Below are 102,958 nucleotides of genomic sequence, written 5' to 3'. Positions count from 1 at the left end.
TTCTGTCCTTGGTCTTCTCTAGTGCTCCAATGGAACTCATGCACCCCTCTTGACGACACAGTGCTCACTATCTTTACTTGTACTCTTACTATTTCCTTTAGACTGTTTGCCATTTTATGCACTTGTGTTGCACACAATCACAAACCTCCCTTTTGGTTTTTTTTTGCCATCTGCCGTTCTCCGTAGCATTTTCTTAAAATCTTCGCTCACATTTGTAACTTTCACCAGTGCTGATGAAAGGATGTTGATCTGTAAGTTTAAACCTGGTCACTATTTACCCAGTAAGAAGTTTAACAACACCAGGTTAAAGTCCAACAGGTTTATTTGGTAGCAAAAGCCACACAAGCTTTCGAGGCTCTGAGCCCCTTCTTCAGGTGAGTGGGAATTCTGTTCACAAACAGAACTTATAAGACACAGACTCAATTTACATGAATAATGGTTGGAATGCGAATACTTACAACTAATCCAGTCTTTAAGAAACAAAACAATGGGAGTGGAGAGAGCATCAAGACAGGCTAAAAAGATGTGTATTGTCTCCAGACAAGACAGCCAGTGAAACTCTGCAGGTCCACGCAACTGTGGGAGTTACAAATAGTGTGACATAAATTCTGATTCTAGGATCGCATGATAAAGACTCAGGAGGAAAAAAGCAGAAATATTTATGTGAAATAGTGTGACATAAACCCAATATCCCGGTTGAGGCCGTCCTTGTGTGTGCGGAACCTGGCTATCAGTTTCTGCTCCGCGACTCTGCGCTGTCGTGTGTCGCGAAGGCCGCCTTGGAGAACGCTTACCCGAATATCAGAGGCCGAATGCCCGTGACCGCTGAAGTGCGGTCACGGGCATTCGGCCTCTGATATTCGGGTAAGCGTTCTCCAAGGCGGCCTTCGCGACACACGACAGCGCAGAGTCGCGGAGCAGAAACTGATAGCCAGGTTCCGCACACACAAGGACGGCCTCAACCGGGATATTGGGTTTATGTCACACTATTTCACATAAATATTTCTGCTTTTTTCCTCCTGAGTCTTTATCATGCGATCCTAGAATCAGAATTTATGTCACACTATTTGTAACTCCCACAGTTGCGTGGACCTGCAGAGTTTCACTGGCTGTCTTGTCTGGAGACAATACACATCTTTTTAGCCTGTCTTGATGCTCTCTCCACTCCCATTGTTTTGTTTCTTAAAGACTGGATTAGTTGTAAGTATTCGCATTCCAACCATTATTCATGTAAATTGAGTCTGTGTCTTATAAGTTCTGTTTGTGAACAGAATTCCCACTCACCTGAAGAAGGGGCTCAGAGCCTCGAAAGCTTGTGTGGCTTTTGCTACCAAATAAACCTGTTGGACTTTAACCTGGTGTTGTTAAACTTCTTACTGTGTTTACCCCAGTCCAACGCCGGCATCTCCACATCATCACTATTTACCCCCGCAGGTGCATACTTGTTGTGTACATCCAGATTTTCAAAATTAAGTTTGTACTTCCAGCATTCATAGCTTTTGATGTCGGCAGGCACGTTAACAGGAGTTTTCATGGAGGTGTTCAAAATCATGGACAGCTTTAATAGAGTAAATTGGCATAAATTGTTCCTGTTACATGAGGACACTGATTCATTATGATTTGTTAAAAAAGTAAAGAGATTGTGAGCAAACACATGTTTACTTACATAGGTAGCTAGTTTCTGTGAATCCTGAATACGCTGTCTAAAAACTGGGAATCTGATGCAAAATTTTTTCAAAGAGCAGTTGGAGAAAAACCGTTTTAAAGGGCGAATTTTAGGGCATAAAGAGGAAATGGGACGGATTCGCTACGAAATCTCTGGCAGAATTCCGGTGGGTTTAAATATAACCCCATATGCTGTATTATTCCATGAAATGGTGGGCAGCGTAACCCAAGATGCGCCGCGAGCGTGAATACGATATATATCATTCAGAATGATCCGCACTGCGCAGGCGTCGGGATGCTCCGCCCCGGAGGCCGCCTGTCTGCGCGTAGCAGCTCCCGGAAGCTGAGCTGAGCGGAACTGTGCAGGCGCAACAGCGGAGAGTCTCAGCGGCTCTCAGAGCCCGAATCAGAGCCGCCGGGCTCGGCAGACGTGCGGCGAGGGAGCCGGCGGCGCGGCACCATGAAGCGGATGGTGCAGCGAGGCCATCCTCACCGCCCCATATGGAATAGTGTGAGTGAGAGTGTGGTGAACCATCGTTGGTTCCCACTGGATAGTGCTGAGCCAGGGGCTGGCCAGTACTACAAGGATGTACATATGTTACTGTTGGGTTGTGCTATTGTTGCTGTTGGGGTTAGGGTGGGGTTGTTACACCTATGTACTGTAGTGTTGTGGCACATCCCAGTCGGGCTCCGCCTCCTGGTAGAGGTATAAGAGTCCCTGCTCTGGCCGGGACCCCTTCAGTCTGGGATAGTGTATATAAGTTCTGGCAGCTTCGTTACAGTAAATAAAATTGATGCGCTACTCAAACACGAGGCCTGAAGCTCAGTAAATGAAAGGCTTTTATTTACTGTAACGAAGCTCCCAGAACTTATATACACTATCCCAGACTGAAGGGGTCCCGGCCAGAGCAGGGACTCTTATACCTCTCCCAGGAGGCGGAGCCCGACTGGGATGTGCCACAACACTACAGTACAAAGGTGTAACAACCCCACCCTAACCCCAACAGCAACAATAGCACAACCCAACAGTAACATATGTACATCCTTGTAGTACTGGCCAGCCCCTGGCTCAGTACTATCCAGTGGGAACCAACGATGGTTCACCACAGAGAGGAAACAGAGAGCAGTGGTTAATGGTTGTTTTTCAGACTGGAGGAAGGTTTCCAGTGGAGTTCCCCAGGGCTCGGTGTTAGGAGCCCTGCTCTTCCTGATATATATTAATGACACACACATTGGTGTACAGGACACAAGCTCAACATTTCCACACGCCAGCAAACTTGGAGGCATTGGCAACTGTGAGGAGGAAAGTGGGAAACTTCAAAAGGACACAGGCAGCTTGGTGGAATGGGAGACAAGTGGCAGTGGGGAAAGTTCCAGCACCGATTGCCCCGCGGCTGCCCCTGGGGAGCATGCCCACTCTCAGTGCCTGGGCAAGTCAGTGTGTTGGATAGAGCGCTTTCTGGGGCGCAGAGAATTATTTTTATTCATTCATGTGATGTGTGCGTCACTGGCTTGGCCAGCATTCATTGCACTAATTACCTTTGAACTGAGCGGCTTGTTAGGCCATTTCAGAGGGCATTTAAGAGTCAAACACATTGCTGTGTGTCTGGAGTCACATGTAGGCCAGAAGAGGTCATGTGGGCAGATTTGCTTGTCGAAAGGGACATCAGTGAATCAAGTGGGTTTTTACGACATGGCCATCATTAGACCTTTATTTCCAGATGTTTATTGAGCTCAAATGTCACTCTGTTGTGGTGATATTCAGGTCCCATTGCATTACTCCGGATCATGGTCCAGTGACAATACCACTCCACCATTAATTCCTCATGTGGAAATTAATGGCTGCTGCCATTCACAGACATCAGTACGTGTTTTAATGCAAGCCAATTGTCAGAGAGCTGAAACATGAACTCTGTTTCTCTCTGACCTGTTGAGTCATTCCAGAATTTTCACTTTGTTTCAGATGTTCAGTGTCCACATGATTTTACCGGTGAAATATTGCAGCTGTTCAGAAAACTGAGGCCTGAAATAGACAAATGAAGAACCCTTTGGAATGAGGGTGGATGTTCTGTGAAGGTACGTTCTTGTTACCTGGCTTTGAACTGGAGTGTTGATGGAGGAAAAGCTGATTGGTTTAACCTTGAGTACATTTGAGACCAGTCGAGGCCAAACATTTCTCATCAAAGTTTCCTGTACAGGAACAGAGACTGGCAGAGACATTGCACTCTCATATAGAATAAATAATCGACAGCAAATCAGTTCTGCACTCATAAGCAGTATCAAGCTTGAGTTAATTTCACACTGAAATACTGGAACAGAGCCTAACAGACAGTGAGTTAGTCCCACATTGACATCAAATCAGAACATAAGAAGCAGGAGCAGCAGAAGGCAGTTTGTTCTTTAGGGTTGCCCCACCATTCGGTAAGATCATGGTTAATGTGATTATGGCCTCAACTCCATTTAATTGCCTGCCCCATAACCCTTGTCTCTCCTGTAGATCAAAACGCGTTCTAACTTAGGATGGAATCTATTAAATTCCACAAATTAAGGACATTTTGAGAAGAGAAATTTCTTCTCATCTCCATCTAAAGTGGGGCATACTTTATTTTTAAACTGTGTCGTCTTGTTTTATTTTTGCCCACAAATGAAAACATTCCTCTCAATATCTACCCTGTCCAATTCCCTCAGATCCTTCAATGTTTCAATCTGATCATCTCTCATTCTTCTCAACTTTTGAGATCGGCTCAACTTGATTGAACTTTCCTCATAAGATAACTCCTTCATCTCAGCAATCAGCCGAGTGAATCTTCACTGCCTCCAATACAAGTATCTCCCTCTTCAAATCGGAGAAAACCTTTAAATTCAGCAATATCATGTATTTGTAGCAACATTTCCCTACTTTGATACTCCACATATGTACTTATAATTAGAGTTATTTCCTCCTTTTCTGGATCAATCTGCTGTATCTCCCTCTCTATTTAAATAATGTTCTGCCTTCCCATCCTTCCCACTGAAGTGGAAAGCCTCACATTTTCCTACATTGTATCCTACCTGACAGATTTGTGTCCATTCACTTAACCTCACTATATCTCCTTACAGACTCTTTGTGTCCTCCTCACAACCTACTTCCCCACCTATTTATGTATTGTCTGAAAATTTGGTGATGGTCTGTCCCTTCATCTGGGCCATTAATATAGATTGTAAATAGCTGAGAACCCAGCACTGATCCATGTGGCTCTCTGCAAGCAGCAGTTTGCTAAGCTGACAGTGACCCACTTCCATGCAGTAACAGAGACTGACAGACAGTGAGATAATTTCACACATTATTATTGATAGATAGGGAGTGAATTATACATTCAGATGCAGTAACAGAGATTGCCACAACGGTAATTGCAAACATAAATCCAGTGATGGTGATTAAAGGATAGAAAATCAATTCCACACTAACATACAGTAACACAGCCAGAGTTAATTACACATTCAATTCTACTGAGCAAGAGTTAATGCTACATTCATACACAATAACCAAGACTGACCGTTAATTCCACTCTCACATGCTATAACAGCGATGAGCAGAGAGTTAATGGCCCACTCACATTCGGTAATAGTGAATAACAAATACAGATTTAATTCCATCCTCGCATTCACTAATCTAGATGAACTGATGTAATTCCATACTGAAACACATGAACAGAGAATGGCTGACAGCGTTAATTCCACACTCTCACACAGTAATAGATTGAGAGAGTTAATTCCACACACACACAGTAATAGATTGAGAAAATGTTAATTCCACACTCATGCACAGTAATAGATTGAGAGAGAGTTAATTCCACATTCAGACACACTAATCGATTGAGAGAGAGTTAATTCCACACCCACACACAGCATTAGATAGAGAGAGAGTTATTCCATGTTCCCAGACAGTAATAGATTCAGAAAGAGTTAATTCCACACTGACACTGAAATAGATTGAGAGAGAGCTAATTCCACACTCTCTCACTGTAATAGATTGAGAGAGAGTCAATTCCACACTCTCACAGGAATAGATTGAGAGTTACTTCCATGCTCTCACACAGCAACAGATTGAGAGGGAGTTAATTCCGCACTGTAATAGATTGTGAGAGAGTGAATTCCACACTGACACAGTAATAGATTGAGAGTGAGTTAATTCAACGCTCACACAGTAATAGGTTGAGAGAGAGTTAATTCCACACTTTCACACAGTAATAAATTGAGAGAGTTAATTCCACATGGACACAGTAATAGATAGACAGAGAGAGTTAATTCCATGCTGACACTGTAATAGATTGAGGGAGAGTTAATTCCACACACACAGTAATAGATTGAGAGTTAATTTCACATTGGCACACAGTAATAGATTGGAGAGAGAGTTAATATAGGGCTAAAAGGGGTCACAAAAAATCATTGCCCAGCAGGATTAAGGAAAATACCAAGGCTTTTTATACATATATAAAGAGCAAGAGGATAGCCAGGGAGAGGGTTGGCCCACTCAAGGACAAAGGAGGAAATCTATGCGTGGAGCCAGAGGAAATGGGTGAGGTATTCAATTAGTTCATTGTGTCAGTATTCACCATAGAGAAGGACTTGGTGGATAATGAATCTGGGAAAGGATGTGTTGATAGTTTGAGTAATGTTGAGATCAAGTGTTGGGGTTCATGAGGAATATTAAGGTAGACAAGTCCCCAGGGCCTGATGGGATATACCCCAAAATACTGGGAGAGGCAAGGGAGGAAATTGCTGGGGCCTTGAGAGAAATTTTTGTATCCTCACTGGCTACAGGATTTACTGCCACTTGGAAATTAGTGGATGTATTTGCGAGAGGCAATATAGTTTTGTGAAGGGCTGGTCATGTCTCACTAACTTGATCGAGTTTTTTGAGGAAGTGACGAAGATGGTTGATGAGGGTAGGGCAGTGGATGTTGTCTACATGGACTTCAGTAAGGCCTTTGACAAGGTCCCTCATGGCAGAATGGTGCAGAAGGTGAAGTCACAAGGGATCAGAGGTGAGCTGGCAAGGTGGATACAGAACTGGCTTGGTAACAGAAGACAGAGGGTAGCAGTGGAAGGGTGCGATTCTGAATGGAGGACTGTGACATTTGGCGTTCCTCAGGGATCAGTGCTGGGACCTTTGCTGTTCGTAAAAGATGTAACTGATTTGGAGGAAAATGCAACTGGTTTGATTAGTTAGTTTGCGAACAACACAAAGGTTGGTGGATTTGCAGATAGCGATGAGCACCATCAGAGGATACAGCAGGATATAGATAGGTTGGGGGCTTGGACGGAGAGATGGCAGATGGAGTTTAATCCGGACAACTGTGAGGTAATGCATTTTGGATGGTCTAATACAGATAGGAAATATACAGTCAATGGCAGAACCCTTAGGAGTATTGATAGGCAAAGGGATCTGGGTGTACAGGTACACAGGTCACTGAAAGTGGCAACGCAGGTGGAGAAAGTAGTCAAGAAGGCATACGGCATGCTTGCCTTCATCGGCCGGGGCATTGAGTTTAAAAATTGGCAAGTCATGTTGCAGCTTTATAGAATCTTAGTTAGGCTGCATTTGGAATAGAGTGTTCAGTTCTGGTTGCCACACTACCAGAAGGATGTGGAGACTTTGGAGAGGGTACAGCAAAGACTTACCAAGATGTTGGCTGGTATGGAGGATATTAGCTGTGAGGAGAGGTTGGAGAAACTTGGTTTGTTCTCTCTGGAACGACAGAGGTTGAGCGGCGACCTGATGGAAGGCTACAAGATTATGAGGGGCATGGACAGAGTGGACAGTCGGAAGCTTTTTCCCCAGGGTGGAAGGGTCAATTACTGGGGGGCATCGGTTTAAGGTGCGAGGGGCAAGGTTTAAAGGAGATGTATGAGGCAAGTTTTTTGCACAGATGGTGGTGGGTGCCTGGAACTCACTGCCGGGGAAGGTGGTTGAAGCAGATACAATAGTGAGTTTTAAGGGGCGTCTGGACAAATACATGAATAGGATGGGAATAGTGGGATATGGTCCCTGGAAGGGTCGGGGGTTCAGTTGGGCAGCAAGGTCGGTGCAGGGCCGAAGGGCATGTTCCTGTGCTGTAATTTTCTTTGTTCTTTGTTCTTAATTCCACACTGACACACAGCAATAGATTGAGAGAGTTAATTCCACACTGACACACAGCAATAGATTGAGAGAGAGTTAATTCCACATTCATGCACAGTAATAGATTGAGAGAGAGTTAATTCCACATTCATGCACAGTAATAGATTGTGAGTTAATTCCAAGCTCTCTCTCAGTAATAGATTGAGAGAGAATTAATTCCACACTGACACACAGCAATAGATTGCGAGTTAATTCCACGCTCACACACAGTAATAGATTGAGAGAGAGTTAATTCAACACTCTCACACTGTAATAGATTGGGAGAGAGTTCATTCCACATTCACACACAGGAATAGATGCAGAGTTAATTCCACACTGACACACAATAATAGATTGAGACAGAGTTAATTCCACACTGACACACAGTAATAGATCGAGGGAGAGTTAATTCCACATTCATGCATAGAAATAGATCAGAGAGAGAGTTATTTCCACACTCTCACACTGTAACAGATTGAGAGTTAATTCCACACACACACACACAGATTAATAGGTTGAGAGTGCATTAATTCCATACTCACATACAGTAATAGATTGAGAGAGAGTTAATTCCACACTGGCACACAGCAATAGATTGAGAGAGAGTTAATTCCACACACACACAGTAATAGATTGAGAGAGAGTTAATTCCACATGGAGACACACACATAGATTGAGAGAGAGATAATTGCACATTCCCACACAGTAATAGATTGAGAGAGATAATTCCACACACTCACACTGTAATATATTGCGAGAGAGTCAATTCCACATCCACACACAGGAATAGATTGAGAGTTAATTCCACGCTCACACACACAGTAATTGATTGAGAGAGTTTTAATTACACACTGACACTCACTAATGGATTGAGAGAGTTAATTCCTCACTAACACACATTAATGGATTGAGAGAGAGTTCCTTGCACTGTCACACCATAATAGATTGAGACAGTTAATTGGACACGGACACACAGTAATAGATTGAGAGAGGGTTCATTCCACACTGATACACAGCAATACATTGAGAGTTAATTCCACACTGACACACAGTAATAGATTGAGAGAGAGATAATTCCACATTCCCACACAGTAATAGATTGAGATGGAGTTAATTCCATTGCACTGTCACACTGTGATAGATTGAGACAGTTAATTGGACACTGACACACAGCAATAGATTGAGAGAGAGTTAATTCCAGGCTGTCATACAGTAATAGATTGAGAGAGAGTTAAGTCTACAAAGACACACTGTAATAGATTGAGAGTGTGTTAATTCCACACACTCGCACAGCAATAGATTGAGAGAGCGTTAATTCCACAGTCTCACACTGTAATAGATTGAGAGAGAGTTAATTCCATATTCACACACAGTAATTGAGAGATAGTTAATTGCACACTGACACACAGTAATAGATGGAGAGGGAATTAATTTTGCACTGACACACTAATAGATTGAGAGAGACTTAATTCCACACTGGCACACAGTAATAGAGTGAGAGACCGTTAATCCGTTATAATATATAAAATGAAAAAGAGTGGCAATAGTAAACATTGGTTCTTTAGAGGATGAGAAGGGGGATGTAATAACTGGAAATGAGAAAATGGCTGAGGCATTCAACAGGTATTTTGTGTCGGTCTTCACAGTGGAAGACACAAATAACATGCCAAAAATTAATGACAGGAAGGCTATGGCAGGTGAGAACCTAGAAACTATCATTATCACGAAAGAGGTAGTATTGGGCAAGTTTTGGGGGCTAAATGTAGGCAAGTCTCCTGGTCCTGATGGAATGCATCCCAGGGTACTAAAAGAGATGGCGGGAGGAATAGCAAATGCACTAGTGGTAATTTATCAAAATTCGCTGGACTCTGGGGTGGTTCTTGCGGATTGGAAAACAGCAAATGTGACGCCACTGTTTAAAAAAGGAGGTAGACAAAAGGCAGGTAACTATAGGCTGGTTAGCTTAACTTCTGTAGTAGGGAAAATGCTTAAATCTATCATCAAGGAAGAAATAGCGAGACATCTGGATATTAATTGTCCCATTGGTAAGACGCAGCATGGGTTCATAAGGGACAGGTCATGTTTGACTAATTTTTGGAATTCTTTGAGAACATTACATGTGCAGTGGACAATGGGGAACCTGTAGATGTGGTGTATGTGGATTTCCAGAAGGCATTTGACAAGGAGCCACACCAAAGACTGCTACATCAGATAAAGTTGCACAGTGTTATGGGTAATGTATTAGCATGGATAGAGGACTGGTTAACTAACAGAAAGCAAAGAGTGGGGGTAAGTGGGTATTTTTCTGATTGGCGATCATTGACTAGTTGTGTGCCTCAGGGATCAATGTAGGGACCGCAATTGTTTACGAATTACATAGATGATTTGGAGTTGGGGACCAAGTGTAGTGTGTCAGAATTTGCAGATGACACTCAGATGGGTGGAAGAGCAAAGTGTGCAGAGGACGCTGAAAGTCTGCAAAGGGATATAGATAATCTAAGTGAGTGGGCGGGGGTCTGGCAGATGGAGTACAATGTTGGTAAATGTGAGGTCATCCATTTTGGTAGGAATAACAGCAAAATTGACTATTATTTAAATGATTAAAAATTGCAACATGCTGCTGTGCAGAGGGACCTGGGTGTCCTTGTGCAGGAATCTCAAGGAGTTGGTTTGCAGGTGCAGCAGTTAATTAAGAAGGCAAATGGAATTTTGTCCTTCATTGCGAGAGGGATGGAGTTCAAAAACAGCGAGGTTATGTTGCAGCTGTATAAGGTGCTGGTGAGGCCACACCTGGAGTACTGTGTACAGTTTTGGTCTCCTTACTTGAGAAAGGATATACTGGCACTGGAGGGGGTGCAGAGAAAATTCAATAGGTTGATTCCAGAGTTGAGAGGGTTGGCTTATGAGGAGAGACTGAGTAGACTGGGGCTATACTCATTGGAATTCAGAAGAATGAGGGGAGATCTTATAGAAACATATAAGATTATGAAGGGAATAGACAAGATAGAAGCAGGTAAGTTGTTTCCACTGGTGGGTGAAACTAGAACTAGGGGGCATAGCCTCAAAATAAGGGGGAAGCAGATTTAGGACTGAGGTGAGGAGGAACTTCTTCACACAAAGGGTTGTGAATCTGTGGAATTCCCTGCCCAGTGAAGCAGTTGAGGCTACCTCATTGAATGTTTTTAAGGCAAGGATAGATAAATTTTTGAACAGTAAAGGAATTAAGGGTTATGGTGAATGGGCAGGTAAGTGAAGCTGAGTCCACAAAAAGATCAGCCATGATCTTATTGACTGGCGGAGCAGCCTCGAGGGGCCAGATGGCCTATTCCTACTCCTAGTTCTTATGTTCTTCATCCCACACTCATACACAATAAATGATTGTGAGAGAGTAAATTTCACACACACACACAGTAATAGATTGAGAGAGAATTAATTCCATACACACACAGTAATAGTTTGAGAGAGTGTTAATTCCATACACACACACAGTAATAGTTTGAGAGTGTTAATTCCATACACACACACAGTAAAGTTTGAGAGAGTGTTAATTCCGCACCAACACACAGTAATAGATTGAGAGGGAGTTAATTCCACACTGACGCACAGTAATGTGTTGAGACAGAGGGGTAAATTCATACTGACATACAGTATTAGATTGAGAGAGAGATAATGCCACACTCTCACACAGTAATAGATTGCGAGAGAGTTAATTCCACACTCATACAAAGAAAATTACAGCACAGGAACAGGCCCTTCGGCCCTCCAAGCCTGCACCGACCATGCTGTCTGACTCAACTAAAGCCCCCTACGCTTCCGGGGACCATATCCCTCTATTCCCATCTCATTCATGTACTTGTCAAGACGCACCTTAAAAATCACTACCGTATCCGCTTCCACTACTTCCCCCGGCAACGAGTTCCAGGCACCCACCACTCTCTGTGTAAAAAATCTGCCTCGTACATCTCTTTTAAAACTTGCCCGTCGCACCTTAAACCTATGCCCCCTATTAATTGACTCTTCCACCCTGGGAAAAAGCTTCTGACTATCCACTCTGTCCATGCCTCTCATAATCTTGTAGACTTCTATCAGGTCTCCCCTCAACCTCCGCCACTCCAGTGAGAACAAACCAAGTTTCTCCAACCTCTCCTCATAGCTAATGCCCTCCATACCAGGCAACATCCTGGTAAATCTTTTCTGTACCCTCTCCAAAGCCTCCACATCCTTCTGGTAGTGTGGCGACCAGAATTGAACACTATATTCCAAGTGCAGCCTCAGTCAGGTTCTATAAAGCGCCAACATGACTTGCCAATTTTTAAACTCAATACCCCGGCTGATGAAGGTAAGCATGTCGTATGCCTTCTTGACTACCTTCTCCACCTGCATTGCCACTTTCAGTGACCCGTGTACCTGTACACCCAGGTCCCTTTGCCTATCAATACTCTTAAGGGTTCTGCCATTTACTGTATATTTCCTAGGTGTATTAGACCTTCCAAAATGCATTGCCTCACATTTGTCCGGATTGAACTCCATCTGTCATCTCTCTGCCCAAATCTCCAACTGATCAATATTCTGCTGTATGCTCTGATGGTCCTCATCGCTATCCGCAAATCCACCAACTTTTGTGTCGTCCGCAAACTTACAAATCAATCCTGTTGCATTTTACTCCAAATCATTTCTATATATTACAAACAGCAAAGGTCCCAGCACTGATCCCTGAGGAACATCACCACCCCAAGCAATAGATTGAGAGACTGTTAATCCCACAGTCACACACAATGAATGATTGAGAGAGAGTGAATTCCACACCGACACACAGTAATAGATTGAGAGGGAATTAATTCCACACTCTCACAAACTAATAGATTGAGAGAGTTAATTCAACACACACACACTGTAATAGATTGAGACAGGGAGCTAATTCCACACTGACATACAGTCATAGATTAAGAGGGAGATAATTCCACACACTCTCTGTTTTGGATTGCGAGAGAGATAATTCCACACTGAGACACGGTAATAGATTGAGAGAGTTAATTCCACATTCACACACACTAATAGATTGACAGTTAATTTCACATTCATACAAGTAATAGATTGAGAGACTTTTAATTCCACACTCGCACACAATAACAGATTGAGAGAGAGTGAATTCCACAGACACACAGTAATAGATTGAGAGAGTTAATTTCACACTCACACACAGTAATAGATTGAGAGAGAGTTAGTTCCAAACTCTCTCACAGTAATAGATTGTGAGCAACTTAATTCCACACTCTCACACAGTCATAGATTGAGAGGGAGTTAATTCCACACTGACATACAGTAATAGAGAGAGAGAGATAAATTGACACTCTCACACAAGAAAAGATTGAGAGAGATTGAATCCACACAGACACACAGTAATAGATTGAGAGAGAGTTAATTCCAAACTGACACATTAATAGATTGAGAGCCGAGTTAATTCCACACTCACATACTGTAATAGATTGAGAGAGATATAATTCCACACTGACACACAGTAATAGATTGGGAGAGAGATAATTCCACACACACAGTAATAGATTGAGAGTTAATTCCACACTGACATGCAGTAATATGTTGAGACAGAGGTAAATCCACATTGACAGACAGTAATAGATTGAGAGAGAGATAATTCCGTACTCTCACACAGTAATAGATTGAGAGAGTTCATTCCAAACTGACACAGTAATAGATTGAGAGCGAGTTAATTCCACACTCACATACAGTAATAGATTGAGAGAGAGATAATTCGACACTCACATACAGTAATAGATTGAGAGAGAGTTAATTCCACACTCATACAGGTAATAGATTGAGGGACCGTTAATCCCACAGTCACACACATAAATAATTGAGAGGGAGTGAATTCCACTCCGATACATAGTAATAGATTGAGAGAGAGTTAATTCCACATTCATACAAGTAATAGATTGAGGGACCGTTAATTCCACACTCTCACACAATAAAAGATTGAGAGTTACTTCCACACTCTCACACAATGATCAATTGAGAATTAATTCCACACACTCTCACAGTAATAGATTGAGAGAGAGTTCATTCAACACTGACACACACGAATAGATTGAGACAGGGTTAATTCCGCACCCACACACAATGATCGATTGAGAGAGAGTTAATTCCACACTCTCACTATGAAGCTCAGTTAATCAACACATACATTTTCAACTGGGCCATTGTCACATTGTCTAATTTGGTAAAGCCAGAAGTACAGTACTTATTTACTATCTCTGCCATACCCTCTGCTGCAGTGAGCAGTTTACCCTGCTTGGCCCTTATGAACCCCACTCTATCCTTCACTAATCCTTTACAATTAATATGTTTGAAGAACATGTTATGATTTGTATTAGCGCAGCCTGCTAACATTTCCTCATGCTTCCTCTTCATTATTCCAGCCTTAGCCCCTCTCCTGCATTTTGAGCTGTTTTTCCTGGTTTCTATTGCTATTATTATTCCAGCATGCATCATATGCCTCTTTTTTCTTCCTTATTTTCTCGTCAATAACCTTAGACATCCAGGATACCCTAGCTTTGGACACTGCATATGTGTGTCTGGTGGCTATGTACCTGGCTGGCATCCCATTCAACTCAACTTTGAAAGTCTCCCATTTGTCAACCACTGTTTTATCCTCGCAATTTGCCTCATTTGCCACATTTTGCCCTCACTTAATCTATCTGTTTCCTTTTGAAGCCTCCTCACGTATACTTCACAATTAATTTCTTATCTATCTTTATGCTGTCAGCAAATTTAGCAACGGTACCTTCAGTCCCTTCATCCAAGCAATTTTTATAAATTGTAACAATTTGTAGCCCCAGCATGAATACACCACTCATCAGATCCTGCCACCCAGAAAAATAACCATGTGTGCGAACTCTTTTTGACCTGTTAGCGAGCCAACCATCAATCCATGCCAAAATGATACGCCCAAAACCATGAATGTTTATTTTACACAATAACCTTTAATCTGGCACTTTGGCAAATGTCTTCTGGAAATGTAAGTACAGGACATCCACCGGTTCCCCATTCACAGCACATGGGCCTCTTTCAAAAAACTCCAATAATTTAGTTAAACATGATTTCCTTTTCAGAAAACCATATTGACTCTGCCTGATTGCCTTGTATTTTTTCCAAGTTGTAATATCTTTCAGAATGGCTTCTAACATTTTCCCGATGACAGCTGTTAGGCTAACAGCCTGTAGTTTCCTGCTTTCTGTCTCCATCCCTTTTTGAATCAAGGTATTACATTTGTCATATTTCAACCTGATGGAACATTCTCCAAAGCCAGGGAATTTTGCAAAATTAAAACAAATGCATCAACTGTCTCATTCGCCACTTCTTTCATGTCCTTCACGAGAAGTCCATCCGGACCCAGGAATTTGTCAGCCTGTCGACCCAACAATTTGCTCAATACCACTTTCCCTGTTGATTGGAATTTTCCTGTGCTCCTCCCTTCCATTTGCTGGTTTACAGCTATTTCTGGGATGTTACTTGTATCCTCTATAGTGAACACCAATGAAAAATACATTTGCCAATACCCTGTTTTCCATTATCAATCCCCCAGTTGCACTTTCTATAGAACCAATGCTCACTCTGCTAACTCTTTTCTTGTTCAACTATCTACAGAATCTCTGACTATCCACCGTAACCCCGTAACTATCCCCGTAACCCCACATAGTTATCCCGCAAATCCATCTAAACTATGCATCCCGGGACACTAAGGGGCAATTGAGCACGGCCAATCCACCTAACCCGCACATCTTTTCAATCGCTTCTCGGCCTTTTGGCTAAGATCAAGTGCAGTATGGATTGGATGCTGCACTTGGTTGAGGTCATTAGGTTACATTGAAGTTTCATATGAAGCAATTTTTAAAAGTGGCATCTCGGCCTTTTGGCTCAGATGCACATGAGCTCAAGCCTTGGAGGAGGAACCTCCCCCTCCTCCATTCAGCTTGGCTCATGTAGATCGGGCCCAGGACAGGGTAATTTGGTCGCTTGCCCTGTCTTGTCAGCCTGGATCGGAAATGTCTCAACTTGTTGAGACTCTGAATTGAATTTGATTGAATTGGAAAAGTACAAAAAAAATGTCTGGAAGAGGAAAGAGCGGCGGGAAAGCTCGGGTCAAGGCCAAGTCTCGCTCCTCCCGGGCTGGACTGCAGTTCCCGGTGGGCCGTGTTCACAGGCTCCTGAGAAAGGGCAACTATGCTGAGCGTGTGGGTGCCGGAGCCCCGGTCTATCTGGCTGCTGTGCTCGAGTATCTGACCGCTGAAATCCTGGAGCTGGCCGGGAACGCGGCCCGGGACAACAAGAAGACCCGCATCATCCCCAGACACCTGCAGCTGGCCGTCCGCAACGATGAGGAGCTCAACAAGCTGCTGGGAGGGGTGACCATCGCTCAGGGCGGGGTGCTGCCTAATATCCAGGCCGTGCTGCTGCACAAGAAAAGCAGCGCTGGGGCCGCGAAGAGCAAGTGAAGCGCCCATTCTTTAATCTGATAACCCAAAGGCTCTTTTCAGAGCCACTCACTTTATCTGAAAAAGGGCGACCTGGTGTCTATCGGTCAGTTTCTGCACTGCTATTCACAGCACAGCTGTTTCCCGCTTTGTTCTATCAATCCGTACTATTGACACATACAGTATTTTAATGCAGGTTGCTGTTGTTTATCGGGGAAACCATCCCAGTGAAGTGAATTGATCCTATTTCAAATATAATTGCTTTAAAATGTGATCATCTGCGAGGATATTCATCTGCAGCCCATCGGTTTTCAAAGTCAGTCACTGGATCTGGAAAAGTGTTAATTATTGTCTATGTGAATGTGCAAGCGTTCCTGCAATGGCTATATCTGTGTGAGTGGGTTACTGTTGGAGACATGCTTCATATTCTGAACGTCATTGACACAATTTTCAACACTCTCGCTGCGACTCGAAACACGTGCGGAGAAAGTGGATTTGCGGAATAATGGCTCGGAAACTGAAATGATCGCAGGTTTAATAAAACTACTTTTAAAATTAAATTGTGGTAGAATTGTTAACGGCATCGTTTTTACTCGAACCATCAAAGGATTGGAGATATGAGTGACCCCAATGCAACGGAGGGTTAATTGTAACATTGAGAGGTGTCAGTACTAGAGTCCTGGGAATATTCTGTCCTGGGAATTCAAACACTAGAATCGTTAACAGGAGATCGCAGCTCTTTCATTTGCCGATTTGGTGGCTCTTAAAAGAGCCGTTGTTGTTCTTGGTGCTGAGGTCGGGGTTTAGGCGCGTTCCCCGCGGATGCGGCGGGCCAGCTGGATGTCTTTGGGCATGATGGTGACTCGCTTGGCGTGGATGGCGCACAGGTTGGTGTCCTCAAAGAGACCCACCAGATAAGCCTCGCTGGCCTCCTGCAGGGCCATGACGGCCGAGCTCTGGAAGCGCAGGTCTGTCTTGAAGTCCTGAGCGATCTCTCGCACCAGGCGCTGGAAGGGCAGTTTGCGGATCAGCAGCTCGGTGGATTTTTGGTAGCGGCGGATCTCCCTCAGAGCCACAGTGCCGGGTCTGTAGCGATGAGGCTTCTTCACTCCGCCCGTGGCTGGAGCGCTTTTCCGGGCAGCTTTGGTAGCCAGCTGTTTGCGAGGAGCTTTCCCCCCGGTCGATTTGCGCGCTGTCTGCTTGGTCCTGGCCATTTTCTGAACGGATGCAGCACAATCTGAGACACAAAGACTGTTAATACAGAGTCTGCGCTGCATCCGCCTTTTTAAACTCTGCGAGGGACCGCCCCCAGCGGGAATTGGCCCAGGAAGTTTCAATCAAACTCTGACCAGCGAATTAATGTCTGTACCTCAGGTTCTGATTGGTTCAGTTGTTTTCTTAACCGCCCCTTTCAGAAATTCCGCCGTTTTCTGTGCAGGAAATAACCGTTTGTATAAAATAAGTCTTCATTCCGTCCTTAATAAGATAATTCCCAGAAACATTGAAGATTTGAAGTCTATCTCCCCCCACTTAGTGCTTTAGACCCTTTTCCCGCTCTCTGAGCTGTTCATTCCCAGAATCTCACGCTGTTCCACTCGATCCCTGTCCCTTTCCTCTCCAGCCCATTCAGATTTCCCCTCTCCTGTCGCTTGTAACATTCGCCGCCGTTTTCGGGGGAAAGGATCAGAAATCAGTCGCTTCTCTGTCTCCCTGAAGCCGGTGTGAAAGGGGTTGAGTCTGTTGTTTGTTACAGAGAGTGACTTCATATTTGTCCCGTTTGACATTACTGAATAGAGCCGTTTGCTGCCCGTGGCGGACAAATGTTCACAAATGAAACCTCTTTGTAAAATAATCTTACAGCAGAATATTAATTGAGAATCTATTTTTAATAAGTTAAGAATTTGTCTCAATTCCCTTTCCCGCGCTGAAATTGGCGGCATTTCCCCAATTCAAAATTTCTGCTGGTTGACAGTTGAAGCCAATGATTGGCTCAATGTTCACATTCGATGCTCTGCGATTGGTTCAGAGCTGCGAATGCGGAGAGGATGGCCAATCAGAAGCAGGCTGGGGTTGGAGCGGCTCAAACTGCGGGAATTGCGGGTTTGTGAATGACTGAGCGGAAACTGATCAGTTTCACAAAGCGTCAGTTTCAGTGCAGGAAACAACCGTCTGGGGCAAATAGCATCACAACTGGGACTGATTCCAGTGAACGATTCACCGGCTGCTGCTACTAAACTCCGCTATTCCAGAGAAAGCTTTGATAAACTCTATCCAAACACTGGGTGATTAAACAGGAGTGATGCGGCGTTTCACTGAGGGCACATGTCAACTGGGGGCTGCTCAGACAATCCACTTAAAAATTTCAAAAACAATCCGCATCGCTGCTCCAAATGAAATGTTAAATTCGGTGATTCCCGCACTGTAACCTAAACAAAACAAACATGCATCTCAAGTACTGAACAGCCTATCCCAGCCCCCGTCCCCAGGTCAATGCTCTCTCTGTGAGGCGGTGAGTGGCTCTGAAAAGAGCCTTTGTTGTGTGTTCGGTAGGAAGGTTCCAGTTGTTCAGCCGCCGAATCCATAGAGAGTGCGGCCCTGGCGTTTCAGAGCGTACACCACATCCATGGCAGTGACCGTCTTGCGCTTGGCGTGTTCAGTGTAGGTGACCGCATCCCTGATCACATTCTCCAGGAAAACCTTCAGCACCCCGCGAGTCTCCTCATAGATCAAACCCGAGATCCGCTTGACACCGCCACGGCGAGCCAGGCGGCGGATTGCTGGCTTGGTGATGCCCTGGATATTATCACGGAGCACTTTGCGGTGCCGCTTTGCGCCGCCTTTACCCAGTCCTTTGCCCCCTTTCCCTCTGCCAGACATGATGATTCTTCACTCAGATCACTGCACAATATGGGAGAGGAACTCTTTCAGGCTCCTTTTATACAGCCCGCCCCGACCTGACTGAGAAAGGCGGAGTGAGAGCAGAGAGGGGAGGAGACAGAGTGAAGATCAAACACAGAGCGGGAGGGAGGAGAGAGCCGGACTGACACACACACACAGAACGGCCCGTGATCTTTCAGCTCCACCTCCAGTTTCTGCAACCGCCAATTTCAACCCGTTTATTAACAATGGAAGCGAAACACAGCTCCCCACACAAACCCTTCCAGAGCCGCCCTTCACACACAAGAGTTTCTACAAACCCGGAGCTTTGAAATATGGAATCAAAACAGAAAATGCTGCAACTAATTAGCAGCTCCGGCAGCTTTTGTGAAGAGAGAGACAGAGTTAACGTTTCGGATCGTGACTTTGTTCTTTTGTGTTTTTAAACCTGGTCCCGTAATAATTCCCAGTCAGTAATATTCCGACCTAAACACAGTCGATTCTATAGCAAGAATCTTCCTCCGGAACATCCTCACACACATCTGCTTCTCGCTGTTTGCAAACACTTTATTGAAGCTGTTTGGGGCAATTTCCTGTGTTAAAATTAAGGGAGTCAGGATGGCCGAGCGGTCTAAGGCGCTGCGTTCAGGTCGCAGTCTCCTCTGGAGGCGTGGGTTCAAATCCCACTCCTGACATTGATTTTTGGCTAAGAATTGCCGTCTCAGAGCGCCAGGCACCTGGGTTCGATTCCCGGCTGAGGTCTCTGTCTGTGTGGAGTTTGCACATTCTCCCCGGGCTTCCTCCGGGTGCTCCGGTTTCCTCCCGCACACCAAAGTGCCTGTCAGGTTGATTGGCCATGCTAAATTGCACCGGAGTGTCCGGTCAATAAATAGGGTAATGGGGATCCGGACTGGGTGGGATTGAGGTCGGTTCAGACTCGATGGGACGATTGGCCTCCTTCTGCACTGCAGGGATTCGATTAAAAATTAGGCTGCAATGCGGTATTTAGCCACCAGTGTTACTGTCTCACACTATTAATAAGAGATAATATCAGGGTAGTACTGAGGGATGACATAGGCTCTGAGGAACAAAACGTGGAATCATTATGGGTAGAGATGAGGAATAGTAGAGGGAGAAAGACACTAGTAGGTGTGGTATATAGGCCCCCAAATAATAATGTTGAGGTAGGGAGGGCTATAAACAAGCAGATAAGGGATGCGTGTAAAAACGGAACGGCAATAATCATGGGGGACTTCAACATGCACATTGACTGGCAGACTCAAGTTGGTAAGGGTGGAATGGAGGAAGAGTTCTTAGAATGCTGTCGGGATAGTTTCCTTGAACAGCATGTTACGGAACCGACGAGGGAACGAGCTATTTTGGATCTGGTATTGTGTAACGAGGTAGGTAGAATTACGGATATTATTGTGAAGGACCCTCTTGGGTCTAGTGACCACAATATGGTCGAATTTCTGATTCAGATGGAAGAGGAGAAAGTTTGGTCCCAAACCAGTGTCCTCTGTTTGAACAGAGGGAAATATGATAGGATGAGGGATGAATTGGCTAAGGTAGACTGGGAGAGCAGGCTGGCAGGTAGGATAGCTGAGGAACAGTGGAGGATTTTTAAGGAGATCTTTTTCAGTTCTCAGCAAAAATATATTCCAGCAAAAAACAAGGATTGTAAGAAAAGGGAGAACCAGCCGTGGATAACGAAGGAAATAAAGGAGAGTATTAAAATAAAAACAGCTGCGTACAGAGTGGCCAAAAAAAGTGGAGAAACAAGTGATTGGGAAAAATTTAAGAAACAACAAAGAGAGACTAAGAAAGCGATAAAGAAAGGAAGGATAGACTATTAAGCTAGGCTAGCAATTAATATAAAAAATGATAGTAAAAGTTTTTATAAATATGTAAAAAGGAATAGAGTGGCTAGAGTGAATGTTGGACCCTTGGAGGACGAGAGGGGGGAGTTAATAGTGGGAAATGAGGATATGGCTGAGTCTTTAAATAAGTTTTTTGTGTCGGTCTTCACGGTGGAGGACACAAATAGTTTGCCAAATATTAACGATAGAGGGTTGGCAGCAGGAGAAATACTTAATACAATTAATGTTACCAGAGAGGCAGTGCTGGGTAGACTAATGGGACTGAAGGTGGACAAGTCCCCGGGTCCGGATGGAATGCATCCCAGGGTATTGAAAGAAATGTCAGAGGTAATAGTGGATGCGTTAGTGATTATTTATCAAAACTCGTTGCATTCTGGGGTAGTGCCGGTTGATTGGAAAACGGCTAATGTTATGCCGCTGTTTAAAAAAGGAAGGAGACAAAAGGCGGGTAACTATAGGCCGGTCAGCTTAACATCTGTAGTAGGGAAAATGCTGGAATCCATTATTAAAGAGGAGATAGCAGGGCATCTGGATAGAAATGGCTCGATCAATCAGACGCAGCATGGATTCATGAGGGGAAAGTCGTGCTTGACGAACATGTTGGATTTTTATGAAGATGTGACTAGGGCGGTTGATGGAGGAGAACCGGTGGATGCGGTGTTTTTGGATTTCCAAAAGGCGTTTGATAAGGTGCCCCATAAAAGGCTGCTGAAGAAGATTAGGGCACACGGAGTTGGGGGTAGTGTGTTAAAGTGGATTGGGGACTGGCTATCCGACTGGAAGCAAAGAGTCGGAATAAATGGGTGTTTTTCCGGTTGGAGGAAGGTAACTAGTGGCGTGCCGCAGGGATCGGTACTCGGGCCGCAACTGTTTACCATTTATATAGATGATCTGGAGGAGGGGACGGAGTGTAGGGTAACGAAGTTTGCAGACGACACAAAGATAAGTGGAAAAGTGAATCGTGTGGAGGACGGAGAAGATCTGCAGAGAGATTTGGACAGGCTGAGTGAGTGGGCGAGGATATGGCAAATGGAGTATAACGTTGAGAAATGCGAGGTTATACACTTTGGAGGAAATAATAACAAATGGGATTATTATCTCAATGGAAACAAATTAAAACATGCTACCGTGCAAAGGGACCTGGGGGTCCTTGTGCATGAGACGCAAAAGCCCAGTCTGCAGGTACAACAGGTGATCAAGAAGGCAAATGGGATGTTGGCCTATATTGTGAAGGGGATAGAATATAAAAGCAGGGATGTCTTGATGCACCTGTACAGGGCATTGGTGAGGCCGCAGCTGGAATACTGTGTGCAGTATTGGTCCCCTTATATGAGGAAGGATATATTGGCATTGGAGGGAGTGCAGAGAAGGTTCACCAGGTTGATACCAGAGATGAGGGGTTTGGATTATGAGGAGAGGCTGAGGAGATTGGGTTTGTACTCGTTGGAGTTTAGAAGGATGAGGGGGGATCTTATGGAGACTTATAAGATAATGCGGGGGCTGGATAGGGTGGAGGCGGAGAGATTCTTTCCACTTAGTAAGGAAGATAAAACTAGAGGACACAGCCTCAAAATAAAGGGGGGTCGGTTTAAGACAGAGTTGAGGAGGAACTTCTTCTCCCAGAAGGTGGTGAATCTCTGGAATTCTCTGCCCACTGAGGTGGTGGAGGCTACCTCGCTGAATATGTTTAAAGCGCGGATGGATGGATTCCTGATCGGTAAGGGAATTAAGGGTTATGGGGATCAGGCGGGTAAGTGGTACTGATCCACGTCAGATCAGCCATGATCTTATTGAATGGCGGGGCAGGCTCGAGGGGCTAGATGGCCTACTCCTGCTCCTATTTCTTATATTCTTATGTTCTTATGAATCTACCAGACATCTTTATTATGAGAGAAAGTGGCGATTGAACAAATATGCAATTCAAATGAAATTCAGCATCTGCTGTGTTTTGCTTTAGTCTGAATTTGAAATGATCTCTATTGAGAACGAGCCGGGCCGCGGGACAGGAATCATTTCCTTGCGGGATCAGCTCTTTCCTGAGAGATGTGGGTGGCTCTGAGAAGAGCCTTTGGGTTCAGAGGTTTACAATTTGCTCGGGTTGTTTCACTTCTTTCCTGACGCTTTCTTCGCTTTTGCTGCTTTCACTTTGGGTTTGGCCTTCGATTTAGTCACTTTTTTGACAGACTTTCCGCCCGTCACCTTCTTCACAGGAGACTTTTTCTTCAGGGCTGCTTTCTTCACCGCCTTTTTTGGAGTTGCCGCCTTCTTGCTGCTTGTTTTCTTCACTGTTGATTTCTTCACTGGAGTTTTCTTTGCTGCGGGTTTCTTGGCTGCTGCTTTCTTTGTTGTCACCTTCTTGGCCGCTGTTTTCTTTACTAAAGGTTTCTTGGCTGTTGGTTTCTTCGCCTTCTTTCCCATTTTCCCCGGGCTTTCCTTCTTAGCGAGTTTGAAGGAGCCGGAGGCGCCCTGTCCCTTTGTCTGCACCAGAGACCCTGTCTCCACCTTCCTCTTGATCGTTAACCTGATCTGGGAGACGCGCTTCCCCACATCCACTCCGCTGCCAGCCAAAGCTTTCTTTATCGCGGCCAGGGACATCCCCTTGCGATCGCTGCATTCCGCCACAACATTGAGGATCTGCTCGCCTAACTTGGGACCGGCTGCCGCAGGTCGGGGAGCCGCCTTCTTCTTCCTGGGAGACTTCACTTGAGCGGGAGCGGCTGGAGGAGCCGTTTCGGCGGCTGCAGTTTCAGTCATATCCGAGAGAGTGTGGAAAATCTGTGTGAGAGTCAGAACTGGATCCGAAATGAACCCAGTGGTGGCGGCACAGAGCAACTTAAAGGCAGAGAGCGGACGGAGCAGAGACAAGCTGCTGTCAGCTCCCGGCTCCTCCAGCCTCTCTGTGTTTCTCTCTCCTCTCAAACTCTCCCATTCCAATGAAATTCCGCCTCTCCAGAGATCCAGCTCACATCCTTCATGTCTCTGACACACGAATGTTTGCTGTTGAAAAGGTTTCACTCGAACTGAGAACTCCATTTTCCACTGAAACCCGTTTTACTGCTGCACTGATCGCGCTCTCACACGCGATAGCTGACATGTTCTCAACTTTTCCACTCAAATCTTCAATTTAGCGAACCATTTGCCTTGAAATCTAACTTTGGGGCTCAGCAGGGGGACTAAGGGAATCTTTGATTGGAAGATTATTTTATTTTACACAAGAGAGACTCGGAGATCTCATGATCAGAACAGACACACAAACACAGTTGGATTCGGCTGAACCGCCCGCTCCTTTCATACACTCTCTCTTACACAATATTCACATCTACACATTCACAGGACAAAACTTTCACCAACTGTAAGGTCCCAGGACGGAATTTCCCCTCCTTCCGGCCTTTGCTCCGGATTCCAGGGGGTTAGTTAGTTTTTCACCTCAGTAACTGTTAAACACTCTGAAGCCCGCTCCCCACAGATTGTCTTTGAATTCATTCATGGAATGTGGGCGTCGCTGTCTGGGTCAGCATTTATTGCCCATCCCTAATTGCCCTTGGGAAGGTGGTGATGAGCTGCCTTCTGGAACCGCTGCAGTCCATGTGGTGTAGGACCATATCTGTTCACCAGATTCAGCGGCCAGAGCCAATCATATCTGTTCCCCCCCCCCCCCCCCCCAGTTATTACAGTGATTGCTGACATCACTGTGTTTGTTTACGATGAAATACAAATTATCTGCTCTTGGAGTCTCTCGATTTCCTGTTTTATTTGTTGCTCCTGCACTGACAGGTAACAATAAATCACAACCTCAACACCCAGTGACAGCCAGTTCAATAATAATCCCCCACTCGCTGATAATGGAGTTTCTAAAAGCGACACACAGTTTCTGACCATCCTCCGATTGGGCCTGGAGGGAACCAGATTCATTGTCAGAGCTGGACTTTCTTACTGAGGGAGTGGCACAGTCAGGTGAACGATGGTGGTGGAGTGGTGACTGGGCGAGCATTTGACCAAACGTCAGTTCCTGACCATCACAGTGGTGATTTATTTAATTAGCTATCGCATGTCACAACAGTAGGTGGGCACTCCTAAAATAAAATTCACTAAAGATTTCTAATGGAAAATCAAGCTTCAGTTTGCTTTCAGTTGTTTAAGTGAAAGGACAGGCCTCAAAATTAAACAATGAGTTCCCAGTCAGAAACAACAGTAAAAAGATAAATTGAACTGTCCAGAAAAACGAGACAAACCAAGTTCAGTTTACAAACTGTGCTATGGACACACCTGGTGCGGAATGAAATCAGCAACTCAGGTAGTTCCGTAATTACAACTGATTAAAATAACGATTCCTTCAGCAGAGTGAGCGGTGGTGGTATAGTGGTGAGCATAGCTGCCTTCCAAGCAGTTGACCCGGGTTCGATTCCCGGCCATCGCATTTATAATTTGTTTTAGAACCTTATCCGCGAATATTATTTTAAACCGAGTGGACAAAAACAGGGCGAACGCAACATTTGACAATAGTGAATTAAAATAGACGTATCAGTTTTTATTTTTTTCTATTCGGACGTAATTCGTTTCTCATGAAAAAATATTGAAATAGGAAAACAAATCTCTGACATCAAATGAGTTCTCCGTTCGTGACAAAGATACAAAGTAACGGTAGAGGAACACATTTCAGCTCACACACTGTGCTCTGCACAATCCCGGTACTTGATAGAAGTTAATATAAACATTACTGAGGTTACATTATTTACAGAAATGCGCAGCTGCGATGGCCGAGTGGTTAAGGCGTTGGACTTGAAATCCAATGGGGTTTCCCCGCGCAGGTTCGAGCCCCGCTCGCAGCGGTTATGATTGTGAAGTGATTACTTCCGCTATTTCAAAAAAACCTGCTGATTTTTTGGTATGAAGTATTTCGATCGCCATCATGCTTTCAGCTGCATGGCTCCGGGCCGGGTGCAGGAAGGTGAGCTTGGAAAGGGGGGCCTCGGGCTGGCATGGACAAGATAGGCCGAATGGGTTCCGAGTCACAGAGGTTTACAGCATACAGGCCCTTCGGCCCAACTTGTCCATGCCGCCCTTTTTTTAAACCACCAAGCAAATCCCATTTGCCTGCATTTGGCCCATATCCCTCTATACCCATCTTACCCATGTAACTGTGGAAATGCATTTTGAAAGACAAAATTGTACCCACCTCTACTACTACCTCTGGCAGCTTGTTCCAGACACTCACCACCCTCTGTGTAAAACAAATGTCCCTCTGGACACTTTTGTATCTCTCCCCTCTCACCTTAAACCTGTGCACTCGAGCTTTCGACTCCCCAACCTTTGGGAAAAGATATTAACTATTCTCGCTGATCTGTGTCCCTCATTATTTTATAGATCTCTATAAGATCACCCCTCAGCCTCCTACATCCAGAGAAAAAAATCCCAGTCTATCCAGCCTCGCCTTAAAACTCAAACCATCAAGTCCCGGTAGCATCCGAGTAAATCTTTTCTGCATGCTCTCTAGTTTAATGATACCCTTTCTACAATAGTGACGAGGACTGTACACAGTATTCCAAGTGTGGCCTTACCAATGACTTGTATGACTTCAACAGGACGTCCCAATTCCTGTATTCAATGTTCTGACCGATGAAACCAAGCATGCCAAATGCCTTCTTCACCACTCTGTCCACCTGTGACTCCACTTTCAATGAGCTTTGAACATGTACCCCGAGATCTCTTTGTTCTGCATCTCTCCCCAACGCTCTGCCATTAACTTGGTAAATCTGCCCTGGTTTAATCTACCAAAATGCATCACCTTGCATTTGTCTGAATTAAACTCCGTCTGTCATTCGTCAGCCCACTGGCCCAATTGATCAAGATCCCTTTACAATTGGAGATAACTTTCTTCACTGTCCACGATGCCACCAATCTTGGTGTCATCTGCACACTTACTAACCATGCCTCCTATATTCTCATCCAAATCATTAAAATAAATGACAAATAACAGTGGACCCAGCACTGATCCCTGAGGCACACCCCTCGGGACTCCAGTTTGAAAAACAACCCACTACAACCACCCTCTGGCTTCTGTCAAGAAGCCAATTTTGTATTCATTAAGATACCTCACCCTGGATCCCGTGAGATTTAACCTTATGCAACAACCTATCTTGCGGTACCTTGTTAAGGTACCCTTTGTTTCCCAAATGTATCAGTTAAGGGGATAAATATGTGGGGTGACTGAGACAGGTTCTGGGTGGGATGGTGTCTCAGAGAGTCGGTGCAGACTCAATGGGCCAAATGGCCTCCATCTGCGCTGGAGGGATTCTATTGCAGTTCAGGCTGAGATAGACACATTTTGGTTTCTTTGGGAATCAAGGGAGTGAGGAGTAAACTGGAGTTGAACCCAAGATCTGAAACTCTATAAGAAGCTGGTATGCCCACATCTGGAGACTGCACCCATACTTTGGAACCCACACTTTCAAAGAGATATTCAGCTGATAGAGAGAGTGCAATGATATGTAACCAGGAAAATGGAAGGCATGAGGGGAATACCTGATGAAGGATTAAGGATTCTTGAATTGCAATCTTTAGAGAAGGCTGATTTATGGTTTAGTTCAATATTATAAATTGATACATGGCCTTATTACCTAAGCTTCAAAAGATCTTTATTCGCATCTACTGTATTTTGGGTGGGCATCAGTATAAAGTGCAGAAATTTGGTTCATGCGACGATATTCACAATTTGTTTTCCCCACATAGAATTGTTGATATTTCAAATGCTTTACCTGATTTTGATGGTGAATACTGAAAATGTAGTGACTTTTGAAAAACTTGTCAGAAATATGTATGATTTCTATCTTTGTATTGTCTGATGCTGTTCTTGTTTTAATGCTGTGCCTCTGTGCTTCGCACTGTATGGCATAAAGACACATAACTCATCATTGTATTGAATCATACAATCCCTACAGTGCAGAATGAGGCCATTCAACCCATCAAGCCCTATTCCCGTAACCGCACATATTTACCCTGCTAATCCCCTGACACTAAGAGTCAATTTAGCATGGCCAATCAACCTAACCCCCGCAGACAAGGGGAGAATGTGCAAACCCCACACAGTGAACTGGGACTGCAATTGAACCCAGTTCCCTGATGCTGTGAGGCAGCAGTGCTATCCACTGTGCCATCATGCTGCCCTTGAATGGAGGAACATTATTGATGAGCCATGTGGCCAATGTCTGCTCTTATTTCCTGTGTTCTTGTGACTGGAAGAGACGGATCCATGGATACTGAGGGAAATAAGGGTGGAAATTGTAGAGGCATTGGCCAAAAGTTTCCTATCCTTGCTAGTTATATGTGTGGTGCCAGAGGACTGGAGAATTGCAAATGGTAAACACACTTTTTCAGAAAAGGCTGTGAGGATAAGCCAACTAAATCCAATCAGTTTCACCTCAGCAATGTGGGATATTCTCCAAACAATAACTGCAGATAAAATTAACACTCACTTGTGCTAATGTGCATTAATTAAGGAAAACACATACATAATTATTAAAGGGGAATCATATTTAACTTGCTCGAGATTTTCATGAGGGTAACAGAAAAGGTTGATGAGGGGAATGTGGTTAATGTGAACATGGACTGGCAAAAAGCATTTTATAAATAAAGGGGCACACAGCAAACTTGTGGTAACATTTGGAGCTGATAGAATAAAAGGGACAGCAGCAACATGGATAGGAAACTGACTGAGTGACAGGAAACACAGTGGGAAGTATTTTTATTTGGATTGGAGGTCGGTTAAAGTGGGATTCCAGGAGAGTTGGTGTTAGGAATTCTGCTCTTCCTGATACATATTAGAGACATCGGCAATGCTGTACAGAGCACACATTCAAACTGTGGTAATTACATAATATGTGACAGCATTGTGAACAGTGAGGAGGTAGTGTTGAAGCTCACAGTTTCTTAGACAGCTCGTGGGTTGGCCAAACAAGACCAATTTAAAGCAGAGAAGTGTGAAATGATTTATTTCAGTGGGAAGAAAAGGGAGAGACAAGAGAAAAGAAATGATACAATTGTAAAGACATGCAGGAACAAGGGACCTGTGGTCAAATGTGACACAAATAATTGCTGTTCAGGTGGCAGGTTGAGAGTGTGGTTACTAAGGCATTTGGGATTGTGAGCTTTATACGTCGGGGGCATAGTGAACAAGAGGAAGCAAGTTGTGGGAAACCTGTATCAAACCCTGGTTTGGCCTCAATTGGAGTATTGCACTCTGATCTGGACAGCAGTGTTTAGAAAGGGTGTGAATGCATTAGCAAGGGTGTAATAAATCTCTGGGCGTGAGTCCAGGGATGAGGAAGTTCAGTTACATCGGTAGATTGGAGAATTTGGGTCTGTGGTGAAGAGAAGATTGAGAGGAGATTTGATAGAGGTGTTCAGAATTGTGGAGGGAATTGGAAGGAGCTGATAGGGAGAAGCTGTCATGTCCCAGTCTTCCTCTGTCAGGAAGTGTTCCCCAAACTGAATTAATAGGGCATTGTTCGCAGTTACACTTCTCCAGCAATGCTAAATATTCCGAGTATTTGTTTTAATGTAAAACATTTATGATAATTATACAAACACAATAAGTTATTTAGAGTAAAGAAGAAACATTAAAAGTGAAAATACATGTTGACGTCCTTCTGCTGGGCTTTTAGTCTTTCCGGTATGGGCCAGTGGTCTGATTAATCCGATGGTGCTTTTCCCAGTCACCTGCATAACGTGGCTCGAATCCCAGATTTCTAGTTTTTGAACTGCACAGGGGAGCATTTAAGAAAGTATTGGGGCTGAATGGCCTCGTCTGTGCTCTCGGTCTCCTTCCACCTGGTGGGCTGATCTGACATCCACCCCACAGTGGAGTCGCTGCACAGATTGCCTTAAAAATGGTCTCTAAGATAACGGAGTGACTGTGAATCTCGTTAGCACTTCCATCCTGACAAATTTTCTCCACTTCGAACCATCCAACAATGTCAGAAGGAGTGAGAACTGGAGTAGGAGACTCCATCAATGAATGAGGTCCCATTTTGACCACTCGAGAATCCGGCCTTGCTCACTCCATCTCTGTTCTCCAGCCAACTCTGAATGGCCTGTTCGAGGATCGCCTTGCTCCAAAGCAGCTGAATTTGATGTCTGTCAGCAAGTTGTTGAGATTTGGCTATTCTTCACCTCCAACTTCAGACCAATCGGGGCTTCCAGGGCTGGTTGAGCAGAAACAACAATAATTGAGGATTTTGCAGTGTTGTTACATTCGAGTAGATTTCCACCTGGGGCTTTTCATTAAACACCGGCTTTTTCACTTCATTAACAACTGTAGGAATGGCAATGCAATGTATTGGCCCATTTATCCTCAAATAGGATTTTGCACGTCATGTTGAAGTTGCACAAGACATTGGGAAGGCCACACTAGGAATACCGTGTGCAGTTCTGGTCACCCTATTATAGAAAGAATATTATTAAATTTGAAAGAGATCTATAAAATAATGAGGGCTATAGATCAGCTCGATAGTCAATGTCTTTTCTCAAAGATCGGGGAGTTTAAAAGAGGAGGGCATAGGTTTAAGGTGAGAGGGGAGAAACACAAAAGGGTCCAGAGGGGCAATTTTTGCACAGACGGTGGTAACTGTCTGGAACGAGCTGCCAGAGGTAGTACTAGAGGTGGTTACAATTTTGCCTTTGAAAAAGCATTTAGATAGTTACATGGGTAAGATTGGTATGGAGGAATATGGGGCAAACGCAGGCACCTGGACTAGTTTAATGGCAAAATCTGGGCAGCATGGATGAGTTGGGCTGAAGGGCCTGTTTCCAGCTGTAAATCTCTGTCACTCTATGACTATGACTCTAGTCCCAATAGGAAATGATGCAGGTTGTCACTGTCATTGCTGTAAGTGGGAGATGGACAATGCTCACTCACAGCATCTGTATTCCGTATGAACAGCTGGCAGGTCGACCACCAAACCGATGGTAAACATTCTGCCAACATCCAGTGAAACTGGGTAATTATGGTAACGGGTCGGTACATTGACAACACAGGACTCTGTGACAATAGCTTCATACCCAACAGGGTGATGTCACCAGGATCCACAATTCCCCCAGTTTGGAGATTCCTGTCAGGAAGCAAGGAGCAAAGTGTAAGACACCAGAGAAAAGACAAGAGATCTTTATTTCTATCGAACCAATCATTATCTCAGGAGTTCCCAAATGAATGACTTCTTTAAGAGGTCAGAGAGTCATCGAATTTTACAGCACAGAAAGAGGCCATTCAGCCCCTCGTGTATGTACTGGCCATCAGCATCTATCTCTTCTAATCCCATTTTTCAGTGCGTATTCACGTGTACGACCTGGATGAGGGAACCAAATGTAACATTTCCACGTTTGCTGACAACACAAAACTGGGCAGAATTGTGAGTTGTGAGGAGGATGCAAGGAGGCTTCAAGGTAATTTGGACAACTTGAGTGAGTGCGCAAACACATGGCAGATGCAGTACAACGTGGCTAAATGTGAAGTTCTACACTTTGGTGTGAAAAACAGAAAGGAAAGGATCACATGAGATCTGATTAAAACATATAAAATTCTAACAGGGCTGGACAGACGACATGCAGGAAGGATGTTTTCCGTGGTTTTTGAACCAGCAACATTTACCAAGAAGTGGAAAGCGGAAGATCACCTCCAGTGATAAACAGGAGTTAGAACATCCAGTCGAGGCGGCTGAGGGACTTCACTGGTGCATTCTGGGAGAAGTCGGACCAGCAACATTTACCAAGAAGTGGGAAGTTGAAGATCTGGTGTCAAGGAGCGGTAAACCCGAAACACTACATTAGTGTTTCCCTTGCTCCCTCCTCTAATCAAAAAAAAGGCCACCGTGGGAAGGTAAAAGTGAAGGTAAGAGTTTTATAAATTTTCTCAAATAATTTAATTGGTGCTCGAAATGTCGGTTGGTGGGGTTAAGTGTTGCACTTGTGGGATGTGGGAGATCCGGGGCTTCCAGCATCTCGGACAACTATGTCTGCAGGAAGTGCACCCAATTGCAGCTCCTTTCAGACCGCATGGATAGGTTGGAGCAGCAGTTGGATGCCCTCAGGAGCATGGAGGAGGCGGAAAGCATCATAGATAGGAGCTTTAGAGATGTGGTCATACCCAAGGTGCAGGCAGATGGATGGGTGGCCGCCAGAAGGGGCAGGCAGTCAGTGCAGGAATCCCCTGTGGTCATCCCCCTCTCTCGCAAGTATACCATTTTGGATACTGTTGGGGGAGATGGGCTATCAGGGAATAACAGCAGCAGCAGCCAAAGCAGTGGCACCATGGCTGGCTCTGTTGTTAAGCAGGGAGGGACAAAGAGCACGAGAACAATAGTTATAGGGGATTCTATAGTTAGGGGTGTAGATAGGCGTTCCTGTGGACGTGAAAGAGACTCCAGGATGGTATGTTGCCTCCCTGGTGCCAGGGTCCAGGATGTCCCTGAACAGACAGAAAGCATTCTGAAGGGAGAGGGTAAACAGCCAGAGGTCGTGGTACATATTGGTACTAACGACATAGGTAAGAGGAGTGATGAGGTCCTGCAGCAGCAGTTTAGGGAGTTAGGCAGAAAGTTAAAAAGCAGGATCTCGAGGGTTGTAATCACAGGATTACTCCCTGTGCCACGTGCCAGTGAGGCTAGGGATAGAAAGATAGTGCAGCTCAACATGTGGCTAAACAGCTGGTGCAGGAGGGAGGGTTTCAGATATCTGGACGATTGGAGTCTCTTTCGGGGCAGATGGGACCTGTACAAGAAGGACGGGTTGCATCTAAACTGGGAGGGCACAAATATTCTGGCCGGGAGGTTTGCCAATGTCACATGGAAGGATTTAAACTAGTTTAGCAGGGGGGTGGGAACCAAAGCAAAGGTGAATTAGCTGAAGGAGAACCAGAGAGTCGGGCCAGTAAGACCCAGAGAAACAGCAGGCAGGGTGGGGTTTATAATCAAAGAGGGTCTGGTGGACTGAAGTGCATCTGTTTCAATGCGAGAAGTGTTACAGGTAAGGCAGATGAACTTAGAGCTCGGATTAGTACTAGGAAATACGATGTTGTTGCCATTACAGAGACTTGGTTAAGGGAAGGACAGGATTGGCAGCTTAACATTCCAGGATACAGATGTTTCAGGCGGGATAGAGGGGGATGTAAAAGGGGTGGGGGAGTTGCACTACTGGTTAAGGAGAATATGATGTGGAGATGCCGGCGTTGGACTGGGATAAACACAGTAAGAAGTCTCACAACACCAGGTTAAAGTCAAACAGGTTTATTTGGTAGCACAAGCCACTAGGTTCGGAGCGCTGCCCCTTCATTAAGGAGAATCCCAAGGCATTTTATACATATGTTAGGAACAAGAGGGTTGTCAGAGAAAGAGTCGGACCTCTCAAGAACAAAGGAAGGGAATTATGCTTAGAACCCAAGGAAGTAGGTGAGATCCTAAATGAATACTTTGCATCAGTATTCACAAAGAAGACAGACACGTTGATTGGTAGTGTCTCAGAGGGATCTGTAGACCCGTTAGAACAAATCGCAATTACAAGGGAGGAAGTGTGAGGTGTTTTAGGAAGCATAAAGGTAGACAAATCCCCAGGGCCAGATGGCATCTGTCCTAGATTAGTGAGAGAGACAAGAGATGAAATTGCTGGGCCTCTAACAGAAATCTTTGTTTCTTCATTGGACACAGGTGAGGTCCCAGAGGATTGGAGGATAGCAAATGTGGTCCTGTTATTTAAGAAGGGTAGCAAGGATAACCGGGGTAATTATAGGCCAGTGAGCTTGACGTCCGTGGTAGGGAAATTGTTGGAGAAGATTCTTAGAGATAGAATCTATACACGTTTAGAACTGAATAGTCTCATTAGCGATAGACAACATGGTTTTGTATGAGGGAGGTCATGCCTCACAAATTTGGTTGAGTTTTTTGAGGAGGTGACAAAAATGATAGACAAGGAAAGGGCCGTGGATGTCGTCTCCATGGATTTTAGTAAAGCATTTGACAAGGTCCCTCATGGCAGACTGGTGCAAAAGATTAAATCTCATGGGATCAAAGGTGAACTAGCTAGATGGGTACAGAACTGGCTTGGCCATAGAAGACAGAGGGTAGCAGTGGAGGGGTCTTTTTCTGATTGGAGGTTTGTGACTAGTGGTGTTGCGCAGGGCTCTGTACTGGGACCTCTGCTGTTTGTGATATATATAAATGATTTGGAAGATGTAGCTGGTCTGATTAGTAAGTTTGCGGACGACACAAAGACTGCTGGAGTTGCGGATAGTGATGAACATTGTCAGAGAATACAGCAGGATATAGATAGGCTGGAAAATTGGACAGAGAAATGGCAGATGGAATTTAATCCAGATAAATGAGAAGTGATGCATTTTGGTAGATCTAATGCAGTGGGGAGCTATACAATAAATGGCAGACCCATCAGGAGTATAGACACGCAGAGGGATCTGGGTGTGCAAGTCCACAGATCCTTAAAGGTGGCAGCACAGTTGGAAAAGGTGGTGAAGAAGGCATATGGCATGCTTGCCTTTATTGGACGGGGCATAGAGTATAAAAGTTGGCATATGATGTTGCAGTTATATAGAACGTTGGTTAGGCCACATTTGGAATACTGCGTCCAGTTCTGGTCGCCACACTACCAGAAGGACGTGGAGGCTTTGGAGAGAGTGCAGAAAAGGCTTACCAGGACGTTGCCTGGTATGGAGGGTATTAGATATGAGGCGAGATTGAGTAAACTAGGGTTGTTCTCCCTGGAAAGACGGAGGTTGAGGGGCGACCTAATAGAGGTTTATAAAATTATGAAGGGCATAGATAGGGTGAACAGTTGGAAGCTTTTTCCCAGTTTAGAAATGACAAACACAAGGGGTCACAAGTTTCAAGGGGGCAAGGTTCAATACAGATATGCGGGGGACGTATTTTACACAGAGGGTGGTGGGGGCCTGGAATGCACTGCCAAGCAAGGTGGTTGAGGCAGACACGCTGGGATAATTTAAGACTTATCTAGATAGCCACATGAACATGGATATTCTCCTCATACTCACCTGATGAACAAAGAACAATACAGCACAGCAACAGACCCTTCAGCCCTCCAAGCCTGCCCCGATCATGTGTTCCGAACTAGACCATCCGTTTGTATCCCTCTATTCCCAGTCTGTTCATAGAAATATCCCTCTATTCCCAGTCTGTTCATAGAAATATGAACAGACTGGGAATAGAGGGATACAAACGGATGGTCTAATTAGGAACACATGATCGGGGCAGGCTTGGAGGGCCGAAGGGTCTGTTGCTGTGCTGTATTGTTCTTTGTTCATCAGGTGAGTATGAGGAGAATATCACAGCTGTACTCCGGGAGGTCACCTCAGAGGGCTCATACAGCGAGGCAATATGGGTAGAGCTCAGGAATAGGAAAGGTGTAGTCATAATGTTGGGGGTTTACTATTGGCCACCCAACGCCAGCGGGAGATAGAGGAACAGATATGTTGGCAGATTTTGGCAAGGTATAAAAGTAACAGGGTTGTTGTGGTGGGAGATTTTAACTTCCCCTATATTGATTGGGACTCACTTAATGCTAGGGGCGTGGATGGGGCAGAGTTTGTGAGGAGCATCCAGGAGGGCTTCTTGAAACAATATGTAGATAGTCCAACTAGGGAAGGGGCCATACTGGACCTGGTATTGAGGAATGAGCCAAGCCAGGTGGTCGATGTTTCAGTCGGGGAGCAGTTCGGGAACAGTGACCACAATCCAGTAAGCTTTAAGGTACTGGTGGATAAAGATAAGTGTAGTCCTCAAGTTAAGGTGCTAAATTGGGGGAAGACTAATTACAACAATATTAGGCAGGAACAGAAGAATGTAGATTGGGGGAAGATGTTTGAGGGCAAATCAACATCTGGCATGTGGGAGGCTTTCAAATGTAAGTTGATAGGGATTCAGGACCAGCACATTCCTGTAAGGATGAAGGATAAGTATGGCAAGTTTTGGGAACCTTGGATAACGAGAGATATTGTGAGCCGAGTCAAAGAGAAAAAGGAAGCATTTGTCAAAGCTAGGAGGCCGGGAACACACGAAGCAAGTGTAGAATACAAGGAAAGTTAGAAAGAAACTTAAGCAAGGAGTAAGGAGGGCTAAAAGGGGTCACGAAAAAGCATTGGCCAGCAGGATTAAGGAAAATCCCAAGGCTTTTTATACATATGTCAAGAGCAAGAGGGTAGCCAGGGAGAGGGTGGGCCCACTCAAGGACAAGGGAGGGAATCTATGCATGGAACCAGAGCAAATGGGTGAGATATTAAATGAGTACTTTGCATCAGTATTCACCAAAGATAAGGACTTGGTGGGTGATGAGTCTGGGAAAGGATGTGTAGATAGTTTGAGCCATGTTGATATCAAAAAGGAGGAGGTATTGAGGTTCTTGAGAAACATTAAGGTAGACAAGTCCCTAGGGCCTGATGGGGTATACCCCAAAATACTGAGAGAGGCAAGGGAGGAAATTGCTGGGGACTTGAGGGAAATCTTTGTATCCTCACTGGCAACAGGGGACGTCATGATGTGGAGATGCCGGTGTTGGACTGAGGTAAACACAGTCAGAATTTTAACAACACCAGGTTAAAGTCCAACAGGTTTATCTGGTAGCAAATGGCATTTGCTACCAAATAAACCTGTTGGACTTTAACCTGGTGTTGTTAAAACTCTTACAGGGGAGGTCCCAGAGGATTGGAGAATAGCCAATGTTGTTCCTTTATTTAAGAAGGATGGCAAGCAGGGAGGTTGTGTCTCACGAACTTGATCGAGTTTTTCGAGGAAGTAACAAAGATGATTGATCAGGGTAGGGCAGTGGATGTTGTATACTTGGACTTCAGTAAGGCCTTTGACAAGGTCCCTCATGGCAGACTCGTGCAGAAGGTGAAGTTGCATGGGATCAGATGTGTGCTGGCTACGTGGATACAAAACTGGCTTGGTCACAGAAAACAGAGGGTAGCAGTGGAACGGTGTGTTTCTGAATGGAGGGCTGTGACAAGTGGCGTTCCTCAGGGATCAGTGCTGGAATCTTTGCTGTTTGTAATATATATAAATGATTTGGAGGAAAATGTAACTGGCTTGATTAGTAAGTTTGCAGACGACACAAAGGTTGATGGATTTGCAGATAGCGGTGAGGACCATCAGAGGATACAGCAGGATGTAGATCAGTTGGAGACTTGGGCAGAGAGATGGCACGTGGAGTTTAACCCGGACAAATGTGAGGTAATGCATTTTGGAAGGTCTCATACAGATAGGAAATATACAGTAAATGGCAGAACACTTAAGAGTATTGATAGGCAAAAAGATCTGGGTGAATAGGTACACAGGTCACTGAAAGTGGCAATGCAGGTGGAGAAGGTAGTCAAGAAGGCATACGGCATGCTTGCCTTCATCGGCCGGGGCATTGAGTTTAAAAATTGGCAAGTCATGTTGCAGCTTTATCGAACCTTAGTTAGGACGCACTTGGAACATAGTGTTCAATTCTGGTCGCCACACTACCAGAAGGATGTAGAGGCTTTGGAGAGGGTACAGAAAAGATTTACCAGGATGTTGCCTGGTATGGAGGGCATTAACTATGAAGAGAGGTTGGAGAAACTTGGTTTGTTCTCACTGGAACGACGGAGGATGAGGGGCGACCTGATAGACATCTACAAGATTGTGAGAGGCATGGACAGAGTGGATAGTCAGAAGCTTTTTCCCAGGGTGGAAGAGTCAATTACTCAGGGGCACAGGTTGAAGGTGCCAGGGGCAAGGTTTAAAGAAGATGTATGAGGCAGATATTTTACACAGAGAGTGGTGGGTGCCTGGAACTCGTTGCCAGGAGAGGTAGTGGAAGTGGATACGGCAGTGAGTTTTAAGGGGCGTCTTGACAAATACATGAATAGGATGGGAATAGAGGGATATGGTCCCCGGAAGGGTAGAGGGTTTTAGTTCAGTCAGGCAGCATGGTCGGTGCAGGCTTGGAGGGCTGAAGGGCCTGTTCCTGTGCTGTAATGTTCCTTGTTCTTTGAATGTAAAACAATGGGGCTCAGTCTTAGGATACGGGGTACACCATTTAGGAATGAGATGAGGGAAAATTTCTTCACTCAGAGGAGGTGAACCTATGGAATTCTCGACCAAAGAAGCTGTGAAGACAAAGTCACTGCATAGGTTCAAGAAGGAGAGAGAGATTTTTTTTAGATTTTAATGGCATCAAGGGGTATTGGGAAAAACAGAATATGGAATTGAGATAGAGGATCAGCCATGATCACATTGAATGATGGAACAGACACGAAGGGTTGAATGGCCGACTCCTGTTCCGAGTTTCTATGTTTTCAAGTTCTGATGAAAGGTCACAAACCTGAAAAACTAACACTGTTTCTCTCTCTAAACAGATGCTGCCCAATCTGCTGAGCTTTCTTTTCTGCTTTTATTGCATATTTCCAGTGTCTGAACAGATCCCAGCCAGAGACAGCACCTTCAGGAGAGAGAGAGAGGAACCAGTGAGTGTCGAACTGAACCCAGCCAGAGTCACTACTTTCAAGGGATAGAGAGGTAACTAATCTAAACCCTGTATTCAAAAACAGAGGTAGAGAGGAAAGAGGGAACCAATGACCAGTCAGCCGAACGTCAGTCGTAGGGCAGCTGCTCGAGCCCATTACCAAGCGTTTGGAAAGCAGTGTTATGATCAGATAAAGTCAGCATGGATTTACAAAAGGGAAATCATGCTTGATAAAACTACTGAAGTTCTTCGAGGATGTAACTAGTAGAGTTGACCAGGAAGAACCGGTGGATGTTGTTTATTTAGAATTTCAGAATACTTTCGACAGGGTCGCTCATAATGTTTTTAATTGGTAAAGGTTAAAGTTTGTTTATTAGTGTCACAAGTAGGTTTACATTAACACTGCAATGAAGTTATTGTGAAAATCCCCTCGTCGCCATACTCCGGCGGCTGTTCAGGTAGACTGAGGGAGAATTTAGCATGACCAATTCACCGAACTAGGGGGCACAGGTTGAAGGTGCCAGGGGCAAGGTTTAAAGAAGATGTATGAGGCAGATTTTTTACACAGAGAGTAGTGGGTGCCTGGAACTCGTTGCCAGGGGAGGTCGTGGAAGTGGATACGGCAGTGAGTTTTAAGGGGCGTCTTGACAAATACATGAATAGGATGGGAATAGAGGGATATGGTCCCCGGAAGGGTAGAGGGTTTTAGTTCAGTCAGGCAGCATGGTCGGTGCAGGCTTGGAGGGCTGAAGGGCCTGTTCCTGTGCTGTAATGTTCCTTTCAGCCTTTCAGACTGCGGGAGGAACTGGAGTACCCAGAGGAAACACACACAGACACGGAGGGAACGTGCAGACTCCACACAGATAGTGACTCACAACAAAGATATATACCAGTGTTGAACAAGGATTCTGAAAGGGAATAAATCAACCATGGTTAACCGAGGAAGTTAAGATTGCATTAAACTGAAAGAAGAACATAGGATGTTTCATATATTCGTGATAAGACAGAGCATTGGGGAAGTTTCTAAAACCAACAAATGATGACCAAAAAAATACTAACGTGAGAGAAGATGAACGACAAACGTAAATGAACAAGTAATATAAAAAGAATCAGAAAGAGTTTCTTTAAATATATAACAAGAGAGAGGCTAAAGTGAACATAAGCTCCTGAGAGATCGAGACTGGGAATTAAAAGTGGGGAACCATAAAGTGGCAGAGGAGTGAAATAAATAGTCTGTGTCAGGACGGCTGAGTAGTCGAAGCTGCTGCGTTCAGGTCACAGACTCCTCTCGAGGCCTGGTTTCAAATTCCAGTCCTGACATTGATTAAGGGTGGCAGTGGCAGGAAATCATTGCAGGTGATATTTTGCATATAGCCAGAAAGAAAAGATCAGAACAGGGTAAATGCAGTCTTACCCAGTTAAACTATCCCTCCTTATCCTTCTCAACCTGTCCACACCTTTGACATGGTTGACTGCACTATCCTGCTCCAATACCTTCACACTGTCAGGTCAGTGTGCACAGCAGATGAAGATGTTAATGTACCTGACATCCTGGGAAAACTAAAGATGGATGAAGGGCTGGGCCTCAGTAAACAAGTGTAGAGAAGGCTGGAGTTCTCAATCATCTGCACCTCAAGCGGCAGCTCCTCCATCTCAATGTGTGTGGTGAGATCAGGCCATTCTGCTCAGTCAGGAACACCCAGACTGACGATAAGAGAGAGAGAGGCTATAATTGGAACCAAACAAGAAGGGAGATTCAGTCAGAGGAACCAAGCCCCACCCCCAAAACAGAGCACAGGATGATTCCAGGATCTAACCGTGGCCTCTGCAAAGTGAGTTGCTCTAACCGGGAATGGCACTGAGCCCCACACATAGAGCACAGGAAGATCCCAGTCTCTGTGCTGATTGGCCTGACTCCAGGGAGTTTGCAGTGCCGCCACTGCTGAGACTGGGGAACTGCAGCGTGACACGTTTACACAGGAAGCTGCCATTGAAACCCTGAGCTGCGGATTTATGGAATCCTACAGCGTAGAAGGCGGTCATTCGGCCCATCGAGTCCGCACCAACCACAATCTCACCCAGGTCCTATCTCCATAACCCCATGCATTTACCCTAGCTGATCTCCCGGACACTCAGGGGCAACTTAGCACGGCCAATCCACCGAACCCACACATCTTTGAACTGTGGGAGGAAACCGGAGGAAACCCACGGGGAGAACGTGCAGACTCCGCACAGTCAGTGACCCAAACCGTAATCGAACTAGGGTCCCTAACCACGGTGCCGCCCTATTCACAGCCATGCAGGATGGGATTCCCGCTGCCGAAACCCTGCTCCCATCCGGAGCTCCGCCGCGGGCTCAGAATCCGGGCCCGGGGACTGAAGCCACTGGCGGGACATTTGCTGCCGCTCCGCGCGGTGTCTGATGGGCCCGGGGTGAATCCCCGCCAACGGCCTGTGACCGGCAGCTGGGAAAACCAATCGGAAATTGCCCCATCGCGGTTATCCAATGGCCGCTCTGCGCCCACTGAGTGACAGCTGCTTTATCCAATCCGTGATCTCCATAGTCAGAAGTTCGAGACCATTGAAAATGACGCTCTAATTGTACCCAATCACAGACCGCGTTGCTAACAACGCACGCCCCCAATGAGATGGACATCTTCTCTCGCCAATCGGAACGCACTGTCCAATCGGAATGTGCCGCTCGTGCGCGACTCGTGCAGCGTCACTCCCAGCCCAGCGTCATTGCGTCATTCAATTCGATCCGGAGCTGAAACCAATGAGAAATCAAAGAATTTGTGGCCGAAATAATCCTTAAAGTGGAACCGCTCACAGAATTATGGTTGTTCAATTATAATTCTTTGATGGCAGTTAAAGCGGCAAAAGGACTGCGTAAAGTCAGAGGATGCAAAAGCTGAACCCCGCGGGAAAGGAAGGAGGAAATAAATGAAGGGAACAGGTGACAAAAAAGAACTGGGAGGAAGGCAAGCAAGAAGCAGCGGCGTTTAGAGAGGGAATTCCAGAGCTGATCCAGAGAGCTGAAAGTGCGACCATCACTGGTGGAGTGAACCAAGATGTGGAGATGCCGGCGTTGGACTGGGGTGAACACAGTAAGCAGTCTTACAACACCAGGTTAAAGTCCAACACGTTTATTTGGTAGCAAATACCATAAGCTTTCGGAGCACTGCTCCTTCGTCAGATCTGACGAAGCTTATGGTATTTGCTACCAAATAAACCTGTTGGACTTTAACCTGGTGTTGTGAGACTTCTTACGGAGTGAACCAAATCAGGGATGCTCACGAGGGCAGAATCAGAGGAGCTCAGATCTCTCAGAGGATTGTTAGGCTGAAGGTGATGAAAGGGAGGAAGAGCTGAGGACATGGAGGGTTTGGAAACACGGATAAGAATATTAAAATTGAGACATTGTTTAACCGCGGGTCAGTGTTTGTCACTGAGCACTGAGTTGATGCATCAACGGTATTTGGAGTAAATTCAGATTTAATGATGAGAACTCAATTTGCAGCTTTCTGGACACAGCAGCACAATAAATCGCATCAGAAGTGGACTAAATGGCCCCTCAAGCCTGCTGCTCCATGCAATAGGATTATGTTTTAGATTCCCAAACCACAGAATCTTTACAAAGCAGTAACAGCCCATTTGGCCTGTCAAGTCTACACTCCCGTATTGAAAATTGCACGCTGTCCAATCCCACTCTACCATCTCATAGCCCCAGAGACCCGGGTTGAGTCCTGGCCTTTGCTGACTGTGCAGATTTTGCACATTCTCCCCCATGAGTTTCGTCTGGGTGCTCTGGTTCACTTCCATGGTTCAAAGATGTGCAGGTTAGGTGTATTGGCCATGTTAAATGTTCCTTTAATTTCCAAAGATATGTAAATTAGGCTCTGAATCGTTGCAGTTTTTACACTTACTTTGAAATCTTCTCCTCGTTCTTGATGAACTCATGACTGGAACATGAAAATCTCTATCAATGAATCCCTACATTGCAAAAGATGGCCATTCGGCCCATTGAGTCAGCACTGATTCTCTGACCTGTCCACATAACCTCACATATTTACCCTGTTAACCCTCCTAATCTAAACATACTGGGAGACATAAGGGTAAATTTAGCATGGTAAATCCACTTACCCTATCAATGGAGTGTGGGAGGAAACCAGAGCACCCGGAGGAAAGCCACGTGGACACAGAGAAAATTTGGAAAATACGTAAGTCACTCAAGGCCTGAATTGAACCCGACTCCCTGTCATTCTGCAGCAGCAGTGCGAAAGCCACCCTTCTTTCTCTTCCAAAAGACCATATGACATAGGAACAGAATGAGGCCACTCAGCCCATCGAGACTGCTCTGCCATTTTTCTCATTCCCATTCTCTTGTCTTTTCCCCATAACCGCTAATCCCTTTATTCATCAAGAATCTATCCATCTCTGTCTTAGAAACACTCAATGACCTGGCCTCCACAGCCTTTTGCGGCAAAGATTTCCACAGATTCGCCACTCTCTGGCTGAAGAAATTCCTCCTCCTCTGTTTTAAAGGATCGTCCCTTTAGTCTGGGGTTGTGCCCTCTGGTTCTAGTTTTTCCTACAAGTGGAAAAATCCTCTCTGTGTCCACTCTATCCAGGCCTCGCAATGTCCTCTAAGCTTCAGTAAGATCCCACTCATCCTTGTGAATTCCAACGAGTACAGACCCAGAGTCCTCAAACATTCTTCATACAACAAGCTCTTCATTCCATGGATCATTCTTGTGAACCTCCTCTGGACCTTTTCCAAGGCCAACACATCCTTCCTTAGATAAGGGGCCCAAATTGCTCACATTACTCCAAATGGGGTCTGACCAGAGTCTTTGCCAGCCTCAGAAGTACATCCGTGCTCTTGTATTCTGACCCTCTCGACATTGCATTTCCCTTCCTAACTGCCGACTGAACCTGCACGTTTGCCTTAAGAGAATCTTGAACAAGGACTCCCAAGTCCGTTTGTGCTTCTGAGTTCCTGAGCATTTCACAATTTAGAAAATAATCTACACCTCCATTCCTCCTTCCAAACTGCATAACCTCACACTTTTCCACATTGTATTCCATCTGCCACTTCTCTGCCCACTCTCCCAGCCTATACAAATCCTTCTGCAGCACACCTGCTTCCTCAATGCTACCTGTACCTCTACAGGTCCTCACAGGCTTCTTCCTGTAAGGAAAAATACCCAACTTCTCAATCGATCATCATTGCTACAAACCTTTATCAATGGAATCATTCATGTGAATATCCTTTGCACTCCCTCCAAACTTCGACAAGTGTGGTGCCCAGCACTGGACTCAGTGCTCCAGGTGAGGCCTGTCTAGTGTATTTAAAAGCTCAACATGATCTTCTTATTCGTCTATTTAATCCTCCAATAAAATGTAGGATGCCATTTGCTTTATTAACTGCTCTCCCAACATGCTCAGCCACCTTTAATGACTTTTGTACTTAGAAACCGAGATCCCTTTTTTCCTGCATTTCCTTAAGAGTTTCTCCATTTATTTCTCCACAATCTGAAAATGAATCAACTCACACTTCTCAGCATTGAACTTCATCTAGTTAGGTGATTGACCCGCACAGGTGCCCGACTGTGGCAAATTGGGGAATTTCACAGTAACTTCATTGCAATGTTAATGTAAGCCTTACTTGTGACTAATAAACTTTCCTTTAACTTTACTTTTCTGTACTTTTACTTTATCTGCCACTCGTCTGCCCAGAGGACAGCAATGGAAGCGTTCACTCAGCATCTACACATTGTTCTGAGCTCTAGGATCTCTCAGCCTAATTCACTCGGCCTTTCAACATGGAACAACCTCCTCATTCCGGGGGGCAATCCAGTGAACCTTCTCTGTACCGCCTCTAATGCAAGCTTATCTTTTCTCAAATGTGGATACCATAGCTGTTCACAGCATTGCAAATGTGGTCTCCATAAACTCCTGTACAATTGTAGCAAGACACTTTTCTTCATCTACTCCAATTAACTTGCAATAAAAACAAACATGCCATTTGCTTTTGTGATTGCTTTAATGAATAATCCAGATTGTGCTCCGAATTCTCCTCAACATTTTAAATCCGTCACATTTCAACCCCTCCTCAGCTCTGAAGAAGAGTCATAGGCACTGGAAGCATTAACTCTGTTTCTCTCCCGATAGATGCTGCCAGACCTGCTGAGGTTTCTAGCATTTTCTGTTTCATTTCAAATTCCGTCTCTCTGCCATCCTCACCTCCTTGTAGAAACATATTTGTAATTTTTTAACTCTCCCATTCGACTTAGGCCACCAGCTGTCTTGTCATTTAATCATTGCTGCACTTCTCCTTGTTTAGCAAAGACAAGAGAACAGTTCAGTGATGAGAGATGAATGAGAAATGATGTGAGGAGTTGTGACAGAAAATCAACATCTCCGACTTCTCCCTGTAATCCTGCACATTCTTCCTTTTCGGACAACAGTCTAATTCCCTGAGGACGTTTCAATTGAATCTGTATCCACCACACTCTCCAACAGTGCATTCCACACTTTAAACACTCACTGTGTGAAAAATGTTTTCCTCGTGTTCCTATTCCTTCCTTTGCTCATGATGTTCATTCAATCTGTTCCCTCTCATTCTTCATCATTCCACGAATGGGAACAGTTTGTCCCTATCCACTCTGTCCAGACGTCTCATAACTTTTAATACCTGTAAGTGGAACCCCTGATGGGGTGGTAAGATTTTTAAACCAGTCGACATTAAGGCATTGATAAAACTAGCAGCGTTCAGTTAAATGACTTTTAAATACATTTATGAGCTAACAAGAAGCAATGTGAGATGCAGTAATTGATTCAACCGAGTAATTATGATTGTAAAACACACATGCTGATATTTTGAATGGATTATTATTGACTTTAAGGAAGTTAACAGTTGGCAGTAAACCAATCTCGAAACATGAGCTCATTTCACTCCTGACAGATGCTGCCTGACCGGCAGAGATTTTCCAGTATTTTCTCTTTTGGTTTCAGATGACTGCACCCGCAGTAATTTGCTATTATTTTAGAGTTGTACTGTTGCACCTCATTTAGAGTTGTAGGACTGAGAAACTCACGAATGAAATTGATTAGATACTTTGGAACTGTTTTCCTTTTACTTTTCATTGTCTCTCTATAATTTTCCCACCAGAATGAATCACTTCACAATTCTCAGCGTTGAATTTCATCTATAAATTGTCCACTCATTCCGTCAACTTGTCCATGTCCTTTTTGAAGTTTCACACTTTCCTTCTCACAGTTCACAATGCTTCCAAGTTTCACATTATCCAAAAGTTCTGAAATTGTGCCCTGTGCACCATTACCTCTGTCACTAATAGATCCTGGTGCATGTTCACAGTGTCTACACCTTGTGTGCATACCAAACTGGTTTGGGGCTTATAACAGAAAAGAGGAGCCAATGCAGATACCTGTCTGCATATTCCACGTAAATGTTGCCGAATTGTAGTCAAGTGGTTTTGTTATCATTGTTAATAGGAAGTAGCAGAGAATGGTTTTGATCCATCGACCTCTGAGCTTTGGGCCCAGCACGCTTCAACTGCCCCACTTCTGCTACGTCAAGTCCAGCTTCACCTACCCCACCCCACCGCCTCCGCCCCTCCCCCCTGCTCCCCCTCACTCCTCCCCCTCCCTCCTCCCCTCCCCCCTCCTCCCCCTCCCCGTCCCCCCTCCTCCCCTTCCCCCTCCCCCTCCCCCTCCCCTGTCCCCCTCCCCCCGCTCCCCCTCACTTCTCGCCCTCCCTCCTCCCCCTCCCTCCTCCCCCTCCTCCCCCTCCCTCCCTCCCTCCTTCCCTCCCCCTCCCCTCCCCTCCCTGTCCCCCTCCCCTCCCCCTCCCTGTCCCCCTCCCCCTCCTTGTCCCCCTCCCCCTCCCCCTCCCTCTCCCCCTCCCCCTCCCCATCCCCCTCCCCCTCCCTCTCCCTCTCCCCCTCCCTCTCCCTCTCCCCCTCCCCCTCCCTCTCCCTCTCCCCCTCCCCCTCCCCCTCCCTCTCCCCCTTCCTCTTCCCCTTCCCCCCTCCCCGTCCCCTTCCCCCTCCTCCCTCCCCCCTTTCCGCCTCCCCCTCCCTCTCCCCCTCCCTCTCCTCCCCATCTCCGCTGCCTTTCAATGTAGCCAGTCAGATATTAACTTCCACGTTGTAGTTTAACACCAGCACCAGTGTCAGGAGGCTCAGTCTGGACACAAAAGTCCACTGCATAGCACCAAGACTGAAGGGACAGAGAAATACACGCACGAAAACAGCAAAAGAGGTTGTTTGTACACGTGTATGGACGGTCACGGAATTGATCACTGATGTTTTAAATGCGTTTTCCGGTGTAAATATGTTTGTAAATATAATTCCTGCTGTGTAACTGTGCTCTATGTTGTTCAAAGATGTTCACTGTTGTTGTGCAAAGTATTTCACTCTTTTTCCTGCTGTGCTCTATGACTTAGAGGTTTACAGCATGGAAACAGCCCCATCGGCCCAACTTGTCCATGCCGTCGAGTTTTTTTACCACCGAGCTATTCCCATTGCTCATGTTTGCCCCATATCCCTCCACACCCACCTTACCCATGTAACTGTCTCAATTGTTGTTGAGAGATGATTTCTGCTGTTGCGCAAAATGCTCCCCTGTTGTTGTAAATGTGTTTCAGGCTGTGTAAATGTTTTTTTTCTGTTCTTTTAATATGTCCCCTGCTCTGCAAACGTGTTCTCTATTGTGTAAGAAGATTCTCCATGAAGATGTTTCTGTCAGTAAATTTTTGTATGTTGTGTTAAGATTTTCCCTGTTTAGTGTAAAACTCTTGCATATAAAAGTGATTCACTGCAGATCGAGGTTTTTTGGGGAAAAGAGAAGCCGATGTAAATACCTATCTGCATCCTGCACCGAAAAGTCACAAACGTTGTTTCAAGTCGTTTCATTATCAGTGATACTAGGAATAGCAAAGGATGGTTTCGATCCATCGACTTCTGGGTTATGGGCCCAGCACGCTTCCGCTGCGCCACTCCGCTACGCCAAAGGCTATCTGTCTATCAATGTAGTCAAAGAACAAAGAACAAAGAACAATACAGCACAGGAACAGGCCCTTCCGCCCTCCAAGCCCGCGCCGCTCCCCGGTCCAGGATTGAATCCTGAATCCAGGATCCCCGCCCAATTTTCCAGCCTATCTACATACCAATATCCTATCCACCGAGCTGTCCCTCACAGCTACGATGCTTTGTTCATTACAACCTATTAACTCACCCCCACCCCCCTATTCCAGACCATGTGATCCCCAGGGAGAGGCGAAAACCCAGAGTGAAAAACCCCAGGGCCAATATGGGGAAAAAAAAAAATCTGGGAAATTCCTCTCCGACCCCCTGAGGCGATCGAAACGAGTCCAGGAGATCACAATGGCCCTGATCGGAAAATGCTTCCCAACCCTAGTCATTTCCACTTCCATGAACACCATATGAATTCCCTGCCCCCGAGACAGGTTCCCAACTATCCGCAGTCTCGCTCTGTACTGGCACCAGCAAGATGATCATAGAATGAAGCCTTGAAACGAGAAACAAGGAACAATTAGCCCGCGCCGCTCCCTGGTCCAAACTAGACCACTCTTTTGTATCCCTCCATTCCCACTCCGGTCATATAGCTGTCTAGATAAGTCTTAAACGTTCCCAGTGTGTCCGCCTCCACCACCTTGCCCGGCAACACATTCCAGGCCCCCACGACCCTCTGTGTGAAATATGTCCTTCTGATATCTGTGTTAAACCTCCCCCCCTTCAAAGAACAAAGAACAAAGAACAGTACAGCACAGGAAACAGGCCTTCGGCCCTCCAAGCCTGTGCCGCTCCTTGGTCCAACTAGACCAATCGTTTGTATCCCTCCATTCCCAGGCTGCTCATGTGACTATCCAGGTAAGTCTTAAACGATGTCAGCGTGCCTGCCTCCACCACCCTACTTGGCAGCGCATTCCAGGCCCCCACCACCCTCTGTGTAAAAAACGTCCCTCTGATGTCTGAGTTATACTTCGCCCCTCTCAGCTTGAGCCCGTGACCCCTCGTGATCGTCACCTCCGACCTGGGAAAAATCTTCCCACTGTTCACCCTATCTATACCCTTCATAATCTTGTATACCTCTATTAGATCTCCCCTCATTCTCCGTCTTTCCAAGGAGAACAACCCCAGTCTACCCAATCTCTCCTCATAGCTAAGACCCTCCATACCAGGCAACATCCTGGTAAACCTTCTCTGCACTCTCTCCAATGCCTCCACGTCCTTCTGGTAGTGCGGCGACCAGAACTGGACGCAGTACTCCAAATGCGGCCTAACCAGCGTTCTATACAGCTGTATCATCAGACTCCAGCTTTTATACTCTATACCCCGTCCTATAAAGGCAAGCATTCCATATGCCTTCTTCACCACCTTCTCCACCTGTGTTGCCACCTTCAAAGATTTGTGGACTTGCACACCTAGGTCCCTCTGTGTTTCTATACTCCTGATGACTCTGCCATTTATTGCATAACTCCTCCCTACATTATTTCTTCCAAAATGCATCACTTCGCATTTATCCGGATTAAATTCCATCTGCCACCTCTCCGCCCAATTTTCCAGCCTATCTATATCCTGCTGTATTGCCCGACAATGCTCTTCGCTATCCGCAATTCCAGCCATCTTTGTGTCATCCGCAAACTTGCTGATTACACCAGTTACACCTTCTTCCAAATCATTTATATATATCACAAATAGCAGAGGTCCCAGTACAGAGCCGTGCGGAACACCACTGGTCACAGACCTCCAGCCGGAAAAAGACCCTTCGACCACTACCCTCTGTCTCCTATGGCCAAGCCAGTTCTCCACCCATCGAGCCACTTCTCCTTGTATCCCATGAGCCTTAACCTTCTTAACCAACCTGCCATGTGGGACTTTGTCAAATGCCTTACTGAAATCCATATAGACGACATCCACGGCCCTTCCTTCATCAACCGTTTTTGTCACTTCCTCAAAAAACTCCACCAAATTTGTAAGGCACGACCTCCCTCTTACAAAACCATGCTGTCTGTCACTAATGAGATTGTTCCGTTCTAAATGCACATACATCCTGTCTCTAAGAATCCTCTCCAACAACTTCCCTACCACGGACGTCAAGCTCACCGGCCTATAATTTCCTGGGTTATCCCTGCTACCCTTCTTAAACAACGGGACCACATTCGCTATCCTCCAATCCTCAGGGACCTCACCCGTGTCCAAAGAAGCGACAAAGATTTCCGTCAGAGGCCCAGCAATTTCCTCTCTCGTCTCCCTGAGCAGTCGAGGATAGATGCCATCAGGCCCTGGGGCTTTGTCAGTTTTAATGTTCCCTAAAAAACCTAACACTTCCTCTCTCGTAATGGAGATTTTCTCTAACGGGTCAACACCTCCCTCCGAGACACTCCCGGTTAACACGCCCCTCTCCTTCGTGAATACCGATGCAAAGTATTCATTTAGGATCTCCCCTATTCCCTTGGGTTCTAAGCATAATTCCCCTCCTTTGTCCCTGAGAGGTCCGATTTTCTCCCTGACAACTCTTTTGTTCCTAACGTATGAATAGAATGCCTTAGGATTCTCCTTAATCCTGCCTGCCAAGAACATCTCGTGCCCTCTTTTTGCCCTTCTAACTCCCCGTTTGAGATCTTTCCTACTCTCTCTGTATTCCTCCAGAGCTCCATCTGTTTTCAGTTGCCTGGACTTAACGTACGCCTCCCTTTTCATTTTAATCAGATCCTCAATTTCCCTGGTTATCCACGGCTCTCGAATCCTACCTTTCCTATCTTTCCTTTTTACAGGCACATGCCTATCCTGCAGCCTTATCAATAGTTCCTTAAAAGACTCCCACATGCCAGACGCGGACTTACCCTCGAACATCCTCTCCCAATCAACATCCACCAATTCCTGCCTAATCCGGCTATAGTCAGCCTTCCCCCAATTTAGCACCCTGCCCGTAGGACAGCACTCATCCTTGTCCATTACTATCCTAAAGTTAACAGAGTTGTGGTCACTATTTGCCACATGTTCCCCTACCGAAACTTTGACGACCTGACCGGGCTCATTTCCCAGAACTAGGTCCAGTATAGCCCCCTCTCTAGTCGGGCTATCTACATACTGTTCCAAAGAACCTTCCAGTACGCATTTTACAAATTCCTCCCCGTCCGGTCCCCCAGCTCTAAGCACTTTCCAGTCTGTGCCAGGGAAATTAAAGTCCCCCACTACAACAACCCTATGTTTTCTGCACCTATCCAGAATCTCCTGACATATCCTTTCCTCCACTTCCCGTGGGCTGTTGGGTGGTCTGTAGTACACCCCCAGCATAGTGACTGCACCCTTCCTGTTTCTGAGTTCCACCCACAGCGACTCAGTACATGACCCCTCTAAGTTGTCTACCCTCTGCACCGCGGTAATATGCTCCTTAACTAATATCGCTACTCCCCCACCTTTTTTAGCCCCTCCTCTGTCTCGCCTAAAACACTGATACCCCGGAATATTCAGCTGCCAGTCCTGTCCTTCTTTTAACCAAGTTTCCGTCACCGCAACCACATCCAAATTCCGCACAAGCATTAAGGCCCTAAGTTCGTCTGTTTTACCCGTTACACTCCTCGCATTGAAGCAGATGCACTCCAGACCTCCAGGCCCAGTCAGGTCCTCCTCCTCCAGAGTGCTCCTCTTCTTAGCTAGCCTTGCCCTGGCCCCCAGCTCGACCCCAGCCTCAGTATTTACTGACCTCCTGTTTTGTTCCCCACCCCCCTGCCACACTAGTTTAAATCCTGCCGAAACACTCGAGCAAAACTCCCAGCCAGGATATTTGCTCCCTTCCAGTTAAGGTGTAACCCATCCTTTCTGTACAGTTGCCATCCTGACTTGAAGATTTCCCAGTTATCTATGAATTTAAAACCCTCCCTCTTGCACCAGTCCTTTAGCCACACGTTCAACTGTAGAATCTCCCTGTTCCGAGCCTCACTTGCACTAGGCACCGGGAGCAGTCCAGAGATTGCTACACTGGAGGTCTTACTTTTTAGCCTAGCACCCAACTCCCTGAATTTCTCTCGTATGACCCCCCTGCTCTTCCTACCTACATCATTTCCCCCAATGTGTACAATCACATCCGTTTGACTACCTTCCTTTTTAAATATGCTTCCTACCCTCTCGGAGACATCCAGTACCCCGGCACCAGGGAGGCAGACTACCATCCTGGATTCTCGTTCAGTCCCACAGAAGCGCCTGTCCGTGTCTCTAACTATTGCGTCCCCCACAACTATCGCTCTCCTAAACCCCTTCTTTCCCTTCCGGACCCCTGAGCCTGTCCCCGTGGAGGCGATCTGGTCCTCGTGGCTTACCCCTGGAGGGTCATCCCCCTCCACAGAATCCAAAACAATATACCTATTGTGGAGGGGGACAACCACAGGGGATCCCTCCACAGACTGCTCACTCCCTTCCCTTCTCCCATCTGTTGCCCATCCCTTTCTCTTATGGGAGACTGCCACTGGGGTGCTTTCTGGCACATCACCCTTCTGACTATCACCCCTCCTAACCGTGACCCACGTGTCTTCCTTCCGAGACCCTGGTGTCACTACCTGACTATAACTTTTATCTATGACTCTCTCATTTTCCCTAACTAAACTGAGTTCATCGAGCCTCAGCTCCAGCTCCCTTACACGATCCTTCAGGAGATGCAGTTCCACACATCTGGCACAGATATGGACTTCCGGGAGGCAAGTTGTCTCCAGGAACTCCCACATCCCACACCGAATGCAGTATACTGGCCTCCCACTCATACCAGCCATGTCATTTTTAGTTTTGGGGATAAAACAAAAAGGGGGTGTAACCGAAGAAAAACAAACAAACAACCTTCCTCGCCGAAGCCCTGTGAGCCAAAGCCCTTTTAGCTCTCACTCTGTCCCCTGCTCACTCCACTGCCCGCTAACGACGCTGCCCGCTCAAAGGTGCGGCCTACTTTTAAACCCTCCAAAATCTTCCCAGGCTGCTGCTGGGCCTATTTCCTGTTTAGAAAAAAAAAACCTCCGATTTTTTTCACTAATTGAACTGAAAAATAATTAAATAAATTAATTACTCTACTGCAGCCCGAGCAGCACTCCCACAGTGAGACACCAACTGTCACTCTCCACTGCAGCCCGAGCAGCACTCCCACAGTGAGACACCAACTGTCACTCTCCACTGCAGCCCGAGCAGCACTCCCTCACTGAGACACCAACTGTCACTCTCCACTGCAGCCCGAGCAGCACTCCCACAGTGAGACAACAACTGTCACACTCTAAATAGTCAGGCAGATTTTCGCCCCTGTATCGTTTAATACTAGTTCCAGTGTCAGGAGGCTCAGCCCCTGCATCACACCCAGAATACAACAGAGAAAAACACACAATAGCAGTAAGCTAAATTGTCTGGACATATAACGACAGACAAAGGTGATGGGAAACCGCATGACACGGAATCTAGCACTATATTTCAAGGAATTTTCTGTTGCAAATACATGTTTGCAAATATATTTCCTCCTGTGTAACTGTGCTCTCTGTTGTTGAGAAGTGTTTTCTGCTGTTGTGCAAAATGCTTCCCTGATGCTGTCAATGTCTTTCTGATTGTTTAAATACGGTCCATCTTGTGTAATTTTAAAAAAATGCTTTGTTAATATATGCCCTGCTCTGTAAATTATCTGGTCTCATGATGTTCCATATTGGGTTAAAATGTCGCATGTTGTGTGAAGATGTTTTCTGTTCTTGTATAAAACACTGGTTAAACTGCAACTGGATAAAGATCGCCCAATTTCGACTACATTTTACTCTCTGTTAGTGAATGTGATTTGCGGATTCATATTGTATCCCACACGGGCATGTGAGTGAGATTTGTTCTGTATCTGTCTGTCTCCAGTTGCAGTTGCGAGTTTTTTTTTGTTTTATTCATTTCGAGAGGGCATCACTGACGAGGCCAGCATTCATTGCCAATCTCTAACTGACCTTAAGAAGGTGGTGGTTTGCTGCTTTATTGAACTGCTGCAGTCCCTGAGGTGTCGGTACAGCCACAGTGCTGTTAGCCAAACAGTCATTGAGGATTTTGCCACTGCGACAGTGAAGGAGCCGCAATGTATTTCCAAGTCAGGACGGTGAGTGCCTTGAGGGGGAGTTTGCAGTGCTGGTATTCCCATGTATTTACTGCTGCTGTCCTTCGAGATGGTAGAGGTGGTGGGTTGGTGGGTGCAGTCTAAGAAGAGGAGATGAAGAAATATTGTTCCCATTGCCAGAGGAGAGAAGGATGGTTTTTAATGTGCTGAGTGTTTAGAACCTGGAATGCACTGCCTGGGGGGTTGGTCGAGGCAGCATCAAATCCGGGTTGTCAAGGGAGAATGGGATCAGCACCTGAAGTGAAAGGATTTCCAGGGTTTTGAGGCAAGGACTTGGAAAGGGATGAGCTGAGATGTTCTTGTACAGCCCAGCATGCAGGCAAAGGGCCGAATGCTCTCCCTCTCTCTGTTGTATCCATTCTAAGATTCTATATGTATGATGTTGGACTCATTCTGTATCGCTCTCTCTCTATCTGAGAAACTTAGCAAATCTGTACATTTTCTACCCGGAAGATACCTAATTGAAACTGGGCCTTTTGTTCTAATTAGTATATGATTCCACACGGTCCTCTACTCAAAATCTTCAACGGAACATCATCTGCTTATCTCTGAAATTCATTCTCCAACGTCTCATTACCTCGATTGCCCTTTAGTACATCTGTGCTAGTCGATTCAAATGCTTTAGGTAATACCAAATTCGAAGTTATAGAACAAAGAAAATTACAGCACAGGAAGAGGCCCTTCAGCCCTCCAAGCCTGCACCGACCATGCTGCCCGACTGAACCAAAATCCCCTACCCTTCCGGGGACCATATCCCTCTATTCCCATCCTATTCATGTATTTGTCAAGACACCCCTTAAAAGTCACTACCATATCCGCTTCCACTACCTCCCTCGGCAATGAGTTCCAGGCACCCATTACTCTCTGTGTAAAAAAGCTGCCTCGTGCATCTCCTTTAAACCTTGCCCCTCGCATCTTAAACCTGTGCCCCATAGTAATTGACTGTCCCACCCTGAGAAAAAGCTTCTGACTATCCACTCTATCCATGCCTCTCATAATCTTGTAGACTTCTATCAGGTTGCCCCTCAACCTCCGTCGTTCTAGTGAGAACAAACCAAGTTTCTCCAACCTCTCCTCATAGCTAATGCCCTCCATACAAGGCAACATTTTGGTAAATCTTTTCTGCATCCTCTCCAAAGCCTCCACATCCTTCTGGTAGTATGGTGACCAGAATTGAACAAGTGCGGCCTAACTAAGGTTCCATAAAGCTGCAACATGACTTGCCAATTTTTAAACTCAATGCCCCGACTGATGAAGGTAAGCATGCTGTATGCCGTCTTGACTACCTTCTCCACCTGCATTGCTACTTTCAGTGACCTGTGTACCTGATCCCTTTGTCTATCAATACTCATAAGGGTTCTGACATTTACTGTATATTTCCTATCTGTATTAGACCTTCCAAAATGCATTACCTCACATTTGTCCGGATTAAACTCCATCTGCCATCTCTCCGCCCAAGTCTCCAACTGATCTATATCCTGCTGTATCCTCTGATTGTCCTCATCGCTCTCCGCAAATCCACCAACCTTTGTGTCGTCCGCAAACTTACTAATCAAACCAGTTACATTTTCCTCCAAATCATTTATATATATTACAAACAGCAAAGGTCACAACACTGATCCCTGAGGAACGCCACTTTCCACTGCTACCCTCTGTCTTCTTTGACCAACTACATGTCGGTCAACAGCGACAGTTAATGTGCATTTTTTCCCGCGCTACTACAGTTCTGTATTGCGGCCAGTGGATGTCAGCACACTCTGGTAGACTGAAGTTCAGACATCAGAGAGGGACACAACAGACAAGAATTGTTCACATTATATTGAACCCGGGACGGAGGAATTTAGAAATACTAAATCTGTTGGCCGTATCTTTTTGAAATCTACCAGTACGCTGCTTTCCTCTGTAATGAAATTAAATCATTTAAATTATAAAAATCAGTAAGGCTATGCTTTTTACGGAATGTATTAGTGCCGGTTGGCATTATGTTTTGAACGAAGTGGCATTTTGAATCACTGTTGTTTAGGATAGTAAGAATTGAATATCCAGCCTGCAGTCTGCATTGCACCTTTTGCTTGTACAGTGATCATTAAACATTTAGCACTCCCACTTTCCTATGTATCTTCATCCGACAACATTTCCCTGCTCCGTCTCACAAGGCAGTCAACGTCGCACCTCCACTTTGTCTTTTGCCCATGGGAGGCTTATCGTGCCCAGTCCCCATTGTGTTTCACTTTGCTCAGTTATATTGCCCAGATTGCATACAGTTCCAACTTTTCTATTCTCCATAAATAATAAATGAATAAATAGGACCATCCCTTGATTAAACGCTGTAAGCTTTTAGCGGATGAGTTTCATGAAGTGCTGTGTGTGATGCCCGCCTTTATGCTTCTGTACAAATTCAGTCAAAGGAAAATTATCCAAATGTATCTTCAATTCTCCTTCTCACTCACAAAGAACTGAATGGGTTATAGATACAATTTCAATTGCAGCTTTAAAAGATAGAGAATGGATTTACAAATTTAAAATCCAAGGGCGACATCAATGCCTGGAGTGGTTTTCAGGCTGTGGCCACTAGAATAACAATGCGCATTGTCAATTTGGATTATTCAAAATCATAGAATGGCCCATCCATTGTGGATGAAAGGAAACTTTAAACTGTGCAGCTGTGCTGTGCTTCAGGAATTTGTTTTCCAGAAATCTTCATTAATCAAAATGTTTGCCTCATCCGCTGAGCACTTCCAGCATTTTCTGTTTTTGTTTCAGATTTCCAGCTTCCAGCTTTGCGTTGTGTTCTGTGCAGATGTTTTACTGGAACAGGGAACAGGTTCTGATCAGCCCTGTGGCAGATAGAGTAGAATGTGTCTCCCGACTATCAAGCCTGCGAGATTTGACTCCAAGCTGTACAGGAGAATGAGGAAGAGAGAGAGGGAGGATCATTCTGTGATGGACACATTTCCTGTATAAAGGTGTGTATTTCCACAACTGTCTCAACAGACATAAGATGTTCCAACACGAGTTGCAATCAATGAAGTTCCTCTGAACAGTTCTTGACGTTTTAACTCCGAGATTGGTGAAAATACGAATCGTTTCTACGTTGTCAAAAATCCATATATGGACAAGTAAAGTAAACTTCCGTCACGCAGCTCTGTGGCGCAATGGAAAGCGCGTTGGGTTTCTACATGATAGCAAGTTAGCCATTCAAAGGTTGTGGTTTCGAGACCCACCAGCGTTGGATTTTGGGTCAGATTAGTGGCAAACAGTTAGCTGCTTCAATGATGTGATTCAGCTTCGGCACCGACATTTCCTGCTCTGCCAACTCTCCACGCTGTTTCTGTTGCCTCGGCTCCCAGGGAAACCACTAACTCGAGAATAAATCACAAACCCCGGGGGCTTTCTTTAAGTTTGATACAACGTTCGCTGGTTGGGTTAGAAATAGTATCATCTTTTTCAATTAGATATTTCACTTCTTTTGGAAGATAAAGAGGATTAAAGAACACACACACACAACAACAACTTACAAATAACTACAATCAATAAATGAATATCAGTGCCCTGCAACCTGGTGGTGTTATTCTGGTGTGTCTGCTGCGCTTGTCCTTCCAGGCTGTCGTAGTCATTGGTTTGGAAGCTGCTGGCAAAGGAGCCTTGCTGAGCTGCTGCAGTGCATCGTGTCGATGGTGCGCACTGCTGTAGTGGAGGGAGTGAATTTTTATGCGTGGGAAGCGAATGAAGTGGGATGATTTGTCCTGGATGGTGTTCAACTTCTGTAGTGCTGTTCAAGCTGCATTCACCCAGGCAAGATATCTCAGGAAACCAAGTGCTCCTGTTTACTCCCACAGTCCAAAGATGAGCAAGTTGGGTGGATTGGCCATGCTAGATTGCCCCTTGATCCCGAAGGTGTTTGTATAGGTAGATTAGCGGGGTGGATGCGTGGCGACACGGGGATAGGTCTGTGTGCAATTCTCTGTTGGAGAGTTGGTACAGACTCGATGGGCAGAATGGTCTCCTTCAGCACTGTTGGGATTGTCTGATTGTAAGGCCATTCGACAGTGTTAGAAATTCCCTGAGAAAAAAAAATGAACAGTTGTATTTGTAGAATTTACAGCATTGGCTTTATTGAAGATTATTTTTTTCTGCAAGATGATGAAAATACCTGATCGAGTAAATAAATATTAGACTATATTTGTGGGCAGTCTCGAAATATGTTTTTGTTTCATCTTTGTAGACCATCCACTGTAAAGGTAAAGACAATATCGACGAGCAAGGATGGGACATTGCGACTTGCACAATTGCACTGATCACTTGAAAGGACTCAAGGCTCTCGCTGGGATTTGAAACTGAGATCTCCTGTTTACTAGGCTTGTGCATTGTTCTATTTGCTCAAGTCAACAAAGACCCAATTCCCGCCCTACGGGTTCCTTGCAAGAAGGTGCTAAGATTGAGAGGTCTGAGTAACGTGAACTATGCTATTGGAGGCTTTCATCCTGGCAACAGGAATATTTCTCCACAGCTGCTTTCGGAGCTGCTGAATATTTCCAGCATTTCCTGTTTCAGATTTTGTGCCTTCATTACAGGAGTTAATTTACTGACAACCCAAAAGTTGTCTCTTGGACACAGCACCAGACAGAGCTTTTCTGTGATGTTCACACAGACAAGTTCACCCTTCACTTTCCGACACACGTACTTCAAAATCGGCTGCTTTCACACTGAGCACCCTGCAGCATTGCCTTCAAACCTCAACCAACCCTCCACCTGCACACCAGAGTCTCAGTGGTACAAGTGTATCTGAGGAATTCACAAAGACCAAGGGATCACCGTGTTTATGAGGGAATATAAAGGATTAATCCATACTCACAAACAGGCTGACTATGTGAGAATCTCTCTCTTTCTCTCTCTCTCTCTCTCTCACACACACACACACTCACACCGCCATGGCAGTTGGTGAAATTTGACATCAATAAAAAACATCTGGAATTAAAAGTCCAATGACCACGAATCGATTTTCATAAAATAACACAGCTGGTTCACTAATGTCCTTTAAGAAATGATTTTTTTTTACCTGGTCTGGACCGACATGTGGCCCCCGACCAACAGCAATGTGGTTGACTCTAAGCTGCACTCTGAGGTCACCTATCAAGCTGCTCAGGTCAAGGAAGCAGAGTGGCGCAGCGGAAGCGTGCTGGGCCCATAACCCAGAGGTCGATGGATCAAAACCATCCTCTGCTATCATGTAATCACTCCATCAAAAAGACGTATTCTGCTGCTGCCCAAAAGCAAATCAGGGTTTTCTTTGCAGTTCATTTGCTTCTTGATTTTCATTAACGAGTAGCACAGCGTATTTGTCTCAGTTGGCTAAACAGTTTATTCAGCCAGCAGCGCGGGATCAATTCCAGTATCGGTTGAGATTGTTCATGAAGGCCCCACCTTCTCAGCCTTGCTCCTCGCCTGAGATGTGACTCCTCTGGTTAAATCACCACCGGTCAGCTCTCCCCATTGATGCCTCCCAGATACAACTGGGACTGTGGACCTTGCTTTAATTTTACAAACAATGGACGAATCATATCTCTGACACATTGTTCAAATATGAAAGTGTGCAAAAAAGTAAACTGAGCATGCGAAACGGAAGCATCCCTAAAATTTCAATTCTATCACAGTTGTATCATTTCAGGAACAATTGGAAACAACCAAAATCCAAAGACCAACGCAGAAAAGCTCTGTGATTCGAACACGCAGCTCTTTACTCTGAAGTTAGACGCTCTCCCGTTGCGCCACTTTTTACATCAGGGTCATGTTCGATGAATTCAAAACCAAACAGGGACCAGAGAGGTAAACTGCCCCTCTCTTTACTTTCTCTGAATTTACATCAAATGGAAAAGTAACAGCGAATCAAGATTAACGAGAAAGCAGAAAGGCAACATTTTCCTGCGGGAGAAATATGTTCTTTCTTCCGGATGTTAAAACACTAAAAATGGATTGCGGAGTGACCATTTCATGGCCGAGTGGTTAACGCTGCTAATCCATTGTGCTCTGCACGCGTGGGTTCGAATCCCATCCTCGTCGGTGGTGCATTTGTTCTGTATCCTTATTGCCGGTGAACTAATGATTCGTTCAGTGTTTTGAGCTTCACAGAACCAAGATGAAGTTTGGATACACGGGCTTGAGGGGTAAATAGTCCAGAACAATTCCACATTCCCATATTTCTAATCAGATGAGAAACTCGATTAAAATCAGGACACCAGTTTTGGAGAGGAGTTTGCCACCAGGGAAACCTGAGGTTTCAGACACTCCAAAGCAGACGCCAGCTTCATTTGCGGCCCGAATGGGAGATTTTGTCTTTCTGGAATAGGCAGCTCAGCCATGAAAATTAGCACCGTATTAGCAGGATTGGCCATGCTAAATAGTCCCTTAATGTCAGAGGGATTAGCACGGTAAATATGTGGGGTTACGAGGATACAGGCTGGGTGGGATTGTTGTCGGTGCAGGCCCGATGGACCGAATGTTCTCCTTCTGCCCTGCAGGGATTCTCATGAAGTTCGAGGCGGCAGTTTCACTACTCTGAGAGCATTGACACAACCGTTCCTAATTTAGACCATAAGACCATAAGACATAGGAGCGGAAGAAAGGCCATTCGGCCCATCGAGTCCACTCCACCATTCAATCATGGTTGATTTCAACTCCATTTACCCGCTCTCTCCCCATAGCCCTTAATTCCTCGAGAAATCAAGAATTTATCAATTTCTGTCTTGAAGACGCTCAACGTCTCGGCCTCCACAGCCCTCTGTGGCAATGAATTCCACAGACCTACCACTCTCTGGCTGAAGAAATTTCTCCTCATCTCTGTTGTAAAGTGACTCCCTTTTATTCTAAGGCTGTGCCCCCGCGTCCTAGTCTCCCCTGCTAATGGAAACAACTTCCCTACGTCCATCCTATCTAAGCCGTTCATTATCTTGTAAGTTTCTATTAGATCTCCCCTCAATCTCCTAAACTCCAATGAATATAATCCCACGATCCTCAGACGTTCATCGTATGTCAGGCCTACCATTCCTGGGATCATCCGTGTGAATCTCCGCTGGACCCGCTCCAGTGCCAGTATGTCCTTCCTGAGGTGTGGGGCCCAAAAGTGCTCACAGTACTCCAAATGGGGCCTAACCAGTGCTTTATAAAGCCTCAGAAGTACATCCCTGCTTTTGTATTCCAAGCCTTTTGAGATAAATGACAATATTACATTTGCTTTCTTAATTACGGACTCAACCTGCAAGTTTACCTCTAGAGAATCCTGGACTAGGACTCCCAAGTCCCTTTGCACTTTAGCATTATGAATTTTGTCACCGTTTAGAAAATAGTCCATGCCTCTATTCTTTTTTCCAAAGTGCAAGACCTCGCACTTGCCCACGTTGAATTTCATCCGCCACTTCTTGGACCACTCTCCTAAACTGTCTAAATCTTTCTGCAGCCTCCCCACCTCCTCAATACTACCTGCCCCTCCACCTATCTTTGTATCATCGGCAAACTTGGCCAGAATGCCCCCAGTCCCGTCATCTAGGTCGTTAATCTAGGTCGTTAATATATAAAGAGAACAGCTGTGGCCCCAACACTGAACCCTGCGGGACACCACTTGTCACCGGTTGCCATTCTGAGAAAAAACCTTTTATCCCAACTCTGTCTGACAGCCAATCGTCAATCCATGTTAGTACCTTGCCTCGAATACCATGGGCCCTTATTTTACTCAGCAGTCTCCCGTGAGGCACCTTGTCAAAGGCCTTTTAGAAGTCAAGATAGATAACATCCATTGGCTCTCCTTGGTCTAACCTATTTGTTATCTCTTCAAAGAACTCTAACAGGTTTGTCAGGCACGACCTCCCCTTACTAAATCCATGCTGACTTGTCCTAATCTGACCCTGCACTTCCAAGAATTTAGAAATCTCATCCTTAACGATGGATTCTAGAATTTTGCCAACAACTGAGGTTAGGCTAATTGGCCTATAATTTTCCATCTTTTTTCTTGTTCCCTTCTTGAACAGTGGGGTTATAACAGCGATTTTCCAATCCTCTGGGACTTTCCCTGACTCCAGTGACTTTTGAAAGATCATAACTAACGCCTCCACTATTTCTTCAGCTATCTCCTTTAGAACTCTAGGATGTAGCCCATCTGGGCCCGGAGATTTATCAATTTTCAGACCTTTTAGTTTCTCTAGCACTTTCTCCTTTGTGATGGCAACCATATTCAACTCTGCCCCCTGACTTTCCTGAATTGTTGGGATATTACTCATGTCTTCTACTGTGAAGACTGACGCAAAGTACTTATTAAGTTCCTCAGCTATTTCCTTGTCTCCCATCACTAGATTACCAGCGTCATTTTGGAGCGGCCCAATGTCTACTTTTGCCTCCCGTTTGTTTTTAATGTATTTAAAGAAACTTTTACTATCATTCCTAATGTTACTGGCTAGCCTACCTTCATATTTGATCCTCTCCTTCCTTATTTCTCTCTTTGTTATCCTCTGTTTCTTCAAACTTTACCTAAAAAGCCGACTTCGATGAGATTCTGACCCACAACGTCTGAATATCTCACCAGACAACATTCTCTCTTCCACCTTCTTCCATCGGGAAAAAGATACAACAGTCTGGGGTCACCTACCAACCGACTGAAGAACAGCTTCTGCCCTGCTGCCTCTGAATGGACCTCCCTTGCATTACGTTGATCTTTCTCGACACCCTAGCTATGATTGTAACACTGCATTCTGCAGTCTCATCTTTCCTTCTCTATGAACGGTATGCTTTGTCTCTACAGCGCACAAGAAAAATACTTTTTCACTGTATATTAATACATGTGACAATAATAAATCAAATCAAATTAAATAAAACAATGATGAGAAGTCCTACATGCCACTCTTTGCGCCACAGATCCGAGCTGCAGCGCTCCTACTGCAACAAAGAGCGCTCAGAGTAGAAAGTGCATCTTGCTGAAATAATAGGCCAATTCCAATTGGTTTCAGTTCAACATTTAGGCAAACGAGCAAATAAACATGACACGTCGCGAAAGGGAAAGGGTATCGTGGGAAAATAAATACAAGAATCAAAGTGCATCAAACTGAACAGAACCAGACATCCATTATGCAAATGCTCCCAGTGCCACAAGAGAAGTCCTTTCTTCAACTAAGTGTTTGTATAGTTTTATGTGTTGTTCTTGCACTGACAGGTAACAGTAAATCACAACCACAACAACCAGTAACAGCCAGTTAAATGATCGTCCCGCACTCGCTGATAATGCAGTTTCTATCGTAGTCATGATGTGGAGATGCCGGCGTTGGACTGGTTAACCTGCTGGCGTTAACCTGGTGTTGTTAAACTTCTTACAATGCAGTTTCTGACAGTGACAGACAGTTTCTGACCATCCTCCGATTGGACCTGGAGGAAACCAGATTCATTGTCAGAGCTGAACTTTCTTACAGAGTGGGTGGCAGAACCAGGTGAGCGATGGTGGTGGAGTGGTGACTGTGCGAGCATTTGATCTAGGGTCAGTTCCTGGCCATCACGGTTCTGATGTCTTTAATTAGTTATCGCAGGTCATAACAGTAACTGAGCACTCTTAAAATGAAATTCACTAAAAATCCTCACCATCACGATCTTTCTAATGGAAAATTCAACTTCAATTTACTTTGAGTGGACACTTTGTTCAATGAAAGAACAGGCCTCAAAATTGATCAATGAATTCCCAGTATGAAACAATAGTAAAAAGGTGGCGAAAACGAGACAAGCCAATTTCAGTTTCCGACGGGCACACCTGGTGCCTGATGAAACCAGCAACGAAGGTAGTTCCGTAATTATAACTAACGCGAATAACGGTTGCTGATGCAGCGCGAGCGATGGTGGAATAGTGGTGGGAGTAGCTGCTTTCCACGCAGGTGATATGGGTTCGATGCCCGGCTATCGCATTGATAATTTATTTAGAACCTTATCGGCGGCCTCTTGTATTTTAAAACGAGTGAACAAAACAGGGCGAACGCAACATTCGCCAGTAATAGAGATACTTTTGTTTTCATTTTCTCTTCGGACGTAATTAGTTTTCACTGAAAAATTAGTTAAATAGAAAAAAAAACAAATCACTGGCCTCATAAATGAATTCAGAGACAAAGATACAAAGTAAAAGTTCAGGAACAAATTTCAGCTCACACACTGTGCTCTGTCCAATCCTGGTACTGATGAAGTTAATATATGCACGTTACTGAGGTGGTTACATTAGTGCAGCCAATACGCAGCTGCGGTGGCCGAGTGTTAAGGCGTTGGATTCGAAATCCAGTGGGGTTTCCCCGCGCAGGTTCGAACCCTGCTCGCAGCGATTATGGTGGGAAATGTTTCATTCAGGCACGTACAAAGTCGCCAATTTTTCCCCCAATTCCGTCGGGGACCTGAGTGGAGGGTGATGCATGCAGCAGTTCCGCACAACCGTAGGATTCACTGGTTCACGGGCTCCGAAGACTGCCCTTTCTGCGGCCTTGTGGAGTTCGTGGACCATGTCTATGTTGTGTGTCTTAGGCTGCACTCCCTTTATGTTTTCCTAAAGAACCTTTTATTGATGTTTTGTTTGCACTTCAGTCCCACGCTCCTGATCTATGGACACCCGGTGCGGAGAGGGGAGGGTCGGGATGGCGACCTCCTCGTGAACCTGCTCCTGGGCCTGGCGAAACGCGCCATTTACCGGTCCAGGCAGCGGGCGATCGAGGGGGCCGTCCATCCTGACTGTCTGCCCCTCTACCGCGGCTACGTTCGCGGCCAGGTGGCCCTGGAGAGGGAGCATGCGGTGTCCACGGGCGGGGTTGACGCCTTCCGCGCCCGCTGGGCACCGCAGGGGTTGGGGTGCATTATCGATCCTAATAATCACATTTTAATTTGATGTTTTTAAGTTTCCTTTGTACTTTGATTTCTGTTCGGGCTGTTCCCCCTCCTTTTTGGGGAGCTGCCCCTTTTAATTTGTCCTGACTTAATTTGAGTTTGTTTATTTGGTTTGACCTAAAAAGAAGGCAACATCACTCAGCCAGAAGAGTAATGGATCAATCTCGTTCTCTGTGATGGTGGTGGAAGCAGATACGATCAATGATTTCACAGAAATAGTTTATCCATAATAGCTGCAGTGTGTCTGATCTACCGGACACCCTGCAATAAGTCACCATGTTTTTTTGGAAAGCAGCGTCCTCCCTGTGACATGTACCGTCGAGAGGGACGAGAGTATCAGCACATGGAAACAGCACCACGTTAAAGACATAGTTCATCATTATTTGGACAAAAATCAACATTGCTTCTTAACCACTGGTTTAAAACATGGAATTTTGTTCCCAAAATCACCATGAATTGATCAGGTGAAGTTTCCATCCTTTCCGATTGTATTAGATACATATTGTTCCATATGTTTCTTTCTGTGTCTCCGATTGTTTGTGTTTGCCTGTTGGCACCTGTGGCAATTTAACAAGTTCAATTTACCGCTCATTCTGTCCATATCAACCTTACATAAGGTAAAAATTATAGCATTTGTGTGATCTTGCGCTGCCTCAAAAATACTGTGTCAGAATATTAACTCATTCGTGGTCGAGACTTATTACTGAATTTAGCATGAATATTTCTCTTCTGGCTTCAAAGCATCGTTGAGGGCAGGAGACATTAAATGACAAAGGAGTTGCTGGGATGAGGCTGAGATAAATGCACTCGTGCTGAAACTACAAATGTGCGTAAAATTCCAAGAAATGTACAAAATTGGGACAGAGATTACAATCTCAAAGTAATGCAACAATTTCAAAGAAGAATCATATAATCCCCGCAGTGCAGAAGGAGGCCGTTTCGCCCATCAAGCCTGCAGAGAGAACAACCCACCCAGTTCCTATCCCCGTAACCCCATGTATTTACCTTGCTTGTCCCCCTGACACGAAGGGACAATTATAACATGGCCAATCAACCTAAGGCACACATCTTTGGAGTTTGGGGGGAAACAGCAGCACCCAAAGGAAAACGACGAGGACACAGCAAGAACATGCAAACTGCACACAGTCACCTGAGGCTGGAATTGAACCTGGGTCGCTGGCGCACTGAGGCAACAGTGTGCCCCCCAAACAGTGTGCCCACCTTCCTGCCTTAAGTTTGATTTTATTTGAATTTTGGTTTAATTTATTGTTGTTACCAGTATTAGTATCTTGTGAAAAATATTGTTTCTTGTATGCTATACCGACAACGTTTACCAATCATAGAAAAGGAAAGGAGAATGTAGTAGTCCAGTCATGGCTAGGATGTAGAAAAAGATTAGTTGAATATAAGGTAGGTCTATTCAAGAGTTTGATGGCAGCAGGAAAGAAGGTATTCCTGAGTGAGTTGATACGTGATCACAGACTTTTGCATCTTTTTTCCAACGGAAAGTCGAAGAGAGTATGTCGGGGGTTTGTGTGATCCTTGATTATGCTGGCTGCATTTCTGAGGCAGCGGGATGTGTAGACAGAGTCAATGGATGGGAGACTGGTGTGTGTGATGGACTGGGCTTCGTTCATGATCCTTTCTAGTTGCTTCCAGTCTTGGTTAGAGAAGGAGCCTCTGATGCAACCGGAAATAATGTGTTCTGTGGTGCATCTGTAAAGGTTGCTGAGAGTCGGAGTGGACATGCAGAATTTTCTTAGCCTGCTGAGAAAATAGAAGCGTTGGGGGGGGGGGGGGGGGGCTTTCCCTTGGCCTGGAGGGACCAGGACAGTTTGTTGGTAATCTGCACACCTAAAACCTTGAAGCTCTTGACCAAAATAAAATGGCAGATTGATAACGGCAGAAAATAAAGGGACAAAATAGAAAGTCTGTGATTGCGTAGAGTACAAGAGAGAAGAAATGCAGGAACTGGTGGTGCAAGGCTACCATGAATAGAAAGAGAACAAGTGAAGATATCAAAATAGTGCGTTCAGGAATTGTGCACTGAGCTTCATTGGAATATGAGAGAAGACGAAGGACAGAGAGATCAGAGTGAAAACAAGTGAAGAATTAAAAAGATAGTGGGCCAGAATTCTGAGCAGAAGTGGAGCCACAATTTTGGACTGAATGGAGAAATCCCAGAGGGTTAGTAATCGATCTTTGTTTGGTCTCCACAATCCAGAGCAGAGCACGATGTGAACAGCAAATACGATTAATTTGGGAGAAGAAATTGGCCTTTCATCTGGAAGTAATGTTAGAGGCGTTGGACATTGAGTACATTCGATCGGGGGTGGGGGGGGGGGGGGGTGCGGGGGGCGGGGGGAGGCGGAATTGCTTTAATTGATAGGACATGGGCGAAGGTGTAAAGAGGAAAATCTCCACTCAGAAAATTGAAAGGACTGCAGAGGGGAGTGGAGTTCTAGTGGTGGCAACAATCTAGAGTTGGCAGAAATGACAAAGGATGATGCATTGAATGAGAAGAATATTGGGGAAGATGGTAAAGTGAAGTTTGGTTATTTATCAGTGTCCCAAGTAGGCAGACATTAACACTGCAATGAAGTTACGGTGAAAGTACCCTAGTCGCTGCACTTCAGCACCTGTTTGAGTACACTGAGGGAGAATTTAGCATGGCCAATGCACCGAACCAGCATATCTTTCGGACTGTTGGAGGAAACTGGAGCACCCAGAAGAAATTCATGCAGCCATAGGGAGAGCGTACTTACTTCAAACAGATAGTGACCTAAGCCAGCAATCGAACCCAGGTTCCTGGCGCTGTAAGGCAGCAGTGCTAATCATTGCACCACTGTGTCGCCGTGATGAAAAGGGGAAAACTTTCATCGTTTTAGACGGGAAGGGATGAGGGTGAAAACAGGGAAGTGGGACATAAAAGCTTGAAATCCCTGTCAACCTCAGTGAGAGCAGATCATCTGGTGAGGAAACAGGAAAATGGATTAGAATTGTTGGTGTGATAAGTTCCATATTCCGTCCTCACTGTTCAGATCCCTAAACACAAATTCCACATGTAAGATTGATTTCTATATTTCTTTTTTTGAACATGTTATTTTGCTTATCAAGCTGTCTGTCATGTTGGGCAGATTATTTATTTATGTATTATTTATTATTTGATTTATTATTGACATATGTATTAACATACAGTGAAAAATATTGTTTCTTGCGTGCTATACAGACAAAACATACCGTTCATAGAGAAGGAAACGAGAGAGTGCAGAATGTCGTGTTACAGTCGTAGCTTGGGTGTGGAGAAAGATCAACTGAATGCAAGGTAAGCCCATTCAAAAGGTTGATGGCAGCAGGGAAGAAGCTGTTCTTGAGTTGGTTGGTACTTGACCTCCGACTTCTGTATCTTTTTTTCGACGGAAGAAGATGGAATCGTCCAGGGTCCTGGGGTCCTTAATTATGCTGGCTGCTTTGCCGAGGCAGCGGGAAGTGCAGACAGAGCCAATGGATGGGAGGTTGGTTTGCGTGTTGGATTGGGCTATATTCATGACCTTTTGTAGTTCCTTGCGGTCTTGGGCAGAGCAGGAGCCATACCAAGCTGAGATATATCCAGAAATAATAATTTATTTGGTGCATCTGTAAAAGGTGGTGCGAGTCGTAGGTGACATGCCAAATTTCCTTCGTCTTCTGAGAAAGTAGAGGCATTGGTGCGCTTTCTTAACTGTAGTGTCGGCATGGGTGGACCAGGACAGGTTGTTGGTGATCTGGACACCTAAAAACTTGAAGCTCTCTATCCTTTCTACTTCGTCTCCGTTGATGTAGACATGTGCATGTTCTCCTTTACGCTTCCTGAAATAGATAACAATCTCTCATTTTGTTGACATTGAGGGAGAGATTATTGTTGCCGCACCAGTTCACCAGATTCTCTCTCTCATTCCTGTACTCTGTCTTATCATTGTTTGAGATCAGACCCACTACGGAAGTGTCGTCAGCAAACTTGAAAATCGAATTGGAGGGGAATTTCGCCACCCAATCATAGGCGTATAAGGAGTATAGTAGGGGGCTGAGAACACAGCCCTGTGGGACACCGGTTCCGAGGATGATCGTGGAGAAGGTATTATTGTCTATCCTTTGTTATTGTGGTCTGTAAGTTCGGAAGTTCAGGATCCAGTCACAGAGGAAGTGACTGCTTCGTGAAACTCTTCTGTTCAGTTAATAAACATCACTCGGATTTCACAGTCTCCTGTCATTTCAATTTTCAACCTTGCTTTATACTGATCTTTCCATCTCAGCCTCCTGCAATATTCCAATGAAAAGCTTAATGTAATTTCCAGGAACAGAAACTCATCTCTCAATGAAACATTTTACAGCCTTCCAGACGCAGCACTGAGTCAAACAATTTCAGACATTAAACTCAGCTCCATTTTGCTTCCAAAATTTCGTTGCAGGTTTTGGTTTTTACCCTCTTGTTTACTCTTGTTTTTGTTTTCACTTCCTTCTCAACACAAACTTGGTTTCTTTACCTCCCGTTTAGACTTACCCCAATAACTGTTTTGTCATTGAAGCATTGCTGTAATTCACTGTGTTTAGATGCAACAAGAGAACAGTTCACTCTCGAATCAGTGATGAGCGACGAATGAGAATTTATTAATGTTCTGACAGAAAATGAACATCTCCACCTTCTCCCTGTAATCCTGTACATTTGTCTTGTTCATGTAACAGCCTAATTCTTTTTAGAATGCTTCAATTGAACTTACCTCCATCACACTCTCCGGCAGTGCATTCCTCATATTAAGCATTCACTGTGTGAGAAAGGTTCTGTTTGTGTTTCTATTCCATCCTTTGCTAATGGTGTTACATCTGCTTTCTCATCATTGCTCATTCCAAGATTAGTTATAGTTTGTCCCTATCCACTCCATCCAGACGATTCATGACATTTAATACCTCCATTAAATCTCCTTCAATTTTCACTTCTGCAAGGAGAACAATTCCAAAGTCTTTGATCCATTTCATTCGTGAAGTTCCTCATTCACAAACAATCTCATGAACCTTTTATGCACTCTCTCCACCTAAAGTGTGGCTTCCAAAACAGGCTGCAATACTCCAGCTGGATGTTTTAGTGTCTTACACCTTTTGAACATAACCTCCTTGCTCTTGTACTCTATGACCCTGTTAATAAAGGGTAGAATTCAATATGCTTTATTAAACGTATCTTAACTTGTCCTGACCTGTTCAGTGACATATATACATGCACAACCAGTTCCGTCTGCTCCTGCACCTCATTTTGAGTTGTACCCTTTAATTTATTTTGTCTCTATAATCTTCTCACCAGAATGAATCCCTTCAAAATTCTCTGCTTTAAATTCCACTAGCCTCTTTTCCATTCATTCGAACAACTTGGCTATGTCCTTTTTGAAGATTTGCACGATCCTCCTCACATTTCGCAACACTTCTAAGTTTCACATTATCCACAAATTCAGGAACTCTGCCCTGTACAACGTTACCCAAATCACTAATATATGCTGATGCATTTTCAGTATTTCTAGCTTGTGTGCATATACACGTGATTCACTGCAGATTGAGGCATTTAACGAGAGAAATGAAGCGAATGTAAATATCTGTCTGCAAACTCCACGTAAAAGTCACAAATGCATTGGTGTTGATTTCAAGAGATTTTATTATCAGTATTAACAGAGGATGATTTTGATCCATCAACTTCTGGGTTGTGGGCCCAGCACGATTCCGCTGTACCACTCTGCTACAGCACTCTGAACTTTTGCTGCCCATTAATATAGCCAGATGAATATTCATTTCTGTATTGTTATTTAACCCCAACACCAGTGTATCGTCCATAGTTGACCCTGAAAATGTGATGTGAGCTTCCCCCTTGAACTGCTGCAGTCCCTGAGGCGTAGGTACTGCCACAGTGCTCGTAACCTAATCGTGTTCGGGAGGTTGGTCCAGGATTTTGCGACAGTGAACGTACGGTGACATTTTTCCAAGCCAGGACGGTGAGTGCCTTGGAGGACAACTTCTAGGTGCTGGTGTTCCCATGTATCTGCTGCCACTGACCTTATAGACGGTAGCAGTCGTGGGTTTGATTGTGCTGTCCAAGAAGAGTAGATGAAGAAAAACTGTTCCCATTGGCAGAGTGGAGAAGGATGTTTTTTTAATGTGCTGAGAGATTAGGACCTGGAATCACTGCCTGAGCGTGTGGCAGAGACAGCATCAAATCAGGATTGTCAGGGGAAAGGAATTAGCACCTGAAGAGAAATGATTTGCAGGTTTATGATACAATGTTTGGGAAAGAGACGAGATGAGTTTTTCTTGTACAGGACACAGACAAAGGGTGTAATGGTCTCTCTCTCTCTCTCTCTCTTTTGTATCTATTCTAAGATTCAACAGGTGCTGGACGTATTCTGTCTCCGGTACAACATAAGTGTGTGATATTCATTCTAAATCCAGCTGAGACACTTTGCAAATCTGTACTCATTCTACCCGGAAGATATCGAATTGAAATTGGGCCTTTTGATGCACTTAGTACATGATTCCGCACGATCCTCTGCTCAAATTTTTAATGTAACATCATCTGCTTATCTCTGAATTCCATTCTCCATCGTCTCATTACCTAGATTTCCCTTCAATACAGCTGAACTAATCGAGTCAACTGCTCCAGCCTATACAACGTTCCAAATTATACCGACTGCATGGGAAAGTACGTTAATATTGAATTCTCTATTGGATTTAATTCTGATATCCAATCATTAATTCCTGTTTGATCTGACTCTGCAACACTGACAATTCATGGAGGTATCTTCCGCTCTGTTTCAGTTCTGGGTTGCGGCCAGTAGATGTCAGCACACTCTGGCAGACTAAAGTTTATGCTGTGGAGATGTTTGTGAACAGAACTCCCACTCACCTGCCGAAGGAGCAGCGCCCCGAAAGCTAGTGGCATTTGCTAACAAATACACCTGTTGGACTTTAACCTGGTGTTGTTAGACTCCTGACTGAAGTTTAGACATTATCTGTTGTGACCCTATCAGTTGCCTCAATTTCAGCCTGCCGACAGTGTGCCGACATCTACTGGCCGCAACCCAGAACTACAACAGAGCGGAAGAGATTTACATGAGTTGTCCCTGTTGCAGAGGCAGATCAAACAGGAATTAATGATTGGATGTCAGCATTAAATCCCATAGAGAATTCAATATTAATGTACTTTCCCATGTAGTCGGTTTAATTTGGAACTTGTTATATTGAATGATATTGAACCTGGGACGGAGGAATTTAGGAATACTAAATGCATTGGCCTTATCATTTCCAAATTTATCAATAGGCTGCTTTCCCCTGTATTCACCATTTCAATCCCGAAAAATCAGCAAAGGCTATGCTTTTTAAGTGAAAATGTTAGTACCGGCAGGCATTTTATTTTGAACCAAGTGGCATTTTGAATCATTGCTGTTTAGCATAGTTGGAATTTCATTAAGCAACAGCTTAATTATTAGTGCAAACCTATTAAAACATCGGACACAGTAAACTTTACTTACCTTTGATTGGGGATGGAGAGACTTTAAACTAGAAAGGTTGGGGGGAGGGAATCGAAATGAGGGGACTGAGAGCGAGGAGGTTAGCTCGCAAATAGATAAGGAATGTAAACAGGGTAAGAGGGAGGTTAGACAAGTGATGGAGAAGGGAAGTGCTCAGGCTGAAGGTCTGAGATGTGTCTATTTTAATGCCAGGAGTGTAGTGAATAAAGTGGATGAGCTTAGAGCGTGGATTGCTGCTTCGAATTGTGATGTGGTGGCCATTACGGAGACTTGGATGTCTCAGGGACAGGACTGGGTGCTTCAGGTGCCGGGTTTTAGATGTTTCAGGAAGGACAGGGAGGGAGGCAAGAGAGGGGGGGGAGTGGCACTGTTGATCAGGGATAGTGTCACGGCTGTAGAGAAGGTGGACGCCGTGGAGGGATTGACGACGGAGTCTCTGTGGGTGGAGGTTAGGAACAGGAAGGGGTCGGTAACGTTGCTGGGTGTTTTCTATAGGCCGCCCAATAGTAACAGAGATGTTGAGGAGCAGATGGGGAAACAGATCCTGGAGAGATGTAGGAATAACAGAGTTGTCGTGATGGGAGATTTTAATTTCCCAAACATAGATTGGAATATCCCTAGGGCTAGGGGTTTGGATGGAGAGGAGTTTGTTAGGTGTGTCCAGGAGAGTTTCCTGACACAGTATGTGGATAAGCCTACTAGAGGAGAGGCTGTACTTGATCTGGTGCTGGCTAATGAACCTGGACAGGTGGAGGATCTCTCGGTGGGTGAGCATCTGGGGGATAGCGATCATAATTCTATCTCCTTCATGATAGCATTGGAAAGAGATAGGATCAGGCAGGCTAGGAAAGTGTTTCTCTGGAGTAAAGGGAAATACAGTGTCATCAGGGAGGAAATTAGACGGGTAAATTGGAAGGAGGCATTCTTGGGGAAAAGTACCGAAGGAAAGTGGAGGATTTTCAAGGAATGTTTGTCTGGAGCTCTGCATGACAACGTTCCGATGAGACAGGGGGGTGTTGGTAGGGTACGGGAACCGTGGTGCACGAAGGTTGTGATGAACCTGGTGAATAAGAAAAGAGAGGCGTACAGAAGGTTCAGAGAGCCAGGAGGTGTTAAGGATTTAGAGGAGTATACGGGATGTAGGAAGGAGCTTAAGAAGGAAATTAGGAGAGCGAGAAGGGGTCATGAGAAGGCCTTGGCGGGTAAGATTAAGGAGAACCCCAAGGCTTTCTACAAATATGTCAAGAGTAAAAGGATGAGATGTGAAGGCATAGGACCCTTAAAAGGTGAAGGGGGAAAAGTTTGTGCGGAACCGTTAGAAATGGCGGAGCTGCTTAATGAATACTTTACCTCGGTATTCACGGTGGAAAGGGATCTGGGTGGTTGTACTGCTGGTTTGCGGTGGACAGAAAGGATCGAGCATGTGGACATAAAGAAAGAGGATGTGTTGGAACTATTGAATGGCATCAAGGTTGGTAAGTCGCCGGGACCGGATGGGATGTACCCCAGGTTACTGTGGGAGGCGAGGGAGGAGATTGCGGAGCCTTTGGCGATGATCTTTGCATCGTCGATGGAGACGGGAGAGGTTCCGGAGGTTTGGAGGATTGCAGATGTGGTCCCTATATTCAAGAAAGGGAACAGGGACAGCCCGGGAAATTACCGACCGGTGAGTCTAACCTCGGTGGTTGGTAAGTTGATGGAGAGGATCCTGAGAGACAGGATTTATGATCATCTAGAGAAGTTTAGTATGATCAAAAGTAGTCAGCACGGCTTTGTCAAGGGCAGGTCGTGCCTTACGAGTCTGGTTGAGTTCTTTGAAAATGTGACCAAACACATTGACGAAGGAAGAGCGGTGGATGTGGTCTATATGGACTTCAGCAAGGCGTTCGATAAGGTCCCCCATGCAAGACTTCTTGAGAAAGTGAGAGGGCATGGGATCCAAGGGGCTGTTGCCTTGTGGATCCAGAACTGGCTTGCCTGCAGAAGGCAGAGAGTGGCTGTGGAGGGGTCTTTCTCTGCATGGCGGTCAGTGACCAGTGGAGTGCCCCAGGGATCTGTTCTGGGACCCTTGCTGTTTGTCATTTTCATAAATGACCTGGATGAGGAAGTGGAGGGATGGGTTGGTAAGTTTGCTGACGACACCAAGGTAGGTGGTGTTGTGGATAGTTTGGAGGGATGTCAGAAGTTGCAGCGAGACATAGATAGAATGCAAGACTGGGCGGAGAAGTGGCAGATGGACTTCAACCCGGATAAGTGTGTGGTGATCCATTTTGGCAGATCCAATGGGATGAAGCAGCAATATAATATGAAGGGTACCATTCTTAGCAGTGTAGAGGATCAGAAGGACCTTGGGGTCCGGGTCCATAGGACTCTTAAATCGGCCTCGCAGGTGGAGGATGCGGTCAAGAAGGCGTACGGCGTACTGGCCTTCATTAATCGAGGGATTGAGTTTAGGAGTCGGGAGATAATGCTGCAGCTTTATAGGACCCTGGTTAGACCCCACTTGGAGTACTGCGCGCAGTTCTGGTCACCTCATTACAGGAAAGATGTTGAAGCCATTGAAAGGGTGCAGAGGAGATTTACAAGGATGTTGCCTGGATTGGGGGGCATGCCTTATGAGGATAGGTTGAGGGAGCTTGGTCTCTTCTCCCTGGAGAGACGAAGGATGAGAGGTGACCTGATAGAGGTTTACAAGATGTTGAGAGGTCTGGATAGGGTAGACTCTCAGAGGCTATTTCCAAGGGCTGAAATGGTTGCTACGAGAGGACACAGGTTTAAGGTGCTGGGGGGTAGGTACAGAGGAGATGTCAGGGGTAAGTTTTTCACTCAGAGGGTGGTGGGTGAGTGGAATCGGCTGACGTCGGTGGTGGTGGAGGCAAACTCGTTGGGGTCTTTTAAGAGACTTCTGGATGAGTACATGGGATTTAATGGGATTGAGGGCTATAGATAGGCCTAGAGGTGGGGATGTGATCGGCGCAACCTGTGGGCCGAAGGGCCTGTTTGTGCTGTGGCTTTCTATGTTCTATGTTCTATGTATATAGAGAGAAACTTTATTTTCTTGATTTATATTACTGACCTATATCTTGGTGTATAGATTTCAATCTCAAAATTTGCCAATGATGGAAGTGAACTTGAGTGAGAAGGGTATTGCACGACTTCAAGAAGATATAGACAGGCATTTGGAATGGGCAGACACATGGCACATGACATTTAATTTGAGGATTTTCACAGTAATTTCATTGCAGTGTTAATGTCAGCCTACTTGTGACTAATAAATAAACTTTAATTTATGTAACAAGTGTGAAGTGATACATTGAAGTCCGAAGGTCGATGAGAGGTGATATCCTCTTCCTAATCCATGTTGTAACTTTACCATGATGTGGAGATGCCGGCGTTGGACTGGGGTAAACAAAGTAAGAAGTTTCACAACACCAGTGTAAAGTCGAACAGGTTTATTCGGTAGCAAAAGCCACACAAGCTTTCGGAGCCCCAAGCCACTTCTTCAGGTGAGGCACCTTTACCTTACCAAGATTCCAGAGTTTATTTACCCATCTCAAAACTCAGAACAACTTTCCATGATGCAAAACTTGAAAATATTATGCACCGAATGAAGGAAGAAATTGATCGTCGTCAAGAAGATATAAACTGGGTGACGGAATGGGGCAATTACGTGACAGATACAATTTAATGAATGTAAAAAAGTATGAGGTGATACATTTCGTTCAGAAGGTCGAGGAAAGGTGATATGAAATAAAGAGTATACCTTTACCCGTTCTAATCGCGATTGAACCTTTACCATGCCAAGATTCCACAGTCTATTCACCCATCTCAGACCCCATTGAATATCCAGCCTGCAGTCTACATTGCACATTCTATTTGTACAGTGACCATTAAACATTTAGCGTTCCCACTTTCCTATTTACCTTCACCCTGCCACGTCTTCGTGTTCCGTCACACAACCCAGTCAACATTGGCACCTCCACTTTGTCCACTGCCAATGGTGGTTTCTGCTGCCCAATCCTCATTGTGTTTCAGCTTGCTGAGTTATATTGATCAGATTGCACACTGCTTCACCTTTTATATTCTCCGTGAATAATAAATGAACAAATAGACCCATCCATGATTAAAGACTGTCACTTTTTAATGTTTAGCGGTGAGTTTCATGAAGTGCCGTGTGTGATTCCCTTCTTTATGCTTCTGTACAAATTTGGTCAAAGGGAAATTAGGGTGGTTCTTGATTAATAAGGTGGTCAGGGGTTATTGGGAATGGGCAGGAGAATGTGGATGAGAAAGATATCAGCCATGATTGAATGGTGGAGCAGACTCGATGGGCCGAGTGGCCTAATGTTGCTCCTATGCCTGGTCTTATTGTCTTATCCAAATATATCTTGAATTCTCTTCTCTTTAACAAAGAACTGAGCGGGTGATGGACACAGTTCCAAAAGAGTTTTTTTTAAAAAAGAGAATGGATTTCAATATTTACATATCTCAGGGTGATATCAATGCTGGGAGAGGTTTTCAGGCTGTAGCAACTAGAATAAGAATTAATTTTATTAATTCGAATTGTTCAAAATCATACAATGGAGCATCCATGTGGATGAAAGGAAACTTTAAACTGTGCTGCTGTGCAGTGCTTCAGGAACTTGTTTCACAGAAATCTTCATTCATCAAAAGTGTTGCCTCACCTGCTGAGCTGTTTCCAGCATTTTCTGTTTGTGTTTCAGATTTCCAGCAACCACACTATTTTGCTCTGTTTTCTGTGCAGGTGTTTAACTGGAACAGGGAACACTTTCTGATCAGCACTGTGACAGGCAGACTAGAATGTGGCTCCAGACGATCAAACCTGCGAGATTGTCCAGGAGAATGAGGAAGAGAGAGAGAGGGAGCAGCATTCTGTGCTGGACAGATTTCGTTTAGAGAAGACACAAATATGTGTATTTGCACAGCGCTTTTCACAGACATAAGATGTCCTGATACGACTTGTAATCAATGAAGTTCCTCTTCACAGTTCTCGATGTTGTAGCTACGAGATTGTTGGACTTTCCGAGAGTTTCTACATTGTCAAAAATCCATACATGAGCTTCTAAATTCAGTTTCGTGCGTAGAAGTCTGTGGCCCAATGGGTAGTGTTTTGGACTTCTAAATGGTAGTCAGCTTTTAAGCGGTTGTGGGTTAGAATCCCAGCAAACTCCAATTTTGGATCAGGTGGGTCGTCGGTTCAGAGCTTCAGCTTTTTAGGTGTCCAGATAACTGACAACCTGTCCTGGTCCCCCCATACCTCTACTTTCTCAGAAGACTAAGGAAATTTGGCATGTCAGCTACGACCCTCACCAACTTTTGCAGATGCAATATAGAAAGCATTCTTTCTGGTTGTATCGCAGCTTGGTATGGCTCCTGTTCTGTCAAGACCGCAAGGAACTACAAACGGTTGTGAATGTAGCCCAATCCTTCAGCTTCCTCTGTCAACCGCACTCGTTACATCTTCATAAAAATCCAGTAAATTCGTCAAACACGACTTTCCCTTCATGAATCCATGCTGCGTCTGGTTGATCAAACCATTTTTTCCCAGGTGTCCTGCTATTTCTTCTTTAATGATGGATTCCAGCAATTTCCCAACTACGGACGTTAAGCTAACCGGCCTGTAGTTACCCGCATTATGTCCACCTTTTTTAAACAGTGGCGTCACATTAGCTGTTTTCCAATCAGCTGGCACTTCCCCAGAGTCCAGTGAAATTTGATAAATTACAACCAACGCATCCGCTGTTACTTCTAGCATTTCTTTCAGTACCCTGGGATGCATTCCATCCGGGCCCGGGGACTTGTCTACCTTTAGTCCCATTAGCCTACCAAGCACTACCTCTTTAGTAATAGTAATCGTTTTAAGGACCTCACCCCCGACAGTCCCACGACCATCAATTTTCGGTAAGCTATTTGTGTCCTCTACCGTGAAGAACGACACAAAATACTTGTTTAAGGCCTCGGCCATTTCCTCATTTCCCATTATTAAATCCCCCTTCTCGTCTTCTAAGGGTCCAACATTTACTTTAGCTATTCTTTTCCTTTTTATGTATTTGTAAAAACTTTTACTATCAGTTTTTATATTTTGTGCTAGTTTAGTTTCATAATCTATTTTTCCTTTCTTTATCGCCTTCTTAGTAGTTCTTTGTTGTTTTTTAAAGCTTTCCCAATCATCTAATTCCCCACTAGTTTTGGCCACTCTGTACGCATCGGTTTTTAATTTAATACTCTCCTTTATTTCCTCAGTTACCCACGGCTGGTTATCCCTTTCCTTACATTCCTTTTTTATCACAGGAATATATTTTTGCTGAGTACTGAGGAAAATCTCCTTAAAAATCCTCCACTGTTGCTCAGCTTTCCTACCAACAAGTCTGCGCTCCCAGACTACATTAGCCAATTCTGCCCTCACCCTTTTGTGCTCCCCTCTGTTCAAGCAGAGAACGCTGGTTTGGGACCCTGTAACATCATGTTCAATTAGATATTTAGCTTATTTACACGAAACGAACCGTAAAGAAGATGAAGGAACACACACAAACAAACAATTTATAAATAAATATAAATAATAAATACATGAAGGGTGGATCAGTAAATTTGCTGATGACACCAAGATTGGTGGAGTAGTGGATGAGGTGGAGGGCTGTTGTAGGCTGCAAAGAGACATAGATAGGATGCAAAGCTGGGCTGAAAAATGGCAAATGGAGTTTAACCCTGATAAATGTGAGGTGATTCATTTTGGTAGGACTAATTTAAATGTGGATTACAGGGTCAAAGGTAGGGTTCTGAAGACTGTGGAGGAACAGAGAGATCTTGGGGTCCATATCCATAGATCTCTAAAGGTTGCCAGTCAAGTGGATAGAGCTGTGAAGAAGGCCTATAGTGTGTTAGCTTTTATTAACAGGTGGTTGGAGTTTAAGAGCCGTGGGGTTATGCTGCAACTGTACAGGACCTTGGTGAGACCACATTTGGAATAATGTGTGCAGTTCTGGTCACCTCACTATAAGAAGGATGTGGAAGCGCTGGAAAGAGTGCAGAGGAGATTTACCAGGATGCTGCCTGGTTTGGAGGGTAGGTCTTATGAGGAGTCAGACACTTTAGGAACATTTAAGCGGTTATTGGATAGGCACATGGAGCACACCAGGATGATAGGGAGTGGGATAGCTTGATCTTGGTTTCAGATAAAGCTCGGCACAACATCGTGGGCCGAAGGGCATGTTCTGTGCTGTACTGTTCTATGTTCTATGTATAATAGTGTCCTGCAAAGAGCTGTTGTTGTTCCGATGTATGTGCTGCGCTTTCCCTTCTAGGTTGGAGTGGTAGCAAGCTTGGAAGGTGCTGTCAAAGGAGCCTTGGCGAATTTCTGCAGTGCAACGTGTCGATGGGGCACACTGCTGCCATTGTGCGACCGTGGTGCAGGGAGTGAATCTGTGTGGATAGGAAGCGAATGAAATTAGATGCTTTATCCTGGATTGCGTCAGACAGACGTAGTGTTGTTCAAGATGCAGACACCCAGGAATGTTACCTCTGGAAACCAGGTGCTCTGACTTCCTCCCACATTCAAAAGATGTGCAGGTTGGGTGGATTGGCCATGCTAGATTGCCCCTCTGTTTCCCAAGATGTGCAGGTTAAGTAGATTGGCGGGGTGGATGCATGGCGCTCTGGGGATAAGGCCTGCGTGGAATGCTCTGTCGGCGAGTCGGTACAGATTCAATGGGCGGAACGTTCTCCTTCAGTACTGTTGTGATTCTATGATTCTAAGGCAAACGGACTGTGTTAGAAATTCACTAAGAGAAAGGGGGAAAGCTGTGTTTGGAGCATTAAAAGGAGTGAGTTTGTTGCAGTTTACTTCAAGCGAGAGCTGATGAAAATTCCTGTATCCTCTAAATAAACAGCAGAGATATTTGCGGGAAGTATCGAAATGTGGTTATTTTGTATCTCTGCAGAACACCTACTGGAAAGTGAAAAACAATATTAACTTGCAAGAAAGTGATATTTGGCCTTGTGCGATAGCAGAGATCACTTGAAAGAGATTTAACCAGCTCAGCCGCAGAACCCGATAGTCTTTGTCGCACTACAATGGAATGTCGGAAATAAATTTCAGCTGTGGTAGTATCTGTGAAAATAGAGATAGCTCACATTTCAAATCTTGGCCTTTCACTAGACCGACCTGTTTCTCTCTCCACAGATGTAATGGGTTGGGTATAGAATCATAAGTCAAAAAAATACAGAATCCCTCCAGTGGCCAATCGAGACTGCACCAATTTCCCAGTAAACCTTTCAAATCTGCCCTCCCCCCCCCCCCCCCCCCCCCCGACATTGTACATCAGAGAATATCACACACATCACTCAGTGAAACCGCTCGGCTAAACATTGAGCGGCCTATCGTGAGCTGGGTTCCATTTACTGTGTTCAGATACATATCTGATATAAAAGTAGCCATGTTCAGGATGTGATTCACACACCCAATTTTCTGCTCTGAATTCAGATGTGCTCCTCCTGTGACAGGAGATGATTTCTTTAGAACTTCATTTATACGGGACATGTGTCTCGCTGGCCCGGGAAGCATTTATTGTCCAGAATTAATTATCTCTCAGAATTTGACAGTGAATTCATTATTGAGCCACTGCACACCTTTCCGGCAGGGAGTTCCAGGATTGCGAGCCAGCCACAGAAACGGCAATATATTTCCAAGTCAGGATGGCGTGTGTCCATCGGAGTGGGACTTGCAGATGGTCGTTTTTTTCTGTGCATCTGCTGCCCTTGTGCTTCCAGGTGGAAGATTTCGCGGGTTTGGATGGTGCCTGGCGTAGGAGGAAAAAGCAATGCCAGGCGTGGAATTTGAACTCACGCCGCGAGAGGAGACAGCGACCTTAACACAGCGCCTTAAACTGCTCGGCCAGCCTGACTCCGTGGTTAGACAGCCGAATCTGCACAAGTCGATTTAAATTCCATCTTCATTGTCATCTCATTTAAAATTCGATGTACTTTTCAATTTTTCAACCCCAGCCAGAGGCCCGTATCTGAGTCCCATCATTCCCGAAGCCGCCGGGTGGAGGGCGGGGGGGGGGGGGGGGGGGGGGGGGGGGGGCGGGGAGGGGGGGGGGGTGAAGAGTTTCTTATTGCTGCATTGCTCTGTTTGCTCAAATCAACAAAGATCCAATTCCCGTCCTACCTGTTCCTTACACGAAGATTTTGAGATTGTAAAATCTGAGTAACGTGAAGTATCCAATTGGAGAGTTACATCCTGGCAACAGGAATATCTCTCCACAGCTGCTTTCAGAACTGCTGAATATTTCCAGCATTTCCTGTTTCTCATTATGTGTCTTCATTTCAGGAGTGCATTTACTGGCAACCCAAAACGTGTCTCTCGAACACAGCTCCAGACACAGCTGTTCTGTGATCTTCTCACAGACAAGTTCACTCTTCACCTTCTGACACACATGCTTTAAAATTGGCTGTTTTCACTCAGCATCCTGAGGCATTGCCGTCAAACCTCACCGCATCCCCACCCGCCCACCAGGGTCACAGGAGTAGAAGTGTTTTGTCATAGGATTTGACAAGCGCAGGAGCAGCACTGTGCTTGTGAGGGAAAAGAAGGGAGTAATCCACACTCACAAACAGACTGATAATGAGTCAATCTCTCTCTCTCCCTCGCGCACACACAAACACACATACACACACGCACACACACACACACACACACACATACATCCCCTGCCACGGCAGATGGTGAAATTCGAAATCAATAAAAATATCTGCATTAATGACCTTGAATCGATTGTCGTAAAAAAAACGGATTCTGTAATGTTCTATGGGGAAGGGTTTCTTGGTCTGGCCGACATGTGACTTCCGACACACAGCAATGTAGTTCACCCTGAGCTGCTCTTGGAGTTGACCTACCAAAGCATTCGGTTTGAGGGAAATTTGGAGGCGATGGTTTTGTGGTATCATTGCTGGAATATTAATCCAGAAATTCAGTTAATATTCTGGGGCCATTGCAGCTGGTGACATTTGAATTCAATAAAAAATATCTGTGATCAAGAATGTACTGATGACCATGAAATTACTGACCATCGTCGGAAAAACTTATATTGTAAAGTAATGCCCTTTAGGGAACAACATCTGCCGTCCTTGCCCGGTCTGGCCTAAATGTGACTCCAGAGACACAGCAATGTGATTACCTCTCAACTGCCCTCGGTAGCTAGGTTTGAGCAATAAACTAACCTGGTGGAGTTTTTTGAAGAAGTGACGAGAATGGTTGACGAGGGAAGGGCCGTGGATGTCGTCTATATGGACTTTAGTAAAGCGTTTGACAAAGTCCCTCAAGGTAGGTTGGTGCAAAAGGTTGGATCTCATGGGATAAAGGGGGAGGTGGCTAGATGGGTGGAGAACTGGCTTGGTCACAGAAGACAGAGGGTGGTAGTGGAAGGGTCTTTTTCCGGCTGGATGCCTGTGACTAGTGGTGTTCCGCAGGGCTCTGTATTGGGACCTCTGCTGTTTGTGATTTATACAAACGATCTGGAAGAAGGTGTAACTGGGGTGATCAGTAAGTTTGCGGACGACACGAAAATGGCTGGACTTGCAGATAGTGAGGAACATTGTCAGAGGCTAGAGAAGGATATGGATAGGCTGGAAATTTGGGCAAAGAAATGGCAGATGGAGTTCAATCCAGATGAATTCGAAGTGATGCATTTGGTAGGACTAACGTAGGGGGGAGCTATACGATAAATGGCAGAACCATAAAGGGTGTAAATACGCAGAGGGACCTGGGTGTGCAAGTGCACAGATCCTTGAAGGTGACGTCACAGGTGGAGAAAGTAGTGAAGAAGGCATATGGCATGCTTGCCTTTATAGGACGGGGCATAGAGTATAAAAGTTGGGGTCTGATGTTGCAGTTATATAGAATGTTGGTTCGGCCGCATTTGGAATACTGCGCCGAGTTCTGGTCGCCACACTGCCAGAAGGACGTGGAGGCTTTAGAGAAAGTGCAGAGGATGTTTACCAGGATGCTGCCTGGTATGGAAGGGCTTAGTTATGAGGAGAGATTGGGTAAACTGGGGTTGTTCTCACTGGAAAGACGGAGGATGAGGGGTGACCTAATAGAGGTGTATACAATTATGAAAGGCATAGATAGGGTGAACGGTGGGAAGCTTTTTCCCAGGTCGGTGGTGACGTTCATGAGGGGTCATGGGTTCAAGGTGAGCGGGGGGAGGTTTAACACGGATATCAGAAAGACGTATTTTACACAGAGGGTGGTGGGGGCCTGGAATGCGCTGCCGGGCAAGGTGGTGGAGGCGGACACACTGGAACGTTTAAGACTTATCTAGATAGCCACATGAACGGAGTGGGAATGGAGGGATACAAAAGAATGGTCTCGTTTGGACCAGGGAGCGGCGCGGGCTTGTAGGGCTGAAGGGCCTGTTTCTGTGCTGTATTGTTCTTTGTTCTTTGTTCTTAAATGCTGCCCAGCCAGTGACGCCCAAGCCCCAAAATGAATAAAAACATAATGTTGGCTCTGTCAGCGACGCTGAAAAAAATGCATCGGAAATTCAAAATGAAGAGATCCATCAACTCGTTTACAATCCTCGAGATTGCAAATACGGAATGAATTCAAAACTAATTTTTACAGTTCCCGGAGCTGAGTGTCAGAACAAATCGCTTGTACACGCACAGTTCCATGACAGAATGAGAAAGATCCCAACCCTCACACAGCAGCAGATAATGGAAAACACAGTCTGAATATGACACAGATATAAAGGTAAAGTCAGCATAGTCCCAAATGACCATCCACTGATCCCCATCTCAACAGGGAGGGTCTACTGGTGATGACTTAGTCTCAGGATTACCATACCTCAGCCGAGAGGCAAGGCTGAGAATATCTAAAGTGCTATCTAATAGCTAATCAGCATTTTCTTTGCAGTAAATTGTTATCAGATCCTTACTTTTGGTTATAAAGCCACGGATACTGTCCGCTTTATTAACGGCACTTCCAACCTGTCCTGCCACCTTCAATGATTTATACAAATGCCCACCCATTTCCCGCGGTTCCTGCGCCTCGTTTTGTAATTATACCCTTTCTTTTATATTGTCTCTTTGTGTTTTTCCCACCAAAAGGAATCACTTCATTCTTCATCTGCCACATGTCCTCCCATTTGACCAACCTGTCTGTGCCCTATGGGAGTTCTACTGAAATTTCTGTAGCTCTTTTCAAAACCACAGGACGTCCCAAAATATTTTAATGACAATGAAGTATTTTTGAAACTATACAATTGCTCAATTTTTGAACTGTTTGTTCAACGACGTCAGAAATTCCCACATGGGAATGGGGAATAAATGCTGCAGCTGCGGCTCTGTGGCGCAACGAATGACATGTTGGACTTCTCATCATTGTCTGGTGAGATATTCAAAGGTTGTGGGTCAGAATCTCATCGGAGTCGGCTTTTTAGATAAAGTTTGTAGAAATAAGGAACTGGTGTATCAATGTTCTCAGAGAAGTGAAACTGCCGCCTCGAACTTCATAGAATCCCCACAGTGCAGAAGAAGGACATTCGGCCCATCGAGCTGCACCGACAACAATCCGACGCAGGCCGCATCCCCAGAACCCCACATATTTACCGTGCTACAGTCGCACCTCACAATTTAGGGCAATTTAGCATGGCCAATCCAGCTAATCCAGCACGAATTTTAAAGACTGACCTGCCGATTCCGGAAAGACAAAATCTGCCACTCGGGCCGCAAATGAAGCTGGAGTCGACTTTGAGGCTTCAGAAACCACATGTTCTCGTGGTGCCAATCTCCCGCCCAAAGCTAGGGTCCTGATTTGAATCGATTGCCAGATCGAGTTTCTCATTGGATTCGGAATCTGGAATATGGATTTGAGTTGGAATATCCACCCATCAAGATTGTCCAACTCTGTGTCCAAACTTCATCTTGGTTCCGTGAATCTCAAAACACCAACGAATCATCAGTTCACACTCAATAAAGAGAAAATGCACCACCGACGAGGATGGGATTCGAACCCACGCGTGCAAAGCACAATGGATTAGCAGTCCATCGCCTTAACCACTCGGCCACCTCGTCATGCAATGGCTACTTTTCTAATCACCTCCTGTGATTTTAACACATGGAACAAAGAACACATTTCTCCTGTAGGATAATTTTGTGTTTCTACCTTCTTGTTAATTTTGGTTCGCTGTTACTCTTTCATTCGATGTAAATCCCGAGCAAGAAAAGAGGGAGTCAATTCCCTGTTTGAGTTTTGAATTCACCGAACATAACCCAGATGTAAAAGAGCAGTAAAAGCTGTGAGCTTGTGGCGCAACGGTAGCGCGTCTGACTCCAGATCAGAAGGCTGCGTGTTCAAATCACGTCAGGCTCATGGGGAGTGGCAGATCTCGAAACTATGGAAGGAGTTACATTTTATGAATACTTCCGGTTCGCATGCTCAGTACTTTTATATTTGAACAATGTGTCAGGGATGTGATTCGTGCATTGCTTGTAAAGTTAAAGCAAGGTTCACAGTCCCAAGTGTTTCTCGGGGTCATCAAAGGGGATAGATAACTGGTGGTGATTTAACCGAAGGAGTCGCACATCAGGCGAGGAGCAAGGCTGAGAAGCCGGGGCCTCCATGAACAATCTCAATCGATACAAGAATTGATCCCGAGCTTTTAGCTGAAAAAGCTGTCCAGCCAACTGAGGCAAAGAGTAAGGATAACGAGACTGGTAACTTCAGTTATCACAATCTGTTTTCGACCAGGTGGTTGAGAAAATTGGGCAGCAGCCGAATGTTTCATTTGACGTGAGTGAGTGAGAATATGACAGCAAGAGAATGGTTTCAATCCAGCGACCTCTGGGTTATAGGCTCAGCAGGCTTCCGCTATGCTACTCTGCTCCGGAATGTTTTCCGGTTCCTGCCAATTCCTGGTGCGCGGGAGAGAGGAAGCTGTTCATTGCATTTTTATTTCAAACAAGACCCCCGTGTTGGGAAGCTCACCCTGGCTGGACAATGACATGTAACTCTTCTCTCTTTTGTGGAACGGGATCTGCCGTTGACAGATCTTCACTGTGGTTGTGTCAAATTCTTCCCTGTTGTGTAAATATGTGTTCCCGGTTGTGTATATATGATCCGTCTTGAGCAGAAGTTTTCTCTGTTCTGTAAAGGTGTTTCCTGTTGTGTGACAGTTGTTCTATATGTTGTCTGTGGAAAACAATCGACGGAAATTACAAGGCCACCATTGCAGAGACTTGCTTTCAATTCCAGACTTCGATTGGCTGAATGGCCTACTCCTGTTGCTGTTTTCTATCCATGTTTCTATGTATTAAATCAGTGAATTTAAATTTCACCAGCTGCCGCGTTGGGATTTACTCCGTGTCCCCAAAGATTAGTGCGGGTTTCTGGATTACCAGCCCAGCGACATAACCTTTCATCCCTGTAAACAAAAACAGTTCATTTAGATAATGATTAAACCTCTTCCGAGGAGATGAGAATTCCCTCCACAGAATTTAATGAAACCGATCGAAACAAAGCATTTTATTCTCGTTGAGAACATCAATAATTTATCCAGAACAAACAGATATTGTTCGGAGGTAAAATTATTAGCATGAGTGGGAATTTTATTGACAAAATAACAAGGAAATGTATTGTGAGAAACAGACCTGCAATGTTTGAATAAAAAAGTGGACTTCATATGACGCGAAAAAACTCGGTTCCCAGGAAGTTCCACCAGATTTCGCTTTAAAGCGGCCGCGGCAAGACTCGAACATGGAAACTTCTGATATCATCGTAAGAAATACCAAAGTCAGGCCATGCGGTCAGCTCACGTACGCCTCAGCTGACGTGATCAAATCCTCCAGTGCAGAAGGAGACCATTCGGCCCATCGAGTCTGCACCGACCACAATCCCACCCACGCCCTACCCCCACATATTTACCCGCTAATTCCTCGAACCTACGCATCCCAGGACTCTAAGGGACAATTTTTAACCTGGCCAATCAACCTAACCCGCACATCTTTGGACTGTGGGAGGAAACCGGAGCACCCGGAGGAAACCCACGCAGACACGAGAAGAATGTGCAAATTCCACACAAACAGTGACTTGAGCCGGGAATCGAACCCGGGACCCTGGCGCTGTGAAGCAGCAGTGCTAACCACTGTGCTACCGTGCCGCCAATATCATGGCAATATTATTTTTCATTCTATTGTAAGGTGATCCACAGATTCCCAGATCCCCGAAAATACAAGGGAAAGCTCCAGCAACGTACGTAATACTTTTCGACGTCGAAAAAGCCTTTTACCCTGTGAGTCGTGAAGAATCGTGGAGCGTCAGGAATGGAGCATGAGTTTATGATTATAAGAGCAGCAAGGCAATGTTGGAGCGGCACAAAACATTGGTGAGGCCACAGTTTAAGTACTGATTGCAGTTCTGGTCTAATCACGATAGGAAGGATAGGATTGTACTGGAGAGGGGACTAATGCAATTCACCCGGATGTTAACTGGAAGGGAGATTTCATAGGCTCAGGTTGTTTTCTTGAGAGCAGAGAAGGCTGAGGGGAGACTTGATTGAGGTGTATAAGATTATGAAGGTTATGGACATTTTGGATAGGAAGCAGATGTTCTTCTCAGTTTCAGGATTGATAACAAGGGGCAGAATTTTAAGGTGAGGGGCAGGAAGTTTAGAAGGGATTTGAGGGAAACATTTTTTTTCATCCAATGCTTGGTGAGAGTCTTGGATTGCAATCCCTGGGAAGGTAGTAGAGGCGGGAAAATGTCACTAAGTTTACAAAGCATGTGGATGAACACTTGAAATGTCATAACGTTCAGGACCATGGGCCCAGTGCTGGAGGGTAGGATTGGTGCAGGTTTCATGTAGGATTGTCGGTGCAGATTTGATGAGCTGAGGCGCCTCTTCTGTACTGCATGACTCTCTCGCCATTATCCTCAGACTTGTCTGCTCACTGACATGTGTCACCATCCTCTGCCTACTCCACAATCACATGCAGTCAGTGACCCTCACCAAGTGAAACAACACAAACCCCGTTCAGTGAAGTCTGCAACCAAACAAGATTGTGACATTGCCCCAATTCTCTTTTCCATTTTCCTCACTGCAATACTGCACCTGTCACCCAGCAACTTACTCTGGAGATTACCAAAGGAAGGACAGGACATTGTTCAACCTGCACCCTCTTCATTTGAAAGACACAGTTTCTCTTCAGTCATTGAGTTCTAGGCTGCAGGGAAAGCTTGAGTGGTTGTTAACTCAGAAACATAGCCTCAGCTCACTGAGCGTTCCTTCTGAGAAGCAGATAGGACTTGGTCGGTAACATTCAGAAAACGAAAGATCATTTCCAACATCCCTGATTCAGAAACACACACAGAAACAGCTCCACAAAGAACTAACTGAAGGATTGCAGATTAATAGGAAAAATCAAACCCCTCCCAGCTTCACACAGAACACTGACTGACCATCGGAACACACAGGTCCTTTCAAACATTGTCTGAGCATTGAGTTACAGGTATCTCCTCCTGCCTGTCTGCATTCGCTGATGGAACTTGTTTTTTCAAATAATTGCTGAAATTGCCGACTCGTCTTTCTCATAGGATTAGAAAGATGGGTATATTGAATGGTGCTCTACTATTCACTCCTCAAGCATATCAAACGCTGTGTCCAAACTTCACCTCCTGTGACTGTGTGGCCAAATTCCTCTCCAGCTCGATTTTCAAGTCTCTGTCTCTGTTAGTCATTAGTACTGTGTGAGAGTGTCAGAGACATTCTGATCTTGAGTGAGTGAGCGAGTCTTGAGTGAGGATACATTTTCAGTGGAGCTATAGGTGAATGTTAGATTTATTCCCTTTCTGCCATTTTCTGGTACATTGTGTCTGAGATATATTTCATCCAAATGTTTCATTTCCTCCAGTCTGGTCAATGAAGAATCTCGCTCTGAACCACTCGTCTTCGCACAGCCGCCCATTCCATGTGTCCAGTTGGAAAGCTTTCTGAAGGAACATGCTGTCTGACAGAGCGCCGACGATAATCCTCCACTGTCTGATCTAAAGCTACAACAGGAGCTGCTCCTTTCATCTGTGATAAACGTGTTGGTCTTTACGTTCAGTGGTGTAGATTCACATCATCCTTCTTTCGAGCTGTCTGTCACAAAGATTCTGGAAAATCTATTGAGCAGGTACCCGCTGATGTAAATGTCCAGTTTGCAATCTGCCCGAGGAGTGAGCAGACAACATTTTGGAACGATTTGAATTTTCTGCTGAATGGTTGTTCTGAGATTGTCATGAGTTTATTTCTGTGAAGTTGCTCTGATGGGAAAGTGGGGAGTGATTGGAGTTGCCTTTAACAGAATGAAGCTCGGGCCGGCAGTTCACTTTTCAGAGAACATTGAAAAACCTGTTCCTACTTTTTCAAACTTTGTGTAAAGGAAGACCTGCTGGGATTCGAACACACAGCCTTTGAATCTCTTATCAGACAACAATTCGAAGTCCAACATGCCAGCCGTTGCACCTTAGAGCCACACCTCCAGCATTTATTTCACATCCCATTTCCCATATGGGAATTTCTGACATTGTTGAACAAACAGTTCAAAAGTTCAGCAATTGGACAGTGACGACATTTCAAAATACCTTACAGTCAGTAAAATGGTTTGTGAGGTCCTCTGGTTGTGAAAAGAGCTACAGAAATTCCAGTAGAACTCGTGGAAGATTGTATGTCAGAGTGTGTGGGGAAGTTGGTGGAATGGGAGAACATGTGGCATTTGAAGAATGAAGTGATTCATTTTGGTGGGAACAACAGGAAAACAAAGATGAAAATGGAATTCAAAACAGTTTGTGTGGAGAGTGTATATGCATTACCAAGTGTGTCACGGTGGTCGACTGGTCTAAGGCGCTGTAATCAGGTCGCAGTTTTCTCTGGAGGCGTGCGTTCAAATCCCTTTCCTGAGATTATCTGTTTTTACCCTTGACGAGACACCATCCAACCTACGAACTCTTTCACTTGGATGCCCAAGGGCAGCAGATGGAGTAAAACAACGGCCATCTGCAAGTTCTACTTCAAGCCCACCCTGACCAGGAAATATCTCCCGTTTCTGTGGCTCGCTCGCAGTCCTGGAATTCCTTCCCGAACAGCAAACTGTATGTCCATACATTACATGGATTGCACTGGCTCAAGAGTAAGCCGACCACCAAATTATTGGTTATATTCAAAATTAATTGCCTTTACATCAAACGATTGTATCTTTCAGTCTTTCAGGTGTTTTATTTGCAATGTGTGGAAACAAGTTGGATGTGATGTTGAAGTGTTTCACATCAGTTCATTCATAACAACCCCAGAGCTGCTGTGATGGAAATGGAATTTACTGACAGAAACTACATTTCCAACATTTCACATCTGGCTGCGGAGTCAGGACCTGTGTGAAAGCCAACCTTCTTTCAGATTTTTGAAGGGTGTTAACAGCTGTTTTGGTAAAGCATTTCCTGATAAGGTGGCTGAGTGGTTAAGACAATGGACTACTGGTCCATTGTGCTCTGCACGAGTCTCCTTGAATCTCATCCTTGTCAGTAAGACGTTCCCTATTGAGGGCGAACCAATGATTTGCTTTGGAATTCACGAATGAAATTTCGAGTCGGATTTGGATGGTGAGGAGTTCAGCACTATTCCATGTTTTCGTATTCCTAACCGCAGGAGAAATTCGAGCTGATGATCGATTCAAATCAGGACACCAGCTTTGGGCAGGAGTTTGCCACCATGAAAACATGTGGTTTCAGAAGCTTCAAAGCAGACGCCAGCTTCATTTGCGGCCCTCGTGGCAGATTCTATTTTTCCAGAATCGGCAGATCAGCCAATAAATGAAGAAAAAATGATTTCATAAAACCAGAAGACTTGGGAACAGATGACTGTTCAGCCCGCCGAATCTGCTCCACCTTCGTGAGATCATGATAGATCCGATATGATCAAAATATCTGTCTACCTCAGCTTTAAGCATGCTTACTGACCCAGCCTCTACAGCTTCCTGTGGTAAAAATTCAACAGGTTCGCAAATGTCTGAGAGAAGAAATTGCTAAATGCCTATTTTTTAACTGGGCAGCGCCTTTATGTGAGATTATGCCATCTGGTCCTCGACTCTTCCATATGGAGAAACAAACTCTCTGCATCGACCCTGTCAAACACCCTCGGAATCCTATGGCCTATCCCTCTCTTGTCCCTCCTACAGCCCCAATACACAGTCTGACAGTTTGCCTCCCCTATATCCTCACTCTGTTGGAATGCATAGCAATCTTTCCTTGTTCTCTCTCTGCAACTAATAACTACTGAACTCTATCCTCCCACCTGAAGTCTACAGGCTCACACTGAAGCTTGGTGTCACTCAGTTCCTAATTTATAATTTATATCCCGTTCTCTGCTCTTTATTCCCTGTCTGTTTCCGTTGAACTCGGTGAGTTTTGACCATTTGATTTGATTTGATTTATTATTGTCTCATGTATTGAGATACAGTGAAAAGTATTGTTTCTTGCACGCTATACAGATAAAGTATACCATTCATAGAGCACATAGGGGAGAAGGAAAGGGGAGGGTGCAGAATATACTGTTACAGTCATAGCTAGGGTACAGGGAAAGATCAAGCTAATAAACGGTATGTCCACTCAAAAGCCCGATGACAGCAGGGAAAACGCTATTCTTGAGCCCAGGGAGAGGTCTGTCATGATCTGCCGCAATGGAACAGCAGGCTCGAAGGATCAGAAGTAGGCAAATTCAACTCTAAATCCCATGTTGCTGTGAAGTCAGCTGGTAAGTTTAGTTAGTACCTTTTTCCGAAATGAAAAACGTGGAAGATTGTATGTCGGTGTGTGTGGTGATGCTGTCCGCTTTGCTGAGGAACTGTGGATGGAATTAATGGATGGGAGGCTATTTTACGTGATGCACTGGCCTACGTTCGCAACCCTTCGTTGTTTTTTGTGATCTTCGTCAGAGCAGAAGCCATAGCAAGCTGAGATGCATCGAGAAAGGGTGTTTTCTATGGTGCATAGGAAAAAACTGGTGAGAGTCGCAGCGGACATGCGAAATTTCCGAAGAATTCTGATAAAGTAGAGGTGTTGGTGGGCTTTCTGAGCAATAGCATCAGCATGTAGTGAGCAGGACAGGTTGTTGCTGACCTGAACACTAGAAATTTGAAGCACTCGACCATTTCCACTTCATCACAGTTGATGTAGACGGAGGCATGTCCTCCACTCTGCTTGCTGAAGTGGATGACTATCTCCTCCGTTTGACTATCCATTTCACAGATTAGATTTCACTCTAAATACCGTTAACCCATTCACTCTGTGCTCACTGACAAACGCTGACTCGTGGTTAAGCAATGCCTGCATTTTAAAATTCTTACCCGTGTTTCCAAGTCCCTCAATTGCCTCAGTTCTTTCAACCTTTTTCTCATTTCCAGCCCAACACCCCACTGAGATATCTGAACTCCTCCAGTTTTGGCCTTCTGAGCATCCCTGATTCGATTCACTCCATCAGTGATGGCCGTGCTTCCAGTTTTTTGGGACTCAGCTCCAGAATTCCTTCTCTAAACCTCACTGCCTCGATCATGCTTTCCTCCTCTTCCATTTCTATCGCGTTTCCTCCATTTATTTCCTCTCTTCTTTCCCCCAAGTTCGACTTCGCTCACGCTCTGACTTTCACCAATCCTGTTGTTGCTTTTACAGCCAAAAGAGAATTATGGTTGTCCAATGGTAATTCTCATAACTGTTCCGCTTTAAGAATTATTTACCCGTCTCCAGCTATCTGATTTCTCAGATGCTTCGGCCACAGATCGCAACATGCAGATCCCGGTATGACGCATGACGCTGGTTTGGGAGAGACGCTGCTGGAGTCGAACAACAGCGCCGCAATCCGATTGGTTTGTGTGTTACAGCGGCGTTCTTCAATTGGCTCAAATCGATGTCAATCGTACTGTGGGCGGGTGTTGAGCGGAGCAGGTCGCTCTGCTCCTGGCCGTTATGAAGCGTCATTTCCATTGTTCGCGCACATTTCAGACAGACTGAGCTCACCGATTGGATGATCAGGATCAATCAGCGCAAAAGCGTTTACAAGAATGTCTCAATTTCTGATTGGTTTCGTTCGCTGTCGGTGACAGGTCGGCTTCTGTGATTGGACAGAGGACGGGGATTACTCTGGGTCCATCAGGCACCTGGCGACAATGTCTGGATCCTGAGTCAGCAGTGGAACTCCAGATGCGCGAAGGGTTTTGGCAGCGGAGATCCCGTTCCGCCTGGCTGCAAAACCGCAGCTGAGTGTTTCCAATGGCAGCTTCCTGTGTAAACATGTCACGCTGCAGTTGCCCAGTCTAGGCAGTGGCGGCGCTGCAAACCTCGTAGGGTCAGACCAATCAGCACAGAGACTGGGATCTTCCTGTGCTATGTGTGTGGGTCTCAGTGCCACACCGGGTTAGAGCATTTCACATTGCAGAGGCCAAGGAGACAAACTGGGATATTCCTGTCCTGTGCTTTGGGGGTGAAACTTGGTTTCTCTGAATGGATCTCTCTCACTGTTTGGTTCTAATTACAGCCTCTCTCTCTCTTACAGTCAGTCTGGGTGTTTCAGACTGGGCAGAATGGCCTGATCTCACCCGAGATGATGATGATTCTGAACTCCACCCTTCTCTACACTCGCTCACTGAGGCACAGCCGTTCCTTCTTCATTCGTTTCCTCAGGTTGTCAGGTACATTAACATCTTCATCTGCTGTGAACAGTGACCTGACAGTGGAAATATATTGGAGCATGATGGTGCAGCCAACCATGTCAAAGGTGTGGACAGGTGGAGAGGGATGACGAGGGTTGCCCAGCTGGGTAAGACTGCACTCGCCTCGTCCTATTAGAACATAGAACATAGAAAGTCACAGCACAAACAGGCCCTTCGGCCCACAAGTTGCGCCGATCACATCCCCACCTCTAGGCCTATCTATAGCCCTCAATCCCATTAAATCCCATGTACTCATCCAGAAGTCTCTTAAAAGACCCCAACGAGTTTGCCTCCACCACCACCGACGTCAGCCGATTCCACTCACCCACCACCCTCTGAGTGAAAAACTTACCCCTGACATCCCCCCTGTACCTACCCCCCAGCACCTTAAACCTGTGTCCTCTCGTAGCAACCATTTCAGCCCTTGGAAATAGCATTCTTATCTTTCTCGTCAGAAGCACAATATCACCAGCAATGGTTTATCTTTTCCCTCCTGTGTTGTTACCTTCCGAATCCCCCAAGGATCTATCCTTGGCTCCCTCTTTTTTCTGCACCTTACCCCTCAGTGACACTTTCTGAAGAACAGTGCTCGTTTTCACATGTATGCCGACAACACCCAGTTCATGCTCACCATTACCACTCAGAACCAATCCCTCTTAATAAATCATTAGACTGTTTATCCGACATCCTGTACTAGATAAGCGGAGAATTCCCCATTAAATATCTGGAAGACCAAAGCTCCCACCACAAATTCCATTGCCAGTCAATGATTCCATCTCTCTCCCTGGTCCCTGGCACATCATCACACTCGGAATTTAGATTCTGACCACATATCTGTTTCAGCACAAACATTACCTATTTCCAGCTGTGTAACTTCACACGTTGTTGATAATGCCTGAACTCACCTGTACATGAAACCCTCATCCATGCTTTTGTTACCTCTGGACTTGCTGATTCAAATACACTCCTCCTGCCCAGCAGATTTCCTTCCCTAAAGGGCATTAGTAAACCACATGGGGTTTTATGACAAATCGAGAATTAATTCCAGATTTGTCTTGAATTAAAATTTCACCAACTGCCCTTTTGAACCCAAGTCCCCATTACCCAGGATCTCTGGATTACTTGTCCACGATGCCACTGCCTCTCCCAAACAATGTCAGGAATGGGATTTGAACCCTCGCCTTTTCCATTGCCCTCATGAAAATATCGAGCAATTTCATTAAATATGATTCACCTTTCGTAATTACGTAGGGCTTTTCCTGATGTTGAACTGATTGGATTGATTCTTACAACCTTTTCTGAAGTGGTGTGTTTTCCATTTGCAGTTCTTCAGTCCTCCGGCACCATTCATATAACGAGCTGGGTGAGAAAAAATTTACCCATTGCCTCTGCAATTTCCACCCTTATTTCCCTCAGTATCCATGGATCCGTCTCTTCCAGTAACAAGAACACAGCAATTAAGAACAGACACTGACCTCAAGGCACATTGACTCTGTTCCACCATTCAATTCGAGCAAGAGTTATTGTGTTTATTTTTTACCAGACAGTGAAAAACACAGTGACAGTATTAAAAACAAGAACAGCAACAACAACATCAGACAATACATAGATAGAAAACACTCTATGTTTCTGACAAGTGTTCTAAAAGTCACGACACTTTTCAGCATTCACAAAAAATCAGGAAAAGCATATCAACAATTCTATGCGGGGAAAAAAAACTGTGACTATTAACTGTGAATCAATTTTCTGTAGTTTAGACTGACGCCCACACAAAATACTTTATCTATGGATAATTAACTTTTCAAACTTGTGTAGTAAGGCCATGTATCATAGAATCACAGAATACGACAGTGTAGAAGAGGCCCTGGCCTGCACACCTAATACCGCTTGCCAGGACTCGGCCCATAGCATTGAATGTTATGGTGTGCCAAATACTCATCCAAGTATCTTCTAAAGGATATGAGGCACCCGTCCTCTACCACTTTCCCAGGCAGCACATTCCTGACCGTCACCTCCTCTGAGTAAAATCGTTTTTCCTCAAATCCCCCCTAAACGTCGCACCACCCACTTTTAACTTTTGTCCCCTCGTAGCTGACCCTTCAACTAAGGGGGCTAGCTGCTTCTTATTCACCCTGTCCATGCCCCTCATAATCTTGATCACATCAATCAGGTCGCTCTCAGTCTTCTAGGCTCCAACGAAAACAAGCCAAGCCTATCCAAGATGTCTTCATGAATTAAATGTTCCGCCCCAGGCAGCATCCTGGTAAATCTCCTGTGCACATCCTGCAGTGCGTTCACGTCCTTCCTATAATGTGGCGACCAGAACTGCACACAGTATTCTAGCTGTGGCCTCACCAAAGCTCTATACAACTCCATCCTGACCCCTCTGTATTTCAATCTATACCCCGATTGATAAAGGCGAGTGTGCCATATGCCTTTTCCACCATCCTCTTAACCTGCCTTTCCGCCTGCAGAGATCTATGGACAAACACGCGAAGGTCCCTTTGTTCTTCAGAACTTCCCAGTGTCAGACCTTTCATAGAATACTTCCATGTCAAATTAAAATATATCAATTTATAAACTTGAACTGAACCATGAATCAGCCTTCTCTAAAGATTGCAATCCAATAACTCTTAAATCCCTCATAAAGTAGTCCTGCATGCCTTCCATTTTCCTGGTAACACATCTTCGCACTCTCTCCATTAGCTGTATTTTTCTTTGAAAGTGTGGATTCCAAACTGTGGGTGCAGACTCCAGATGTGGGCGTACCAACTGCTTGTAGAGTTTCAGATCTTCGCTTTCACCTCCATTTTATTCCTTGATTCTCTGAGAAACCAAAGTTTGTCTATTTCAGCCTTAACTGTCAGACAATCCTTACCATGCAGATGGAGGCCATTTGGCCCATCGAGTCTGCACCGATTCTCTGACACAGCATCTCACCCAGAACCTATCCTGGTAACCCCACATATTTATCCTGCTAATACCGCTAACCAATATATTTGGGACACCAAGGGGCAATTTAGCATGGTCAATCCACCGAAATGCAAACAAGGGGAGGACGTGGAAACACCACACAATCACCGAAGGTGGAATTGAACCTGGGTCCCTGACACTTTGGTACAGTGTGTGTGTGGGATTTACTACTCGCTGATATCGTGAGAGTGTGGGATTTACTCACTCTCTGTTAGTGTGTGAAGGTGACGATCATTCTGTATCTAACAGTCTCGGGCACTATGTGGCTGATGGAGTCATTCTGCCTCTGGTTGTGTTGGAGACTCATTGTGTGTTTGCAAGTTAGTGGGGGCTGAGAGTGAGTGCGGGATTCATTCTCTCCCTGGAATGGTATGCCAGTTTGGGATTAATGTTTTAACTGTCCTTCTCGGCCACTCCATGAGGGGGCTGGGTTTATTCTTTACCTATCAATCTCTGCAACTCTCTGTGGGAACCATCCTCTAATTGTCAGTCTCTGGCAGTGCAAATCAGTGTGTATTCTTTGGCTATCAGAGAACAAATAAAATTACAGCATCGGAACAGGCCCTTCGGCCCTCCAAGCCTGCACCGACCATGCTGCCTATCTGAACTAAAACCCCCTTTCAGTCTGGGGCACCGAGTGTGCTCTCTGCTCAATTTGATATTGGAATTCAACATGTATCCGTCAGCTAATCGCAATGAATGGGAATGTGGGAATCATTCTCAAAATCTGAGCATCTTTGACACCAATTCTCTATCTGTTTATCTTCAGCGCTGTTTGTGAGAGTAGGATTAATTCTGTCAGTCGGTGGTGCTGTGTGTGGGATTGGGATCAATTGTTCGGACCTTGTATATAAATATACGTAGCCTCAAGCATGTGTAAGTGAATCACATTGAAAAGGATGTGAAACTTTAGTTATTGAGATAAACTGGGGAAGTTGGGACCACTTTCCTTGGAGCAGACGAGATTGAGAGGAGATTTGATAACAGTATTCAGAATCACGAGGAGTCTGGACAGGGTAGACAGAGAAAAACTGTTCCCATTGCTGGAAGGATTGAGAAGCAGAGAGAACAGATTTAAGGGAATTGGGAAAAGAAGGAATGGATACATGATGGGAAACGTTTTGATTCAGCGAGTGATTATGATCTGAGATGTGGGTCCAAACAGTTTGCGAGAGGTTGCTTCAAATCGAGGCATTCAAGAAAGAATCGGATCATTGCCTGAAATGGAAGAATGTGCAGAGATGTGGGGAGAGTGGCACTAGGTGTGTTACTCGCTTGGACAGCCAGGACTTGACAGGCCAAAAATCCTCTTTCAGTGGTGTAAGAAGTGTGTCTCTGTGTGCTTGACTATGTTGAGTACACATACCAGATTCTGGTGCTCTATGTGAATGTGGAATTCATTCTGTGTCTGCCAGGATCTGATGCTGGGTATGAGTATGGCATTATTTTATTATAGTTCAGTGATCCTCCCTGGGAATGTGGAAAACCTGTATGAAAATGTGGGTCTGTAACTCTCATTCTTTAATATGGAGTGAGTAGTGTGTGGGCACATTCATCAGTATATGTGGATTTGTGATGATTTCTGACTTTGTGAGTGGTTCCATATCTGTGTTTCAGATTGATTAGTGTCATTGAGGATGAGTTCAGTTGCTGTCAATGAGTTCAGTAACAGTCTGTATCTGTCAGTGTCTGGTAATGGACATGTGCGCGAGAATGGTTCTCGATCTGTCAGTTCTGCTACTCGAACAGTGTGGTATACATTACAGAACCTCAGGCTCTGGGACTGTTTAACAATCTGAGTTCATTCCATATTGAAATTTCAGGACAGAAACAAACCACTAATGTGGGTTTTAATGAAATGATTGAGAATTTGGCCTAGTATTAAATCACTTTCTATTTGAACACAATTGGGAAGGACCATGTATCTTTTCATCTCACAATCGTTGCAAAGTGAAAGAAAGTGTTATTCAATTTTTATTAATCAAATTGATGCTTTCATGATTCACTCTGGTTGCAAGAACTTTATACTTGAATGTTGAGCTTAGTTTTCACTGTTAGAATATAATATCTGCCATACACTGTATGAGGCATTAGGTTGGGTATGTAATCTGTATCTCTGGCTGTACTCATCAAATTTATGTCTATTCTTATTTTAATAATCACATTTGTGTCTCGGGTTATACTATTATTCAGTCTTATTTGGTATTTAATTTAATTGCAGCTAATGCTGCAACATTGCAGGACTGACACACTGACAACCTGATCGTGGGTGAAAATTTGGACGGAGATTTATGTATCTACCTGTCAGTGGTCCTGAGTTGGAGTGACATGGAAACAATGTCTGTCTCTCCACCTCTGACTGATTGTGGTATTGCAAATGTATCTCAGGAAACACATTCAGTCCATGGTGGCTATCCGTGCAACAATCCAGTCAGTCCCATTCCCCTGCACTATCCCCATAGCCCTGTACGCTTACTTCCCTCAAATGTCAATCGCAATTCCTCTTTGAAATTTTTCAACGTCTCTGCTTCTACACTCAGAGGCACCAACTTCCAGGTTGTTACTCACTGCATGAAAAGTATTTCCACACGTGCCTTCTCTCTGTCTTCCCAAAACCGTCAACTTGTGCCCCCTCGTCCTTGTACTATCAGAGAATGGGAACAGCTTTTCTTTGTCGACCTGATCCACACATGCCACAATCCTGTCCACCTCTATCAGATCTCCCCGTCAATCTGCTGTGCTCCAAAAAGGTCAACCACAGCTTCTCCAACCCAACCTTGTGGTTAAAAGCCCTCATTGCTGAAACCATTCTGGCAAATCTCCTCTGCACCCGCTGAATGATCCTCACACGTTTCCTCAAGGATGCTGAGCAGAACTGGACTCAATACTCCAGCTGTGGTCCAATCAGAGCTTTCTAAAGGCTCAGCGAAACGTGCATGATTCTGTACTCAATGCCTCTGTCCTCATGGGGAGGGTCACTTGTGTGGATGAGGAGGGTTTGAATTAAACTGGCAGGGGGATGGGCAACAGTATTTCGAATTAGAAAGGAGGAATATCCAGAGAAGTGGATGAAGATGGGGTTGACCTTTTTGGAGCACAGCAGGAGTGGATGAAGATGGAATCTAAGAGGAATACAAGGACAGGTTTAGAAAGCATGCGTGTAATCACACAGAGGGTGGTGAATACGGTTGGTGAGTTAGAAGCACAAAACTCCACACAGGAATACATGAGAATGGCAATGATGAAAATGCGGTTCAGAAATGGAGAACACCGGGCAATTACTATTCAATACAATGTGAACAGGAGTGATAGAGAAGGAAAAAAGAGAGGTGTGGTGAGAAAGAGATAGAGGAACAAATCTGTATGCAGATCATGGATGACAGATACAGAATTAATTACATTCTCTCACAGACTGACGTGGAGTTGCCGGCGTTGGACTGGGTAGGCACATTAAGTAGTCTCACAACACCAGGTTAAAGTCCGACAGGTTTATTTGGTAGCACGGGCTATCTGATGAAGGCGCTCCGAATGCTCGTGCTACCGAATAAACCTGTTGGACTTTAACCTGGTTTTGTGAGACTACTTACTGTGCTCACAGACTGACAGGAAGGTTGACCACATGAACCAAGTGTCAGTGGGTGGTCACTTGGGTAACAGTGATCATTGTATCACAAGCTTGTCATTAGCACGAAACAATCTGAAGAAACAATCTGAATTGGAAGAGAACTAACTTCAATGGGAGGAGCTGGGATGAGCCAGAGTCAAATGGAGCCAAAATCTGGCAGGAAAAACTATAACAGAAGAATGGGTGATCTTTCAGGAGGACATGTTTCAGGCAAAGATTCGGTACATTTGAATTTGGGAGAAAGGGAGGGGAACCAAAGTCAGGGCTCCTTGTATGATGAGGGATGTAGAAAATATCATTAACAATGGGCTAAAAGTGGTCACGAAAAAGCGTTGGCCAGCAGGATTAAGGAAAATCCCAAAGTTTTTTATACATACGTAAAGAGCAAGAGGGTAGCCAGGGAGAGGGTTGGCCCACTCAAGGACAAGGGAGGGAATCTCTGTGTGGAAGTAGAGGAAATGGGTGAGGTATTAAATGAATACTTTGCGTCAGTTTTCACCAAAGAGAAGGACGAGGTTGATGATGAGTCTGGGAAAGGACGTGCAGACAGTATCAGTCATGTTGAGATCAAAAAGGAGGAAGTATTGGTATTGTTGAGAAAAATTAAGGTAGACAAAGTGGGCCTGATGGGATATACTCCAGAATATTGAGAGAGGCAAGGAAGGGAATTATTGGAGCCTTGAGAGAAATCTTTGTATCCGCACTGGCGACAGGGGAGGTCCCAGATCATTGGAGAATCGCCAATGTTGTTCCTTTGTTTAAGAAGGGTAGCCAGTATAATCCAGGTAATTACAGGCCGGTGAGCCTTACATCAGTGCTAGTGAAATTATTGCAGAGGATTCTTCGAGATTGGATATATTCCCACATGGAAATGAATGGACGTATTCGTGAGAGGCAACATGGTTTTGTAAAAGGGAGGCCGTGTCTCACGAACTTCATCGAGTTTCTGAATGGAGAGCTGTGACAAGTGGGCGATCCCCGGGGATCAGTGCTGGGACCTTTGCTGCTGCAATATTATATAAATGAGTTGGAGGAAAATGTAACTGGTATGATTAGTAAGTTTGTGGACGACACAGAGGTTGGTGGATTTGTGGATATTGATGAGGACCATCAGAGGATACAGCAGGACATAGATCAGTTGGAGACTTGGACAGAGAGATGGCAGATGGAGTTTCATCCGGACAAATGTGAGGTGATGCATTTTGGAATGTCTAATACAGATAGGAAATACACAGTAAATGGTAGAACCCTTAAGAGTATTGATAGGCAAAGGTATCTGGGTGCACAGGTACACAGGTCACTGAAAGTGGCAGTGCAGGTGGAGAAGGTAGTCAAGAAGGCATACGGCATGCTCACCTTCATCGGCCAGGGCATTGAGTTTAAAAATTGGCAAGTCATGTTGCAGCTTTATAGAACCTTAGTTAGGCCTCACTTGGAATACAGTGTTCAATTCTGGTGTCCACACTACCAGAAGGATGTAGAGGCTTTGGAGAGGGTACAGAAAAGATTTAGCAGGATGTCGCCTGGTATGGAGGGTATTAGCTATGAGGAGAGATTGAAGAAACTTGATTTGTTCTCACTGGAACGACGGAGTTTGAGGAGCGACCTGCTACAAGTCGACAAGATTATGAGAGGCATCGACAGAGTGGATAGCCAGAAGCTTTTTCCAAGGGTGGAAGAATCAATTACAAGGGGGCACATGTTTAAGGTGTGACGGGCAAGGTTTAAAGGCGATGTATGAGGCAGATTTTGTACACACAGGGTGGTGGGTGCCAGGAACTTGTTGCCACGGGAGGTAGTGCAAGTGGATTTTTCAGTGACTTCAGTGACTTCAGTGACTTCAGTAACTTCAGTGACTTTTCAGGGGCGTCTTGACAAATACATGAATAGGATGGGAATAGAGGGATATGGTCCCCGGGATGGTAGGGGGGATGAATTAAGTCGGGCAGCATGGTCGGTGCAGGCTTGGAGGGCCGAAGGGCCGGTTCCTGTGCAGTAATTTTCTTTGTTCTTTGTTCACCAAGAGAAAATCCACGCAAATACGGGAGAACGTGGAGACTCCACACAGACAGTGACACAAACCCGGGTCCCCAGTGCTATGGGGCAGCAGCAACTTCCTATTCACTCTGTCCATAGTCTAAAAATCGCATACACCTCAATCAGGTCTCCACTCAGCCTTCACAGATTGAAATAAAACAACCTGACACAATCCAGTATCTCTTCATCGCTCAAATTCTCCATCCCAGGAAACGATCTGGTAAATAGCCACTGCACCCACTCCAGAGCAATCAAATCCTTACTGTCGTGATTTGTGGTGATGTGGCGTCACCAAAATTTGGTCCAGCTCGATCTGAACCTTCCTGCTCTTACAGTCATTCAGTAATACTCCATCCCTCACGCTGCATGAATCTTCACAACTCACAGACTCAAAGGTTTTTCCAAGATTGAAAAAC

At 45.0% G+C, this 102,958-nt stretch overlaps 5 protein-coding genes and 7 non-coding genes across 24 annotated transcripts; 7 read left to right on the top strand and 5 right to left on the bottom strand.

The window, feature by feature from the left end:
• The first annotated feature begins 15,927 nt into the window (after positions 1-15,927).
• On the top strand, positions 15,928-16,317 carry LOC144483481 (histone H2A-like). The gene has a single exon (XM_078202174.1). The coding sequence runs from the start codon at positions 15,928-15,930 to the stop codon at positions 16,315-16,317; it is 390 nt and encodes a 129-aa protein (XP_078058300.1).
• Positions 16,318-17,099: 782 nt separating this feature from the next.
• LOC144483479 (histone H3) lies at positions 17,100-17,510 on the bottom strand. The gene has a single exon (XM_078202172.1). It carries the CDS (start codon positions 17,508-17,510, stop codon positions 17,100-17,102), a length of 411 nt encoding a protein of 136 aa, XP_078058298.1.
• Positions 17,511-18,861: 1,351 nt separating this feature from the next.
• On the bottom strand, positions 18,862-19,173 carry LOC144483484 (histone H4). Its single transcript, XM_078202176.1, has one exon. The coding sequence runs from the start codon at positions 19,171-19,173 to the stop codon at positions 18,862-18,864; it is 312 nt and encodes a 103-aa protein (XP_078058302.1).
• Positions 19,174-19,785: 612 nt separating this feature from the next.
• On the top strand, positions 19,786-19,868 carry trnal-cag (transfer RNA leucine (anticodon CAG)). The gene has a single exon. It is a non-coding gene; the product is annotated as a tRNA-Leu (tRNA).
• Positions 19,869-23,156: 3,288 nt separating this feature from the next.
• Positions 23,157-23,807, bottom strand: LOC144483478 (histone H1-like). The gene has a single exon (XM_078202171.1). The coding sequence runs from the start codon at positions 23,805-23,807 to the stop codon at positions 23,157-23,159; it is 651 nt and encodes a 216-aa protein (XP_078058297.1).
• A 1,591-nt stretch (positions 23,808-25,398) lies between these two features.
• trnag-ucc (transfer RNA glycine (anticodon UCC)) lies at positions 25,399-25,470 on the top strand. The gene has a single exon. It is a non-coding gene; the product is annotated as a tRNA-Gly (tRNA).
• A 330-nt stretch (positions 25,471-25,800) lies between these two features.
• Positions 25,801-25,882, top strand: trnas-uga (transfer RNA serine (anticodon UGA)). The gene has a single exon. It is a non-coding gene; the product is annotated as a tRNA-Ser (tRNA).
• Positions 25,883-28,780: 2,898 nt separating this feature from the next.
• Positions 28,781-40,987, bottom strand: LOC144483468 (uncharacterized). Of its 13 annotated transcripts, none has more exons than XM_078202159.1 (5): positions 40,826-40,969; positions 40,096-40,278; positions 38,412-38,528; positions 31,110-31,159; positions 28,781-30,253 (listed from the first exon to the last, which is right to left on the bottom strand). In XM_078202159.1, exons 2-5 carry the CDS (start codon positions 40,202-40,204, stop codon positions 30,230-30,232), a joined length of 300 nt encoding a protein of 99 aa, XP_078058285.1. In that variant the 5' UTR covers positions 40,205-40,278; positions 40,826-40,969; the 3' UTR covers positions 28,781-30,229. The 13 variants fall into 13 exon arrangements, 4 of the variants coding, with proteins under 4 accessions (XP_078058285.1, XP_078058282.1, XP_078058284.1 ...); XM_078202156.1 differs by having other exon boundaries at positions 28,781-30,488; positions 40,826-40,964; XM_078202158.1 differs by having other exon boundaries at positions 28,781-30,488; positions 40,096-40,256; positions 40,826-40,836.
• A 17,884-nt stretch (positions 40,988-58,871) lies between these two features.
• Positions 58,872-58,943, top strand: trnam-cau (transfer RNA methionine (anticodon CAU)). Its single transcript has one exon. It is a non-coding gene; the product is annotated as a tRNA-Met (tRNA).
• Positions 58,944-63,972: 5,029 nt separating this feature from the next.
• trnas-cga (transfer RNA serine (anticodon CGA)) lies at positions 63,973-64,053 on the top strand. Its single transcript has one exon. It is a non-coding gene; the product is annotated as a tRNA-Ser (tRNA).
• A 21,111-nt stretch (positions 64,054-85,164) lies between these two features.
• On the bottom strand, positions 85,165-85,246 carry trnas-gcu (transfer RNA serine (anticodon GCU)). The gene has a single exon. It is a non-coding gene; the product is annotated as a tRNA-Ser (tRNA).
• Positions 85,247-85,472: 226 nt separating this feature from the next.
• Positions 85,473-85,544, top strand: trnaw-cca (transfer RNA tryptophan (anticodon CCA)). Its single transcript has one exon. It is a non-coding gene; the product is annotated as a tRNA-Trp (tRNA).
• The last annotated feature ends 17,414 nt before the right edge of the window (positions 85,545-102,958 follow it).

This window comes from Mustelus asterias, unplaced genomic scaffold (genome assembly GCF_964213995.1).
Source record: "Mustelus asterias unplaced genomic scaffold, sMusAst1.hap1.1 HAP1_SCAFFOLD_74, whole genome shotgun sequence".
Taxonomy (NCBI): domain Eukaryota; kingdom Metazoa; phylum Chordata; class Chondrichthyes; order Carcharhiniformes; family Triakidae; genus Mustelus; species Mustelus asterias.
This window is presented reverse-complemented; position numbering and strand designations above follow the sequence as displayed.

Excerpts from the sequence above, each read along its gene's own strand:
- LOC144483484 (XM_078202176.1), bottom strand. The coding sequence starts at position 19,173 with ATGTCTGGCAGAGGGAAAGGGGGCAAAGGACTGGGTAAAGGCGGCGCA.
- LOC144483481 (XM_078202174.1), top strand. The coding sequence starts at position 15,928 with ATGTCTGGAAGAGGAAAGAGCGGCGGGAAAGCTCGGGTCAAGGCCAAG.
- LOC144483468 (XM_078202156.1), bottom strand. The coding sequence starts at position 40,204 with ATGGAGGAGCTGCCGCTTGAGGTGCAGATGATTGAGAACTCCAGCCTT. Across the intron at positions 31,160-38,411 it reads AAACAGTGTTAGTTTTTCAG|GAATCTCCAAACTGGGGGAA; the intron begins GTTTGTGACCTT and ends GCTTCCTGACAG. Across the intron at positions 30,489-31,109 it reads TGGTGACATCACCCTGTTGG|GGTGACCAGAACTGCACACG; the intron begins GTATGAAGCTAT and ends TTTCTATAATAG.
- LOC144483478 (XM_078202171.1), bottom strand. The coding sequence starts at position 23,807 with ATGACTGAAACTGCAGCCGCCGAAACGGCTCCTCCAGCCGCTCCCGCT.
- LOC144483479 (XM_078202172.1), bottom strand. The coding sequence starts at position 17,510 with ATGGCCAGGACCAAGCAGACAGCGCGCAAATCGACCGGGGGGAAAGCT.